This window comes from Molothrus aeneus, chromosome 2 (genome assembly GCF_037042795.1).
Source record: "Molothrus aeneus isolate 106 chromosome 2, BPBGC_Maene_1.0, whole genome shotgun sequence".
Classification (NCBI taxonomy): domain Eukaryota; kingdom Metazoa; phylum Chordata; class Aves; order Passeriformes; family Icteridae; genus Molothrus; species Molothrus aeneus.
This window is the reverse complement of record NC_089647.1, coordinates 77467790-77611968: the sequence shown is the minus strand read 5'-3', so window position 1 is coordinate 77611968 and position 144179 is coordinate 77467790. Positions and strand designations below refer to the sequence as shown.

At 41.1% G+C, this 144179-nt stretch overlaps 4 protein-coding genes across 4 annotated transcripts; 3 read left to right on the top strand and 1 right to left on the bottom strand.

Annotated features, from left to right (window-relative positions):
- Nucleotides 1–30342: 30342 nt before the first annotated feature.
- Nucleotides 30343–31401, top strand: LOC136571209 (G-protein coupled receptor 183-like). The gene has a single exon (XM_066571540.1). It carries the CDS (start codon nucleotides 30343–30345, stop codon nucleotides 31399–31401), a length of 1059 nt encoding a protein of 352 aa, XP_066427637.1.
- An 8304-nt stretch (nucleotides 31402–39705) lies between these two features.
- On the bottom strand, nucleotides 39706–127799 carry UBAC2 (UBA domain containing 2). Its single transcript, XM_066545138.1, has 9 exons — nucleotides 127676–127799; nucleotides 118865–118992; nucleotides 115585–115704; nucleotides 115062–115168; nucleotides 69860–69983; nucleotides 68004–68051; nucleotides 57155–57400; nucleotides 43857–43976; nucleotides 39706–40580 (listed from the first exon to the last, which is right to left on the bottom strand). Exons 1-9 carry the CDS (start codon nucleotides 127704–127706, stop codon nucleotides 40473–40475), a joined length of 1032 nt encoding a protein of 343 aa, XP_066401235.1. The 5' UTR covers nucleotides 127707–127799; the 3' UTR covers nucleotides 39706–40472.
- Nucleotides 77474–88184, top strand: LOC136571208 (G-protein coupled receptor 183-like). Its single transcript, XM_066571539.1, has 2 exons — nucleotides 77474–77552; nucleotides 85295–88184. The coding sequence occupies exons 1-2, from the start codon at nucleotides 77512–77514 to the stop codon at nucleotides 86397–86399; spliced, it is 1146 nt and encodes a 381-aa protein (XP_066427636.1). The 5' UTR covers nucleotides 77474–77511; the 3' UTR covers nucleotides 86400–88184.
- On the top strand, nucleotides 109110–113817 carry GPR18 (G protein-coupled receptor 18). The gene is made up of 3 exons (XM_066571538.1): nucleotides 109110–109149; nucleotides 111407–111527; nucleotides 112436–113817. Exon 3 carries the CDS (start codon nucleotides 112480–112482, stop codon nucleotides 113443–113445), a length of 966 nt encoding a protein of 321 aa, XP_066427635.1. The 5' UTR covers nucleotides 109110–109149; nucleotides 111407–111527; nucleotides 112436–112479; the 3' UTR covers nucleotides 113446–113817.
- Nucleotides 127800–144179: the final 16380 nt, after the last annotated feature.

Here is a 144179-nt window from a genome sequence, read left to right as displayed (position 1 = left end):
CAAGAGGGACGTGGTGACGCCTTGCAGCAAGCACAAGCCAGACTCCCCCGGGAGGGAGAGGGGACACGTGGCACCAGCCAGAGCAGCCTGCACACTCTGGGCCTTGGGAGCAGCCACGTTTATGACTTGTTTCAGCTGTTGCTGTTGGTAAGGTTTCTGTGAGGTCCCTAGTGAGTTTTAAACCGGCACAAAAGGAAGTGTGGGAAGATTGCTGCCTGCCTGGCTCACATCTCCCATGTTTGGAGCAGGTCTGGTTCAGACTGCACCAATTAGTGTGTAAAAATATAATGTTGTTAACATCAGTAAGAATTACAGAGACTGCAAAGAAACAAACCCTTATACCCTTGATATGTTTGTGGATAAAACAAAGGGAAATGCTTTCTTTTTATAGCTCTGTGACCCCCAAATCAGTTGAGCTGGTTACCTGTTCAGCAGTGAGCATGGTCAAGTAATAGTTTTACTGTCAGCTTAAATGTACAGGCTTATTTAAGTTTTCAAGTTTAAATCACTCTTAGTAGTCACTGATTTCTATCAACTGGGAAAAGAAGAATCTGCTGTAGATTTTTTTCCTCCAAGAGACTGCTCAGGATCTTTGACTAGAGTTAAACTAGACCTTTCGGGAAAAAAATTTTAAAAAGTGTTATAATCTGTTTCTAGCTCATAAATGGAAACACACAGAGACCATCTGCTAATTAGCAGTTAACCTGTGGTCACATTTCTGAAGTGTTCTGTCCTTGCTCTGTATCCTCCCATGGAATGGCAATAATCATACTTGTAATCGGCCATTGATAAAGGTTTTTATGAAGGCCAGTTCCTGGTGGTAAATTTTGCACTTCAGATTGTGAGAAGCCTTTTGGAACAGCACAGTAAAGGCTTCAGAGCTGATTTGAGATGCACCTACTGGAAATCTAGACATGAAGGCATTGAGGCAGTTAAATCCTTCTGAGACTCCTATTTTTCCACTAATTTCAATTGAGAATTATGTTCTAAATTAGGAGATGGGTATTCAAGTACATTGAGTTTGCACTGCGCTCCTTAGGTCTTAATTTCAGTCCTCGAATTTTGTAAATGGTATGATGGGTATTTAAAGAAAGAATATTTGTAGCAACGATTTTCCCCCACCAGTGCTGCAGGAATTGCTTTGCCACATGTCTGGCACTGCCTGGTATTCAAGTCTCTAACAAGGACTTTATAGCACTGTTTAGAAAGGGAGTTTCTCAATAATCCCTTCTGTTCCTGGAATTTTATGCCCTGAAGTATGAGAAAGGTGATCTGTTGGAACTTTTAATCTTGTTTTATCCATGTGATCTAAGTAAAATTATGACTGTTCTCCTGAAAGACTTAAGCTTTTTTATATTTCAAAATATTTTGGTCTTGGGTATGAAATAGTGTCATTACCTTGTTAAATACATGATGAATTACATATGAAAAGTTTGCTTCTTTATTTGTTTTTTCCAAATCTGGAGATTCTGAGTTTCATCCCCTACTTCTAGTATTGAAAAAAGGGGTAGATGGCAGAGCCCAGTTTCCCTACTTTGCATCACCACAATTCTCATATGACTACTCCTTACACTAACCTGTCTTGGGAAAAACATCAATCCTGGTATTTGTCAGGTTCTGAGGAACATTCCTACAAAAAAAAAATCCTGAACTGGCTAGAATTGTTCTTTAATACACAAGATTTTCAAATAGTAAAGGAAGCAGGACTTGGGGCAAAGCAATGCTGGAGAGACAGTGAGAGTGAGACCCCCTGGGATCAAACCTGTGTTGAAATGGAAACCAGCAGCTAAAATGATGTATAGATTGTCTTAAATGACATAGGGCATCAGGTTGGTACCCTACAGAGATGTTACAGAAGCATCTATGAGTTGATTTTGTCCTGTCAGGCAGTTGCAGTGGTGACAGCTCTGTGGGACTGTTGCACTGCATGAAGGTGTGGGTGGGACTGCAAACATCCTCCCAAGGATCCTCCTGGTGGGAAGGTGGCCTGAGCAGTCCCGTGCCCGGGCCAGCCTCCAGCCAAGCTTTCCTCATTTGGAGCACTTACCTGGGCTCAGCCCCTGCCTGCAAACACTGGGCTACATGGCTGATTCCTGCCTCTCCCACTGGGGTCAGAGCAAGTGGTGCATGGCAGGAGACAACTGAAAAGGTCAGGAAACAAGCAGCTATTGACTGGTGACTTGTGCTGGGAGGCAGCAGGCGAGTAACCTTGCTCCATTTTATGGTAGTGCTTCACCTGCAAGTGCCCGCTGTGAGTGAAATTGCCTGGGCTGGTGCTGTCCTTTATCAATTTCACTCTCAGCAGGCTCTGCAGGTGAAGCATTTCATTGTAGGAATCAGACTCTGCTTTCTCCTTGACAGCCTGAAATAGAAAGTGGAGAAAGGGAAAAAGTAATAAGTGGAGAAAAGCAAGACAGAACCACAAAAAGCAGGATGTGTGTTAAATGGTAATGGCAATGCAGTGCAACTAGCCCTTTAAATTGGGGAGAATTTGACACTGAAGAGAGTTTTGCTTAGCTCTTGTAAGCTTGGCACTTAGAAGTAAAAGAAGTGAAAGGACATTGCAATTAGAAGTGAAAAATTACCGTGAATAATATCATGTTTAAAATACCACATAAGATGATGTGGGTAGAACTAAAAGATAATTTTCTTGATCATCAGCCCAGCAGAGAATTTTTGTGGCTGTTTCTGGGAGAAATCCAGACAAAAATTCTTTTTTCTTCTTTTTGTGAATTCTGCATTCCAGATTTATATGCCTTTCTTTTTGTGGATTTTGTTGAGGTTTTTTTTGTTGCCCTTTCTTAAGACAATGTGTGTGACTTGCAGCGTTGCTGGTTTCCTGATGCCACTTTCCTTGGCTTCAGAGAAAAATTCAGCATCCAGGATGAGAACTACAAAATTGGTATCTGCATCTGAACATCTGACTGCCTGTTACTGGGGGAAGAAGTGCATTGGTTCAAGGACAAGGATGCCAACACAACTTTGAAGTTCCCAGACTCATCTCTTTCCAGTCAGTTACATCCCAGGGCTTACTGGGAGTGGGGGACAGCACAGAGCCAAAGCATTGGAGCTGGTTCCTGGTTCCTAGTGGAATTGCTTGCATAGAGACAAGGAGTCTGATTGCAGAGCCACGAGCATCCTTCTTTAACTGCAGTGAGCTTATACCTTCAACCAGATCCCTGTGTGCAGCAGGGAACGTGGGAAACGTGATGCCTGTATTTCCTGTAGGAGTTCCACAGCACTGGAAACTTTGTCCTAGATATGTGTTCAGGAGGCAATTACAATGTCTAGCCCATCCCTGAAGTTTTGTGGATAAAGAGCAGCTTTTTGCTGCAGTGACATGAGGCATGTGCAGCTCTACCTGGTGGCTTGTGGTTTGCTGCTGGTTAATGTGGGAAAACTGGATGAGAGGCTGCTGCTGCTGAGGAAGGTGTTCTGAGTGGAAAAGATCACAAATCAGCAGAGGTCTTGAGTTTCAGGAGAGGAGGGAGCAGAAGCAGTGGACTAATGAACTTAAACCAGAAGACTTCAACACACTCAAAGAATTGGTAAATGCAGTCTTGTGGAAAGGAATTTTAATGGGAAAGGGAGCCCTGGAGAACTCTCAGCTCCTAAAAGAGGCACTGAAGATGGGATGAAAAACCACTCTGATGCAGGAGGCTCCCAGCAGGAATGGGGAGAGGCCAGTGTGACCACCTAGGAAGATGGCCTGACAGTCAAAAAGATGCTATAAAAGGTGGCTTGCAGGCAGGTAGTACAAAAAAGGTTTCTGGTGCTGTCCCATAAAACACTCTGGGGTAAACTGGGGGCATGTGGTCTTCATTAAACTGCTGCAGAGTGGGGCAAAAAGGAGGGAAGGGATCAGCCAAGTATGTGGAAGATGGAGGAGGAAGAAAGGTGTGGAGAGAGAAGGTGGCACAAAATGGGGGAACTTTGTTTCCTCTAAGACTAACAAAATAATGTCCAGACTAAAAACTTAGCACAGTTTTGCAGATCTACTGTTGCTGTTTCATGCAAATGCCTTTGCCTTCTTAGCAATGGTGTGTGACTGTAAACAGAACGGGATTTGCTGGATCAGTAAATAGAAACATGCCCTAAGCAGACAAAAATATTAAGATCCTTTGCATGAAGATTTTTGTTTTCCCAAGTGAGGGAGAAAAACAAGCAAACCTACTGCAACTCTTCCCATAATTAATTCCCTTTTATATTTTAGAGGGTGGGGTCTCTAAGCACCCAAATTTGAATTATTAGAAACAACCAAGAGATGCATTTTCCTACTGGGTAGACTGCAAGAGGTGGTTTTGCCAGCTCCCACACACAAACTGGTTTAATAAAGTTATGTGGCCTCATTTGCAAATAAACTTCTTTCTTAGGTGCCCTTATTACCCTTTTCAAAGTGATGTGTTAGGAGTGCTTAGATATTTCAGGGGAAAGAGTGCACCAGGAGAGGTACATCCCCCTATAGATTTTTGTAGAAATTGTCTGCTGAGATAATGTTTAAAGAATCACATGCTTTAATTTTTTTTTTTTTGTAAATACATTCCAGTCAATAACAGGATGGAGGTTAGTGTAAAACTTAATTAAATTAGCAATCAATGGGATTAGGATGACAAAAATTTATGTAAAACACCAGGTAGGGGAATTATTATCTCTGCTATTCTGTATTATTAATTCATTGTAAACCAGAGGAATGCTGGATATTTTGAATTACATGCTGATTTATGTCTTTCATATCTCATAAAAAATAATACGATTATGTAAAATACAGAAAAATGCAAAACTGCCTCTTCGATTTATGATTGGTGGGTAGAACATTGTTCAGATGTGAAAAAATCCATGCATGTTATTTATACAGGAAAGAGATAGAAATGCTTGGGAAGTCCTGGTGAAATGAAGATGGCTCTCTCAGTGGCCTGTTCTCTCTGGAAATTACAGTATGTTCCCTGGGAGGTTTACTTACCATGAGACATATGGGTCACTGTGCAAATAGGCAGGAGCAGGAAACAGAGGCTGTAATGAAAAGAATCACACCTGACATGTGAATTTGCTAAGAAATCAAGTATACCTGTAATGAAAATCATCTCTAAACACTCCTAGTGGTGGATAGGTCTGAAAAGGTTACGTGGCACTGCTCAGAAAGAGGTGCTTGTTTGCCATTCTTGGCTTTGGATGAGCAGGAATACAGAGCAGTGCTGCAGAGAAAATGGAAAGTAACACAACCCAAAATCTGTCAACACCAAGAATTTTGCAAGTCAGCTTTCTTTTTCAGTTTCAATGGTCTCAGCTTTCTTTTTCAGTTTCAATGGTCAAGTCAGCTTTCTTTTTCAGTTTCAATAGCATGACATTGCAATGTGCAGAACAGTTATACTCCTAGATTAAAATAACAGAAAATTTAAGTGGAAAGGGTAATTACTATTGTGACATTACATGGTACTGCAGCTCTGTTCACAGATACTGAAACTGGCTGCACTGGCCAGTATGTTGTACGTTGGATGCTTCACAACACTGTTTCAGCAAGGATCAGCTTCTGTACTGTTCCTCCTTCTTATAAGTGGGTAAGTGCAGAGTGGTAGTCTGGAAGGCTGACATTGCACTTGACACAGCAATCTATGGTTGTAAGACCTCTTGGTCCTGTATTTGTGTCTGAAGCATGTTGAGTGCTTCAGGAGTTTTGCAAGCCAAGGAAAGAAAGAAGGAACAATCTGTGCTGACTTGGCCTGCCAGAAATGGTGAATCTGGAAGCAATTACAGAAAATCAACAGCTGAGTCTGCTAGTGCCTCAACACCTTCGAAGCAGTGGGAAAAGCTTCTTGAAGGACACAACTATATTTATGTGATCTGGCTGAATGGAGAATACATGCAGCTGAATATGCAGCCTGTGCATTCATTGATTCAGGCTGGGTGACATTTTTGGATTGCAGCAAGCTGTCTATGTAGTGTTGCATTGATTGTTTGCAACCTTTCCTAAAATAGCATCTGTGCTAGTGAAGTAGGCAGTACCTACACTGATAACTTTATGCCAAGAAATGAGATCATAGAAATGTTGGTTGGATGAGACCCTGAAGATCATCCCAGTCAAAGCAGGACTACCACCACTGCTAGGTCAGCTGTGCCCTTATCCAGCCAAGCTGTGAAAACTCTCCAAGGCAGGAGCTGCAACCACTTACCTGGAGCATCTGGCAAAGAAACCTTTCCTAATAGCAAGCCTGAGCCTCCCCACCTGCCATGTGTGCCTGTTGCCCCTTGTCACATTCTCTGAAACCACCAAGAATCTGGATCTGTTGTCTTTGTACCTTCTTTTCAGGCAGATATAGGCTGCTGTTCCATCACCATTTGGGCTCCCTTCACTGGGAAAAACAAGCCCAGCTCCCTCCCCCCTCTCATGCTACATCTGTACTCCAGACACTGGGCCATAGTGGCACCCCTTAGCTGGACCTTTCCAGTCCATTTCACATCCCCCTTGAGACAAGAGTCCCAAAACTGGATGTTGCACTCCACCTGCAGACTTACCAGTGCCGTGCACATATCCTGTTCAATCTGCTGGCCATCCTCCTCCGAGCACTCTGGCATGCAATCTGCAGTTAGTTAGCTGCAATAAGATCACATTCTAGTCTCACACTTCTTTTGTCACCCACCATATCCCCCAGGTCCTTTCCAGCTGCTGTTACTTCACAGCTTGAGGTTATTCTGTCCCACACCCAGAACTTTTTAATGTCTCCTTGTTGAATTCCATAGGATTGCTGAGATTGCTGCTGTGGTAGAGGTACATAGCTCTTGCACTTGCTCTTCTATTTTCTCACATTTTTAGAGAATACTGGTGACACAGCAACATAGCTCCAGGCACTACCAACTCTTTCAGTTGCTCAGAGCCCCCAGAAGTCTCTTTGCTCCTATCAGTGAAACAACATATCTTGATCTCACAAGGACACTGAAAATCCCTCTTCTTTACTTTCTTGATTTCCACACCCACCTTTGTTTTTCTTAACTCTCACACATTCATGTTCATTTATTTCTTTTTTATCTAGATGGATTTTTCCTGAATGGTACCCACTTCTGCTGGCAAGCCAGTCCTGGCCCTCTCTCTGTCACTAGCATGGAGTATTAGTGCTGCAAGAGCAGCTCCTGTGGGTGGGGGAGTGTTGAAGTTTTAACCAAAATCCAACAGGGGAGTACCTGTGGGAGGTCATGGCCATGGCCCACTGTCCTCTCTCCTGCTCTTTGCTCCCTCTCTGAGCCAAATGACAAAGCATTTGTTCCTGACAAGCAGATGGGGATGAATTGGCAAGGAGCCCGGATTCCTTATAACTTAATTTCTGTCTACTCAGCTGTAAGTAAAGAGAGTTTTGTCTCAAAAGAACATGATTTCTTTGGCTTTGCCACCAAATATTTGCTCACTGACAGATTTTTATTCTCACACTGTTTTCCTGAGAGGAGACATGGGTAGTTAGATTTCCAGCTACTGTGAAAATTGATCCTTGGGTAAGAGAGGATGGATAAGAGGCCATTCACTAAAAGGCAGGTTACTTCTGATGAGCATGTTGTGCCCATTACAAGTTTTTTTTCTCTATACAAAATGCTATCCTACCTCAAATATTATAACAAAAAGAATTCAAGGCATAGAGAACGTGGTCTTCCATTTACTCCAAGGAAATCATGTTGAGCTAGATGAGTTGAGGAATTCACATAGAATGATTATGAAGTTTCATGGTAGGCTGCTCTGAGGAGTTTTGGAGACTATCTAGAATTTTTACTACATTGTAAAGGCCATTTTGGTAGGAATGGACAAAAAATTAAATTAACATTAAGCTGTCAAGTGACATCATATTTCAACATGCAAGAAATCATAATCATATTCCTTTACCTAGAATATAGCAACAAACCTTTAAACATCCATAACCTCTTTCTTTGTCAGACAAAGTGCAAATGATCATTTAGTTTTTCTCCCTTGACTGTTTTTTTCAATTCTTACAGAACTGGAAGAAGGAATGGATACATGTAACTCCTGCAGAAGCTACAGGTGGAATGTAGCCCAAAATCCACACAGGAACATGAGATGTCTTCCTCTTCCCCAGCTGCCCACTTTTTGAATAAATTGCTGAGTGAAGGGGTAAGCATTGCCTGGCAGTGAGTAATTGGTAGGTGCAGGGATTCTACTACCTGCCATCAAGCCAAGGCTGAAGTCAGGAACCTAATCATACAAATACATCAGATATTCCCAAAATGTCCTGAAAGTTTCACAGCAAAGGCAATAGTTTCCATTTTACCTGCCTGTATAAGATTCAATACTTCCCTGCCAAGAACAGAGAGCTCCCAATAGACCCATCCTAGGTAATGAGTGAGAACAACTGCAAAAGGAGTCAGGCTCTGAACTCATGGGTTTTACCCATGTTGGCTCCACCAGGAGCCTGGTTTCTCCTAGAGAGGAGTGATATTTTTTGCTCAGTTGATTCAGGAATGAAGGGGAGGACAGCACAGGGCTGGCAGGAGCACAGGAGAAGCTGGCTCCATTCCTGGGACTGCATGCTTTTCCTGTGTGCAGCAGGAAACCTGCGGTGTAAATTATCCATGTGTCCCAGGCCTGAGATCAGAGGGCACCAGACAAAGCAAAGATCAGGTGCTGGTGCTGCAGGTAGGCAGACAGCAAAGACCCAACCACAGAGGGCAACCCCCCACCTCTTTCTACTGCTAGTCAGGGCTATATTTAGAAACTTTGGTTAATGAGTAAAAGATATAAGAGGAAAGAGCTGCTCCTGCTGTGCACTGGAACGGTGCTTGGTGGCACTCCTGAGGCCAAGGAGCCGTGCCTGAGGCTATCATGCTCACTGGTGAGTGTGAGCTCCTTGAGCACCGTGCCATGGCTGTCCCCTGCTCCAGCACTGCTCCTGCACAGCCTCAGTAGCCCTAGCAGAAGGAGAAGGCTTCCCCAGCCAGCGAGCCACCACCTGCTTTAACCTCGGCCGTGCCTGCTCAGAGTGGAGCAGCCGTGCGTGTCCGCCCCGTGCTACCAAACAAAAGGCTGCCAACCCACTCTGGGCCTTGGGCTGGCCCCTGAAGTGCCTGCTGAATGCTCCCTCACTGCCAGCTGATCAGCTCTGGGGCTTTGCAATTCCCCTTTCCAATTACTGGCCCTGCTCCCAGCTCTGGCTGGGCCTGGTGTGTGCCAACAGCCAGGCAGCGATGCAGGGACTGTGGGGCTAAGAGTGGGAAGAGATGGGAGAAATGGTGAGCCAGAGCAGGGACTTACATCAGTCACTGGGAGGGCATCTCCTCCCAGCTGCCTTTTCAGGAGCTCCTGGAGGTGCCTGCTCGACTGAGGATGGAGTGATCCGAAGGGGCCATGCAGAAGCAGCCCTGGTAAGTGTGGGGACAGAAACTCGGTGGGTATCCAGGCAAGGGATGTGGTGGCATGGGGATGCTGAGGCCAGGTGACACACAAATATCTTTCTGAAGTGGCTTGGGTATAATTGATCATTTTGGAGCATGGAAACAGAGAGGGTGAGCCCTGCTACCCTTTTTTCTTTACCTGCATTGCCATATTGCTAAAAGAGGCTTGGGAAATTGTCCATATAAATCTAAAGATTCAACAGTTAAATACCAACACTGCTGTTCCAGGTACTGTGGGTCTGATGTTTTCCCCTATCATAGGCACAGTGTAATTTCTATAATATCCTTGTAAAGTGGCCTGAAGCTCCAGAACTGACCTTCTGTGACTCTGAGTCAACGAAAAGTGATCCTGCAGTCATCAGGTATCTGCTGGCTCACTTCACAGAGGCACCAACATGAAGTAGTGTGCCCACTGAGGATGTCTGGTGGAAATTCCAGCTGGCATAAGACTGGAACCCTCCTCTCATCTCCTCCTGAAGCAGGTAGAGTGCTACTGTGTGCCAGACATCCCTAAGGAGTGTTTTGTACCTGAGACTGCTTTGCAAGTAGGACAAACCATGGTGGAGCTTGTGCAGCCAGAATCGCTCACCAGGGATGGATGAGCAAGCTGTGGAATGCAGAGGGCAAAAGTGGGCAGTTTCCCCACTTCCTCAAATTCCCTTTTCCTGGGAGCTGGGCTTCCTCACCCAGGCTGGCACTGAGGTTTTATTGGTGTGAGACTGAAATCCAGCTCAGACTGCCACTGCAGGGACTGCGCTTCACAATTAGCTGAGAAGACAGGTCTCCAGAGGGACAAAGGGCCTCTCACCAGGAGAAAGAGCTCTCAAAGTGTCAGTTCAAAAGCAAATCCTATCTAAGTTGAGAACAAAGAGACTGCTGAGACTGCTGGATGGGTTATGATTTTTAATGCTCCAAAGAGACACCTTTCTGAAAAGACTTTTATTAAAAAAACCCAAAAAACAACCACAAGTGTGAGCAAATCATGAAGATTCAGTCTTGGCCTGAAAAGAAAAGAGGTAGCATGCATGGCCCAGCAACCATCCTAAAACCCCTGTGGCAAGCAATAATCTTGAAAAAGCCAGTGCAAGCCATGTTTTCAATTTATAAATTAAATGTGTTTAAAATTTATGAACTTTGACTGCACGAGTAACTACTTCATTAGACTTTAGGGCTGCATGTTTCCTTGGCTTTTTTCATGGTAAAGTAAAACACATTTCTAATAAACATGGAAAGAGATTCCAAGCTAGAGTCACTACTTTTATGTAAAGGACCCTCCAGACTCATTAAAAAAGTTTACCACCTAAATAAAGCAAGCACATTGTAATTCTTTAACTCATAAAGTTGGTAATATACAAAGAATATTGGCCTACTCTTCCATGTACACCGCTTGGTATAGGTGAATGACATACAGTAAGGGGTTTACTGGAAGGAAATTAGCATATAAAACTATGTTTTGGTAAGTCTTAGACTGAAAGATGAACTTGAGGAACAAGAGGGAGTAAGTTGGGCTCTGCTCTGATTTGCTGAGTAAGCATGGAAAGTTTATACAGATACTGAGCCAAAGCTGTAGCTGTAACCAAAATCACTCTGTTTCTCCTAGTTTATTTCAACTGTTTAGTCCCCTTTGACAGTCAGCAGTGGAAATAGGGATGGAGGTACAGTGGCGTCTGCACCATGCATTGGCCCACAACACAAGGCTGTGGCTCAAGCATCTGGCACCATGCACTTCCTTTTCCCAGCACTGGTGCATCCACAGCTGGAGTTTTGGAACTTCTGCCTCAAGGGGAACATGGAAAAGAACTGGAAAAATCCAACTGAGGGCTGCCACCATGGCCCAGCATCTGGAGTGCAGATGCAGCAAGAGTGAGGTGGAAGGAGCTTGTTTTTCCTAGTGTAGGGAAACCCAAAGCAGATCTCCTTGAAGAGCAGGTACAAAAAGGACAAATCCAAACCCTTCGTGGTCATGTCAGGGGACTTAACAAGGGACAACAGGCACTCATGGCAGATGGAGATGTTCAGCTTGGCCTTTTCCATCAGATGCTCCAGAGAGGTGATGGTGGCTCCTTGCTTGGAGGCTTTTTATGACTTAGCTAGATAAGGCTAATATAATGTATGGTGATTGTGGTAGTCCTGTTCTGACTGAAGATTAGACTAGGTAAGCTCCAGAAGTCTCATGCAACCAACATTCCTGTGATTCTGCAGTTCTTTTTCCCAGAGCTACAGAGAAGCATGTCCCAAAACATCAGCCAGCTCACCTGGCCAGAAGAGAGGGCAGCTCTCCCAGATTCCAGCTCCTGAGGGCTGATCTCAGCCTAGCACTTACAAGTATGCATTAGTCTGTGCTGGGATTCAGAACCAAGATTGCAAACAAACCTGTCAGCCTTAGCTAGCCAGTGTCTTACAGTCATTGATATCTGACTTCCACATGATTGTGCCTTGCAGTAGTCACAGCTCAGTGTATTTGTGCATGTCAAAGCAGCACACTGGCAGATTCTTGGCTCTTCAAAACTCATCTTTCAGCAAGAAGTCACTAAATTTTCAAGTCCAGTGATGAAAAATCCCTCATTGACTCTTACTCTGCTTTAGCAGACACTTTGGCCTTTATGTGAAGCCTTGTATGTGTAATTTGCATTCAGCTCTTCTCCTGCATTGGAATTAGTCAAATGAGAATCACAGGCTTAGCTTTTTCTGGTTAAAACTCTCCTCTGCAGAAACCCTTTCCTGGGTGTCCTTAGGAAGGTGTCCCCAGTCCTTCCATAGTCTCAAAGCTGTCACAGCCAGTTCTCTCCCTACCTCACAGCTTCTTTCCTTTTAGGCTACAGGGGTGCTGAAAATAACACTGGAAATCTCACATCACAGTTTCTTGCATGACAGCAAGCAACAGAAACCACCCAAAAGAGCACCTTTTCCTGAGCCAACTCTCACATGTTTGCAAAAGGGGTGGGGTTGCTGAGCAAACAGACCTGTTCCCTCTCTGATTACTTTGATACTAAGGCCATATGGGCCTCCGAGCTGGTTCCTACTCCCTGGAGATTTTGTCTGTGGATATTGCATGTTCTTTTGCAAAAAAAAAAAAAAAAAGAAAAAACAAAAAAACAACAAACCCAAACCCCAATGATTTTACTAAGTGAAACAGGCAGGTACAGTAGTGCTGCATATGGTGCTAGTAAAATTGTAATAGTGAAAGTTGGCAAGAGTCAAGCAGCCTTTGTATTAATTCTCTGGAGTTTCAGGTAGAGCCTAATGTAATTACTTGCTTTACTTTGTAGCATTTTAAGAGAGAAGTGTGTGTTTTAAAAAGTTATATTTCCAAATAAAGTGGTCAGGTCTGGAGAAGACAAAGTGCCTGATTCTGGTCCCTCTGAATTCAATAGCAAAACTCCCATTGACTTGGAGCAGGATTATGTCCCAAATCTAAGAAATAACAGCAAACAGCCCTGTGCAGTTTTTTAATTCACTGTCCAGGCTACCAGTTTGTAACTTTTTCCTATTTTCTGTCCACTTAAGTTCCAGAAGGTTTGTTTGTCCTCAGCTCCACTCTCTGCATCTGAATATTAGAGCTGATTTTTTTTTCACATGAAGACAGCTACTTTGCAGTATCTCAGTGTAAGTGGGTGAGTCCAGAGATGCCTAATCTCACTCACACAGACACAATAACTTCATTCAAGAAACAATTGTGTCATTTTTTTTCATAGAATAACAGAATATCCTGAGTTGGACAGGACCCACAAGGATCATAGAATCCAACTCCTGGCCCTGCACAGAACAACCCCAAGAATCACACCATGTGTATGCGAGCATTGTCCAAATGTTTCTTGGGCTCTGTCAGGCTGGTGTTGTGACCACTTCCCTAGAGAGCCCATTCTGGTGTTCAACCACTCTCTGGATGAAAAATCTTCCTAAAACCCAACCTAAACCTGCCCTGACACAGCCTTATTCCAATCCCTTGAGTTCTGTCTCTGGTCATCAGTGGGAAGACATCAATGCCTGCCCCTCTGCTTCCCCTTGTAAGGAAGCTGTAAACCACAAAAAAGTCAATTATTTCAAAATTCCCCAGTTTGTCGAAATGCCACAAATTTAATTTTCCTAGGTAGATTCAAAAGCCCGAAAAATTGAAGTCACTGACATTGCTCCAAGAAGAATAAAGTGTTTGAGTGACTGCTGGGAGGAGCTTTTGATTTTTTCTGACTGTTTATTTTTGTGATCGATTGAGGCATTAACTAGGATTAACTTTCTTGTTGATAGCAAGCCTGTGAGCTTTAGGACCTGCCTCTAATTAATTGAAATCTGTCAATCTATGTTGCTTGCAAACTCTCATCAAAAGTTAGGCAAGGCTGGAATAGGTCTTACAGCAGCCTAACCCAAACTGCAGTTGATAATATTAGTAAAGACTGACCACTTGATCACCAAATTAGAAAATAACATGGATCCATTGCTTTTATCTCTCAGGTTTGGTATGTAACATATAAAGACAGCACTGGTGGGAATCCTTTTTAACTTGGATGTCCAAAATCATCTTACTGTACATTTTTTTCTTTAACTAGCTTGTCATTTAAAACTTTTTCCACTGTAACCTGCTTTCTGAGTACATGTATGTCTTCCTAATTTTCACTTAATGCCTGAATAACAAGGCTGAAATGCACCAAGATCCTTGCTCTGCCTAAATGTTGGCTTAAGAATTAGTCCCCAGATCCCCTTCTACAATAAATGGTACATGAAGGAGCCTTCCATGGCCATCTGGTGCCAAACAGAGCCTTCTATCAGCTGCAGTTCACCTTCTCCTATGGTTCCTATGAGGAATGGATTTTCCAGCACCTTGGCTCACCCTCTGTTTTCTATTCAGGTGTTTATGGTCTCTAATCAGCACCTAACTTGCCTGTACTGGAGTTTATCCCAGACCTATAGTGGGGTTTTCCTTAGGGCTTCTCCTGGCCTGCTTTCAATCTCTGGAGTCATGTGCTTCCAGAGCAAGATGGAAAGCACATTTTATTTATTAAATGGACAAAAACCCCAGTAAAGCTGTCCTGGCTTTGGGTAATTTCAGTCCATTGAACCACAGGGCTTATTATTGAAGTTTTCTTATTGATTCTCTACAGCCTCTGTAGGAGATTCCCTTACAAGATGAGGGAAACAGTGTCCTGAGCTTGAGGTGCCACCTGCTCCAGATGAGACTGGTGGGAGCTTCCCCTGTCTTGGCTTTGTGTGCCCTGTCTACGAGACCTCCTCCACACCTTAGGAAATGCATCAGCCTTGACTTGGGATGTGTCGTCTGGGGCTCTCCCACATCACAGGGGCTCTAATGAGAGATGACACCTTTAAAACCCAAATACCCTTAGGTGTCCTCCAGGAGCCAGGGCCTCACTGCTCTGACGCTGTTTTGCTTCTTCCCATTGGTTTCTTCCTCCCTCGTCCTCACAACCAGCCTTGTGTAAGGAGGACTGTCTCTGAAAATAAACTGCAGCACCTACACCAGTGCCCTTATTTTTACTAGGAAACAATGTTCCCTCCCCTGACGTGTGCCGAGGAGCTGCTGGCAAGCTGGAAGGCTGCACAAGTCCTTGGGACTGCCTGTACAAACAAAGGTTGTTATGATGTGCCTGCAAAAACTTGTGAATATGCTTTGGGAACATGGAAATGCCTGCTGGTCCCTGGGGTTCAGAGAAGAAGAACAGAGACATAAGGGTCCAAAAGCACCCTGCACCAGCATCCTCTCAGCCAAGCCTTCCACAGTGCAGGGCCCTGAATCACTTTCTCCCTCTCCTCCTGCAAGCCCAGACAGCTGAGGAAGTGTCCGGTAAGTAGGAGCTTGGTAACCTGTTTACAAGGATATGTAGTGATAGGACAAGGAGCAATGGCTTTAAACTGAGAGTGGGCAGGTTTGGGTTAAATAGGAAGAAATTTTTCACTGTGGGGGTGGTGGGACACTAGAACTGTCCCCAGAGAAGCTGTGATGTCCCATCCCTGGAAGTGTTCAAGGCCAGGCTGGATGGGGCTTTGAGCGACCTGATGTAGCAGAAGGTTTCCCTTCCCATTCAGGGGGGTGGGAATAAGATGACCTTTAAGGTTCTTTTCATCCCAAACCATTGTGGTTCACTCAGAGCTGTTTTACACACTGCAAAGGGAAGGATTTGCCTGTACCTGAGGTGCCCACCAGCATTATGGTATCTGCATACAGTGGCAACATCAAGGCAAAAGGTTTCTGCTAAACCCTTACAGCACAAGGAAAATGCATTTTTCTGTGGAAAATTTCATGGGAAGAGCTCCTGAGGGCATCGCCCTCACAGCCCTGCAGGATGTTTTCTTTCCTGAGGATAGATGTTTTAAAGTGGCTATATATTGACCAGGTTTTGCTTCCTGACGCCGTACACCCATCACCTTCCACTGGCCAAAAATCCCAGTTCTCCTTATTGTGTGGTATTTCCCAGGCTAGTGCAGGGCTGGAGGTCCAAGTCCTCCCCAAAAGCAGTGTCACCAGAGCAGCAGCTTGGCAGGGGGTGCGAGCGCGGAAAGTGAGAGTGAGTTTGCTTCGTGTCACTGGTGATTGCTGCCGGCATTTCCGCCAGCTAAATATGGGGGCAGCCACTAAAAACAAATCCCGAAACCACTGAAATTGAGGGGGTTTTGTCTGGTTTCTGACAGGAGCAATAATTGCCAGCATCAGCTCTGAATAATTTCACGCTAAGTCAAGATGTGCAACAGTCCAAGGTTTGAGAACACAAGAGTTAGCCCAGAACCTTTTCTCAGTTTTGCTTTGAGGTAAGTTGGTGATTCAGAGCGAAACCTGGCTAAAACCATGATGGTTACATTAACGTTTAGTTTTAATCGTTATCCTACCCAGGAATATTTGGGGCTCGTCAGTGAGAGCTCTCTGTGCCCAAAGAGACTGAAGCTCACTTCAGGCAGGAGAGCAAACACCCAAGGAAGGACATGGGGGAAGCTCTGGGGGAATCGTAAGTACTTCCCTCAGGCAAGTTTAACACCTCATTTTCTTAAATGTCTTTAATTCATACACACTAAGAAGCAAAGATTTTAAACAAAGATTTTGGTGCAGCAGCTGGGACCCCATTTCTTGCCCACATCCTCGCTGTTGGGTGGAGGTGAGGAAATGTGAAGAAGATGTGTTTGATGGAGGTGCCAGTGTGGGAGACACTTGGCACTGAAGCTGTTGGAAAAATTCAGCTTCCAAGCGCTGTGCTCGGGAAGGTTTTGCATAGGATGCTGCGTGCTTGAAAAGCCGTCTGGAGTTTCAAAACTCAAACGAACAAACAAACCAAAAAAAAAAAAACTAAAAAAAAAAGAAAGAAAGAAAAAGAAAAAAGGTATTTTCCATCTGATTTCTCCCTCCCTCCTTTACGTTAATCGTGTGTTCTAACTCCGTGCCCTCCCACAGAGCTTTCCCGGGGCGCTGGCAGAGGCACGGCCCAGGCTCTGCCCCGCACATCCCCGCGCTGCGAGGGATGCGCGCCCGCCCCGTCCCGTCCCGCCGGGGCCGCTCCTCCCTCGTTGTGCCGGGGACCTCTAGCGGCACCGGGAGCCGCCTCTGGCCCGGGCCGCTCCTCCTCCGGGCACCTACCCCCGAGCTGCCGCCATTCACCCCTGCAGCCGAGGAAATGAAGGTGGCAGCAGAATGGGCTCTGAGTCTGGACTTTCTGCAGCCAGGTGCGCACACAGCCGCTCCCTGTAATTTGTGCTGGGTGTGTAGTGGGGATGTTTCCCCGGTATTGAGCCTGCTTCCCAGGGCAGTGGGCAGCAGATTTCACCTCCAGGTATCCTAAAATGTAGTATCTGAAGATTAAAATCTATTTTTGCTTTCTCTCCTTTTTTCCTAATTTCTTGTTGTAAATCGACATTTCTTTGGCATTGGTGACTATGGAGAGGATGTGGTTTAGGGCTTAGAAATTCAGTTTCTCTTCATATCCCCTCCCTGCTCCAGATAGGCCCAGAAAGAGAAGAGAGTCCCCTCCTTCTCCTGCACTTCTTCCCACTTCTTTCCAGCACCCTGCTGACACTTTCACACAGGACCAGACCCCTGGACAAAACCAAGCTCCTGGCCAAAATGGGCTGATGAACTCAGCCTCATCTCCTATCTGGGCATCCTGGGGTGAGAAACAAGTCCCATGTGCCCCTGTCCCATCAACATCTTCCACACAGGGCAAGGAGGCTTCCTGCCCCCCAGGCCAGCTGCTGTCACCTCAGCAGCCCCTGGTCCCAGGGCCAATGGCTGCTGCATGGAGGAATGCCTGAGTGGCCTTTGCCACGCTCCATCTGCACCAAGCAAGGCCTGTCTCAAACCCACAGGTGAAGTGGGATGACACATTTTCCCCCCTTACAAAAATCACTTTTCTTCCCTTAAATGTGTTTTTTTTTTTCACCAACTCCTCATCCTGCCTTGCCTGTGCAGGGCAGGCTCTGTCATGAGCCCCATACAAGGCTTCACAACTGGTGTGCAGCAGCAATCATGCAGACATGAGAGCAACCACTTCCTCCCTCCACCAGCTCTGTGAATCCACACCAGGACCTGCAGACAGTTCTGCACACCCTCCTCAGCTCAAGCCTGGAGAAACATCTGCCCTCAGAAATTCAGAAGTCACTCAGCACTTCTTCCCTGCTGCACCATGCACACACAGCAGTGACATTTTTCCCCTGAGGCCTCTGGAGCATCTTATATTGGGAGCAGCAGCATCACTGTGGCTGTGGTAGGCTGGGGTTCCTTCCTGTGCCTCCTGGAAGCCCTGGAGGTGTTAACACATCACCCTGCTCAGGGCTGAGTGCCAAGGCCCTGCACCCTCCCTCAGGGGGCCAGAGAAAGTTCAACACCACCTGAGAAAGGGGAACTTGCCCCTTGGCAAGCTCCCTTCCTCTAGGAGGAAAGGAAGGAAAGGAATCCCAATGTGCCATCCCACTGTGGCATTGCCCCATGCCACCTGGCTCCTCACCAGCAGGCAGGACAGCAATCTCACCCAGCTGCACAGAGGCATTTTAGGGAAGGCTTCCCTGCAGGAAACAATCCTTAAGGAAACATTTAGATGGACCTAAGGACATGGTTTGCCACCTCTTGAGCTGAGTGGCTCAGCAGACATCCATTGAAGCTGCCCTCTGGACCCGGTCTCCAGTGGCCCAGCAGAGAGCATGATCTGTCTGCTCAGGGTTATATCTGTCACAGAAGCCCACACTCCATGCGTGAATTTGCATCTAATTAGCATGTGCTTAGTGGACCTTACTCAAGGGCCTCAATGTGGTACCTTTCTTTTACCTTGGACTGGTTTTTGATGAAAACTGGGTCATCCAAGTGGTAAGCACTGTCAAGTTTAGTACATTTTACAAGACCTTCTCCTTTCACAAGAATTCCATGTGAAGGTACACGATCCCTTGGCCCAGCCAGCCACGGGGAATCTGCCCACAGATATGCTCCACTTCAAAGAACAGGATGAAAACATTCACATCTCAAAAAGAAAACGTGTTTCTGAGCATAAAACCACCTTCTCCCTCATCCTCACTTCAGTCAGCCACTAAAAACATTACAAATATTAATCACATTGTCAATACATATCACACCAGAAAACGTGTTTGTGGTTTTTAAGTAACAATCAACCATACAAATCAAATACTGGGAACAACTTGTCTGCAAAATAAAAAGCATGCAAGCAGTGAAATTGAGAATGATTTGGGTGTTGGGTGATCCAGCAGCATGAAGCCAGTGGGCAATGCCCACCTGTGTTGGTGAGTCTGGCTTCAAACCTGGCAGCGAGGGTTTGGTGGGTCCCTGGTGCGTGCAGAGGCTGGAGTGAGGCACAGCTTTGGCAGTGGTGAGGCAGTGGGAGCTGTGTTGGGAAGCACTGGGAGCCCTGTCTGCCTGTGGGAGGATGGCAGGACCAGCCAGCAGGCCTCCCTCTGGAGCCAGGCTGGCATGGCTGTGACCACACCTTTTGTTCCCTGTTAGGAGAAAGAGCTGAAGGCAGAATCTGCTTTTTCACCTCGAGCCATTCTGTCTGCCAGCCATGGCCAGGCCATTAATTCATGAACCAGTGTGGGAGGGGAGACTGTGCATATCCTTATCTACACCTTCCGAGGAGTAGCAAAGTCAGGCAAGTGAAACTACACTGTCTCCATTTCTAGTAAATAACTAATTATACTCTTCATAGGGACTGGCATTTAAATCAAATTAGAATGATTACTCTATTGTCCCAGACTAATTGAATGCATTAAAAAAACACAATTTAAAAAAACAAAAAAAACCCAAAAACCAAAAAGAAAACCCAACCAAACAGAAAACCCCACAGATAAGACCACTGTAAAGAGGTGCCTTTGCTCTCTTTGTGAATTGTATAATTAATGGTCAAAGCCAGCTGAAATCATCAGATGACTATCACACTGGAGAGATGGGAAATTACTGGTCTCCCTCAAATTTCCCCCAGCTCTTGAAAAAAAAATCCCCTCTCTTTCTTGCCCTTTTAGAAATATTCTTCCTTATTCCAACTTTCTATCAGCCAAGCTTTAACTCATTCTGACACCAACCATTTGCAGCCACAGCAGTCACTTCCCCTCCTGAGCAGGGACATTCACATGGTTACAGGGAGCCAGTGGTTGAAGCCACACTTAGGAGGAGGAGAGCTGAATTCCTGCTCACCTGAGGGTAGCCAGCAGTAGATGATGTGGGACCAGGTGCTCTCCATGTGATGGTAGCACTGCTGTAAGAGCTGGGTAAGGAAGGAGACCTGTTCCTGCACTTGAAAACTATTTCAAAGTAGCAGGATTTTAGACATCTTCTAGATCAGACTTTGATTGTGGGTGTGAAGAACAAAACACTTCTCTCTGACTGCACCTCTCAGGATGACACATTTTAACAGCACCAAAGTTCCTGGGCTGCTGCAGACAATTAATGCTAGTAGAGAACCAAACAACAACAACAAATTAAAAAATAATAATTGTCACTGTCCTAATTTCTGAAAAATCTCTTTGCCCAGGATTTTCTCCTAGGAAGCTGAGAAGCCTCAAAGAAAATTGAAAACAATAATGATCTGATTTGCTTCTCCTGTGTTTTGCTGCTTTAGAATGTAGTTTAGAGATTGTTTATCCAACATGTGAATTGTTTTAACTTAATGACCAATCATGGTCAAACTGTGTCGGGACTCTGGAAGGAGTCACAAGTTTTTCATTATTATCTTTTAGCCTTGTGTCTGCATCCTTTCTCTATTCTTTAGTATAATTTAGTATAGTATTCTTTAATATAATATATTATCATAAAATAATAAATTAGCCTTCTAAAAACATGGAGTCAGATTCATAATTTCCTCCCTTCATCTAGAAACTCCAAAAATACCACAAATAATCAGAAATTTGTTTCCACAACATGCAAACATCACAAGCAAAATACCAGGGGAATAACAAATGAATGATTTTAACAGTCCCTAAATATTTCCAGCATGGCTCACAGGCATGGTCCCTCTTTGGGATTTCTGGCTTCCTGATGCTAAACCCTACAACTGCAGTTTGTAAAGAAACCAATCAATACCACTTAATTCCCTGCCTTGGATCCCTGTCCATGAGATGCAAATCATTCCTCTGTCCCTCATGGCAGAGGTAAAATCTGTGCAAATGCTAGGGCGGTAAGCAGGGGGGATGCTTGGCCCCTGATGGAGAGGAATTATCCCTGCTTCTGCAAGTGACTGCCTTGGAACTGCTGGGGCTTCCCACTTGTGCAAAGCCTTCCCAACAGGAAGGAGCTTAGAGCCATGGGGCCTTAAAAGGCAATTTTTTTCCCTCTGTGCTGAGGTCAGGCAGGGGCCTCTTTTGGCCTGGCTGAGCTATGGCTCATGGCTTTGTGGGGTGGCTGAATGTGATGCTGAGCAGGCTATGCTTTTATGTGTAAAGAAGGGAGTTTGTTGTTTCATGGAAGGGTCTTCCCTTAAGCTAAGATCTGATTCTGTTTTTTCCTAAAAAAAAAAGCTTTCTTTCGAGGCAAATTTTCTATATCTCCCATGTACATAAAAAACTCCCCTGAAAATGAAAAAAACTTGTACCATTTTGTTTCTGGTTTTTATGGAGCGCTTAGAGTCTTTCCACTTGCAATTATGTTGACAGATCAAACCCTTCATGATCACAAGTCATTTAAAGCATGAAGCATCAGATGTAGCTACAGTACAGCTCAGAGACTCAAGAGTTTTCAATAAGCATTAGCAGCTAAAATGCTGCAGTCTTCATGAATACTTTACTAGTAAATGAAACCCCAAGAAGCAAAATTTCCTCTATGAAGAAAGAATTTGGCAAATATATTCCCAGGCATGTAAGGGAGGAGACCAACCTCAGCTTCGACTCAGGAGACAAGACTGGAGAAGCAATGCCATGTAATAAACATATTAAAATAATATTTAGTCAGCAAAACTTGAAAGCTACTGTTTAAGGTGGAAAGGATCTGTCTGGTCTTACAAGTAAGCCCTAAAAGGTAAAATTTGATGGCTGTAAAATAAATTCTTCCCTATAATCCTTTTACAGCATATCCAAAATTCAATCTCATTGAATGCTTGGGTCGATCTGCTTTATGCAGTACATTTTCTTATGGAGACACAAAGAGTTGCAACACAGCAAAGAGAAAAGGAGCAGAAGGTGTGGAGGGTTTGGTGAAGTCCCTTGCCCATGGCAAGTGGAACTCGGGAGATCTGCTAGGGAAGGGAGCTGCAGAGAAATGTAAACCCAGGCCCTACACAGGAGCAAAAACAGCACCCAAGAGTCACATGAGAGACAACTGCTCACTTTGAAAATTTAAAGAGGTTTATTAAACCTTAACAAAAATACAACAAAGGACTGCCTAAGGAAAAAGCTGCAATGCTGGGAACTGCCCCTCGTGCATGCCACATGGCTAGTTCATCTTCAAGATGGATGCTCAGTTTTTTATACCCCTGGGGGTTGCACCAGCCAGCCCTGGCCCCTCCCAAAGTCTGTCAGTCAGCTCTTCTTTGCCATTTTTCAATGGAGACTGCGTTATTGTAACTGGATTGGAGGTGAGATGTTGCCATGCCTCACGCCCTAAGCACCAAGCTTTTCCATTCCCAACTGCCCCATGCAAGGGCCACATGTGCAGCCTTCTTTGTACCTGTCCTAGACAGCCCAGGCTGTCTGATGGTCACAATACAGGGGTGGAAAAGGGAACTATGGGGAGAACAGAGGGCATCTAAACTACAATAACATAACTATCCATCACTAAAGCTTTTCTTAATATTCACACAATGGTTATCCCTTAATTGCGAGAGCCAATCATCTCGTTATCCATCTATAACAGCCATGTAGAAGTTCTGGCCCTATAAATGAAGACCTTCCTGCATGAGGGGTGTCTGTCCCAAGGCAGCCCAGGTCCCGTGCAGGCACACAGCATGTGCAGGGCTGTGTGACAGCTCTGGCTGGGTGGCTGCTGGCTGCTTCCTCTTGGCACTGCGCCCTGCTCGCGCTCGGCGCTGCGTGGGCCACTCTGCGGCTGAATCATTGCTGTGGAGCAAACAGATTTGTCTCTTGGCTCTGCCCTCACCCAATCTATGCTGCAATAGCCACAAAAGCCAGACTTCACTCTGATCACCACCTTTGTTAAGAAAGGTTTTCATTAACCAATGTTTTTATTCCGCAACAAGCTGGTCCCACCCTACCCAAAAGCCACAGGACTCTGCAGGATCAGGGCTCAGGGAGGTGGAAATACACACACAGAGGTGCTGAGTGCTTGGAGCTGGCTCTGCACCTGTTGCAGGCACTCTTTGAGCAAGCAAGAGCAAACTCTGAAAAAAGATGAAGTGCCAAGATCTCCAGCTATTCACTGCTCACGGTAACTTCTCTGAGGTTTCCTTTCCCACAATAAAGCACAGAGCACCCTGCTCTCTCACATGCAAATGCTGGGTAGATAAATCAGCAGACAAAGCTGAGGTATTGGGGTGGGTCGGAGAGTGCACAGGCAGGCCCAGAGGGTGAGGGTGGGCAGGACAGGTTCTAGTTGGAGGCCAGGAACTCCTTGTGTGCCCCAGGGTCAATACTGGCTCCAGTCCTGTTCAATATCCTCATTAATGACATGAACAGAGTGGCAGAGAGCACCCCCGGTACATTTTCTGATGACACCAAGCTGGGCAGAGTGGCTCATATGCCACAGAGTCGTGTTGCCATGCAGAGGGACCCTGACAGGCTGGAGAAGTGGGCTGGCAGGAATTTCATCAAGTTCAGCAAGGAGAATGCAAATCCTGCACCTACAGAAGAACACCCGCAGGCACCAGTACAGACTGGTGGCCAACCTGCTGGAAAGCAGCTCTGCAGAGGAAAGGACCTCAGGGTCCTGGTGGACACCAAGCTGAACACCAGGCATCAATGTGGCCTTGTGGCATAGAAGGGAAATGACATCCTGGGGTCCTTTAGGCAAAGTGTTGCCAGCAGGTTTGGGAGATGATCCTTGCTCTCTGCTCAGCGCTGGTGAGGCCACAGCTGGAATCCTGTTTTGGTTCTGGTCTCTTCTGTACACAGAGACATGGACATACTGGAGAGAGTCCAGCAAAGGGACACAGAGATGATGAAGAGACTGGAGCAAATCTGAGAGGAAAGTTGAGATCTGTGGCTGTTCAGCCTGGAGAAGGCTCAGGAGGATCTCAGTGATGTGTATAAATTCCTGCAGGGAGGGTGCAAGCAGGACAGAGCCAAGCTCTGTGTAGTGGTGTGCAGTGACAGGATCAGAGGCAACAGGCACAACCTGAAACACAGCAGGATCTGTCTGAACATCAAGAAAGACTTTTTCACAGTGAGGGCAATGGAGCACTGGCAAAGGTTGCCCAGACAGGTTGTGTCTTGAAGATATTCACAAGATGTCTCGACACAGTCCTGGGCAATCAGGTCTGGGTGTCTGCTTTAGCAGTGTGGTCAGACCAGCTGCTCCTCAGAGGTGCCATCCAGCCTTCCACTCTGTGATTGCCTGAGGCATTGGTGCATGGAACAGAGCACCCCATGGCAATGCTCATGAAGATGATAATTTTTGCCACAGGATTTCCCTGGTATGTGTTAAAAGACAGCCAAAAATTGGCCATAACATGGCCTAAACATTGACCACAAAGAATAAATGGAAAACACTCACAAGTCACAAAATATGAGGGTGCCCTGCCTAAAAAATTGTTGTATAGGATCATAGAGATCCAGACTGAATGAAGATGTGCATTTTGGCACTTTTTCCATCACAAACACTCATTTCTGTGGTTTGTGATCGTCTTCTACGTCGGTTGTTTTTTGCTCATGTTGTAGCTGTACGTTATGAATTTGTGTGTGCACATATAGCACTTGTGGCCCTGGAAAAAGAAAAAAAAAACAGATAAAAATAGGACTTCAGTTCTCCAAATTTGCCTTATGATTGTGTTTTTTTAATAAGCATTTAAACATTGTTTTTAACCACAGAAATCAGATACCAAGAAAACTTTCATCTTATTCCTGCAAAAGCAAAATGGAGTTTCTAAGTCATAGCACAGCGTGGGAGAAAGTGTGTTTCATGCTCACTGGAGGAAGTTATTTTAGAATGTGAATTTCTCTGGTATTTCTCCTGCTAAGGTGCCCTGACCCTCTTGACTAAGAGCTGCCCCTGTTAGCACAGCTACCCCCTCTCTGCAGCCAAGCTTAACAAAGCCACAGCCACATGGAAATAGTGGTGGTTGCAGGGCCCACCCCCAGGGCTCCATGCAGGCACATTTTGGGACTGGAGTCAAGGGAATGTGGAAGGAAGCAGCTCCCAGAGCTGCTGCCATGTTGTGCTCCACTGCTTGGGATGTTGAAATGAGCTGTGCCACCCCTCTGACTGTCGTGACTTGGTGCTGCCCCATCATTTCCAGAGCTGGTGCTGCCTGTGCAAAACAAAATCAGTCATATCATGCAGAAGCAGATTTCAGCTGCTTTGTAATTCAGTATTTCCCACTTAGATTTAGGGCCAGATTAGGTTTCAAACATATCAAAACTCCAGTAATTGTTTTCTTCAGATTTTTATCACAAATTCATAGGAATCTTCAGATTTTTATTCCTCTACAATTCCCAGCATATCAAGTTAAAGCCTCTAAAACATTGACCTCCCCATGCAGATGCTGTTACTGAATGGATCAATGTCAAAATCAGGGATTCTCCTAATTTCTGCTCTTCTGCCAGATGAATAATGGTGACCTGGGATGCAGGGGCTGAGCTGTGGAAAATCCCTGCCTGTTGCATCAAAACTGAAAGCATCTGGAGATTTTGGTGTCTACACTCAAAGCTTCCTGAAAATGTTTTGCACTAGAAGACAGAAAATGTAACCAAAGCCAATGGGGAAAGCAAGAAGAGAGAGGAGATGATGATACAATGGAAAGAGGAGGCGCAAACTTCCTGCTGTCTCTCTGTGAAGGGGCTCTTACCTCATTTGTTGTGCTGCCTTGCCCTCAGAAAGTCCAGCTCCAAATCATCTCTCAACTCTGGGAAATCCCAGAGGTGTAAACAGCTACCTGAGGGTGCCTTTGCAGATGAAGCAGCAGCCCTGGAGGGAGCACAGTGATGGATCCTCAGCACGTGCCTGCAGGTGCAGCTCCTCCTGAGCTTCCCTCGCCAGCCACAGCCTCCACCAGGGCTGGGCTCAGCTGGTGGCCTCAAGGACCTGGTCCCAGAGGAGCTGCAGCCTGGCTTTTCTGCTGGGCTGGGAAGCAACATCCATGGCAAGGTCTCCAGCAGCAAAAGGAGGCTGCAGGGAGCCTTTGTGGGATGGCAGAGAGTGGTGTGCTCTGAGGATGGTGTGAGAAGAGCCACAGTGACTCTGAGGTGCACATCTGTTCTGAAATACACAACATCTGGTTCTGGAGGTAGCATGTGGAGGCTGCCAGGCAGGGACCTGGCTGGAGACATGCCATGGTCAATGACCATAGGGCACATTTCAGGAGAGAGACCCTCCATGCCAAGTATCTGCACAGGACTCCCCCAGAGGTGTCCCCTGTGTCCTGGCTGGGTCCCTGGCAGCAGGGACACCCCGGGACAGCAAGTCCTGCTCACCCTGGGATGGATACCTGGGCTGTGGGACTCTGCTTGCTCCCTGCCAGGCCCAGGGAAGTGTCTTTATGCTAACATGGACACAAGAAAGCCTAGACCCAGCTTTGAAGTTGAACCTCACTCCTCCAATCCCACTGGGCTCAGTCGAGGGCGAGTCTCCTCAATGAGATGGCTGCAAACTGGGTGGACAGGGCTTCTCTACCCTGTCTGAGGGGAGATCCCATTTTGGCTCATCCAGGGCTGCAGAGGCAGGGAGTAGGTCCCCACAGGTGGGAAGAGGATTCCCCCAGTGCCCTGCCCCATGGAAAGGGCCTTGCCTGCTGTGCAGTGCGGGGAGGTGCAGCCGTGCTGGGCTCGCTGGAGCCGTGCAAACGGGTGGAGCTGGGCTGCACTCCCGTAGCGCAGCACCTGCTGCACACAGGGCAGGAGCGTGTTTTGCACAAAAGAAGAACCCACTTCCTTTGTTCTGCACTGCAAAAAGAAAAATAAAATCAGGTGGAGAGCATTGCTTTCCCTCTGTCTTATTCCCAAGGGCCTGGGCACAGGTGTCACCCTGGACACGGCTGTCACTCAGAACTTTGGGCTCTTCCTGCTGTTTTTGAGGTTGGTGATGCCACTTGGTCATCCTCCTCCTCTGGGGGAGGAGGGGCTGAGACCCCACCGACCCTCCTGTATCCAGACCCCCTTTACACAGGGCCGGCGCTTCCCGCTCCCGTGGGCTCCATGGGAAGCCCCCATGCCCAGGCAGGTGGCAGCTCTGGGCCATCAGCACATGATTCCCCGCCTGGGATCTGCAGCTCTCCTTTTAGAGCCTGGCGAGCCCAGGGGACAGGAGGGGCTGTACAAAGGGCCTGTTTGACTGCTCGGAAAAGTCCCGGGCCTGAATTTGCATCACAAACCTCCCCATCCATCCCTGCCACGCACTGGTGATGCCGGCCGGTCCGAGGCGCTGCGGGCCCCTGGGTGGAAGCCAGCGGCATTTTGCTGAGCTTCATCCAAGTGTATTTCCTCGACGGTGTTAATTTGTGGAGATAAAACTCTCGTGGGGGAGACCGTGATGAGGGTGGGCAGGAGCTTTGCAGCGGCGGTGCCGCAGTGAGCCCCGGATCGATGGGAGCAGTGTTTGTTTGTCTCAGCTGCAGCTGTTTGTCCTGCTTGTCAGGGCTTTTGGGAGGGGAAGGGACGGTCCTGGGTCCACCCGCTGGGGTGGGCTCAGCATTTCTGTCGATGTAACAGCTCTCTAATGTTAAATCCATTGGCTGTTTTCACTGTCACGATGAAACAGCTCAAGAACATTCGAGCCCCACCAAGTCTGATTAGCTTAACTAACTCTTGACAGATGTGCAAGTAGAAAACCCCTGTTTTACTAGGGAATATTTTTAATAATTTACTCAGCAGTTATTCTGTTATTAGCTGACCTTTCCCTCTGTGTAATATAAACCCTCGAGCAACAAAAGAATCTCCATTAGCAGATAAACTTGTTAGCCAATTTTCACTATTACTCTTGCTGGGTACCTTCAATTTCTAGTAAATTCATGACCATAATGTGTAATTTCCATACAAATGACTCACAGTACATGAGTACACAGATTAGTACTGAGTTTAATGTCACTGTTTTAAAACATTAGAAATATTATGCAATTAAATAATTAGTGGAGCTTTACTGACCCAGAGGGAAATATGGAAGTTTAGCTTGACTGTAATCTTAACCTTTGTATTTCTTGGCTTCAGTTTTTCAGTAGCATCCTGAATGCCCCATGATGGGAATTTCCTGGTTTATTAGGAATTTTTTTGAGGGATAAAACCAGACACTAGCAAGATCATCACCACCACCACAAAAAAAACCCAAACTCTAGAACCATTTAAAAAAGCATAAAAATTCCTCTTGGGATTTGAAAACCCTAGTGGTCTCCAGTAAAAAAGCCACCATGGGGAAGGCCATCCTGCTGGCCACAGGGCAGGCTGCACTTCTGCAAACATTTGGGAAGTGCTGGGAAGGAAAGTGCTCTCTCCATGCTGTAAGACACACACATACAGGGCTGAGGCATAAATGACAGCCCTCCACTGCTCAGCACTCTGTGGGGACAGAGCCCGCCATGAGAGTTCCAGCTGGGACAAGGGGCTTTGCCCCACTTTCACAGCACAATGTGTCGTATTAATAACAAAAATATTTTTCCACTAAGGGCAAATCCTTTCATTCAACTCAGTCTCTGCGCTAAGGAGCCGTGCCTGGTGATGTCTATGTGTGTGTGAGAGGCAAATCTGGGTTTCACCATAGCCACAGCATGGCTTGCACTGGCCACAGGCACAATAAGCTCCTTTGAAGATTTGCCACAATTTATTGTAAAAGCTGCCGCGGTCTGATCGTGCTGCTGTGGCCATGTGCATGTGCCCGGGCTGAGCACTCCGGACCGCACGTGAACCAGAGCTGAAGGTGTTTTCGACGTTCAGTTGCATTTTGCATCCTTGTAGAAGTTTTCAGAGTAAAACCCCAAGTCGGCTCAGATGTCGGGAGCGATTGCCGCGCAGGTACAGTCATTTATCTTCTCCAGAACAGCCACTGCTGAGAATATCCCCCGCGGCGACAGCGTGCCTCTCACATACCGAAAGAGAAAAAAAAAAAAAAGCCCCACCCAGAAAGAACACAGTTTTACTAACCCTAAGGAAAAAAAACCCCAACAAAAAACAACAAACAAAAAACCCCAAATCTCACGGTGCTTTTATAATGTGAGCGAATCCCGGGAGACGCTCACACTGCCGGGGAGCCCCAGTGCCGGACGCGGGCAGGAGGCTCCGCGCTCGCTGCCCCCCAAAAGTCGGGCGGGAGGAGGAGCAGGAGGAGGAAGAGAAGAAGGCGGCGGCACCGTGGCACTCAGGTTGGAGCCCCTGACCTCCCTTTCGTGCTTGTGGGTTTGAGCATCCCAGCCCCTCGGGGTCCGCGCCGCCGGGGGAGAGAAGAGGCAGCGCTGCGCCCGTCCCGTCCCATCCCGTCCCGTCCCGTCCCGTCCCGTTCCGTCCCGTCCCATCCCGTCCCATTCCATCCCATCCCGTCCCGTCCCGTCCCGTCCCGTCCCGTCCCGTTCCGTTCCATCCCATCCCGTCCCGTCCCGTCCCGTCCCGTCCCGTCCTGTCCCATCCCGTCCCATTCCATCCCATCCCGTCCCGTCCCGTCCCGGTCCCGGCGGTGCTCGCGGCGGGCGGCAGACGCGTCCCGGGAGCTGCTGCAGCCCCGCAGCCGAGGGGACACCGCTGTCACCAGGCATGAGCCCGGACCCCGTGCCCAAAGCGGGGAGAGCAGCGGGAGGACGTGCGGGGAGCGGGGTTCGGTGCCGGGGTGTCCCCAGCTCCCTGATCGGACGAGCAAGGGTCACGGGATTTTTGGGGAAGGTTGCGGGGTTTTTTGGTGGAAAGCTAGTTTTTTTCCTCTCTTTGAATTTCTTCAGTTTTGTTGCTGCTTTGGTCCTGCCCGAGGGTTGTGAAAGCGATCCTCAGCACTTCTGCCTGTCGGTCCCCCAGCCCTCCCAGTGCCTGGCTCTCCAGTTCGTGGGCATTTTCTCAATGAAGCCCCCCATTCCCCTTGCAGTAACAAGTAAATGATATCATTGCCACCAGATGAGTTTGGGACCTTCCTTGTGCAACAGGCAATTCCCCCTCCCAGCACCTCCAGTCCTTTCTCGTATTGATTGGACTTGTGAAGAAACAAAATTAAGAGTAGCTCGTGATAAGAAAAGAATGACTCACAGCTACTCTTGAGATGCTCTCACCAAAATCACAAGAGAAGCATTTTTCCAAATGACTCGAGCTGTGTGCTGCTGGGAGGGAGGAGGGGACAGGGCTTTTGCTTGGTGATGAGGGCCAGCTCTAAGAGTGCTGCTCCTATTATCAATAAGCTGCAAGTTTCACATCTGTTCTTATTCCAAGGGAGAGAGCAAGAGCTCGTGAGGCACCATGGAAATGGCTCTTGTGGAGGATGTGCTCCTGCCCACCAACCTCACCTCCAGCAACCAGAGCAGCTGCAATGTGCACAACCACCACTTCTCAACCAAAGTCACCTTCTCCCTTTTCTACACCATCCTTCTGGTGTTTGGTGCCTGTGGGAATGTCCTGGCCCTCTATATCACTTTCCAGCGCAGGAAGAAGAAACTCAACTCCACCAACCTCTACCTGGTGAACCTGGCACTCTCCGATGCCCTCTTCACCCTGGCGCTGCCGGGCAGGATCGCCTACTACATCCTGGAGTCTGACTGGCCCTTTGGGGACTGGTTCTGCCGGATCACAGCTTTCCTTTTCTACATGAACACCTACGTGAGCATCTACTTCATGACCTGCGTGAGCGTGGACCGCTACGTGGCCGTGGTGCGCACCCGGCACCCCGGCAGGATTCGCAAGATGAGCCGGGCCAGGGCCATCTGCGTCCTCATCTGGTCCTTGGTGTTCCTGCAGACGGCTCCGCTGCTCCTGCGGCCCATGACGCGCAGGATGGGAGACAAGCTGACCTGCATGGAGTACTTCAACTTTGAGGAGATTCCCAATCTGCCCTACCTGCTCCTGGTGGCCTGCATGCTTGGCTTCTTCCTGCCTGTGGGAATCATCTTGGTGTGCTATGTGAGGATCAACCTTAAGCTCTGCCAGACGGCCAAGGAGAACCCGCTGACAGTGAAGAACGGGCACCACCACCGGGCCTTCACTGTCATCCTGGTGGTTCTGCTGGCTGTCCTGCTCTGCTTCAGCCCCTACCACCTCAACATTGTCCAGTTCATGGTCAGGAAGATCCTCTACCAGCCATCCTGCCATGAGCAGCAAGCCTTCAAGATGTCCCTGCAAATCACGGTGGCGTTCATGAACCTCAACTGCTGCATCGACCCCATCATCTATTTCTTCGCCTTCCGGGGATACAAGAGGAGGCTGCTCCGCATCTTCAGGAACAGCGGCTCCCTGGCCACCTCCTCCACTGCCAAGACCCCCTCGGAAAGCAACAGCAACAGCCAGCAGCCTGGCTCCAGCTCTGTCTAGTAGCACCAGCCCCTCCCTTTGCCCTGGCCTGTGACTTATGGACCATCCCTGATGGCAGGAGGCAGAGTCGAGCTGCAGGACCAGCACCTTCAACAGGGCCCATGGCTCCCCTGCCTGGAGCCAGGGGCTCTCACAAAGCCAAGCTGACAGGGACAAAGCCCTGCCTGGCTCTGCATGCCTGGCTCTGTGTGCCTGGCTCTGTGCTCAGCACTGCTGCACCTGCCAGCCTGGAGCATGGAGAGGCTCCTTTTCATCCCAGCCCCAGAGGGGCAGCTCGTGCAGCTGCCCTGCCTGGCACACCTGGCTGGAGGTGTCCCAGCACTGCACCCCTCTCCCATGCCTGTCTGCACCCCCTGTGGGGCTGGGGTGGGCTGGTAACCACTATGGGTGTCCCTCTGCCCCCTTCCCTGCACTGCCCCTGGAGCACTACAGCAGCATCCCTGCAGGCTTTAGGGCAGGCAGCATGAGGAGATGGACTCAGGGCACTCCAGGGAAAGGCTGGGATGTTATTTGCATGCAGAAGATGGCCTACAGCTCCTTTTCCACACCGACAAACAGCAGCTCTGCTCTCTGCCTGCCCAGCATCCCGCTCCTGCACCAGGGCTCTGCGTGGGGCAAGCAGTAAGTGTGGGGAATGTGGGAGATGCTGGAAAAGCTCTCTCCTGAGCAAGAGGTGTGAGGATGTGAATTGTAGAGCTCCTGGATGTGCTGCTGCCTACATTCACCATTGGGGTGGCTGCTTCTTCCCCAGGGTGCCCTTCCTCGCACCTGACCGCACTGCAGTCACCCTGGGACCCACTGCCAGGAAGGGGATCGTGGGGATGGCCTGGATCCCAGCCCAGCTCTAAGGCTGCAAACCTGCCCTGGATGTGCTCATGGGGCAAACCTTCCCACTAGTCCTTAGCAGAGAAATGGGAACAAGAACTGAGAGTGGCCTTTTGTGACCTTGACCGGCCTAGAAGCTCGTGCCCTGAGGAGTCTGACAGCCCTTCTATGGGAGTTTACTTTTGACTATTCCCAGAGCAAGAGAAGGAACCCTGGGACATCAGGTTCCTGTGCCTCTCAGACGAGGAGAAAGTTGGCAGCAGCCTCCTCAGCTCTTTGCTGAAATCACTAGACTATGATAAAAAACCCACACATAGGATTTCACAGTTCCTGGCATGTCTAGTCTTTTCTTTGAAGTTGGAAGGGACAGACACACACACACAGACATGAAAAGGAAAAAAAAAAGCTACTTGTTTTACTGAAAAGTATACCTGAAAATGTTTCATGAAGAGACACTTGATTAATACAAATCATTCTTTAAGGTAATAACCTTTTTTATGCCTAGAAGGTTAATAATAGTCACATGCAGCCCTTCATTGTTTTAAATGCACATGAACGAGCTTTTGGACAGCAATGGTTTTACTTATGGTATGGGTCTGAAGGCTGAAGGCATGCTGAAGGCTGACTAAGAGGGCTGCCTAAAACAACTCAGGTAGGAAACAGACTCCAGTAGGTCCTTTCTGGAGGCTGAGCCCTCCTCAAAGCAGGTTTAACCTCAGTGCTGACCTGCAGAGGGCCTTTGTCCTGAAAAGCACATTACAATGGACAAGAAAGAGCTGGGATGCAATAATATCAGGGTGTCAGTGGTCTGAACACCCTTGAAGGAGTTTGGCTAGGTTGGTAGTTGCTGTACAGTTACATTGCCCTATTAATATGTCTGGGAAGTGATGGCTGGACAGGAATCTCTGCATCACCTCATCCAGCAGCCCACCCAAAGCAGGACTGTGGCTGGCACAATGTCAGGCTGGACATGGCTTCATGCAGACAAGGCTTGGAAACTCCAAGCAAGGAGGGTCCCCTCGCCCTGAGGCGACAGTTCCCACTCTGCATTGCTCTCTGGATAAAACCATTTTTCCCACTGTCGTGTCTGAACTTCCCCATCCACATGTGGTGGCTGTTGCCCCTAACATCACCTACTCATGCTATGAAGAGCTTGGCTTTGCCATCTTTGTAACACAAATTCCACAGGACTGTGTTGGGGGCTGCCAGTGGTTCGTAGTTGTTGGTTTCCATGTGAGCACCAGAGCACTGGCCAACCCTCCTACTTGAGGTCAAGACATTGAGATGTTTTGCCAAGCTGCAGCCCACAGCTGAGAAGAAGCCAATCTATGACCAAGCCTTCTCAGGAGAAGGTGGAGTATAAACATAGCCTCGTTTGCTCCTTATTGGACTCTGCTTTTCTCAGAAGTACTTTATTAAGAAAGGCACCTCCACCTCTTGCCACCAAGGAGGAGCCTTTGGAGTAGGAAACAGCTGAAGAGTTGGGTGTAGTGATGCACAATACAGGAGGGATCCGGCCTTCCTCCTCTGGATGGACACCAGCCTCGGCTACTTTGCTTTTGAAAGTACCAATCTGGGGACAGCAGGCAACTAGCTGGAGCTGAGGGAACATCCATGAGATGGAGAAGGAAAGGACTTGGGCAGAGTGGGTCAAGAGGAATCGGGGCATAGAAGGACTCTAAAGAACCCTCTATTGCCCAGACTAGCTACCCACCTATGGGTGCTCCCTGTCTGCTTGCAAAAGGAGCATTTCTCTAAAACTGAAGAGAAACCATACATATTTTGTCCATAGCATTTTGTCTAGAGGCACAGTAACATTTTCCTACCCTTTGCTGTTCACCTGTTCAGTCCAAGCTCCTTGCATGGTTCTTGCTGTACGCTGCTAGCCCAGTGCTGCCACACTCAGACCCACCAGCGATGCCTTGGAATCACAAAAACGCATTAGCACAGAATCTCATTTAGGTTGGAAAAGACCTCTGAGATCATTGGGACCAGCCATTAACCCAGCACTGCCAAGGCCACCGCTAAACCATGTCCACAAGTGCAGCACCTGCCTGTCTTTTAAAACAACCCTCCACGGGCTCCGCCCGGCCGCTGCTCCTGCCGTGCCCCGGCTCCCCCGGCTGGGGGTACCCGTGGCGGAGGAAGCCCCGACCGTGCCTCCGGGCTAGAGCAGCAGCGCCTGTTCCCTCCAAAAGAGGGAGTCAGTCGGAACCTTTGCTCGGTGTTAGAAATACGCCCACGGGTTTAAGCAGACGGTGACAGACGGGGCTGTGCTTCCCCCACGCGTCTGGGCCGCGCAGGGATGCGGCGCCGTTCGTGAGCCGGGCGCTGGTGGCGGCTGCGGGAGGCACCCGGCAGCACACGGGGATCGAAGGCGTTCCGTGCAGAGGTGTACCTGCACAGTACACAGGTAATTCCTGCTTTTCTGCAGCCCATTGGTGCTGTACTGTCTTCTAAGAGAAGACTGCACTTTTATCTGAGGGCAGAGAGTACCCTTTGTGGACACACACACAACAATAGATAATACACACACAGATATAGGATATAGAATATGCTGTCTGCATTAGAAGAATATCCTGGGCTGCATCAAAAGCAGCATGACCAGCAGGTCAAATTAGATGATTTTGTCCCTATATTTAACTTAGGTGCAATCCCACCTGGAATACTGCATCTGGGGTCCCCAGAACAGGAACAACATGGACCTGTTGGAGTCCAGAAGAGGGCCACCAAGATAATCCAGGTTGTGGAGCACCTCTCCTTTGATGACAGGATGAGAGCCTTGGGATTGTTCAGCCTGGAGAAGGATTCAGGGATACCTTAGAGCACTGAAAATCTAAGTAGCTAAAGCTTCCAAGGCAGCTGGAGAGGGACTTTTGACAAGGGCCTGTTTTGACAAGAGCCTCTAATGACAGGACAAGGGGGAATGTCTTCAAAAAGAGGGCAGGTTCAGATGAGATATTAAGACAAAGTTCTTTACATGGGGGTGGTGAGACACTGGAACAGGTTGCCAAGAGAAGCTGTGGATAACCCATGCCTGAAGTGTTCAAGGGCTGGGTTTGATGGAGCTTTGAGCAACCTGGTCTAGTGAAAGGTGTCTCTGCCCTTGGCAGGGGCGCTGGAGAGAGCTCAAACAGAACAGCTTTTTTCCCTTAGCCGTGGTTCCCAATTTACACACCTCTTCAGTCTGTGCTTTAAGTTGTCCTGAACTGAAACTATTGCATGTTATACATAATATCTACAAGCCATCTTTGTAAGCCAGTAAAATATTGTGATGTAATTACGCACAAATCTACTAAAAATAAAAGCTTCTCATGGCCAAGTAACAAGCCCTAGTGTGATTGATCAGGCCAGGAGATGTGGGCAACTGTTTTCTCCTAGAGGTGCACCTGTGCCTCTGCCCTGCCCCCAGGCAAATGCCCAGAAGCAGTGAGGGGCAAGCACTAGCTCTCAATCCACTTCCCTTACACAGATGCTGTGCCCTCGTGGGACAGGGAATTATAAATCACCTTCCATGGGAAAAGCTGCAGGACCTGCGAGGAGCTGTGTCCTTTTTGGAGGAGGTCTCTCCACAGCTGGGATGGAGAGGTGCCAGGAGAAGTCAGGTTGGCAGGACTACCTGCTTTGGAAGCCAGAACCATCTGCATTCTCACATACGACTGGCTCCAGGGTTTGCTGCACTGCCCAGCTGCTGGGATTACACTGCTTTCTCACTTGCCACATGTACCACCTCCTGCAAAACTGACCAAATAAAATGTGAGGATTCTTCTATCAGACACCCCTAAAAAAAAAAAAAGAGTGGGTTTTCAGTACGAGATTAGCCACAAAACTTGCATATTTTTATTTTCCACATGACATCCTGGTAATTCTTTTAAAACTGAACTAAGTGCAATGCAACACTCTGTCCCTTTTCTCTCAGCAGAGAAAAGGGACAGTGTTCTCTCTTCACTCTGTCCTCAGTTCTCCATTGCTCCTCTTTCCTAAACTCTCTCTCTTTGCTCAGTTCTCACCTGCCTCATCTCTCTCCTTTCCTTTACTAATCTTACATGACACTTATGGTCCCTACCTATGCTCAGTCAAAAGGTTGGATCCTGCAATTTTTCACTCATTTTTGATCTATATTTCTGCTTTCTCCATTGCATCCATTCAGGTGTAGAAACAGCCTCCTACAAACAGGTATGAGTCAAACTAAATTCTCCTTCCTCTTAAAACTCTCCTTTGGAAAACAAAGATGACAGCTGAACTCCCAATGTGTTGAGATTCTCAACAGTCACACCCGTTTGTCCAGCTCCAACATTCCTCTGCTCCCACCGCTGGTGTCTCACCTCATATTTGCACCAAACACTGTTGGAAGCACACACCCTCTTTGAGCTTGAGAGTCCACTTTCTGTGGTGAAAGAATCCCTTTACATATGGAAACAAGAGGAATGTAATCCTACTAAAAATTAAACTAGTATTTTTTAAGTAAATGCATACACATTATATATATATATATATAAATAAACACATACAGTGTTTGTGTGTTCATGTGACTCTCCTAGTAAAGCAGTTCATTTGCTCATTTATATAAAATACTGATTACTGTGGCCACACAGTTAAAGAAAGATGATCTCACGCAGGTTTTTCTTGTGTAAGAACACACAAGAATTTCATTGCAATTTTCTATCAAACCCTCCTATCAGTTCAAATGAATGCTGTGCATTTATTTATCCTCAAACAGATGCAGTTCCCCTCCTTGCATGGGAGTTGTAGTTGGAGGTGTTTCCAAAGCTTGGTGCCTTTGCAACTGCACAGATGCGCCAAATACACACGTTTGAGAGAGGGGGGTCTTTGAATACAGACTTTTAATTTTCTTTTAACAAACTCTTAGCTCCACTTAAATTAATTTAACCAATACATAAATATTCTGACCCACTCCCTGTATATATACACATGCATACACACATATATGCATATATATAATCATAGATATGCATATACATACAAACAGGAGAGCCAGAAATGTTGCCCTTTGCCCAGTGCCTTGCAGTAAGTTTTTCTGGCTTGTTCTTCTGTTCCAGACAAAAATAACAAGATCTTTTCTCCACCACATATTCCAAAAGGCACTGGCAAGTGCTAGACAGCACAGGCTGGTGTGTGAACCAGCTGCAACAGTCCCTGTGCTCTCTCAGTAACAGGCAGCCTTTAATGCTTGTTTTGAGGGAGAAAAATGGTTTTGGTAGGTCTTGAGACAAATCAATCTCCATCTTGGCAAAAAGTTAAGGCTTGAGAACCTGAGCCTGGTGGCTTATCAGGTAGATTTACACAGGTATCAACCTCACTGTGGGTGTGTTTCAAAGTGTTATGTAACCATTTAGGAAAGTCCCCCAGTAAATTACTCCAGTGCTGTCTCACAAGATGATATTCCCTGTCTACTAGGGAAATTTTAACAGCAGCAACTACTTTTATTTCAAAATATCAAATCTTGGCTTTACTAGAACTAGAATGAATTTTCTAGAGACTTGAAATCCAATACGTAGAAAAGTATTCTGCCTTTTTCATGGTGCCAAAAAATATGACTTGTGTCACACAGAGATTAGAAACTGTGTGATGAGACATTCAAAACTGTATCAGACAAACCCAGCGTAGGCTGTGAAGAACACGCTCCCCACATTCCCAGAAACGGTTCATGAAAATTTCACCATCAAATGGAAACTGAGTTGTTTTCCAGCTCTAATGTGTGAATCTTTCTTCTATGGTTCTTGCATGAAACAGGAACTGTTTTCAACAGCGTCTCAGACCCTTCTTTTACCACTTCTTTTTTTTTTTTAATTGGAAATCACAACCCTGGAAGCATTTTGAACACAAACTTTTCTCACAATCAACTGGAGTATTCAACTGACATCACCAAGACCTGCATTTTACCCCTTAGGTTTAACCATGTTTTGCAGAAGGCCCAGCAAAATGGAATTTTCCAAGCAACCATGGCATTTGAATACCCCTGTACAGGCAACAGTGAGAAAGGATTTAGACTTGGAGAATATCCACTTACATACCCCATATGCCACTCAACATGTTTTAAAATTCCAAGGAATACTCTTTTTGCTTGTCCCTACAGCAGGGCAATGTCTGAAAAGGACATGTTTATTTACTCTGGGATAGGTATTTCATTTCCTACAGACAAAATCTGACTTATGAATTAATTTACCAGTCTTTATTGCTATTTTTGGATAAAATATTTGTGAAGGAAGAATCAGTATGGTTCAAAATAAAAACCTGTACTTGTTTCAAAACATTTAAGTAGTCTGCATATACAGATTATGGTAGGACTTCTTTTTCTTACATGTATGCTTTGCTTTCCAAGACAGCAGGTTTCCAGAGTTCCCTGGCCAAAGAAGTGTCTGTGGTCTACACACACAGAGCTTCAGCTTCACACAAACAAAACCTTTCAACCTTTTTTAAAAAGCAGGCCCTCCCTAAATAATATGATCACAGAAACAAGCTAAACCCTGAAGGAGATTGATCAAAGCCCAAGAAAAAACACTGTCATTCCAAACCCCCCTTACTTAACCCACTGCGAAATACCAAAGAAATACATACAGAACACTGACTTAATTAAAAATTATATCATGTACTGAAAGCTGCACAAATTTGATGCAATTTCTAGATAACGACTTGTATGCCCAAAGGACTTTATTCAGTTTTATCACTCAAGTAAAAAAGGAAAGAGAAGTATCTCTCTCTCCCCCTAAATCTTGTCCTGCAATTTCCTGATATGTTTTCCAAGTGAGGCCAAGTGAGACTGCAAAGATCTGTGCTGTGGTATGCAGTGTTCATGTGGATTTCCAAAACATCCCCTATGCACCTGTTATTGCCTCTGTTACACTTCTTATGCCCTATGCCTTATTCTAAATGTATACATGCCTGTGTGTATATAAGCAGACACATATGCACATGCTGCACACACACACACAAGTATGGACAGAAACATACATGAAATGTTTAAGATACACGTGTAGATTGGTTCATGGAGTTGCACTCTGGAATCCTGCATTCCTTCAGATTGCTTTTATAGAGATGTTCCCCTCTCTGCACCCCACCTCCTGCAACTCCTAAGGTGCTAATACTGAGCACTTCTGAGAGTCAAGCCCAGCAAGCTGATTCAGGAATCAATCTAAGCTTCAAACCCAGCATGGCACAAACTTGGCACTTCTGTCCTGTTGCCTCCTGTGCCAGCCTGGATCACTCCTAATGTTAATGCTCCAGTGGTCAACACAAAGTTGACCAGACAGTGAGGATTCAGCAAATGCAGGGCCATCCTCATCTCTGACACTAGAAAACTAGATTTTTATGTAGAAAAGTTAGCTCTTTTGTAATTTCCTTTTAAGACAGTATATAGCCAGCTGCAAAAATTGAAAGCAGCACATAGGACACTGTATCCATCCACTGTTCCAGAAGTCATCTCTGAGTTAGCCATGGAAGTCATTCACATCATTCCAGTTCTGATCTTATTGCATCATTCAATTCACCTTTATTGCTTCCAGTGAGTGTCTTCATGACCCGTATTTGAACAGCAATTCACTCTGTTTGTAAAAATTCAAATTTACAGTGGTCACTTGCCATAGCTCACCATACACACATGAATATTCTCTCACCCTATCTGTCTATGATGTGCTGAATGACAACTTTTATTCAAAAAGAAATTTGAGAAATAAAATATTACAGGCATTAACAAAACTTTGCAAAGAATGACATAATAGTCCCATAACCCTTTATTGAGTTGAAAATTAAGTGATCTTCAAACCTCTTATTACTGTAATAAAAAATCAAGTTCTGTAAAATAGCATTTAAGCTAGAGAAATTAGACTTGTAAATGAAGAAAATATGATTTTCTTGACAGGTAAATCTAGTTGTTGTAGTTGTTGGAGCTTTTTTTTCCTAGTCATTAAGTCTGATAACATCTAACAAAGATTTACAAGAAAAAACCCAACTATTTTATTTAAAAATAAATTTAGGTTATATCCAGTAACAAGTAGAAACTAAAGTTAATTTGAAAAGGATAACCAGACTAGAAACCACCAAGTGATCCAAAGGCTTGGGAACAGTTCACATCATTTCTTAACATGGCTCTGAGTCACCTGTCACGTGGAGCTGTGTCTCTCTTGCTCTTGCAGGCTGACCTTGGTGAGTCTGCCCAGCAGGTGGCTTTGATCCTCTCCCAGGCAGGAAGAAACCCATCGGTTGAAGCTCCTTCACACACAAAACCATCAGTGCTGCAGTAGAAAATTAGTGGCTACATTTAAGTCATTATTTGAAGCCCTCAGAGCTTCTAGAGCATCTCCTCTGGAAAACCCCATTTCCATAAGTCGTGCGACCTGGAAAAGAAATGAAGTAACACCACTTTAAAACCAGAGTTTTGTTCACACTGTGTGCACATTAGTCAATAATGTCAGAAATTACTTTTCCACTGATCAAATATCTATCAGGGACAGCGTGCTTCAAAACCTTGCCAGAGATGACTGCTTTCTACCATTTAATTCAAAGCTGATTGCAGAAAATGCCACACCTGCATTTTCCTGGCTGGTCCAGTTTTGAAAGAAGAGTAAAATCCAAACCCTGGTACCACATATGATAATTACAGTCTGACCTGGGGGCTTGCTGCTCTCAACAAGAACAGGATCTCAAGAAACCAACACTGACCAAAACACAAAATTATAGAGCAGATGAGAAAACCTATCCAGAATAAATCTTCAGCTCTCTTCCTTGAAAAGATCTACTTCTCCAGAGAGCATAAAAAAACCCCTCAAAACTATTCATTTCAGGTGTTGGATTTTTTTTAATAAACCTTAAAGTTTATTAAAAAAAAGTAGAGGAAGAATACTTAGATTGGGTTTAGGAAAATTCTCGGAGGGCTTCTACATATACTGAAAAAAGCAATTTTTTTGCCAAAAACTTCTGCAAAGCAAAAATCAGTAACATCTGACAGAAGAAAAACATGGAAAAAGGCACATTAAGATAGTGATTTTGTTAAATCAATAACCACTTGACCAGCCCTCTTTATAATATCACATACTTGACACCTAACCTTTGTGCTCTGTGTTAACAGATATTTAAAGCACCACATGTAAAAAGACAATCCAAATTTAATATATGGTTAAATACTAATTTAAATTACATTTAAAATCTAAAAGTCTCACTTTGGTATGACTTAAAGTCACAATATAACTCATTCACTTTTTAATTAATCTTCCAGAAGTGGAAAAAAGGTGTGGGAGGGCAGGGAATGGCATGTAAAAGTAACTGTGGCTGCTGGCAGCATAAAGCATTCCTATTCCTGCTTCAAAGGGTCTTATGACCAGACACCACAACTCTGAACCTGGAAGTCCTGGGCTACAGAAGCTGTCAGAGAGCTACTGCTACTCCTCCTCTTCTGCCTGCAGCAAGCCTGCAGCAGCAGAGTGAAGCAGGAACGCAGAGGAGGCTGTACACATCTCAAGAGGAATTTTCCCAGGGTGCAAGACCAATGTGCAGCACTAGCACTGAAAGTATTTTTAAAAGAAAGTTGCCACCAAAAAAGCAGCTTTTCTTTCCTCTAGGACACCTCCAGAACTTTCAGTATTTTTAGTCATCTCTGCTTTGGTGACTTCCTGAGAAATATACAAGTGCCAAGTTTGCCCAGAGGCGCAGGTCCTCCTTTTCTTAATATAAATACACCCCCACAACACATTTGAGAACAGCTACCTTGGATGTCAGAACATCAACCTTACAATCCACCACCACGTTTTTTCAACTTCTCATAGAGAGAGAAATGAATTGTTACTTTCAACAATTCTGCAGCAACAATTTAAGTCCAAACTCAATTTTGTAACCTGTAACTCTTATTTTTCATCTAAGGTCGTGGTTTTTTTTATGAGAAAAAGGGCAGGCAGAGGAATAAAAGCTAACCACAGAAACACACTTCAGAAAGTAAAGCTTTAATTGCAGTTGCCATGAATTCTAACTTTAAGAAATGATGGATGGAATTTGCAACGTTCCTATTTGCAGAAATATTCATCAAATACCACAGGGAATAAAAAAATCCTCCTTTCATCTGAGCACATTTTAACCACAGGAAAGGAATCTAGGTCCAGGAAACAGTGTATAACTGGCAACAGTAACTAAAGGTGCTGAAACTCCACAAGAAATGCAGAGATTTTTGCACCACAAGAATTGCAAATGCTCACAAACTTTAATGTGATGAGCAGATGAAACCCTTGCATTTCTGCCATTTTAAGACAACTTGTGTCATTATTAGTACAGTCTTGAAAAACCAAAGGTGCTTTAATGACTTCTTCTTTGCAGGGTAACCAGAGAGCCTTGCAAATGACAGCAATCAAGTGAGCACTACATCCTCAATGCATCAGAAAATATAAGTGCATATTGCTTTCATAAATCTGGGCCTTGGGTAAGAATCCAGACTGGCAACTATTTAATTAATTTTGGCCCAAAAATAGAAGTCCCCATAAGCGGAATTTGCCAGTAATTAAAGGAGCAAGCCAACCCAGCAGGGAAATCTTTTGGTCCATCCCATACTGGCACTGAGTAGACCTTCAGGACAGCCAAAACGAAGTTTCTGGGCTTTGTCTCAGAACGTGCTTTTTCGTGTGGGTTTTTATTATTATTTTCTTTGTTGTTGTCGTTGTTAGTTGGGGTTTTGTTGGTTTTTTGGGAGTTTTTGTTGCTGTTGTTGGTTTTTTTCCCCTTTCTAGGTTTGCAGTCAAAAGTGCAGTAAAAACTTTTGAACATTTTGAACACAATCTAACATCCAAAGATAGAAATCAGATCATAGAAAAGACTTCTGTTTGGGAGAAGCTCAGATTAAACTAAAAATGACATTGCTGCTACCAAGTGTTGACTTATCTCCTTATGAAAAAGGAAAAGAAACGTAATCTTGTTCAAGGGCAGCAGAGACCTTAAACTATAAAATAAACTATAAAAAACTGCAGCTAACTGCAGATAGGCTACAACCTGGAGAACTTACTGCATGCAATAAATTCTGAATGCAGGAATAACACTAATCTTAAATTCTTAAATTTCTGAGTAAATAATCATCTCTTTTGAGAAAAAAATGATCAGAAAAAAGTCTAGAAGTGTAAATCTATACTTAATAGAAAGGACACAGTCTTGTATGTGGCATCAGTATAAGGAATGAGTCGACCACATTATTGAGGGAAACATCCAAGTTTTAGCCCAAGTGTGTTTTGCATAACATTTTTATTTAAAAAAACCTCAAAATTACTGAATTGGAAACTTAAGCTGGGGACTTCAGCAAAGATGATTTCTACATGACAAATAATGAAATTTATTTTTCATTCTTCTTTGAAACATTTATTTTATCAGATTTGAATAGTTTCCACTACTGAAACCATCAACATCTTTAAATACAAAATACAAGCAGTAACACATAAAACTAGAAACTCCCAAGTAGCTCTGTAACTCTGGTTTGGATAGTAATGATGATATGCTGTCTCTGTATTGCAACCATTACCTTATATGCTCATTTTTGCTGCTATAGAAACCATTAGAGAAACTGTGTAAACAGATGATAGAAAATTAGTAGAGATTAATTCCTAACCATTTAAAATGCCATTTTTAAAATAGAAAGTGTTTACCTGCTCTTCAGAAACCTCAGTAGGTGGAGGCATGCCTTGTTCAGATGGGTGATCTTGATAATTTGCATTATGTCTATGACGTAGAGGAGGAAACAGTCTATTCCAGTTAATCATCCCACCCTGAAAGCAGACACTACTGTCAGTCTTTGCAAAAAGAACTACAAATGTTTTAAACAAAAAGATCATCTGTACCACATTATATCAAAGCAGATGTTTAAATAAAGTACTTTATTTTAAAGAACAAGAACTGCTGTAGTCTCCTGTGAAGCAAAAACTGGACTGGTTACTTCTTTACTTGTTAATTGAAGTAATCACTGCAAACTAAGGAAAAGAAGGAGGAAGGGATGTTTCAGATCCATTGGGATAGATCTGGTTTAGTACAGTGCTAGGTTTCTGAGGCTGAAAGACAGCTGTCTTTACTAACAGGGGTTGTCCTGGCAAGAGGGGCAACAGCAGGTCCTGCAAGTACTTTACAAAATTGCTGCTGAAGTTAATGAGGGAAAAAGAGTACAAGAAATAAGTAAGGGAAAAAAGCAAAAGGGGCTTCTCAGTGCATCAGTAAAATTACATCAGGAAACAATAAACCCAACCTTCAGGACACCTGGGACTTCCATGCAAGTGACTACTCCTGTGACACTGGTGTGACTTGCAGTGACCACATTTACCTAACTTCTGTGTATGAAATATTGTTGCAAAACCTGGCCATGTACCAGTGCCAAAACATCTTGTAACTACATAGTAATAACGCAAATACACAACAGTAACATAGGTATGGTGCAAATCACAGAACTGAAACTTCCTCTTAACAACCAAACTTCAACTCTTGAAATAGCAAGATATTTGGAACATAAAGAAGAAATACTAAAATACAAGCTTTATAATTGTCCAGAAATAATTAATCTTCATTTCTTTAGCTTAAACAGACATTTTTGAAGGGATTTCAAAGCCCATAGATCCCATAAGCAGGTAACAGCAAACCCCAATCTCTCTTTTCTATAGTTGAAACATCTTTTGCAGTCTGTCAGTCTGTGTTGTCCTTTCCCTCCTCCCCTGCTCTCCCTGTTACTATGGAGAAGATCCCCCTCCCTTTCTGTATATATAGGACACGGCCTTCCTTCCTCCAGTTGCTCTATTTTAGTTCTATAACGTTGTTTCTCAGAAGGCCTTCCTCTTACAAGAGCTTTTTCTTTTCTTCTCTCAGAGAGCTCTTCCTGCCTTTATGTATCCTTAGAGCATTAAATACCCTCTGCTCAATCAGATCAACAACAGCTAAATGTGCTCACAAAAAAATATTTAGCATTCCTGCCCTTTCCTTTGTTTCCTTCCGTTCTGTCCAGAGGAGACCCAACCAGCCCAGACACCACAGGGGGCAGTACAATGGCACACTTAAAAAAAGCATTTGAAGAGTCATGAGACTTGAAACATCAGCTTGAGAAATATTCTAGTCCCTTCTATACCAGAGTACATTTTTCCCTGTGAAGATGTGAAATAGCCAGAAGCCATCACCCATTTTCAAGACATAGATCCCACTCTTAGTGAATTTGAATTTTAAAAGTATGTGTCTACATTTCCCCTACTGTATAAAATATTTGCTTAACATTCATGAGGTTTTGATCAAAGGATTCTGTGGAAGTCTCATGTTAGTCAAACAGCACAGTGTAGTAAAAAGGAGAACTGTTTTGGAGCATAAGCCTAAGGAGAAAGAGGGATCAGATCTTCGACTGACACTACTGCACTACCTCATGGTCTTGGGGAATCGCCTCCTGTACTTCCCCGCATATAATTTCCCATAACGAAGAATTACGTTGAGTTTGAACTTTGAACTTTGAATTTCTCAGAGTCTACTAAGCTCTACAGTTCAGTGAGAGCACTGCACTAATGCTGCTTTACCTGTTTTTACTATTTAGAGATGACTTGAGGAGAAAGCAATGCTACCACAAGTCATTCACACTGAATTGGTAAAAATACTAACAAGGACTATGACACATCCCTTTGAGGCACCATAAGTCATACACAATAATGTATATCAAATACAAAATCTACAATATACAATAATTTACCTTTATCTCAGTGTATCTGAAGACCAAAATAAATATACCTTTCCAGCAGTGCTCTGAGCTGCCTCTTCCAGTTTGGTTTTGCATCCTCTCTGTCCTGTGCTCTCTCACCTAACACTACAGACTCGTCTACTTCCTTACCTTAAGCTTACAATATAGTTTGCATTAACATACACAGTATTCATTCTTTTCAGTAAGAACTGCCATTTCCTTACAAATATAACTATTTAGTTTTGAAGGTTTACAGCAGATACCTTAATAAATTACAGATGTTGACTGAAGCATTCAAAAGAGTTTCACGTGAAGACCCCTTCCCAGAGAAAACAGACTAGACCAATTAGATCAAAATTGAGTATTTCAATTACCTTTGAAAACTGTGGTAAACATAATGTATCAGCTCTTAACTATATTAACGAGAGGAAAATAGCCAACATTTAATGGTATGTGAACACTGATGGTTAGGATTAACCCCGACAGTGGTGCACGACTAATCTGTGTACTCTTTTAAACTTCACCAAAACCGGGTGCATTAGGATCATTTATCTTAACTAAAAGAAAATTGTTTCCCTTCACAGTCTTGCTTCTAATTAGATGACACACATCCACAAGGTCAGGCTCAAAAGAGCAGGGATTCAAGGAACTGCAGCAGGAACTATGGGACTGGTAATGTGGTCAGTCTCATAAAAGTAAGGGAAAACTGGGAAGTGCAGCAAATGTCTTAAATCCACAGAAGACAGAGATCAAGGCTATGTATTTACAGTATGGATGGTGACTGCAAAGACCTTCAGACAACCTTAACTATCACAGCAGAAACATGAAGATCTGTTTTAAATTGAGCCATACCAAGCACCCAATATCACAAATTCCAGTTTAAAAAACGCACAGAAGGAGATTTTCAAACCAGTATTCATTCTTGCCTTACAGAAATTATTTTGCAGACCTCCCCTTCATAATTTCATGATCATTTCTGTAGCACAGTGGTTTTACACTATGCCACCAGACTTACTTATGAGAAGTCAAGAAGATTTCACATGAAGATATCCAGTCTGATTAATCTATGTAAATGATGCTTCTAAAACATCTGAGATTTCCTCCCGGGAAATCAGCAAACCGTATTTAAGCATTTCACACCATACTTCACCCTCAGCACAGAGGAGCTCACACCAATCTTCCCACTCTCCACAGAAGCCTTGTCTCAGATAACAGAGGTCTCTGGAGTGCTCCAAAACACTAAGTAGTGGGGATGCTCCAGGGTCGACTATGGGAGCTCCTTTCCTGAGCAGCACTTTCAGTGATAACACTTTCAGTGTGCCAGTCTAATCCATTTAGTGAAATCCAGGCAGTTCTTATGTGATTCCAGTTGGCAGTTTGTTATAAAAAGAATTAAGTTCAACTCTACATGGTTTGGGGGCTGAGACCTAACATGACCCAGGACCAGGTAAAGAGGATGCCTTAAGCCTCTTACATTCAGAGCTAGATTCCACAACTGATACACTTGGTAGATCTTGCACTGAGATTATCTCAGGCAATATTTTTCTTGGTCCTGATCTTTGGTGTCAGGGAGGAGCCAGTACAGGTGTTCTGCTAGAGAATGTGGAGCACTGAAAAATTCTAGACCATGATTCATAAAAATGCTGTGCACAATTTGGTGCCTGGGCCCTTATCTCTGTTCCCAGCTTAGTCTTTGACATGTCATCAGGAAAAAGATTTGACAGAAGTACTGCTTCATTAATTATTTGATGAGAAGGGTGACAAGACAAACCTAAGAAAGGCCTGTAAGACTTTCTCCCCCCTTTAATTCTATGCTGTAATTTTTTAGAAAAAGTCAGAAGTTTCCTTTTGTTTAGCAGCACAGACTGGGTGAATCAGTTGATTTTAAGTTCTTTGTTACTGCCTGATAGGAGACAAACATACCAAGGAAGTAATTTTACTGATCTCTAATAAATCACTATTGGAAATGGATTAGGAGAACACTGATGATGTTGGAACTTCTGTTACAGGAAGACAACAAACTCATCGTAAGTTTAGATGACCAAAGAATGAGATTTACAAATGGAGTGAACTAAAGAAATGGGGAAAATAGCAGCTCTTCATTACAGAGAAGGTTTTAAGGAAATGCCATATTGATGATTTACTCCTGGATAGCTGCCAAGGCTTTACGTACAGAAGCTGAGCCTTCTGAAGTCACATCCTTGATTTTGTTTTTCTTTTTTAAAATTTGGGTTGTTGTTTCTTTCTTTTAATGGTGCCTGGGACAATTCTGTTTACAGGAAAGACGTATCCTCCTTTCCTGCAGAATAAGGAAGAAATATCTAGAACTAGCAAATGTCTCTGACTGTACAGCCTGCTAAAACCTAGCTATGCCACTTCTTTTCAGATAATCTCCTTCTTCTCTGTTTTGAAAAACAGCTCAACCTGTTTCCCATATACACACCTGCCATGGCATATTTTGTAAAAGCACTTCTTATCCAAAGCTTCACAAATGACAGTGTTGAATTATGGACAATTGACAAATATCTAGTTATGTAGCCTTCAGATATGCACATATTTTACTTACATTAATTTCAAAAGAAATTAAAGGCTTTTTAAAAATCCTCTTGAAAGTGATGCACGTGGTTAAGATATTTTGATAATGTTATCTCCTGTACATGGTTAATGCCAACTTGCCATCTACTTGCACAAACAGGAAGTACCTCCTAATATGTCCTGTTCTTAACATAATAACTACAGTAAGAAAAAAGAAAAAGGAAATTGCTTTGCATTTCACCTTTTAAAGTTACATTTGTAAAATATTCCACTCTGTATAGAAACCTTTACTTGATAAAGACATAAATACTGTCTTATTTTTTTCTCATATAAAGCTTCGTAACAAAATTTACTGAAAACAAGAAACACTGACTTGCTTTTCTGGCATAAATTTTTCAACCATGTATTGACTCCAAAGTCCATATACTGATGATATAAATAAACAAACAAAAAAAAGCATAGCCTTGGATGACATGATGTCTGCTGCCCTAAACATTGCATAAGAGAGAAAAATGGTGAAATTTACAGTACACTTACTCAAGGTCTGGCCTGTCTCTTTTTGTGATGATAAAACTCTTCTGTTTTTTGGTTGTTTGGGGAGACTTTTTTTGGTGTTTTTTTTCCTCTTACTTTAATAACTTCCCTCTTTTAAAAGGGGGTAGAGACATAACAGTATTAATGTTGTAAGCATTGTTCTTAACGACAGAAAGAATTTTTCACGAAGTAAAGCACTCCAGCAATTTCTAATGATATTCTAATTTCCTGGAAATTTATCCAACAGACAAGTCTATTCAGCCAAAAGGCTCTGTTTCCAGTTCTTAGTTTCTGCATCCTGAACTTTGATGCCTGCATTGTCCCTGAGGAGCTCATATGTCACACAAGTTCAGAAATCCACATGTGGTCTTTTCTGAAGCCTGATCAGCTATTTCCTTTGAAATCTAGAAGGAACACCTTAATCTGGCTTCTGAAGCTGCCTGAGAGACAATGGAAGGGATTTCATGCACTGGGAGGTTCCAGTATTCCAGCTGCTGAAGGCAGGTCCACCAGCATGAGCACAGAGTCTGTACTTGGGGAAATAACTTTAGCTCTGTATTAGATATTTTGCATAAAACAGTCAGTTTTAATCCTTACCCCATGGCTCTTTGGATCTGGACTTGTGACACTGAACTGGTATTGAAGCATAATGATTAGATAGATAATTCTTCACTCACCTTCTATGCAAAAAACTTTTCAAAGAGTAATAAGGAATAAGAAGAGACTGGAACCAAAGTGAGAAATCAGAGTTCTAAAATTGTTTTGATTTGACAAGCTGAGATAACAAACTCTTGGCACAAAGGAAACTCAAACCTAAATCTTTCAAAATACTACAGAAGCACATCCCTTAGTATATAAAAGACTAGTCTGTGATGACATAGGGAAAAGAACAGATCAGCATCCCATTCTGGGATGTGAAGGTTCAAGTTCTGTCTTAGGCTGCAAATAGGATTAGCTTCCATTTATTAATATCTCAAAGTCAATATTCAAGGTGTCAACACTTGACTTGCACCTGTAGCACCTCTTAAGGTATCTGTCCTGATTTCAGCTGGGATAGAGTTCATTTCTTCTCAGCAGCTGGTAGTGCTGTGTTTTGGATTCAGTATAATGTTGGTACTACACTGATATAAGGGGGTTTGCTAAGCTGTATTTATCTTAAGTAAAGGACTATTTTTTGTGTGTCTCATGCTCTGCCAGTGAGGAGGTACTCAAAAAAAGGCTGGAAGGTTGCATAGCTGGGACAGGTGAACTGAACTGGACAAAAGGACATTTCACACCACAGAATACCATGCCCAGGATATACAACTGTGTGAGTTAACCAAAAGGAGGGCTGATCCAGTTTAGGGAATGGAGTTTGGCCTCTGTCAGCCAGTGGTGAGCAATTGTATTGTGCATCACATATTTGTGGGTTTTAAAAATTTTATTATTTTTATTATTATTACTACTACTATATTTTACTTTTTTTCAATTATTACACTGTTCTTATCTCACCCTAGTTTTGATTCACTCCACCAGGGTGGCAGAGGGAGGTGAGAGTGGCTGTGTGGTGCTTGCTTGCTGGCTGGGCTTAAGCCACCACAGCAGCACATTAAGGAACAAGGGTGGAACCAGCTCACAGCTGTCATGTGTAAGTATCAGAGTTCAAATCACAAATCCTATATATTAAGGAGGACCATGTACTATCTGAACCACAGGCTTCTTTTTTACTACATACTATGGAAAATGGCACTCTGGAAGAAGAAATTGGCCATCAAGACTCTCTAAGTGCAGATTGGAAGGACAATAGAAGCAGACCTGGAATCCAATAACCAACTGCCCCCAAAACAGATGCCTTATTTGCACCATGTTCATTAGAAATGAAGGGACAGGTACACCTAAAAAACCCCTGCCTTCTGTAAACAGAACTTGATTCAACAGCAGTGAATTAAATACTCTGGAAATGTCTGGAGCAATTTGTTATTTCATAAGCACTTTATAAGAAATTGCCTCTAGTTAAATTGCCAGAGGAAAGGAATATAGACCAATCACATAGGAGAATAAAAATATTCTATTTCCCAAACAATTTCTTTGTTTTGAAATAAAACAGTGTTTTGCTTTATGAAGTTGTCCAATCACTGCTTCTCTAGGAAAGCTGATTACAAATATTAAACCAAATTCAAAGGCTATAGCTCAAAAGCTGAGTCAAAAGGAAAGAGAATTTCATCATTCCAGTCCAAAAGAAAAAAGGATTGTTCAATATATGAGCAGAGTGCTACCAATGAGTAGGAGATAGAGAAACTCAGTCTTGTGATTGTGACAGCTGGCTGTTAATGAGACACACTCAGCTTATTCTAGTTGTACTAGTGTCTGCTGGCTCTAGTTCTGTCAGCTTGTGGAATTGCCAACTTCCATAAAAAAGACAGAAATCTGAAGTTTCTGTGGTAGTCTGTCGAGGAAATAGTCATGAATTGTTCATTACCTGAAAATTCAACAGGAAATTCAACATTTTTAATTTCACACCTAGAATCCATGAAAGAAGTCATACAGCAAAATAATCCAGAATGTCTAGATAGCAGTGGGTTATCAGTTGCTGCAAATACATTACTGAAATGAAACTATTAAAAACCAGAGTTCAGGCATGCCAACATCAGCAGCATATGCAGTTTTTACACCCCATACACTCTTGATATAAATACAAGTTTATTTTCAACACAAAGAAAATAGTTTTAAACAACTACAGAGAATAACCAAGGCTTGAAAAATGCCAGAAGAGCACAAAAAAAGCAAAGGATGAATTTAAGACACACAGGTCTGAAGGAAAAGATATTGTTCTCCCTACAAAACTGGAAGCTGTCTGTTATTTCAAAGTGTGTCCACATGTGTACATTGGCATGCAGAGGAAGGGAAGAGTGATGGAATACTGAGTCTAAATTTAGCCACAGTGATTACTGTTGCAGCATACAAGCATCATTCATGGGCTGAAATGAATCTGTAAATCACTCACTGGTTAACAGAATTCTTAAAAAATATGACGTCAAATCCTGTGCACACATTTCCCTGGAGTCTAGGCATAAAAGCTTTTTTATCCTATTGGTACCCTACATATCACTGTCTTTGGAGTTTATGCAAGTGTTGCTAAAGGCAGTTTCTATTCAAATATGTCACAAAATCCCAAAGAAGCCTTAGTAACACAGACTGATTGGAATGGAAACTAAATTAGAGAAAAGACTTGGTGTGACACTTGGCTGAAAGTCTCACCCATTTATTCAGGGTGAAGCATTTATTCAGCTTAAAGCAGTCTGGTAGTTTTCTTCCTGACAATGATACATACATACATTTGTGGAACAAAATGGAAAAGCTGCTTCCATCTGAAGTCCTGGCTGTGACAACAAGGGGTTTTGTTGACTTGGCAATGTATAAAGGTTGTAGAAGGTCTTCATGGTTCAAAATATCTGTTGGAAGGGCTTCTTGCTGGTACTCAAACTTGTGAAGTGATTCAAGAAAACTTCATTGAAGTGCCACCTCAGTACCAATAGAAGAGCTAAAAAATAAGCTTGGGTCTAGCTCTTCACTTTGAAAAAGCAGAATTGGACTGTCTACGAGTATATTCACTGGGGGATTTCTTTTCTACCCTCCTGAATGAGTATAACATTCCTGAGGAAGAACTCTTGAGCCAGGAAAACCTTTGCTCCATTAATCTATTTTTTTCCAAGGTTGGGAGTTTATTGCTTAGATATAACCAGAAGGTAAATTACCAATCTAGACACACAGTCCTTAGTTGACAAAATCTAAAACTTGCAAATTGTTCAGGATATGAGGCTCCCCATAATAATAAAGATACTCAGTGTGCCTACCCACAGAACATCTCTTCTGTGTCCTAGGAGAAAGACATCTAATGAACAAACAATAAGAGGAAGTCCCTTTGTTATAGAAGTCTGGTCTTTGCAAGCAGCAGAATCTCATATATGATGAAGATGAGATATACATATGAGATACCATGTGGTATCAATCTTAAGAGATTCTGGCCTCAGTGAAAATTAATGGCAGCTGGAAGAGAAGAACAAGAATACAGGAGGGAAAAGACAGTGTAAGCTTGAAGTGGCCAACAGGGTGGATAGAGAGGTAATGAAATGAAGATTTTCATATATATATATGGCTGCAGGCTTGTTACAGTCAGGAGCAACCTGGAGAAGCTTTTAAGTGATACAAGACACTTAAGAGAATCCACAAAGAAGGTAATATGATGTCCTTAACATGTTCAGCTAAAATGCTCAGATACATGTTCAGCAGATACAAAACCCATTCTTCAAAGATGAAGGGACTGAGGCTGATATGCTGCCCATCTCAAATGGGCACAGCAAGGAGTGCTCCAAGGAGTTACACTTAATGCCAACACAAGGTGCTCCCCACCTTTTTGCAACCTTCCACCACTTCCACATCACAGTCTGTAGTGACATCAGAGTAGCCAATACCACCTAGGCATGGAATCTTCCCTATCTATGCACAATTTGGTTCTCTGCCAGCCTCCCTCCACGTTCTCAATGGGAAGTGAAAGTCAAGTTGACGCCTTGATACTCACACTGGTGCACAGATGCTGCAGTTGCTTCCCTTTTCCCACTGGGGTTTTATTTGGGTTACAAAAAAGATAAACTTTTTAGAAAAATACTAAGAAATAAAAGAGATCTAGAAATAGAAACATCAGGAGAGGAAGACCAACTTTTATCAATATTACAGTAGCAAAAGGATAAAATAGCAAATGATTACTGGTGGTAATCATTTCTGATTACAGACATGACAGGAGAGAACTTCCCCCAAGGTGAAGAAGCATTTTATATAGGAGTAAATACAAAGTATGGGAAACAAGAGAGATGAAGGTGAAGAGGTGACAAAAATGTAGGAGGAAAATGGCACAGTGGGGAATGAAAATGTGACAGTGACATGAAGGGGAACAGAAAATCAGAAATGGGAAAAAAAGAAAAACACGACAAACTATTTGCAAAATAGGATAGACAAAAGAGTGTGAAAGACAATAACTACGAAAGCAAAGTTTAAAAAGCAGCAGCAACAAAATGGCAAGCTGGTATTTTCAGGGAATGAATACATATAGCACACATTTTATTCTACTGCTTTTAAAGGTGAATGCAGATGATGCTATGTAATTCATTTGGGACAAGATTGTAATTTCTCAGCAATATCCACAGGAGCAAATAAAGAACACAAGATCTAAAAAGATCTAGAAAGTTTTCTAAATGAACACTACCATGTGTTTAAGGGCTGTATCCACAGCAACTAGAAACCAACACAAAACCAGTCACCATTTAACCACACTCCCCTGAGAAACTATCAACATAACAGCTTCTAGCAACAAATTCAGACACAGTGCCCTCAGAATATTTAAGAGCTAAAATAAGGTACATCAAGTAATGAACTTGGTGGGTTTATTTTCAAATTCTACCACACACTCAATCCACTCATTGAATTCAAGGGTGTTTGACAGCCCAGCACTCACACACACAGTTCCATGCTTCCTGGTTCCTCCAGACCAGGAGACTTCAGCTAGAAAAAGACTGGAAAAGGAAAAGGTAAAGCTCAAAGAATTGCAAGCAAATAAATTCTGGGGTGATTGTTCCTTGCTTTTTCTTTTTTGTAGAAAGCATCCAAAGTGAATTCTGCTTTGGATAAAAGGGTTTAGTGAACAATGGGGAAAAAAAAAAGATAAAATTATTTACATCTCAGTATCATAGAGGTATACTACAAACAACTTTTGAGAAAGGCTTTCCCCCGAGTTTCTTCCCTCCCCCTGCCCCCCCCCTTTTTTTTATTTAAACTTTTTAATGTTTGTTTACATAACCTGTCAGGCTCATGTTCTTCAGAATTTCTTGTAAGGACTCTAAGAATAAACTTACTACAAAAAGCATCTATTTAAGAGAAGGGCCTCCCTTATGAGAGTCTGCCAACGTTGCCCAGACAATGGAGCCCCATTAGAAGCACTGATCTTCTCCTTCCATAATGCTACCAACATCCTGGGAAACTGCATTGTCTCATTTCTCAAACAGACGAACTGAAGAGTAAAGGAGCGGGAAGAATGAGCAGAGCACCTTCTCAAGGGGCAGCTGAACAAAATTCTTGCACTATGGCATAGAGAAGAAAGTTAAAAGTTCACTTCCCTCACCAAGCAAAGCAGAAAGTGTGAGAGAAAATGTTAATTTATCTCACCTATGGCACACTACCTACAGACAGCATATTGAGACTTCAGAAATCCACACAACATTTACCAGAATATAATTCAAAGTCTGTTTTGATGACTGACATGTACTTCACAGCTTTCATTATTTTCAATTTCACAAAAAAACTATCTAAGAAACTGAGCTGCATTCTTTATAGCTTCACTCCCACAGGTAAAATTATCATCTAAATTCTTTTCATCTCTAGCATGATCTCTTCCACTCCATTGTCTTCAAATTACACCTTGCCAAATTTCTAAAGGTAAAAGAATTGCCCAAGTACACCAATCCAGAAAATGGTTTTCAACTTTTCAAATATTATTTTGAGATTGAAAATAGTCTGTTTTTCATTATTCCACTGCACAGCAACATTTGTGAGTGATGCTTTTTCCGATTTAGCTGATGACCAGTAAATTCTGTGAATGAGTCATTAAAAAACACCAGGTGGGTCAAAAGCTTTCATGACACACCTTTTCTGCAGAGCCTCTATGGAACATTCATACATTGATCCTATGGCCTTCTGATCACGGGTTTCACAGATTAGCACCAGTTAAATAAATGCTGTGCTCAAGTTAAAGGCTAAACATGAAGGTAACTTGAAAGTGTTTCAGCAACTTGTAAAGGGAAGCATCTTACTGATGTTCAAACAGTGTTCCTGCATTTTAGTCAAACCCCTCCACCTTTTTAAAGAATTCTATTTGAAGTCAAACATGAAAAGACAATTTTCACTTTCATTGTTCATAGCCTAGGGAAAGGACAAGATGAGAAGAAAACGTTATCAACAGTTCTTTTATCATTTACCATTCTGAACTTATTTACCACTTTTTGTAATTAAAGAGATATTAGAAAGACTGTCCTTCATAACTGGAAGTGTATTCTTTCTCACATCTGAAGAAACCCGGCTGCAATCCTCACAGCTGTTTGTAGTCCAACATACAGTTTCAATTCATTTTCTATTACAATGGCAACATTCAAGAATTGAGTAATTTCTAGTTCAGTTCTTATGTTAAAACTGATCAGTGTTCTAATAGGAATGGAGAAAAATAGATTAGAAGTTTCTGCTTGAGAAATAATTTCATCATATTGAAATGTTAAGGAAATAAGAAAAACCGAAAAATGTTATCAGGGACTGGAAACAAAGATTCATACTCCAGCTGCAGGCCAAAGCTTTATGCCATTACACCTCTAATTCTGGGAATGCATTAAGGGTAACACAGCTATATCTGTTTGCACTGCACTACTCCCAACACAAAAAGCACTTGTGTATCAGTACAGAGCTGTGTTTCAGGCAAAGAAAACTCAGTGAAGACAGTGAACATATCTAAGATACAGGAATTGAGACACCACCTGCCTTGTTTTGCTGCCCTACAACACAAAGACTGAGAATATCTGGATTTGTTAGTTTGTATAAAACAGAGAAAATAAAAAGAATCTGCTATTCTCTTCAATAGGGACAGAGGATTAAACCAAGAGGATTAAACATGGCAAACAGAGAGTCACTGGTGGTTTACCTCTGTAAGTTAGAGATTTTAATTTCTGCCCTTAAGAAACAACCTATATACCTACAAAAAAAGGAATTTCATAGAAAATTTTCAGCCTTTCTGAAAAGGCTGCTGACCAGACAGATACTCAAAAGAGTAAGGAGCATTTTGACTTTCTAACTTTACACAATGGCTTTCACTAAAGACCACCAAGAAGCAATCACTTTACCTTTCAGCCTCACTTTTTGTGACAGAATGCCAGGAGTACTGATATCCCCACAAGATTGTCTGACATCCTGCTCCCATCTTGTGAAGCAGTTTTAACATACAAAGCTATACAAACCACTTAAATGGCTATCAGCAGTACAACAGTGTATGAAAGACTGATGGAAAAAAATTAAAAAATAATTTTAGGAAACAGGAAGAATGCAAAATCTATGAACCAAAAAAATGTATTTCTTCTAACAATACAATCCTTAAAGAATGTATAGCAATACCTGCTGTTGTCTCTGCCGCCTCATTTGGGCAACCTGAGACATCATGATTTGACGATCCAGTAACTCCATTCTCTGCTGCCTCTGGATGTCAACTGTGGCTCCCATTCCCACTCGAACTTCATTCGTTGGCTCCGCAGATGAGAAGACTGGTTCAAGAGTCCATGAAAATATCTTTGCTACCCATCTGGGTACACAAAGAATTCGATGAACTTTTAACATACTGCTATTGTAGCAAATCCCAGAAATCTAAAATAAAAACAAAATGTTAAAAAAACCCTGAAAACCAAAAAACTGAAGTACACCACATTTACTTTGAATTTGGCTGCAGGTAACAGTTGGGTCTTTCTGGTTTTTTAAGTGCTTTTACTGTATTTACTCACAGTTCCCAGTCAAGAATCAGAGAACAAACAGGGGATTTCTTTACTTCCCTACAACTACAAATTGCTTTTTAAAATCTGTGTGGTGCATTGCCTGTGACTCATAAAGTTGCAAGGGGCTTTTTGTTTGTTTTGGAATTTCAGCCCAAGCCAAATGACCCTTTCTAAAACTGGTCAAAATTAAAATAAAAGTTTAATTTCTAGTAAAAGACCTGGTCAGGGAATGCTGCACGCTGACATGAGAAGATTAAGACAGCTCTTGAGGATGCTGAAGCACTCTACACACCCCTTCAAAAAAAACAAAAAAAACCCAAACCCTCTTAAGGCTTCTGTCCCCACCACCTGAATCTCTCCTTGTAGTAAAAACAAAAGCAAACCAGTGGAAATGAAGTTAAATACCAGCAGAAATGTAGTTAAATCTAAGACTATGCACACACTCATTCCAAAAGAAGCCCACCTGCCTTACAGGAGGGAAAAAAAAACATTTGAAAACCAATTCATTAAAAACTGTGATACTGAAAAAGCCAGTTTTTGCGAGGCCCTTTTCCTACCCATGAGAAAAAACCACATTCCCTGTGTTCATGCTTGCCTTGGGGCTTGGTTTCATTTCAGATTCTGCAGGAGAAAGAGAAATCATGAGCCCCATAAATGGAATTACAGTCATCCCTCAGCCATTATTTTGAATGCCATTGTGAAGCCACAGCACTTGAGCCCAAAGCGGTCCCATCTGCATTCTGCTTTATGCCACATTTCAGCATTTGTGACTCTTTGTTGTCTGTTATACCACAAGAATTATGCTGTCACAGCACATGAACAGGAAGAGATCTGAACCTCAACAAATCTGTAAACATACCCCAGAAATGAAATTATGCGAAAAGCAATGTAGAAAATCTGAATCTGATTTATTTATTTATTTATTTATTTGGAGCTATTTGTTGTATCTCACTGACATTTTTATAAAGATACTAAATGCATTGCTGATTATACAAAGGGAGACAGTATAGGAAAAAACAACGTTCTTTAGGAGGGGGGATATTTTTCAGATTATTAACAAGGTTATTGTTAAATATCCAGTGAGGTAGTGAGACTTCTAGCAAAAACACATTCTGCTTTTGGAAACAATGATTTATGTTTTATATTACTTTCATTTTATGACTCACAGTTGGATGTACAGCCCAAGCTGCTGGTTGCCTGACAGCACAAACACAGGCTGTCATTCTAAAATGAGAAAGAACTGTTTTAAACTACTCTTAACCTCTTCAGTCTTTCAGTCATGCTAAAAGAAAGGAGGTAAATGCTATAAAGGCCATAATCACATCAGAGTGAAGGCTGCCTTTAATTAAAATTTTCTGTATTCAAAAGAAGGTCCTAACTGGACAGGACACTGTAACAGAAGCTTTTTCATGACCTCAAAGATTCTTTTCTCAGCTCTAGTGAAACTGTTCCAGATGACTGTAAACTCATGACTAAAACAGTGCACATCAATTGGAAATTAAGATATAGCTATAATCACCAAAAAACAAGAAGAAGAAAATTCGTATCACTTCTGCAATTCACCCGTTTTTGGTATGTACTGCTTGAGGTGTCTGCCTGGCAAGAAGGTCCCCCAGAAGCAAAACCCCTGATCCTGAGGGAGGTAGGTAGATAGGCCCCTCACCCAAGAAAACCTAGATTGCACAGTAACTGAAAAAGCAGTTTTGGGGGAGTGAGAATTACTAAACCAGATTGCAAATATTGCATACACATTTAATCTGATGTTTTCTTCAATGCAAAATGCACAAGCAGCACCAGAACATACAAATTATCTCCCTTCCTCCCACCTTGTTAGGTGTAGGTACAGGTAGCATCATTAGGCTATGGAGCCAGGACCCCTTTTCATTCCAGGGATTCTGCACCTGATTGTACAGGTGTTAACTAGGCAGGGAAAGAAGTCCCACTCAAAATACTTTGTCCAACATCACACCAACATTCCTTCACTTCTTTCAAATGTCACTCCTTGATATTGATCTCTGCTCTCTCTTACCACCTTTGAAAAGGTCTAATGTTTTCAAAAATCTTGAGCGGGTTCAAAAAGTCACAAGAGCAAAACAAAGCAAGTGGTGATAGGAAAAACTACATCTCCCTGAATATATGACAAATCCAGACACGTGTCTGAACATACTAACCACAAAGATAATCACTATTTATCAAGTCAAGACAGAACATAGAGCAATGAGAAAACAGCAGCCTGTCTTTGGTGTCAATGCTTTGGTACTTGTTTGTCTCAGTAGGGAAGGCATACTGCAAGCCTCAATTAACAGCTGGATCAGTAAAAGCATTCTTGTATTTTTCTTAGTGGAGATGGTTGGGCATGGAATCATTTAGGTTGGAAAAGACCTTTAAGATCATCAAGTCCAATTGTTAACCCAGTACTGCCAAGTCTACCATGTCCTTAAGTGCCACATCTACATGTCTTTTAAACACCAACAGAGATTGTGACTCAACCTCTCTCTGCCCTGGGCAGCCTGTTCCAGTGCTTAATGAACCTTTTGGTGAGTAATTTTTCCTAATACTCAATCTAAACCATCCCTGGCACAACTTAAAGGACATTTCCACTTATCTTACTTGGAAAAAGAGATTGACCCTCACCTCATCACAATTTCCTTTTAGGTAGTTGTAGAGAGCAAGTCATTCCAGAGTACTTAATCAGGAGAAAAGGCTTTATAAGCCTAAAAGTTTATGGACATGCTAAAATGAAGAGCTATTACATGGAAGTATAAGAAACTTTAAAATGCTGTGGTCAGTTATAACAAATTTTCAATAAGTTTCAATTAGTGAGGACAAGATAGCTATTTCCATATTTCCAATAAGCCCAGAATGCACACATTTGTAGTTAAAAAAGGCCTTGTGATTCAGTCTGGCTCAGTGTCATACTTTCATCTTAATGTCAAGTATTTCCAAATAACTTCCTCTATAGCTGATTCATATGCAGAATTTGATAGATATCATTTTATAAATCATAAGCTTTGACAAAGTAAAAAGCAACTTTTTACACTGTTTTTGTTACTGACATTGAGTGAATTTCTAGTGTTTAAGAACATAATGCAACATTGTTTATTCAATGAAGATAAAATAACCTCATTATCTTCCAACTTCAGCACCATACATCAGATTAAAGGGCTACTTCCCCCAATAGAGGAGCTTCCACTGTATTTTAGCTGCCAAAAGTCACCACAAAAAAACGTTGTGGTTATGTTCACACCGTTAAAATGGAGAATTTGTGGCTAGCAACATAAGGTGCATCTCAATTTCTGTTAGTCACAACATCTTCCACCATATTGTATGTGGTACAGTGCTAAGAAGAGGAAATGGAGGATGCTGGAAATTCTCTGGCACACTGCAGAGAATCTAAGTGTGCTTAGATATTTTCAGTTTCTTAATGCCATGACTTACTACTGATTCTTCACATGAAGTTTCCTAAACCTCGTTCTGCTCCCATATAAAGCCTGCCTTCCCCTCCCCTTCCCTTAAGTCCTTCCAAAGTTGTACATTTTTGAGAAAAAGGAAGTAGCTGTAGTTTCTCTGCAATTAGGTAAATCAAACATAGAAGCTCTCCAGTATTTTACATTGCAAAGATACATATGCTCCACAAATTTTTTGGTGTTAATCAAGTACAGTGAATTTCAATATTTAAATTTTAAATTTAAATATTGAAATTCACTGTACTTGATTAACACCAAAAAAGGAAATCAAACAGAAAAAAAGAAGACAGACTGGTGTAGAGAATTATGTTGAAAATTATTTTAACTAACAAAACTTGACATCAAATACTTGATTATTTTGTTCTGAAAAATGTAAATACATTCATCATACATACTCAAGACTTGGCTATTTTCAGATACCAACAAATGAAAAGCAAATAGTTTTCTTAAGGTGAAGTGACATTTTTATATCTATTTTATCTGCTTAATCCTTAGTATGTTCTGAATTCTAAAAATTAGAATCAAAACATGGGTTGAAATTTGTGTCAGGATTCTGTATTTGTCTTCATTAGCAAAAGCATTTATCATACCAAGAGGGTTGTGTGAAAACCACCCAAGAAACAAAACTACGCAACAAATAAATGCCACTACACACATATTTTCAACTTCCGTGACAATTCTAACAGATTATTTTGTTTGGGTTTCCTTTTTGGAAATTGTTGCAAATACTATAAACAGCCTTTTGTAAAAGTTACCTTGAGAGAAAAATAAGATTATAGAGATACTAAAATATTTTTCTTCAATTTTGTTTCCCGTTGATTTGGCTCATAAATTTTCCAGATACCTTGAAACTTTTTTTCCAGAGTTTATCAGTGCTTCATTGGTCAGATGGAATCATTATCAGCTAAAAAACATTGTGTATGTGCAAGCATGACTGTACTGCCATTTCAGCACAGTACAGCTACTTTTAACTTGTACTGGTGTCCTAAGCATAGGTTCCCTTGGTCTCTGCCAGCATTCTGTAGGTGATGATTAACACATTGTTAACCAATGTGTTAATCATCACCAATGTCAACCAATGTGTTAATCTTTAATTAAAAGATCGGGATTTCATTAATCTGACCCAACATAGATATCTGTAATTTAAAAGAGTACTTAATAAGCTGCTTATTTAAAGTTAGTGTCATAGTCATAGAGAGAAATGGGCACTCTTGGGATGTAACTCATCCTTTGGCAGATGTCTCCAAAGAACACACACAGCTGAATTACTCTCATGGATTCCTTCTCTGAAAAAGGGCAACACTGCTGCCAAAAAAAGCAAACACTGATAGAATAATCTAATTCCTAATGAACCAGTTGGTATAGTTGATCAAACAGACCATAATTTGGACACAGAGACTCTTCCTCAGATCTAAGAGAAATTTAGAAGTGAAACACAAACTGAAAACCAATATCCATTTTTCTACAGAAGCCACAGATATTACAGAAAGTGCCTTACAACATGTTATTACCTTTTCCTGTCCTTTCTCACTACTTTCTCCTTCTTCCAGAGCTGGAAGTATCTGCATTTCCCTCCTCCCCAGACAGTTACAACCTCACTTCCAAACCAACATCCCCTGTATTCCAGATGAACCAACTTTTTTTTCTCAGATGCATTAACTGATGCAGGAGTAAGTGCTGGTAGCTTAGTCAGCTGTCATGTGTTCACATCTTGACGTGGGCAGGGTGTCACAGCTCCCACCACAGGGAGCATTGTGTCAATAAAGTCACCAGAATGTAGTGACACTCAGATCAAGTCACTTACAGTCACCCCTAAACACTGAGCACTGTCCACACACAAATACTGCACATTAGTTTTGGGCAGGATTCAGCACATGTGTTAACGTACATGGACTTGCTGGAGCAAGTCCAGTGCAGGGCCACAGGGATGATCAAAGGACTGGGAGCATTTTTCCCATGAGGAAAGGCTGAGAGAAGTGGGGCTGTTTGGCCTGGAGAAGAGAAGGCCCAGGGGATTTTACCAAAGTAAAGAAATGCCTGAAGGGAAATGAAGAGGACGAAACCAGGCTTTTCTCAGTGGTGCCCAGCAAAAGGAAAAGGGGAAATGGGCACAAACTGAAATATGGGAGGCTCCCTCTGAGGATCACGAGACATTTTTCACTGTGAGGTTGATTGAACACTAGCACAGGTTGCCTAGGGAGAGGGAGGTGGTAGAGTCTGCATCCTTGGAGATACTCAAAAGCCATCAGAACATGGTCCTGGGGCAAGCTGCTCTGGGTGGCCCTGCCTGAGCAGGGAGGCTGGATCAGGTGCTACCATCAAGTGATTCTGTGAACTGAGTACATGCTGTTTGGGAGGTAGTTCTATCAGGAAAGGGGAATCACATCTGTTATGCACAAAACACATGGTTTTACTTAGGTAAGTACTTAAGCATGGGCAGAATTTTTAGTATGTGAGTAGTCTCACTGATATTAGCAACACTACTGATATTTATACTGTAATACCAACGTTAGATATTCAGAAATTAACTAGATCCAACATTTAGCAAACATTTACCTGAATCCACTTACAAGCACAGTTACAAAGTGTTCAAAAATCATACTTTGACTAAAGTCCTACATGAGACTGAATGTGGATGACTGAAGGATATCCAGACTAACTGGAGAATGAAGGACAATGAACAGCAGGACACAAATGTGGAGGTAACTGCATACATTAACACACTCTGACCAAAGATTCTCTTTGAGAAAGCACATATTTAATATGAATTTTAAGTATCTAGAAGGGATGATATTTTAAACATGAACACTATACTGTGAGGTAATACAAATGCAAATACAAAATGTTTTAAAACAACAAAGAATTCAGCATGCATTCTTCAAAATCACTTAAGAAAGGTGTGAGAGAGGAAGAAAAACAATAAGAAAATCAATGATTCCTGATCAGTTGATCAGATCTGATCTGATCAGATATTAGCTACATAGTTCTATTTTTACAACAGGAACTAAAACAATTAAAGTCTGGTTTAATTATTTTGCTCCCCTAGCTGAATCACTTTTTATCCTATATATGCCAATTCTAAAGGACATGAATTCACTATACAAAAACACCTCAGCTGGATGAACAACTAACAGACATGATGCATAAAGTTCATAACAAACAGAACTCAAAAGTACAATCCAAGTACACTTGGGAGCATTTAACCGCATCTATAGTCTATGTAAAACTAAGTTAGCCACTTCAAAATTATGAATAATAACTAATGTACTCAAAAAAACAGATCTGAAATTAAAATCATGCACTCAACACTCTCTGAACTTTCTATCTTAACCTTAAGCCATTAAAGTACAAGCTCTAAATTACAGATTCTCTACATTTTCCAATATCTAAATATAAAAAGCACAACTTTTCATACATTCTGAGAAAAATAAATTCCAGCACAGCACAGTAACAATGCAGAAAACTGTTGCATTCTGTTTAGTGAAATCTCCAAGTCAGGCAGGGTTTTAGAAACTTCTCAATTTCAGTTTCCTAAGGTTTGAACTGAACTCTACATAAATTCAAGGCAGCTCACAGGAGACGTGGTGGATTCCAAATTTTGAACTTTATGCAGTGCAGGTCATCTTGCAAACAAATAAAAAACTAACACGAGGTAAGAAGAAAGGCTAGAACACTAAAATCACAGAAAGGGCCTGAAAGGCCCTTCCCCTTATCAAATATAGCCCTAAGCTACTCAGAAAAACCCATGGCCTGTGATCTGTCTGATGACACTATCCTAGAAAGTGGAGGGAACTGCATGTCTTCATGGGACATGTCTTCTGCTGGTCACCAACCTGAGCTGATTTCTTTAAGCAGATGAGCTCAAGCTATGACTGAGCCTTGACACACCTCTCAAATTTCAATCCTACAAAAGTATGGCAAGGAAAAATGTAAAGTGGGAATCCAAAAGATCTTAAAGGGGTGGGAAAAAAGGGAGAGAAGATGTCTACATCCAATGACTATTTTAAAGAAAAAAAAAATAGTGAAGAAACTGTTTCAAGCCTTCACTAAACTGAGTGATATGCACTACATGGAGGCACTTCCGTAAACAACTACTGAAAAGAATTTTGGGCATCTCTAGTATGTTTCCTAATTTTATGGCACAAACCCCAAAAAACTCTTATCACATGAAACAAATTTGGTCTGTATGCACCAGGCATCATATATTCCTGGCAAAATAAATCACAAGAAACTAAATTAGTCCTATCAATCATAAGATGATTACAGATTACTGATGACATCAGATTTGTGAATTTCTTTACAGTCTACTTCATAAATTCCATTTTCCTTATACATAAGCATCATGTATTTAAACAGCATGTTTTATACAACATACCAGCAACTGACATACCAAAAACACAATAATTGATTATCCAGTTTCATGTGGACAGTAAAGAAACTGCCTTTAAGACCACAATCCTGTGCTGGTTTAAAATTAGATCCAGCAAGATATACCTTTTCACAAAGACAGACACAGCAGACCTTCTGTATTCCAATAACAAAACATGAGCTGTAATTTCTGCACCTGAGAAAAATTCACCATCAAAACTACAAATTGTGAAAAATTCCCTATCACCAGGCACATTACATCAATGCCCACCCTCCCACATAGACTCGCACATGCATATCTGTAATGATGGCATCACTCAAAACTACTGAAAACAAGAACTCAAGGCAGTACAGTTCCCAGTACCTCTATACCCTGCCTAGAATTCACAAGAAGGTCTCATGACACTTGCAAGGATGTAACTAGAAAGTCAGATCCCATTTCGTCATGTTCAAATATAGACTGTGAGAATTTAAATAAATCTAAACCAGGAACACCCTGAACACAAAGTGGAAACTGATAACAACTCAGATATTGTGCTGGCACCACCCATTTTAATATTCCACATAAGCAAAAGTGTAACAAAAGCTAAATTACAGAACAGCATCATAATGCACTCAATATGACTGCCTAAGTGATCTTCAGTGCTTAAAATACAGTGACGTGTCTACCAGGCAATGAACTAGTGACTAAATATTACATCTGACTTGGTGCTCATCCTTTCTGTACAAATACCTGAAAATTTGAGTCCACAAAGACTAAGGCAGTAAGCTAGAAAAATGTTAAGACTAATAAGAATTACATAACATAGGTTGTCAGAATGACTTAACATTAATTTGACAATCTGTTTCTGTACATATTGTACATATACATATGTTATCAACCAACTACACTTGTAGTGCTAAACGGCACCTTTATAGTGCTGCATATCCTTCCTCAGATTATCTAATATACTGTGAAACTTTATTGCTTTATCAAGTTTTTGCAAAAGACACCAAATTATAATTTCTAACAGAGGAGAAAAAGAGACTTCTTAATCACAGAATGTGGCAGATATGCTATGCAAAAGAAATGGCAGAAAATCCTAATATAAATTTCTTTTCAAACTGCAGCACTTCTTACAAAGTCATGGAGTGCAGCTCTCTGCTTGCTGCAGAAAAAAACTGAGACTGAAAACACGTCATAATTGATGATGACTTAATTAATGCTGACTGAAGCAATATGAAAACTTGAAATGATTTTTTAGCCATCCTGTGACACAGACGTAACTCAATTTAATCCTATGGATTTACACCCAAGTAAAACATACTGTCAATCTTAAATTTTAAAAAAAGATAATTTATAAAAAAGATTACTACAGAAGTTCAGCAAGTTTCATTATACAGAAGAATAAAACTTTACATTAAGAAGGAATTAAAATAAGAACTGTATAATGTATTATGAAAAAAAAATGAGCTACTCTTTATATGTCTGTATAATCAAGTATACACAGAGCTTCTGTCATCAGGAAAGAGGGAGTAAAAATGCCTTTCCATTTCTTTCCTTTCCTTCCCTCTCTAATGAACACCTGTTGGAAAGGAAGGGCTATTAAAAGAGCCAGCAGAGTAACAGGAAGGGTAGTGTATTTGGAGGAAGTCACAGATCCTTCAGTGGGCACAGAGGCTTGGGCTGATTTCCAGGGGAGATAGATTCTGATTTGTTAGTTGCACTGCTTTCATCGATATTTATAGCAAGATCAGATCATGAACAGACATCACAGTTTGCTGCTCTGACACTCCTGTTATTAGTTATCCTAGAAACTCACAGTCAATGCAAATGGTAAGAGATCAAATCACTAAGTTGTAGCAGCATTTCCTTCTGAGCTCAACCCAAATTCAAATTAGTAGGTTCTATACAGCAAGGGCATAATTTGAGTTCTCCATCAACTTAATAATGAGTTCCCTTGGAAGTGGCGGCACTCCCACTGTTGAAAAAGGTTACAGTCTTTTGGGCCAAGAAATCAGCCTAAGCACCTAATTTCTAAGTCTGTAAAATTTTAAAAGAAGCTTATCAGTATCTAACAATCTGAAAGATTTAGTACAGTTTGTTCCAGCACTAAGCACTTTACCAACAACAGAGTCAGAAAGGAAAAAGATCACAGCTCCTTTATCTGACTGATGTGGAACATGATTTTGTGCCCTTACTGCCATTGTCATTGTGAGAAACAGCTATATTATAGATCTCCTTGGAGAACAGCAAAGCATGAAAAACCTTCACAGCAAAGTTATTAAAACCTGAGTTTTGGAATCAAAGCTTGAGGCTCGCTGAAAATGGAAAAAACAAACCTCAACCTGGGGTACACATTTCTACCATTTCCTCAATAATCTCATTTATAGTTGTGGGTGTACAGCTATATCCACGGCAACAAAATTAATTTTATGCAGGGACCAGCACCCTGAAAACATCAACCACCAATTTTGTCACCTATCAGTTTATCACCAGCTAGTCAGTGCTTCACATATTTAGAAGTTGAAGAGGAAAATTTTCTAGTTAGCAACATAAAATGTTACTTAACTTCTGCTCTTTTTGAGTCCAAATATACTGTGCTGCTCATATACATAACAGAGTGTTTTAAGGAACATATGATTTTTATAACAGTAACTTACCAATCCACTTAAGGCTAAAATCCAGATGTAGGAACCAGAGGTTAAGAGCTAGAAGACAAGAGCAGGGATTTAAATTTTTATTTTACAAAGTTCCGCTATATGGACCACTAAGTTGCAATATGATATAGGCTATGCACTCATCATGACAATGGGAGATGTCAGACTTTTACCTTTGTTAAAATTCAGTTTACCATTAAAAAAAAAAGTATTCCAGAAGGAGCAAGTGGAAAAAACACAGGGATCCAACAACTGTTCTCCTTCTAGAGAACAATACATTTTATTTTCATATAGCTTACTAAGTATAACAGGATGTCAGTTATAGGGTGCACAGAAAAACAGGTCTGAAAGATAGACTGAAGCAAAGGAAATGACTCAGCAGCAACAGGAGAGTTCCAAGCAGGCAGGCACTCCAAGTGAAGCTCTCACACATGCAGCCACAGACAGACTAAGCACCAGCATCAAAATTAAGGAAACAAAGTTCTTACCCAGTGACATATTTGCTGACATGAAATCACAGAAATAAGTTGGAGCAATTTTTTTTTTTATCCTGATAAGTCAACATGGCAGCCCATTGTTTCTAGCAAAGTATGTGATTAATCACCTGGAAAAGGTTATTACCAACTGGAAAAAATGGACTGAAAATGGTGACTAAAATGTTTCTGCGTGATGCTGACTGAATCATGAGAACACCTTCCCTCTTAGAGTTCAGACTACAGAAACAGCAACTTGAGATAAGGGCAGAGTTTCCAAATGAGAAGAAGGCAAATGAGTCTCCCCTCGGGCTCTGGGTGATGGCAGCAAGCGTTCAGTGCTCAGCAGGGAGAGATCCCGCAGATACAGGGCTCAGTGACAGCACTGATCCGGGCTGGACGTGCTGTGTGCACGACAGCAAAAGGCAAAAGACCCAATGGAAAACAGCCCACACATTAGCATGGCTTTCCCAAAGACTGCAATAATAGTGCAAGTGATGGGCTCAGAAGAGAGGAAACAAGATTTCTGAGAGATCCAGAAAATAAGGTGCTGGAGCAGAAACTGAAGGAAACCAAAGGCTGAACAGGAAAGAGGATGAATGAAATGTTCATGGGGAGCACAAGTCAATATTCTGAAACTGACTTCTTATTCTAAAATACTCTCTTCCATATTTCACATAGCTATGGTGTATTCCCCGTTGCACACGCCAGAGCTACTTTTGAATCCCTAGAAAATATAGAAGTGAGCCTAATTTCTCATAAATTTGCACATCTCATCATTCAGGTTGTGACACAAATGTTCCATTCATTTCTAGGCTGTTGGGTCTTGGGGTTTTTTAATTGTTTTTTGAATAATTACTGGCTTTCTATACCAAGTAGCTATATTTTTCCAGTCATATTTCACAGAATACTATATGATGTTGCTGTGCCCTATGTTACAATATTCTAAATTACCTGTCACATGGCAATGCATGATATACAAGTAAAATTAATTTATATAAAAGTGAAATTCAGACAAAACCTTGATTATTTACTAACAGTCTTACCACAAACTAGAAAGGTAAAAGATAAAAAATGCTTTAGGATCAGGTTCCATTTTAATCTCTTTTTGTCTAATTCATTTTACTGACAAAAAAAAAACCCCAAACCTGTGGAATTGTCTATTGTATTTTCCCATGTAAGACAAGGTAAGAACAGATCACTTGCTCACCACTTCAGCATACTAGAAATACGATTCTCTATGTTTTAGCTGATGGGATAGTTACTACCTAAATGTATGCTGAATCATGCATGTGGAAGTATTAAAATTCATAGACAAACAGAAATACTAACTACTAACAACATTATTAGTTTATTAAAAGATGAACAAGCAAGTACATACCATACCTGTAAACCCAGTATGTAGACCAGAGACTTGTTTGTGATAGAAAAGTAGCCCAACACTTGTGTCACCTGCACTCTTGGAATGGAGGAATAAAATGGAACAAACAGTGCGAACACAGGACCCAAGCTGCAAAAAGAAAGGTACAGATGGTTATAAGAATGATACCAGCAACAGTAGTGTCAAACAATCAAAAGGATTTAATTTTAAGTACATAAAAATCAAAATGTTATACCACCTTGCAAACAAAGGTATTCCTTGGGAACCAACGCTAGGTGACTTCTGGCATTCAAGGTAATAGATTCATTAGCAAATAAGAACAAGTGACAAAAAGTATTTTATTTCCCAATGTTTAGGACTTGAGGCAGAAGAGAAGGCAACATATTTCATCTAATAGCAGATTCTTTCCATAAAGTGCAGCACACAACAAGAACAGCAGCAATCTCCTACATCAGAATAAAATACTATTTGAATGGACAAATGGTAAGGATTTTACTTTTCTCAAAAGGTTAAGGAAACCACTTCACTTATGAAGCTAAGCTACTGGTATTTACCCAGACTTAATGTGTTAGAGGATTGCCAATAGAGTACAGCATCTAAGATGGGAATACTGACAGTTTGATTTAACTTCCTTTTGCCAGTGACTTTCATGGCCTACAAATAAGCCTTCCTTTAGGGTCCTCATCCTACTCACAACACAAGATGGTTTTTAAGTTTTCAAACCATCACTGGACAGAGGTTCATAGAATCTAAGACTTCAAGCACTTTTTACAATGACTAGATGCCTAGACTGATCTTGTGAACATGACCTAGTGTATTTCATTCAGACACTCAATTTTGCATATAATCCTTTTTACACAAACAAAATACACCTGTATAAACAGACACAACACATTCTTGAAATAAACTGAAATTACTGAAGCTCTAAGAGTCAAAATGCTATAAGAAAGCAACATACAAAAATTATCCTTCATCTGAAGTTATTCCTCTGTAGACAATATTCACTGAATAAATCAGGTTTTACAAGTGAAGATAGAAGAAAAACAAAGAAAAAATATATTTTCTAAGAAAAGTAATTTTAAATTATTTCTCCCTACTCTGACCAAATTAAGAGAATACCACAACTGTGGCATGCTTTTCAGGTTTTATTGATCCTGTGATAAACAGTGACTCAGAGACAGAGATTTCACATGCAAGAGTGCACTCAATCATAAGATGGGAAAGTACAAAAAGGCATTTCCCAAAACTGCAAGTGCATTTTACAAAGAGATTAGAGAATGCTAAAGGTTCCCTAAATGTTAGTACTCACCAATTATGTCAACAGAGACCACAGAAAGCACCACCCCAGTCCAGAGTAGCTATCAGCTAAATTCAAAGTCCAGTGTCTGACACTGCTCAGTACTCAACAACCTAGAGGAGCTGGAGGAAACTGAGTGATGGGCCTTTTCTGCTATAACAGTACGTTCATGGGAACTACAGAAGTATGCTCCTAAAGGAATCAGTGTTTGTTTTTTAGACAGAGCTCACATCTAATATAAATAGGTATCACCCAAATATCCATTCAGGTATCTTTTTTTAAAATGTGAAAACTGATGCCCTTCAAAATGCTGTGTGAAACTCATTTGTACAGGCAATTCCACTATGTGAAAATTCATTCCAGTTAATTTTAAACTTTCACCCTCAACTTTCTTTATATGATTTTGTACTTTGAAAATTTCCGTTTATTTTCTGTTGTCTTTCAATAGTTTACTAATGCCTTTTTTTAGAATATCTATATGGGGACACTGCTCTGTCAGCAGCTCTGTCAGACAAGTCATCCACAGAATAATACTAGAATGTGGCTGACACAGTAAAGTACAACAAAAGGATGGTCAAGGAAAATGTGGACCCAATGGTGAAAAAAGTGACAAAGGACAAGAAAAAAGCCAGGACATTCAATGTCTTTTTGGGTCAGTTTTCAATGGTTAGTTTTGCCCTCAGGCCTTGCAGGTCCCTGAGTCTCCTGTGGGACTGGAGCAAGACCTGCTGTGAAGGAAGACATTTTGGAGGCTCTTGAGCCCAGCTGATCATACAGGAGGCAAAAGGACCAGATAGGCTGCACCCCAGGGCTCTCAGGGAGGTGGCCAATGCTACCTCACTGGAATATCATGGTGATTAGGACAGGTTCCTGACTGGATAATTACAAGTGTCCCAACCATCTTCAAGGAGAGCAAGAAGAGGATCCTGATGGCTTTCTATCCCTGGGAAAGTTACAGAGCAAAGCTCCTAGGAGCCATTGCCAGCTACACAATGGACAAGGCAGCTGCTAATATCCCATCTGGATTTACCAAGAGTGACTCCGGTGCTGTGGATAAGGAAGGGGAAGATGGCAAATGTTGTACACTCTGACTTTAGGATGGCCTTTGACTTGGTTTCTTCTTCAGCCCTTAAAGAAAAACAGGGAAGATATGCACTGCATATGGAGATTAGAGGGAATCTGGCTGCACTGCAGGACTCAATTCTGATCAGCAGCGCCAACTTTAGGGGTAACCACTTACTAGCAGCTTCCCTCAGGGATCCATACTGGGATAAACACTATTTATTGTCTTTATTAAACAACCTGGATGATGGGACAGAGTGCACTCCCAACAAGCTGCTGAGTGAAATCAAACTGGAGGGAGCAGTCAATACTTTGGAGAGCAGGACCACATTCAGCTATTCCGTGATGAAAATGGGCTGACATTAGGAATGTTAGGGAGTTCAACAGAAGTAACTGTGGAGTCTCCATATGGGTTAGAACAACCTTGTGCAGCGGCACAGACTGGTTAGAAAACAGATTTGCAGATAAGGAGCTGGAGAATCCTTTGAGTGTTAGTCAGTCTTTGAGTATCATTTTATCCTTGCAGGAAAGGTCAATCACATACAGGGCAGCATTATCAATGTGTTGTCATCAGGCCAAGAGAAGTAATTGCTCAGCACTTCTGAGCTCAAACCTAAATCACTGTGTCCACTTTTGGGCTTCATGCATCAAGAAAGGTATTCATATACTGGAGCAACTCCAGACAGGATAATGATGGTCCAGTATTTTACCAGGCTGGCCAGAGCTACAGTCTCCATTCTCAGAGATACAGCCTGGACACACAGCCCAAAATAACCCATTCTTGTTGGACATGTTTTGAACCTAGGGTTGAAGTAGACAACTGCCACAGATCCTGTGAAACCTAAGCTACCCTATTGCTCGGTGAAAAATCAAAGCCTCAATCCTGAAGCTCAAGATCACTGGAGGAATTTCTGTTCCTGTATTTCACTGGACAGGTACAAACACCCATCCACATACTGTAAATAAAAGGGCTGGCTCTTAACTCTTTCAGTTATGTTAATTAGCTGTTTGGTACCATATATCAGATTCAACATCTTCAAGTGGAAAACATATTCTTATTGAAAGACTACTTCAGCGTTTTCTTTCCCTTCACTTCTTTCTTATCCTCTTGTATTTGCTTTTCCTCTCATCTCTTTTAGTCTCCTTTTCTGTGCTTTCTTTTTGCAGAGACCTTCACCTCAGCCCTTTGTTCATTATACTATAAGAATATCACAAATGTCCTTTCACATGCCATGATTTACTTCTACTAGAAATCTGTGATGTCTGTGTGCAAAGAAGGGCTATAGACACAAGCATATTCTGACTCTGAACTGAGTTTTTGCCCACTTCATATTTAGGAAGTTAATTTTAGTCACATGGCGTGATGGTGTTCACAGGGGTTTTCAGATGAGGGAAGAGACGAGGATTTGACTCCATGTTTCAGAAGACTTGATTCATTATTTTATTATATATATTACATTAAAATTATACTAAAAGAATATAATAAAAGGTTTCATCTCAGAAGGCTAGCTAAGCTAAGAATAGAAAAGAATGAATAACAAAGGTTTGTATATTGGACAGAGAGCCGAGCTAGCTGGGCTGTGATTGGCCATTAATTATAAACATCTAAGATGGGCCAATCAAAAATCCACCTGATGCCTTCCACAGCAGCAGATAATCATTGTTTACATTTTGTCCCTGAGGCCTCTCAGCTTCTTGGGAGGAAAAAATCCTAGCAAAAGGATTTTCATAAAAAGATGTCTGCGACAACATGGGTTAGAAAATGAAATTTTCAAACAACCCAGAAAACTCTAAAACCTGAAAACTGAATTCTAGAGTTTGAACATTCTACATGTCCATCCCAAAGATGTACTGCAATAGCTGTCTCTATAATAATTACATCCCCATTTTGAAGAGCACGCTAAATTTCAACATTTGAAGTGAAACAGAAACACAGTGACAAGATAGGAACATTCTACATCATATGAATCTATGAGATTGGTTTTGTACAAAGAAATAAAAAAATACATATACAAACAGTATCCTTGAAAAAAATAAGTCAGAGATGTAAAAATTGTCCGAGAAGGAAAAATCAGGGGCAGATACATATTACAAGAGAAATATACTATTTAAAGTCTAAAAGAGGGACTATTAAATGCAGATTAAAATAAACGATTAGCACTAGCAAATATATGCAAAATACAGAGGAAAATATATACAAAACAGAGGAAAAATGGTTCTAAAATGCACGAACAAAGGGTTAGAAAGCTAAATAAGTGTAGCTTCTGCAAAAATGCTTGCTACTGTCAATAGAAGTTCTGTGGCATTAAGTTTGCAGAAATAACCTATTTTATTCAGAATGACTCACTACACTTACTAACTGCTGTGCTGTGTTTTTCTTCATTCAAGTTCTCCAAAACACCATTAAACTGACAAATTCACAACCACATATTTTTGGGGGCACTAAAAATATCACCTATAAAAACAACTGCAGATAATACAGGCATGCAAGCAGGGCACCTGCAATTCAAGTTACTAAGTAATTTCAGTGACCTGCATTCCTACAGTCAGTCCAAACACTGTCATATTACACTTAAGGTTCCAGCCTTTATTCCAAAGATGCTAAGTATTCACAATAACATTCCTTAAAATTAATGAACTCTGTGGAATGTGACTACCCTTGATGTGAGTATCCCTCTTCCTGCTGGAGCCCTGGACTCAAAGGACTCAATTCTACTGCACTCAATTCTTTCACTGCACAAGAGCAGGACAGCTCACTGCCTGAGGTGTCTCAATAGCAGCAAAAGCAGTAGGCTTTGTTACCCAGTACTCACTAGCTAAAGCCAACATTTCACAGGAAAGCAGCAAGAATGCAGAGAAAAATTTAAAAATGCATCTGGAGGTGAAAAGAAAGGTTCCTCCTGTCCATGGATATCCCCACAGAATCTGTGCAACTTGCAGTTCATGAAAATTTGAGACTAACCATCTAACCAACAGTTTACAATCCCCTCATGAAGGCACAAGTCAGACACCTATCCTAAAGTAAGCTTTAGTTTTTAATGCCAAGACTATCCAACAATATATTTTGTAACCTGGGTTCCATGTTCCTCACCTTGCCTGCCAAAATCTGAACAGTGTTTGCACATATATGGAAAACACAAATGTATGTCTGCACATATATGGTAAACAGAAACACCTTCTGAAACACGGCAATTTCTTAATTTACATGTTCAAATCCAGGAGCAGTCACAGATATTGGACCAACAGCAGCTGTATCAGAACAGAAAACAAACAGCTAGAAGGATAAACAGTTAGTGAAAGAATGCGACCTGCACCATTTAATTTATCATCATGCTAGCCTGGATTGGTAGCTAATATGCCAGTTTGACTCAAAGGGTACCATCTAGTACTGTATCTTAATCAAAAGAAGGCAATATTTTATCAGATCAAAGCAGGAAACACATACTGCCGTTGTTTTATAATGATAAAACAATTCTGAAGCAAACATTTCCTTTAATAAGAAGCTGGGGTACTAATGTCAGTCATGACATGACTGCATATCTCAAAATTTCCCATTTCTATAGCAGACCTTAGGTGCTGGACACGGAACCACACTGTGGTATTACTTTGCGTACATATGAAGCAAGTTCCCTGTGCAATTTCCCTTTAAGCAGTCCTGAATTCTCATGACTTCATTTAAAGCAATTTGACTCTCTGATGAAGCTGAATAATTAAAAAATTATTCAAAAACAAGTAAGGAAAAAAAAATCCAGAATAAGACTGGTAAGTTTTCCCAAAGATTTTCTGAATGTGATGTTAGAGGATGAATGCTCCATTAAGACTGAGGAGCTGAAAGCCCTAGATAGAGCCTTTCTCTAGGCAGCTCTTTGGCATCCAAGGGGAATCAAGTCATGTGTACAGTGGGAGTTCAATACCAGAAAAATCAGTGTACAGTCTCAACCAAGTAAGTACAAAAGTAGCTTACAAGGCTCTATGTTCTGCTATAGCAAAAACATTTCCTATAAAACAAAGTACCTTTGCCATTAGACCTGTGTTTACTTGAGATTTTCTGATGAGATGGATGTGTTAGCAGAGATCCTATCTCTCTACACACCTTCACCACTACAATGCCATCCAACACCTGTGCTGTGAACACAGCCCTAACATTTCCAAATGTTAGGCATCCTGCTCTCTGTGTGGGTTGGACCTGCCAAAAATAGCCTTATCATGCCTTGTTGGTTGTTTAAAATTAGGTCACCAAATGAGGTCATGAAGCAGTCCTTTGCAGTCATGAATGATCAGTATCAGTTTTTGGGGAAAAGCCCAGGTAGCTCTCAACCACAGCCTCTAACAGCAAACGAAAGGATTTTCCATCTGCCTCTGAACTCCAAAACCCTCTTAACAAACACAAAATTTACCTCTTACATTAAAAGTTCTTCACCCAGAAACAAGGTTATTTCAGGTACAAATAGGTTAACTCACAATTTGACATCCCATTCCTTTCCTACTCCTTAGCCACTCATTCTTGTCGATATTTTAGGGGAATCAGATTTGTGTTTTAGAAGCCTTTTATCTTTCATGTATTTACCTTACATTTTTCATTATTATTATTATTATTATTATTATTATTATTATTATCATCATCATCATCATCATCACTGCTTAAAATGAAATAAACAGCTTACAAAGGCAGACATTCTTACTAATCTCTCAAAGTCACAAAGTTCTTTAACTCCCTCATACATTTTTGAAAGGCATTTCTGTAAATCCTCATCATTATGATACTAAAACCGTGCTGGGAATGTCCACGGGCATTTGAGACGTCTGCTTTAACACCACATCACGGTATGTCTCAGTTTTGAGGCTTCCTCATGCTACATCAGATCTCCTTGGTAAGAAGAAGTTCTAAGTATGTACTGATTACACAGCTCTTTGCTGTAAATTAAGGTATTTTTAAATGCAGATGGCATATAAACAAAGTTTTTCTCATATGAGAGAGATTTTAGTCGGGCAACAATTAGTCAAGTAAACCTCTGGGTAAAGTCCCTTCTGTGAAAGTCAGTAGTGCGTAACTTCAGGGGGGAGGTGGAAGTGTTGTTTCTAATTACTCTCTTTGAGCAGACTAATTGCAAAAGGATCTAAAATAGATGCTTTCACATCCCATAAAACAGCAGGCAGCAAATCAAGACCGGCATTCAAACAGGGCTGGGTTTTTGTTAAGCACTTGAAAAAACCCTACCCCTCCCACAAAAGACTCACGTAATCACTCTTGAGAACAATGTGCAAGGGTAAACCTTCTCAGTAAGGCCATCCTTGTTAATGCCCTTAACTGCTCAGAGGATCCAAGAAGCTACAGAGATGTAAGTACAGAAAAGAACTAACTTTTAACTTTTTTCCTTTGCCACTGAGCAACAGCAAACAATTCCAGAAATATTTCCTTTTTTGCATTATACTGGATATTTTCATGTGGTAGTAAGGATAAATGAGCTTTGTATGGGAAAGGCCCATGGAAGAAATTCTCTGATATTTTATATTCCCATATTAATATGCTGCTAGTCACTTACAGGATCTGTTGATCTACAGCATCAACAAGCTATTCCAACTCATTTCTCATAGTACAGCCTTCTGACAATCACAGGGAAACATTTCATATTGCCTTAACTTAGACAAATTTTTAGCAATGCTGATTTAAATTATACTAGTGCAGAAGTAACTACTGCAGAAGTAGGAAGAGAAGCACTGAAGCTCTAAAGTCAGTGAACCTCACAGAATAATAGTAAGAGAGAGATTTGTTATAAGTCTCTCATATTGTGTTTGTGAATGCATAGCTTGCTTTTATCACATGCATTTCTTGTCTATGAAAACAGCCTTTATTATCAGCTCAAAAACTTCTCACTCTTCTCACGTCTGAACATTGCAACAGAGCATTTTAAGAGGTCAAAGCTTTATGAGCTAATTCCTCTTTTAACTTCTAGTGCACATTTCTTTCAAGGTTTTTAGAAAGCATTCTTCTTCTGAATTGCAATGACCAAATATCCTTCTCCTTATTACTGATCTTTAGATATATTACAAGTGGTATGATTTTTGTACACCTTCCCAATTTAAAAGGATACTTTTTTCCTATTATACTGGCAAAACAAGACAGACTGTGCAACAGACAGTAACTAAACTATCTTTTATCTTAAAAAGTAAGCGAGAGTACATGCCTTTGAGCATAAAATACAAGAGATCTGTCTAACATTTTCATGGCTGCTCCTGAAGAGACAAAGCAATTGAAAATTTACCTGGCAATTAGTTTTTAAGAGCTCAAATATCTTTTTTTTTTCTGGTCAAAAGACTCAGGAGCATGTACAGATAATAATAAACTTAATACAGAAGCTATAATCTGAAGCTGTAAACCTTAAAATTAAATATTATACCTGTATGGGTTTCATGTAACTCAGAAAAAAACCCCAAACTCAAATAGGTGTGCATGTTTTCTGTTACTAAAATACAAATCCTCATTTGAATACTTTTTTCCTCTGCTAGAAAGATTGTAATTTTCAGTGGCTCACACTTTTATTCTGCTTATTTGCTCTAGTTTTAGGCTCTCTCCTTTTTACATTTGGTATACCTAACAAGTGTAAACTGGAGGGAAGTTAATCATCTCAGCATCAGTACAGATCTTCACATCAGTATATATTTTAGGCAGAGATGATTTATGTTAGATAGGTCTCACACTTTTTGTAGAACACATCATCCTTGTAAAGAGATCCAACAGATAAGACCCTTCAAATGAATTCCACTTTTTCTTTAATTAGTTATGCACTTCAACTCAACTCCTTTTATTTCCATCTCACTTACTGTAGTTTATATTATTTTTTAGCACCAAATATAACTGTCATACAACTGTCATGCAAAATCTATAGTAATAGACTATAGACTATATAAAGATCCCACAGTGTTGTGCACTTGCATATTCTGTTAAGCAGCTAAAGAATATTCTCATTCTTTATAACCACTGTTAAGACAATTAATGACACTGTTAAGACAATATTTGGGATTCTCTGATGTGTGTATTACAAATTTGGTTTTACTATGCCAAAAAATTTGGATCTATATCAAAGAGGGATAAAAGCACTAGCCTGCAGACTCTGTCATCAAAATTAGTTGTGGGTTGTGACCTGAGGACTCAATCTTCAGGTTATTAGGCTGACTCACCGGCCTTTAGAACACAAAACTCAACAGCTTTTGAAAAGAAATTAACGAACAGCACTAGAAGCATATGAGTGTTAAAGTGTTAGAAAGAAGGAGGAAGCTTTAGGACATGTCTGTCTCTCACCTCAGCTTTTATTAAACTACATGCAGTCTCCAGTTGCCAGTACACTCATACCATATTATGTGCCTTAGGTATATGTTCCTTCTATTTTAACAAGGTGTTCTGCTATGCAGTGTAGCACACACACTTTTTAATACACATAACTTAGCTTTTCTAAGGCTTAGAATCAAGCCTTTTTCTCAAACAGAGAGCACTCTACAACAGAGATCACCTGTACGGTAAAACAGAAATACAAACAGTAAACATGACTGGTCAATGGAAAAAAAATAGTTTTGAGATTAAGGAAAAAATTAAACCTACAAAAACACAGCACTGCATATTTCCCATCTTCTACTGTTTTAAAACAATGTAAAACCTACACAGATTATATCTATAGAGGATCAGAGAATCAGATCAGAGAATCTTGCACAGAAGAGAAGTCTCTTTCCTGACCATTCCTTTAAAATATTTTATACTCTTTATGCAGAGAAAAACAACATTAACTCTCAATATGATTTGTTAAGGAAATATTGTCCATCTCATAGTGATTAAACCATACTATGTATCGAGAGCCAGTAGAGATCTTTCTAATGAACTGCTGTGCCTTTCCAAGAATATAATTAGTATCCTTAAATTAGCAACTGGACCAGGGACAAATGGACCAGGGATTCATCTTCAAAGAATGAAAATTATGAAGAGACACAGAGAAATCACACATTAGATTACAATAGAGTAAAAGCCTTCTACATGTCCCCTGTTCTGCCGAAAAGACAGATGGTGCTCCTCAGCAGAAGCAGGAGATGAGAACAAGAATAAATTTCATTTAGCAAACAGAGAGAGCTTTGTACCACTGCTTGCACACAGTCCCAACCCATGTAATCTAAGGTGCAACCCTGCAACTGCTGGCTCACAGCTTAAATCTATTCTTCTTAACAGTTAAATGTATGAAATATTATGATACTACATACAAAGCTCATCACACAAAACATGTCTGTGAAGCAGAGGTTTGGATTACACAGTACTTTCAGACTGGGGTCACCATCCTGTTCATCAAACACCTTTTGCTATGGGGAATAAACACAAAACAAATGTATAAACATAAAACAAACTACTGATGCTAGTCAAATGTTTTCACACAACATGAATCTCCCACACAAGCTATTTTTCCTTCTTTGATGAGATTACAATATCAGTTTACAAAGACACCTGCACAGATTTCAGACATGCTAGATTTTGTAAGCAGCTTGCTATTGTGCTGTGAATTTTTTCCCCAGATGGATACTATGGCTGTGAAACATCAAGAACCACAGAGAACAGACTAGCAGCTGCCTATCTAACAAACCTCATAAGTAACTGACTAAAGAAATTCGCTGGTCAAAAATGCAAACATAGTCCTAAGACTTGAAAATGGCAAGGGAAAGAACATGATAGAACAACCTGCACTGGTTGCAAGCCTGGGCATAGTATTTAACAGTAAAATTAATTTTAAACTCTCCCAGACATAAGGTCCCTCCAGGTCAAAGCAGAGAGCAATGGCCATGCCCTTACACCAGAGATATCCTATGACAGAGTGAATCAGAAATACTCCTGGAGCACAGTGACCTAACTCCACAAACTCCCAGTGCAATGCTACACAACTCTATGTTGCATACATAATGCACTGGGCAGAAAAGGCAGGGATGGAATGGTGAGTTTGCCTCCAGGCACAGTAATACCAAGAGGCATCTGGAACCCCAAGTCCTGTGTGGGACACAGCTGCAGTTAGAACAGACATCACAGGATCATTCCACCTTGTAGTGAAATATTTGAGAAACTTACCTTGAATTGCCTAAACCATGAGATTGTGTAAAGAAACTCAATGAAAACAGCAATTCCAAATTAATTTTAGAGACATATAAGACAGAGACACACATTTTTTTAACAGAGAGGTACTGACCAAAGACTAGAGTACAAATGGGTAATTTGCTTTCTCTTCAGTTCTCCAAGACAAACAGCATCATAGAAAGTATACTTAAAAGAAAAGTTACCAGAATCCATACACAATAACTAAAATAATATAATCTAAACTACACAGAAGATTACATTAACTGAGTAAGTGGTCTGTGTCACTGAGTGTTTATAGACTCAGAAAATGTGAACACCTAAACAGCCTTCTTTACAATACAGATATACAGACAGGAATTCTCAATACTTTATACCTTAACATTTTGGCATGTAACTCTAAGCCAAAACCCAAACTGGTAAGGGATATTAATATTATCTTTCTTTCAAGTATATACTTCAAAGTAGTATAATTAATAAACCTAGAAAGCCACTGGAAGGGTCTTTAATCCAACAGTCTAGAAGAGCAAAAGTTTCAGTAGTGATTTAGAGTTTTAGAATGATTCTAAGTTAATTGGTGCATCTGGATTTGGGACAGTAAATGGCCATGTTTGCATGAGTTATTCAGGCACACAGCTCATTAAAACAGAGTCATGTCCAGCTAACCTGAGGTTTGCAGCAGTAAGGATGTAACGTTCTCCATTTATTCTCCAATAATACAAAACTAACAAACAGTATTCAAAATGTTCTTTTTTTAGATACATTCTGTAGAGGATGTCATATGATGTATGTGTAAGTGGATCACTCAGGATTGCTGCCAAGAAATAAACAGCAACCTAACACAAGGAATAGGTTTTTTAAAAAAAGATCTTATCTTACTTAATAGTCCAGACACCTTTCAGAAAGAAAATGTTATTTTTAATGAAGCCCTCTCCAAGATTGCCAAGAAAATGTGAAATACCTGCTGAGATGAATGGAGTTCATCCAACAACAATTAGAGTTCAGAAGTACAAAGAAGTTATCACAGCTTGGGTGATACACATTATGATGGATGGTATCAACTTTATCATCTGTTTGGGCCACAAAACAGATAAAATCTCTCCTTTTTTTTTTTTTTTTTAAATGAATATATTCAGGTACTGTAGCACCTAAACACCTTGGTGGCTCTCAAAAATGCCCATACATACCTACAGGTAGACAAAACACTAATAGTAGTCTACAGCATTGTAAAATGTGTTCCCTACATTAACAGTCAAAATATTTTGGGGTTAACAGAGGATGAAAAAGAATACTTTTTGCACCCAGGGCTGACTCCCACAGCAGGCAGAACAGCCTGCCAAGGAGCACAGCTTGGCTGACTGCACACTGCCCTGGAAGATCCATGAGATGTGCTTCTCCAGCTTTCTCCTCATCCATTTGTGGCCAGTTTGTCCTGCCATGGAACTGCTCCCAACATATATCCATGCTAGCACCATGGATAGACACAAACACTTGTCTCAGCTGGGACTCCTTCTCAAAACAGCCACACCAATATGTGAGGATGAACAGCCTATTTTGAACAACAAGTTCTGGATTAATTTATTACATTAAAGATCCAACTTCATAGCACAAAATTAGGTAACATGCAATTTATGAAATTCTACTCTTGATGTAAAAAATTACACATTTTACTGAATATACAGGTTTCTTCCTAAACTATGGTTCAATATATTTGTATAATAGATATTCTACATTTTACTAATGTTTCTAGAAAGACATATGAATGGATGGGACAATTATGTGCACTATTTTTGAACCTAAACTATTACAACTTTAAAGCAAAAAAAACCCCCATGCACTTAATATGCTGTAGCTAGTTACTGCAATTGAACTGTTTATCACAAATCTTAGATTATCCTTTCCTAAATATGTTGACAAAATTATTTTAACTAAACTTCAAGAAAGAGATTAATAGAAGATAGACGTGATGCTGGGAATGTGAACAAGAATTAGAAGCATTTAAATATAAGAAACAAAACAAAATACCTCACTGACTCATATACAGGTACCTACACAAACCCACACCATTTTATGCAAAGCCTGTTACACTTAGGTAAAACAAAATCCATCCTAAACACTTCTACAAGGGAAAAATCATGGGAGAGGAGGAAATCATACCAGAACTATCCTCAGGGTAATAAACACTGCATTAATCAATCATTAAACACACTAACACCAAGACAGCATGAACAATGCAGAATTAACTAATATAAAATTACTGACATTCTTTAACCTGCACTACAGCTGGAGCTGTTAATTACCAGATTGGTTCCTTTATTCAAGGCACAGAATTCCCAATTCAGATTTGACATACAACCCGGAATAGAGTATCCCCCCATGTCTTGAAGGACAGCACTTACTTTACAAATACCTAAGAATCAGAACATTGTACATCTGTCAGTCAGAAATTACTCACCTGTCTTCCCTCTTGCCTATGGAATGCAGCAAACACAGGCTTAATGTACCACCTGGAAGTCAAATCTCTTCCTTAAACATGTAATGTAACTAATTTACGTATTTTAATACACATCATCCACTATCTGCAGGTTTATTGTTTACAGAGAACCATTAATTGTGAACATCCTGAAATAAGCAGGACAATCTCCTCAAATCCTGAAAGAAAATACTAACCTTTAAATGCTTTTACAAGTTAATACAAGGATAATGAATGCTTCCTAAAATGTGTGATTTAAATCCCTTAAAATTGAGAGATATTTTCTATTCCCAGAAAGACTTTTTGCAAGTGCAACAGGCTACAGTTGCTTGTAAATATTGTGTGTTGAATGACAGATCCTCAGAAATAACATAGATATGTTTATTAAAGGTACAAGACAGACTCAAAATTCTAATTACAACAGCTTTTATCTTCAGGTAGTATTCTTTGTTAAAACAGAAGCAATCTTGTTTTGATTGCTGTTTAAATTCATAAATGGTGCCTCTAAGAGGCACCCTTTTGTAGAACAGCTGCCCGAGGAATAGCATGAGATGCCCCATCCTTTCTGAGCTTCATGTTTACACCACACAACTGTCAGGTAACAGCAGACCTAGGAAATGTTTGCACCTTGAGCAGTATCAACAGAATGGGGTTCTTCCCATTTCTGAAATTCTGCTGGATCATTTTAAAATATTTTTCAGCCCCCCAAATCACTGCCACTTTGCAACTCTTCTATGCTACTTGTTACTGTACAGATGGAACAATTTCTAAAATATACCAAATTGATAAAGTGTAAAATAGTTCACCTGCACTACCTCTCTTTAGCAAGGTCACTAAAGAGTGATTAAAGTAGTAGTCGTAAGAATTTATGTATGCAACAATATTTGAATTAGATTCCAAAAGCCAATTCTTAAAACTAGAATTAAACAAGTTGTTGTGGTTGGAGTCTATGATCTTAAAGGTCTTTTCCAACCTAAATTAATCTGTGATTCTATTATAATATGGTAAGAGTGCTGAGAAAAAAAAATGTTTCTCTAAACAAGTTAAAGCATCACAGTGTGAATTGTTAGGAACAAAAATTCCCATAAAATTAAGTAAAACACATTTAAAACATTTTGTCTGCTTGTCTGATCCTTTGGGACTTCATTTGATGCTTTATCACATAGTTTCTTCAGACTCTTTTTTCCCCTCAAGGTGCTTTAAACAGTCTCCCAAATCTTGAGCATCTATAGGATTTACTTCCAAATATATTACATCCCACTTTTATTACACTGTCCCCTGTCTGATTTTCTTTATTAGAGAGGCAGTTGGGAACAAGACAGAAAAGCCAAAAGGAGGTCTCTGTTTGTTTGTTTTCAGATAGAGTCTTGAAAAGTATTTCACAGCAATGAAGTTTCATTTCATTTTTTTAGTCTTATTTTGCAACAGAGGCTGTCCATTGTTACGTAGAAGCAGTTTCTCTACATTTCTTAGAAAATGTTCCCTTTTGTTGTTTTTTTTTCTCACGTTAGGTCTACTGAGCTTCCTGCAACAACATTGGTGGCAGAAATGGACCTTTTCACAGCCTCTGAGACCAACATTTCCACCTGTGACTTATATGAGCACAAAGACACAGCACGGATATTATTGTCTGTCTTCTACGGCTCCATCTTGATCCTTGGGGTGCTTGGAAACACCATTGCCCTCACCGTCATTTTTAAAAACAGAAAGAAGATCAACTCCACTACCCTGTATTCAACAAACCTCGTCTTCTCTGACCTGCTGTTCTGCATTGCCTTGCCAACCAGGATCGCCTACTACGGCCTGGGCTTCCACTGGCCTTTTGGAGAGGCGCTGTGCCGAATCACCGCGCTCCTGTTCTACATCAACACCTACGCAGGCGTCAACTTCATGACGTGCCTGAGCATCGACAGGTTCTTCGCTGTCGTCCACCCCTTCCGATACAAGATCAGAAGGATTAAATATGCCAAGGGCATCTGTGTCTTTGTCTGGTTTCTTGTATTCAGTCAAACTTTCCCATTACTTATTCAATCCATGTCACAGGAAGAAAATGAAAGGACTACATGTATGGAATATCCAAACTTTGAGAAAATAGAACATCTACCATTTATACTTCTTGCTGCCTGTTTAATAGGGTATCTTATTCCCCTGGGGATTATTCTATTTTGTTACTCTCAAATCAGCTGCAAACTTTTTCAAACAGCCAAGGAAAATCCACTGACGGAAAAATCAGGGATAAACAAAAAAGCCATCAATACAATCATATTTGTAATTATAGTGTTTATAATCTGCTTTACTCCTTATCATGTTGCAATCATACAACACATGATTAAGAAACTTCAGCGAGAACCCTTATGCAGTGAAAGGAAAATTTTCCAGAAGTCACTCCACTATACTGTATTTCTGATGAATTTTAACTGCTGCCTAGATCCTTTCATCTATTTCTTTGCATGCAAAGGTTACAAGAGAACTGTACTGAAAATACTGCGACGACAAGTGAGTGTATCAATTTCAAGTGCTGCCAGGTCACATCATGAAGAAAGCTCCCGGGACGCAGGAGAAACGCAAATGACGGTACTTGCTAAATCTTCCAATGGAAAGCTACCTGAAAAATAAACTCTGTAGTACACCACAGTGAACCAAGACTAAAAATCCAGGGCCCATAGCAAAAACTCTTAGTGGTCTCCTACAGCAGCTTAAGTAAAATTCTGTTTCTCAGGATGTCAGAGAATCAAGGAGTGATGGACTGAAAAATATTTGTCATGGGACAGCAGGAAAACTCAGCATTATAATCTTCCTGCTGTATCTTTTTGACTGATCTCTTATTTTTTCCAGGAAATATGCACCATTGAGGATGTTCAGATTCCATGCTGCACATACATATGCCTGGATGTTACTAACTCAAGCAGAGCCAAATCACAGTTAGGATTGAGCACAAATATAGCTTACAATTCAACCAACTACAACCAGAACATCTGAAAATTTTAAGACCTCTAGCTGAGCTCCAATTAGAGCAATGGTTTTGTTGGCCCAGTCACACAGACAGAGGAAATAAAATTTTGAGATAAAATGGACAACTTTGTTCATTCGACTAAGACAACTACTTATAGCTCTTTGGAGGTGAAACTACATTTTACAATATTGGGAGCAAAAATGCCTTATTGGACAATTCACATAGAAAACATTGTCAAATATAACACATGAAAAGCTAGTGAACTGTTTGGTTCTCCCCAACACTGAACATCTCCTGTATGTAAAATCACTCATCTTCACAAGGTGTATTATCTCTTTACTCCTTTTCCTAAAGGAAAACTTTCCTTTTTAGTGTGTATTGTAAAAAGTCTGTCTCTACTCCTGTTGTATATAGATTATTTATAAACACAAATTGAAGCAAGATACTGTAATATGAAAACTGCACCATTTCAGTTAAAAGAATATGATACAGTGTTCTTCAGAACTTCTGCTGAAGTCAGACATGGACATAAGACAAATGCTTTAGAAACCTGAATAAATGTTCATAGTTGAGACCATTCAAAAAGTAAATTAATGGATTAATTCTGATGGTGTGAGATGGCTACCTCTCTTTAAGCACTGTTTACCTGAAAGATCAATAAATGAGAACAGCAGAATTGGCTTGGAAAGAACAAGTTTTCCCATCATGCCTTCATACAGCATATCTGAGACTCCTTTAGGCATGCTGAAATTGGCTCAGGAAATACACCAAATGACTTAAACACATCCTGCTGGAATCAGCTCAGAATCCAGGATGAGAATCCAGGATGCAAGCCCTGGGTTCCTGCTGATGTGCCCTTCCGTCACGTTTCAGCTTCCTTCCCTACCTTATTCCTGGCCCCTCTATCTTTTCTTTAGTGTTCTATCATTAGTATGCCTTCACTGGCCAACACAACTTGGTAACTCAGCCAGGAGGTTATGATGGAAAATTAAAGAGTGCCTGATAATCATCAGTAAAGGCTATGCCACATGTTAGAACAAATTTTATTTATTTCAGCTGTATCTTCTGACATTGAGGTTGTATTGGAAGTCAAACAAACATATTACATTTGTCATCTTTGCAATTCCTTCCTTTCTCACATGCTGACCTCTGCCTACCTGCAAACACGGAAAGGATCATACCTAATGAGCAGTACAGAAACATTAACAATTAATTTTTTATGGCAAAGAAACCACAAACCCCCCTATATTTCATACCAGTTAGACTGCCAAAATTGAGTTTCTAATTCTAAAATACTAATTCTCTATTTTCTAATTATAAAAGACACTATGAAGCTTCAGAAAAGCAGTGTAAGAAGAATAACTTTTATCAGAAGTTCTACTTAATTCTGTATGTTCTAGAGGTTCTGTTCTTGTCAGCTTTTTTTAATAAACTATTTTAAAACATTATTTAAGAATGTGTTCCTATTGAATTAAGCAAATGGTAACCAGATAAAATCATAGACCACTCATGAACACGTAGAATTGGTAGAAATAAAATATATGTATTGTTAACATTTCACTAAGTACAGCTTATTTTATCCTACTAATGTCTAGGCTTTTTTGAGTTTTTAGCATGCATTTCATCTAACTGTGATTATAAAATCTTAACGACAAGAAGCCTTTTTTATATTTGTCTGTAAAATGTAACTTAAGTATGTATTAAAACACCACATACAGCAGGTAACTACACTTTTCTAGGTGAAGATTTCTACTGAACATCTTTCTCTATCCCATTTTCTCACATTAGCAATTCTGTTATTTTCAATGTTGGATTTTGTTTCTAAATCACACCAGCATTCCCAAACAGCTAACTTTACCTCAAAATACTGCTCTACCCTGAGTCCAGTTAGATATAGGTTTGAGAAAAGCTACTTTTTTCTCTATTTAAGTGTTTCTCAAACGAAGAAGAAATCAATAAAATAGAAACTTTGAAAAGCTAAGATAAACTCAGTTTCCTGACAAAAGTCCTGCAAGCACTGACATACAGATGGACAATGCCAATTCCTATCTGTGGCTGCTGATGCCACTGCTCCTCCTCACTCCTTGTAAGGATGCACTCACAGCTCAAGCACACTTGTGTCAATGAGGAGACTCTTTTCTGTCATCTGCCAAAAGCAGCAGTGAGGGATTCACTTGGCTTGGGACACTGCACTGAGGCAAAACATTTAGAGAGCACCTGTCCTGCTCCTTGTACCAGCTGTGGCATGGGGCTGGCAGCCATCGCCAGAGAGATGGTAACAATCTGCTGCATGGGATCAAAGGAGAACAGTGAGAGTAAAAAGTTACAGCTGTTCTCAACTGGTTTCTTCCATGATACCCTTATCTAACTTGTGGCTTGAAGTAGTGTGAGCTTTGCAAGAAAAAATAAGCTTTTTCTTTAGGGGAAGCTTTTCATACATTCTAAGCATTGTTCCTTTCTGTGTGAAAGGCTGGTAAATGGTCACATAGACCTGGGACTCCATCATGCTTTTCACATACAAATAAAGTAACTGACAAGTTGCAATAGGTTCAAATGGCATGCTCATTGTGAGGATCTGACTGGAGCATTTCAGAAAAACTGGGTCTCTATTTGGAGGGTGAAGTCTAGTCAGGATCTTGAAACACATGCTCTTGAAAAAACAACAGAATCTCTTTTATCTCTAAACTTTGGAGTGTCAGGCCAGGCGGTTGCTAACTCCAACTATGTGGAGTCCCAGTTTTAATACTAATACTGCATGTCCACTGCTGACATCTCTCTCAAAACCTACCAGGTAGGGAATGTGACAGAGCATATAGGGAGCAAAAATTATGATGGTGGCCAATTGGTACATTTTGGCTGTCTCTGTCCAAGTACAGAAAAGAAAGCTGGATAGATATCTACTGTTAAACATATGATAAAGCAAAGGTGCACCATGTGAAAAATCCCAAAACATGCACACTTCCAGCAGAAGAGCATCTAGTACCTTCATCTTTTCTTTCACTGAGAACACAAAACTAAACAGTAATAGTGCAAGTACCCTCAGCTTCCTTGGACTCTAAGTTATTGAAGACTAACTGAAACTGTGGAGATAAAGAAGGCAGACTTCTGTGGCTTACAGTCCCAGCAGAAGAGGACAGGTGTTTCCCGGGGGATTGCTGTCTGACTGTGTGGCCTGTGGCTCTCAAAGTGATACGGACAAGGAAACTGTAAGCAGCATGGTCATCTAGCAAAAGACAGTGACAGCAACTGTCTGAAGTTGTAAACATGCTACCACAAATAACACAGTTCTTGAAAGTGGTTAGTGACTCCTCTTAAATCTGCAAACTCATTAGTGTAAAAAAAAAAGGAAGGTTTTGAGCTTTTTTTAAATAGAATTCCATTTAAGGAAATTTTGTTCTGAAATTTAAAAGCTTTTACATAAGTAAGGAAAGAAAAGACTCCAGTAAACCAATGAGAGAGTCTGCAACATAGGAAAAATAAATAGCATGCAGCTGAAGAGAAAGAGAAGGAAAGCTCTGCCTTATATGACCACTTCTGGAGGAACTGAAAAGCAGTGACATACTCTGTTCTCTTCTATCACCACATCTGTGGTACAGAGCAGGGGAACAACTGGAGATAAAATAAGGTTTGTATTCAGCAGTCTCCCACTGTGTTGGCTCAATAGAGAGCCAGTGTGTCAACAGACACACGAATTACTTAAAAAACAACAAATTCATCTGAGTGCAATATTTCCTAATACAGTCTTGGCTAATCTGCAGCCTGCAGACTAAGACTGTGGTACAAAATAAATACAAAAACTCTGCCAAGCTGCAACCCTTCTCTGAAGAAAAATGGGCATTACTGTTTGTGTAGTAAATGCTAAGATATATTTCCTCAATTTTTTTTCCCCTCAGAATACTCCTTTGGCTTCCTGCAATGTCTAAATTTGGACTTCCTGAGGCAGATGTCTCATCTTTGCACATGACAGCCCTCAATCAATGTTTTCTTCCATCAGCCTGTCTGGTCCCTTTTTGAACTCAAATAAAATATCTGCAACTGCAGCATTTTGCAGCAAGAAGCTGCACAGAATAACTACCCATGGTGTCTGGAGCCATTTTCGTTCACTTGTGACACCTGTTAGTTTCATCTGAAGTGCCTTGCTTCTTGTACCAGAAACGAATGAACACAGTAACTCCCTATTTACCCTGTCCACAGTACTTCGGATTTTACAGACCTGCACCAAATCCCCTTCCCTCATGTTATCTTGTCTCTTCACCCTGAACAGTCAGATAAAAGCTGTTCACCACTTCTTTCAAACTCTAAAAGAAGGAAAGAAGGCAAGTATAAATAAAGAATGGGAATCTAGCTGTGTTTGGGCTGTGTGGCAGAAGAGAACAGGGTATCTCTATACACACGAGATCAATGGCATACTGATCTACTTTTCCTACCATATTAGCATAAAGATTCTCTAAACTAGGATCTTGCCATATGACTGACAAATTTGGATAACCTTGCTGCAGGGCACTAAATAAGGAAGAACTGGACCTCAGTGGATTGGAAAAATGGACTCACATGAGCCTCATGAAGTTCAGCCAGCCAAATGCAGAACCAAGCTAGAATAACCCCACACAGCAGTGGAGGCTGGGCATGACCTCGTTAGAAAGCAGACTGGCAAAAAAATCTGGGCTCCTGGTAGACAGGTTAAAGAGGAGCTAATAGTGACCTCACACCCAAACATGTATGGGACTGTGTTTAAAAAGAACTCTTTCCCCTCCATTTGATACTTGTGAGATCATGCCTGGAATTCTGTACTAAGTTTTGGGTTTCCCAGTAGAAGAAAGATATTTGGCATACTGGAACAATTCCAGCAGACTGCCACCCAAAATGTGGAAGGAGCTTGCAGCACATGTTACTGGAGGAGAGGCAGAGGGAACTGAGATGGTTCACACTGAGAGATGTTACTGCTATCTGCAACTGCCTAATGGGGAGGGATACAGAAAAGATGGCAACACCCACTCACAGGCAAAACTTGCATCAAGGACAATTAAACATTAAGAAGCATTTTTTCATCATGAGGTTAGCCAGACATTAGGAAAGGTTCCACAGAAAGCCTTTGAAATATCTGTCCTTAGAGATACTCCAAATCTGATTTCACACAGCCATGCTGAAATTGGTACTTCCAGGGCTGGGCAACATAATCCCCAGTGGTTCCTTCCAACTTGCCTCTTTTATGACCAGCAAATTAGTCCAAGTTAGACAGGAAAGCAACATGAACCTCAATGGTCTTGCATTAAAACTAGCAAATTACATAACTTTAAATCTTCTGGTCTTGTCCTCCACTCATGCCCTTATCAAAATGCTGTCATTAGCACCCTCCTAAAATAAAAGGTCAAGACATTGCACAGATTTCTTTTAACAAAACTGCATTCATTTTTCCTCAGTGCAAAAGTATGAATTTCTCTTCTTCCTCTTTTGTTTTCCTCAGTTGTGACAGATGTTGTGCAAAGGGCTAAACTAAAAAAAGAAAGTTTTGCACCTGTTGTGGTTATCCTATCCCCTCCAGAAAAGTATGCATTGTCTTATACCATGCAAAAGGAGAGCTGTGTTCCTCCCTCTAATCAGCTAAGCTTAGCAGTTTCACCCTTCCTGTATCATGTAACTTTCAAGGGAAGTTGTGGTTAGTTTAACTCCAAGGCAGCCTACTTTAAATATAGAGATGCTGAAGACTGATTATTCTCAACTCACCAGCCAGGAGTAGCCAGATAGTGTTTTATTGGCAGCTACTGATACCAAGGGACTAGTATCAGTACTAGTACCAAGATATCTTAGTATCACAACTCTGAAGTATGCACAGTTACAGCAACTCTGTCTAGAAGTAACAATGACAGAACATTGTCCCCAGTGGGACAGGGAGAGATGAACCTCCCCAGCCAGCTGCATGTGTGAGGCATTTTTGACAAACAGGGACAACTGAAGATTCCTCACAAGTTATCAGACTATAAAGACAATTCTGGGCCAATTCTTTGGTTTTGTCTTTCAAATAATATCAATGCAGTGTATTCTCAATGCCAGCTATTCAAATCAACCTGAATACCTACCAGAGCCTTACTTACTTCATTCACTCAGATGGGGGTAACCCAACTATTTTAAATATGCAAGGAGCAGCTACCAGGATAATCAAGTCATCTGAAACTACTGACATAATAGATTACATTGTATTAATATCATTAAGCAAAGGTGTTTTAGACTTTAACTCCTTTTAAGCCAAAAGCTAGAACAGAAGCTCTACAACTAACATAGATGCCAGCACCAAAACTAATGACCACGAACACCAGGGGTGACTGCAAGACAACAGCTCACAACTCCAGGTACAGCCAGGGCACCTCTGCCCCTCCTTGCTGCTCTCCTGCACCATTCCAGCTGTTCAGCCAGCACCCACATCCCAGGCCCCTGGCATCCCCATACCTATGAGCACAGGGAGAGCTGCCCACAGCTGGCAAACCCAGAGGCCAAGCTCATGGCTGAGAGCAACCAGCTGAGGGCCACTGCAGGTGGAGAGCCCAGGGTCAGGGAAATGCCTCCTAATGTCTGAATTGGTTTTACTGCTTCCACAAAAGGTCTCTCTACATTTCCTCCACTGCTTGAGGAAGCTGAACTTGGAAAAATTAATTCCTCTGGCTACAGCCCTGCCTTCCTAATAGTGTGGCTGCTGGTGGTGTGGGACCACTTAACTGTGCAGCTCAGCATCTCTATTCAAGCAGTCAAGCACAACTGCCATCACAATTCCCTTGCAGCACTTCTTGTGCTGCAGCTTGCAAATTCCTGATGAAATTAAGTGATTACTGATCAGATTTGTAATTTTTAAATACCCACAAAAATAATTTTTGGAACAGACACCAATAAAGAGTTAGTACCATAATGTATTTTAACTACAGATGAAGTCTCGTTTTCATATGGTCCAGATAAGGTCTTCACAACATGAAAAAAAAAAGGAAAAAAAAATTCTCAGAAATCTGATTCTAATGCTCTTTCAAGAAGTGCTACTTTCTAGCCCCAAACAAAAACAGGAAACAAGTGTGCCTCACTGGCCACAGACCCACAGGTAGAAAAAGGTTTTGCTACTCTCTTTTGACAGGGTTACTCAACTTTGTGAACATGTCAAAAAAAGGTCTAAGCAACTAAGAACCATGACTTATACTCCATTTCATCTGATGATACTACACAATCACTCACAGCAGGATTCCTCCATGCACAGGATGCTGACAGCACTGGCCTGGGAAGAATGTCAGGGTGTACCGGCAAGACACACCAACAACTGCAGAGCACCTCAGAATTATAAAGAAATGTTATTTTAGTTAAGTGACCTTAACTTAGAACAGCAATACTTCTTCAATTGATAAGAAAACATAAAATCAGCTGTGTTTTGAACCAAAATGTTGGCAGTTGCAGAAATAACCTTATAAATAATGATTTACCTACTGTAGCAGACAGCAGTAGACAGCTATTTTGTGAAGAGGCAGTGACCCACATAACTACTAGTTGAGGTGCAGGCCTCTGTATCACACATACTACATGATCACTACTTAATCAAGACACACCTAATCAATAGTATAATTAATCACTATATGCACAATCAATACATAATTACCCAGTGTGTAGTCAATGCACATTTAAGTATATGTGTATAATGTAATGTCTCGTTCATATGAATAATTATCTGCAACAGTTTTGTGACTGCAGCTTTATTAATTATATAAGAGTGTATATTGCTCCAGGGGGTCTTGAAAGCCATGTCCTTACTCCCTGCTGGGTTCTGCCAGTGACTGATCAATCTGTATGTGAGAAGACCCTGAAGGAATACAAGTGATGTCAGAGCTGGTGAACCTCACCACAGATGGGATCTGCACCGTGTGCTGCCCCTGACCTGAGTTCCAGCCAGTGCTGTTAACATCTCATTGCTCCCAGCATTGGAAAAGATAAAGGATTTCATAACTTGCTATTGGCTTTTCTGGGCTATTAATGAACTGCCTTGCAAGTGTTTGTGCCTTTCTTACAGGGATCCAGTCCTCTCCTTGGTGCAAAAGACCTCCTTGGTCTTTTATTTATCACCTTTCCAACTGCAAATACCAGGAGGATAAGAAATGAGATGTAATTACTTTTCTCCAAGAAGTATTCTATCAAATCAAAAACACCAAAGCCACTGAGTTAAAAAAATTTAATAAGTTAATTTTTGTTATGAGGAAAAATGAAAAAACAAACTAATGATAAGGCTTTGTGGGAATAAAAAAGGAACAAAAACATAAGCAAATTACTAGTCATGGAAAACCAAACAGTGAGTGATCTTAAAATCTGTGAGAGACTCAAGCAGTGCTTTCTCTGAGAAAAACTGTAATCAAGCAGTGGTTGTAAGAAAACAGGAATTATAATATGAATTTGAAAAAATTCCCACCTTTTATGGTCTAGGGATGGTAAAAACACACAAAAATGAAACCACCAATTAAGCCTACATGAACCTGGGGAAAATGGCCAAAATTTTTAGTGATTCCTGTGCTTACTATGTAAGAGCTTAAATATGGGTGTAAAAAAATTCACAAACACATCAGAAGTTAAATAAACTTGTGTTTTATTTTTTTCAAAACAAACTAATGCAACAAAAAGCTCCTTAAAGACAAAAATCTAGATTTTACTATTTAAGAACTCTTATCTGTGGTTCCCAAAAAACCCCACTTGCTGGTCTTTGGTAACAACACAGGCAAACGAAATACTGTGGGCAACACCACAATTTGCTCTCCCCACTTGGTTTCAGTTTTAAGCTTTTAATGCTTTTCAATAAGCAAAGATTGCCAGCAGAGTGGTTAAAATTCTCTTCAAATTAATGTTTTCCACTCTTAATATCTACCTCCCTCTTACAAAAACTGTTTGTGTGGAGAAACAATTTCTGACTAAAATGTCAGGTTTTTCGTTTAAGTATATTATTACAGAAAAAAAAATCTGCTGTCATTTTTTTCAAGTTTTGTTGAAATACAAAAGATAGCAATTTATCTTTTCCCTTCTTTTAATTTTTTTTAGTAAGTTCACAATGTTGGGACATTGTGCAACTCTCAGGGGCAGCGTTCCCCCCCCTCCAGCCAACTCAACCCAAACTTCCTTACCATTTCTGTTTGTTCACACATAACAAGAAAAAATTGAAACTGCCTCACCAAAGCACATTTCTTTCTAATGTGCCACCCTGATTTTAACAGACAAATACTAAATCACTCAGAGACATGCAATATCTCATCATAATACGCCTACTGTGGAGTTTCTTCATAACAACTACTGCTTCTAATAGCTCTTGTTTAAAATTATCCAGTGCAGAAATCCAATTACAGCTCATTTATCTTCAAAAAGAGTTTAGACAGCTGGCATTATTTAGCCAGGTTGGCTGAGACACATGTAATGTTTACCTCCATAAGCTGCTTACAGAGTACTGACCACAGAGATTAATCCTGCTGGAGGGCAGACCAGTTTCCAACTGGAATAAGTAGTTCTCAGTTCTCTAACCATGCTTGGTACTTTCCATCTAACAAAAGCAACTAAACAGTAAGTTTGAAAGTGATGAGTGCCTGCAATTACAAATGCCACTCAATACTCTGATTTTTAAAAGCACAGCTCATTTCAGGGAAGCCTTTCAAAGATGTTTCATCTTGTTTCCAGACATATTCAATCATTGGTAATTTTTTTTTTTACTTTTTGCCAAATTACCTCCCACTGCTTTCATCCTCCAAATACTGCTACTGAACATGAGTGTGCCTATCTGAGAGGTGCAATATCAGATTGACTTCCTGTCCCAACTGCAAGGCAGAGGTAAGTATCCTAATTAATGTGAAAATGGAGCATTGCCACATTCAAGATCATCCTCAAAATCCGCAGCAAACCTTGACACCACTTAAAAAACACCTGATTATGCACTTGTTATTACATGTGATATCTTGAATGGAACAACTTTGTATAGGGCAGAGCTTTTGGATGATAATGACTCCTCTTACAATTACTAAAATCAGGGCTTGCGATACACCGCAGAGAACCCCAGATCAGAGGTTATGCCCTTCTGCCTCATCTACCCTTGTCCTCTGTCAGGGGTTATCAACTCTGCAGCAATGCGTGCCTTAACATCAGGCACCTGAGGCTGGGCTGATGTAATCAACTGTGAATCTTGTGTCTACAGAGCAATGGAAAGAGAAAGCCCTGCTCTACCTTCCAGCTACATGTTTCCATCACTTTCTTGCTCTGGTGTTTGTATGCATCCACCCCAGAAGTGAGCAGGTTTAAAAAATTTAAGCTGGTGGGAAATGATCCTAAATGACAAAACATAAGGGTATATATGTTTTATTTTCAAACATTATCTCCTGATAACCACTGCCTGTAAGAAGTCAGATGACTTGTGCTGCAAGTGGTAGATAGGAAAGCACAGGTGAGAGCCAGCTGGTTGCTCTGTAAGCAGCAGCCCACAATTCAACCAGCTCAGCCCTGCTACAAAACTGCACGCACCTTCAGCAGGTGAAACCAAGCCACATGTGCTCGTTCTTGCTGCCTCCTGTGCAAGGCACTGGCAGAGGAGTGGAGAACATGGCTGGGAACCATGGTTATGGTTTGAACAAGTTCCACTCTTTCGATCAGTTGAATGCAAATCAGAGCCCTCAGTCCAGGTGCCTCAGACTCCCTTACACTGACCAAGTGTCACTTTGCATTCAATATAGGTATTTTTTTGTCTACCATTGCTGTCTCTTCTGCCCCATATGTTAATATCTTCCTATTTCCCTCAAGAGTCTGTTTGCTCTCATTTTCTGATCCTGCCCCCTTACTTTTTCAGCTCTTTTCACAATCAGCCCTATATTAAACAGGAATTACTTTAAATAAGTCCCTGCTATACATATTTGGTGCAAGATTTTTTTTTATGGGATTAATCAGTGACAATCTAGAAGTGCATTACTTAAGCAGTTAAGGACAAAGACATTTCAGCTTAATGCCAGAAAGGTGGACTCCTGACTGTCTACTCCCCTTGTTGGTTAAACATACTGTGAAAGGAGTGAAACACACCCTAACATTTCCATTTGCTTACCTCAAACTTCTGACACACAGAAGGATTTCAGAAGTAGATCTGAAGATAGAGATATGCAGACAAATAGTACATCCCCGTCTCCAGTTATAAGCAAGAAGTCCTTTTTTGCCTTTGAATGAATATTTGCAGGAACATTCACTGGAATTATTGCAAACACTCACTTGTTTTACCCACAGCCCAAAAAAAAGTTACTTGAAGAAGGAACGTAGTGATCCCACTGTGCAGCCCCAGCCTTATGTTTGCCCCGAGCTCCCCTGCCACCTCACAGGCTGCTGTTTACTGTGACAGTCTGTCCAAAGACAGTTATTGCACTGAAGAAGCAAGAAAAACTCCTGAACAAACTTTAGAAATATAAAAAGAATAAAGTACTTGATGTCCAGGAGGTAAAGAAGTGCTCCAGTTCTAAAAAAAAGCGGCATTTAAATGAAACACCAGCAGGTTGATTTTCTGACAAGTGATACAGGAATGTGGGATGAATTCTGAGGAAATCTTAAAAAAGAAAAGAGGAAAAGCAGAGGATGTTCTACAGTTTCAGCTACACAGGCTTCAATCTTCTTTCAAACTTGTGGCAGAGCACACAACGACCAAAACACTATCAAAATGTGAAAAAAGCTGGTGATCACAGGCTGAAAGGGCTGTGATGTGAGGAAAGACTGCACCAAACAAACATCTCATCAAGAAAAAGGATCATTAAGTGAAGGCAAAACAAACAAAACCACCTCTCATCGAGCCCTTGCTAAAACCCCTGGTGACAAGAAATAGAAAAGCTCTCCACAGAAAAGCACAGAGATTAATGCTGAGTATCCCTTTAGGGAACTGATTTTATTAAGTGTACAAGACGCAGAAATAAAAAGGAAAAAAACTGAACAAAAGTTTTAAAATTGAGAAACGTATTTTGTCTCATACCAATGGGAAATCAGCTCATTTACGAACTGCAAAGGAGGAAGTGCTTCTTCTTGACTGTTTCTCACTTAAGGATTTAGTGGACATGCTTTACGAAGCCCAAAAGCCATCTGCAGGCCAGAAAAAATTTACAAAAAGCAAAGAAGTAGATGCGGTGTGACTGCATTGCTGGCTGAGATAGTCCTGAACAAAAGCTCCCTCTCAGATGGAATGCTAACTAACTCATCACAGCTAACTCATCTACATCCTGACCAATCTCTCTGTATCGTCAGAAAACTGGAAAAGGGGTCTGTAAGAATTCATGCCTGGCGGGCTGTTTGGGTCCAATCCAGCTAGCTGTGGACCCCAGCCCACACAATCTTACGCAGGACAAAAGGCAAAAGATGAGAAGCGCTCTTCTCCATGTGGGGACAAAGTCCTAATTCTATTTCCTTGATAGGAGACACCAGATCATCCAAGTGACCCCCCCCAGGTGAAGAAAAGAGAGAGATGCCTCATGGCGGGAGACTTTTAAACCCGGGGAATGGGGGTGGAGGAAGAGGACCACAGCCAATGGGATACAAGTGAGGAGGAGGTGAGGGGAGGAGTAAACCTGGGACAAACCATCACCACCAGGGTTTCTGGGGGAGGGAAAGACCATGTGATATAAAAGGGGAATCCCATGAGGATACAAATATACTATTCTGTGCAATAATACAGAACCCAGTGCAAACCAACTAAATAACTATTTAGTGCAATACAACAGGTGTCCACATATCTGACTTGTGCCAGAACAGAGGAAAACATTTTTAAAACAGCTCTGAGAAACCCTCTCAGATTTCCTGCTCAGGAAGCACCCAACTGAAGCACTCAAAGTCCCTCTCAATAATTTGTCAATACATAAAGTCAGTTCCACCAAATGATCAGTATCCCTAACCAAAGCAGGAGTGTGATGTGTCACCCTTCATGCACGATGGCACTGTCAGCTTTAAGCTGTACCTGGATGGATGAAGGGACCACCCAGCCTGAACCTGCTGCCTAGCTGATATACAGATAGGCAAATTAAAGACACAAGGTCTCTGTTCCTCAAAAGATGTCCCAGCAGGTTCCTGATTTAGGCCACAGAAATCTGTGACTGCACACCTGGTAACAATGACAATAGGCTATAATCCCATGGGCACTGGCTTTACCAGCACTGCAAACTCTCTCTCAAACTGTGCCCATGTGCAAGACAAGCAAGGAGCAAAGCATCACCTATGGACACAGTGCCAAGGGGCTCACGAAGGCACTCACATACAGAAGGATGTGAGGCTGTACACCCCAGCCTGAGTGAAGTGCCTGCCCTCCAGACCTGGACAGGGATAGCCTGGAAGCAAACTCATGCTTCTGTGTGGGACAGCCAAGCCTTTTATAATGTTTCTGAATCTAAAGAGAGCTATCTAGCAGATCTTAATGATCTTGACACTTATTCTGATAAACTGCCACTTGTGAGGCACTCTGCTGAATCAAGAAGAGGGGGCAACCTCATTTAAGAGAAGCACCTACTTCAAGAGGCCCTTCAGACACATATAACTTCAAAAGTAGAACCTTATACTGGGAATGATCCAACTGGTAATGGAGACAGTTTTTAACTCTAATACATATACTTTTATTCTGCAAACTTCTTGCCTTAGAGAAAAACATATTTGATAAGTAGTGATCCAAGACCCTGGCATGTTACACACCTGAATTTCAAGGGTTATAATTTCATTGACTTGCTTTTCAACATTATTAGATTCACAGCTGTTCTTACTTCACCTGAGAAATATTTTCAAAACATGCAGATGCTACCTGAACTTACAGCTCCCATAGCTTCACCTAGTTAATATTTCCTGGAATAAAGGAAGTGCAGAGAACCACCTGGAGCATCAGTCTCCCAGAATTCTTTGAATGGACAAGTTTGGCTACATGATAACTGCCTGTGCTAGGGAGGGAGAGGTGAGCACCACACATGAGTGAGAGCTGTAGCCTTTCCTACCATCTCCTGATATCTGATCCTTCACTGCACTATGAGCTCCAACATTTCAGCATAGAAACCCTGCTTCTCTCTACCCTACGGATCCCACAAATGGCTCAGATCACCCAGGCCCCACCTGAGTATGTGATGGGATGAAGAGGGTCTTCACTCCCAGCTCCCATCTGATACAAGCATTAAATGATCTTATCAGGATCTGTATTTAGCATAATGCTTGGGCAGAGTGGAGCCGAAGTGGAGCAATTAATGTTGACCTATGTGGCAAAGCACATAAGCTATTTTTGCCTCATTTACTATGACCTATTTTCATGGTAGAGACAATAAGTTGAAGCTAAATACAGAATGTGACTCATATATTCCCTGTTCAATATTTTAAGAATAATTCTGTAGAACAATTAAGTTAATGGCTACTCCTCAGTCCTCTTCTACAGTAAATATTATTGGTAAGTGTTGTGCTGTTTTTTAGCTGACCCATTTTTTTAACTACTTTTGTACTCTTGGTAAAAAAATCAAATTTCTTCTAACCATTCATTATGATGAGGATATTGTAACAGACATCATAAGACATCATCAAAGGCTGAAGACTAGTAAAGGGAGGCTTTAATGTTTATCTTATTCACACAGTTTGGCTTACTTCACAATACTTGAACATTAAAATGCTTCCCACCATTTTAGGGCTTTTTAGTCAAGAGACCATTCACACAATCATGGCTGTAGTTCGACTTTTCCAATGAGTAAGTACTGTAAGGCACAAGCTGCTGGCAGGAAACTCTTCAGCTTGTTCATGATAAAACAGAAACAAAATAGAAAAGCTGTAGCAGAGAAGTGATTTCTTTGCAAAACAAACTTCCCCATTAAGACCACTATATAACCCTTTTTCTCAACTACAGACCAAGGTATTTGGAGCAAAGTGATGACTAAACAAAAGGAGAGTATTCAGTAAGCATAAAATAAAGCAAAGAGGAAATTTTAAAAGATCTTGTTACTTATACCAAAAGTCTTCAAGGTCATTTAACTCTGAAAAAGAGACATTTTTTATTTCTAAATTCTTTAGAGAAACAACTGCAATACTTTTTTTACTAACTGTACACAATATCTTCTGTTTCATGCGCATTTGTTTTTTAAAGTCTCAGTCATACAACTGTACCTTCTTAGATACCACTGAACTTACTGAATCAATTTCTGTTCATTACTTTGGTAAATCAAGAGGTGTTTCTTTAAAGCATTAGTCACTGCAAGACCTCCTTTGTGAAGTTACTTCATTACCCTCCTCACCTGTCCTAGGAGAGCAATCCTAGCACCACACTCCATTTTGCAAAAGGCTACAACAGGCAGAGTATCTCCTCACACTAAGGATGTCTTCAACTGCTTAGAAGAATTAGTCATTCTAATTCTCACACTAAGGATGTCTTCAACTGCTCAGAAGAATTAGTCATTCATTTTTCTTCATTCTTCCTCCACTGCAATCAAATAATTAACTGCCCTACAAATACAGGGAGAGGGAAGAGATTCAAAGAACATCACTGGAATGGAAGCAGTTCATTCTGTGATGGAGGACAATATCAGTTACATGAAAGGATATCAGATCCTTAAAACAAAATGTAGCCAAGTATGCTCGTAGCAGAACTAGACAGGAGACAACTGATGTTTCTAGGATGCAATGACTCCTTTATGCTTGTTTCCCTTCAGATCAAATGACAGAGGGCACTGCAGTGAGCCAATTTGCAAACAATAGCTGAAATGGTAACTTGTACAGAATTGTTTGGCACAGACATCTACAATTAGTTGCAGGATTTCCTTTTAAATTCCAAAGGGACTTCCACATCCCTGTCTTTCTTTACTACGGCTGAACATGACGAACAAACAAGGTGTTCCTAACTCCGGAAAGAGGAAGAGAAGAGAGGGGAAAAAACCCCCAGGCTGCCAGTAAAGTCAGAAAGAAAGCTTGATCATGCCCACGTGGACTGAAAATAACCTTCAAGGGTCAACTGCTGGGCTAAAAAGGAGGCCCCTATTCCCACATAGGAAAGAAGGCATTGTTTATTCTCATGAAATAATTTAATCATAAAACTTTCAGAACACTCTTTCTGAAAAATGGAATGCTGTGCAAAGAAAGTTGTTGCTATTGTGTCTTATTTTAATAAAGACATATCAAACAAATACAACGACAAAATCAGAAAGAGGGTAGCTTTAAAACACAGAGTTGCTTAATTTCTCTTATTAGTTTATATCCTTGTGCTATATAACAAAGCCAAAGAAGCATGATAAATGTTTCCAGTCTTTCTTCTCTTCCTCCACTAGGTGTCTTCTTATTCTTCACTTTTTCAGGGTAAACTCAGACTATGCACAGTAAGAAAGTCTTTGTTTACAATTCATTCTCAGAATTGTATCTTAATGTGCAGAATTAATTAAACAGAAATGCAAAGGGGAGACTTGTATGAAATATAACTATTTGAGCAATAACAGAATTTGAAGTTCCACAACTATGGGAATAATCACAGCTTCCATGTCACATGGTATGTCCCTTTCATAGCAGAGACAAAGTGGCTTTCATTCTTTATAATCAGTTTTCCTGAAAAACTGGCTAAGTAGTGCAGGTGTATAAAGGAATTAATCCATCAGCCATTTCTGCTGTTCCAAAGATGAGTTGCTATGCTTGCTAAAGATCTGCAGATGGCAGCATTGATGCAGTAATTAGTCCTCACCACAGCAGAGGTCAAATCAAAACCATTTCACCCAACTGTTTCGTATCTGAGGCTAAACCCCATTTTCCAGAGTGAGAAATCCTAGCACCAGGCAGAACAAGCACTGGGCCAGGAACTGTCAGGCAGTGAAAGAGAAGCCAGATCCAGGATCACTACTACAAGACACTGTGTCAATCACTCAGTCAGTAACTGTGACAGGTTAGGCCCCATTACCTTGGAAATAAACTACATCATCTAGACAGTAATGAATGCTGTGAACCATGGGCTGCTGGTTCAGAGCCAGCCAGAACTGCTGTACAAAGTTCTTATGGTTACCTCCATATGCTGCCAAATTTGAAAGAAGAAGGAATACAGAGATGTCCAACATCCTGCCACCTTTACTGCCCTTTCTTCTCTCACTGTTCCTTGTTCAAACAAGCTTTGCACTCCCTCTCATTTCTGCTATTTGTAAGTGATATGAATCTGGTGGCCTCAATCATCAGACAGCACATGGCTCAGTTACAAGCAAATAAAGGCAATGTCTCAGATGTTCTAAGACTAAGATAAAAAGGCTTTGACAGGCAGTATGATTTGGAGGCAAAGGATGAAAGTGGCAGAGAATACGGAACACACAAATCCCAGTTCAGTTTCACTGCTCCATCCTATCTTAAAACCACTTTTACCAACACAAACTCTACATAAGGAAAACAGCTGCTTAAATTATTGAACTTCAGATTTATGCCCTGAATTACTCTCCTGGGCCTCTTGTCATGATAAAGCTCAGGATTTTCAGCCCCTTCCCTTTAATATGTGTGTGTGTTCTGACTGGACCTAGCTCTGAAAAGACAGTGACTGAAATGACCTGCTTGCAGTCAGCTCTGCTGTCCACCATAGCCAGCTCAGAGCACAAGCTGCCCTTGTCCTGGTGCTCTGGTGCACTGAGCACACTCACAATCAGCAGCTCTTTCATTTCCCTCCAAGGACAATGCTGAGCCTACACAACAAGCAAACCTGCCCAGCAGAGCCCCTAACCAACCAGATTCACCTCTGTGCAGCAGGCTGCTTTGTCCCAGCCTGGATTATGCCAGCCCCTTTATCATCCTGATGCTCCTCTTGTGTCACCTCAACACCACCACAGCACCCCAGGCTTCACAACCCCAACACACTGCTGCTGGTTCATCTGTGCCAGGGACAGGTGGTGCAGGCAGCACAGCATTAGGAGACTGTCACTTCTGCAAAGCAAGCTACCTGCCAGGGCTGGGCAACACACTGTAAGGCACCCTTGAATTTGAAGTGCTTATTCTAATTCACACAGCCCACTCTCACTTCAGGTACTTTTGATTAAACTCTTCACTGCTCTGCTAAAGCCTATGTAGCAATTTTTAATTGTTTAATTTCTGATAACATATACTTGGGCTAGATACTGACAGAGCTTGTCCAAACTCCAGAACTCTGGAGGAGTCAGAACAACTCTCCCTACTCCTGCACTTGACTTCATCAAAGGAATCTGAGTACATGCAGCTCCAAATAAGATATTTCTTTTGAAACACTAACTCTATTCCTGGGAGGCATATCAAGTTTCAGAACAATACTTCTTGTGCACCTGAGACCTTTAAGAGCAGTTTAATAGTAAAAACATCACATACGATATACTTAGTAAGGAAAGAGTATTGGAAAAAAAACCTCTCCTAGACACTTCCAAACTGGAACTAACTAACTCCTGACAATGCAGGTTTAAAAACAGAAAATAAAAAAGGTGAGCATTCATGCCAGTTTTAAAAAACTATGAAGTATCTGTCATGAGAACTGTGCACTTTTTGAATTAGGAAAGCTGCTTCCCAAAAAACAGAACACAGGAATTTGTCAAAGGCAATGTGGGGTCATCAGCAAGCATGGAGTTGTGTTGGTATTTGCCATGAGCTAATATTAGACCATGGACACTCTAAGGTTGCTGGTGTGTAAAAGACCACTGTCTCCAGCCCACTACCTCCTGTCACAGACATCTCAGAGATACAACTTTCACTTTAATTAATTTGTAAAGTATTGTTTCTTTCAAAGGCTGACTGACAGTGATAAACAGATGAACTACAAGCCAGATGCACTGTATATTTTTAGGCTATTTAGTGACACAGGGTGTGTCCTTGCTGTACAAGACGTGGTGCAGGGGGGTGAAGGGAAAGGAGGAGGGGTAGGAAAAAACTGAAATGAACCCAGGAGAAACATGGAATGTTGATTTTTATTTTTCTTTTTAAGGGAAAAAACAAGATCTCCTTCCTCAAACCATACCATGTACTAGCAAAAGAGGGAAGAGAAAGCAAGCTATGACAGTAAATAAGACATGTCAGGTACAGCTAAGTAGGCTGCAGTTCTCTTAAGATGCTCCCTTTTCCATTCCTTCAGCTCTGCTGCAGACTGCATTTATGCCCCCTCATAGATGAGTGGGAGAGGAGGCACAGCTATGCCATGATGCAGCCTCTGAGTAACACACACAGCAAAACTGGAAACAACTGCAATAACTTTATGCATTCAGTGCCAACTTTTAACCAGTAGTTTATTCTTCAGTATTCACTATGGTGAACACAGTATGGGAATAAAAAATGAGGCCAGTTTTCATCAAGGTTGAGAACAGTAACCCAGAAGTGCACGTGAACTCACCCACACCAGCAAGTCAGTAAGTTAACAAAGTGACATGGGAGAGTTGCTTTCTGCACCACTGGTGCAGTGAGCCATGCAAGAAGCTTCAGCTCTTTCTTTTCAATAGATCCCAACGGTGGAAAGTTTGAAAGGAGAAGAAGAACATGAGCTCAAGCCAGCTCCCTACCAAAGTGAGGCACAGGGTAATCCTTCTGTCCCACTGTGTGCAGAACTTCACTGTATCAGCTGGACAAAGCTTACATTACACAGTAAGTGAACAGGAAAAGCAGACTTTTCTGTACCATGACTAAACCACTGAAAGAACCAGCAGTACATTAATTCTGCAAAAGCAACAGCATGAAGGCAATCTCTTCAGTGCTGCACTTCGAGATTGTTGCAAGTGATCAAACTCATTTCTTCTGAGGCTTACTACCAGTTAGAGAAGGCACCATAACAGACCACATGCACTCTGCCCTATCCTCAGACAGGAAGCACATTGGCTTAGCTTTTAACTACTTAAAACTAGCTTTAGCACAACATAATGCAACTAAAATTACCTTGTCTACTGCTCAAAGTTCAGAATAGCAAAAGAAGACCCCAGATGGAACTGAGCATTTAATTTAGTAGAAGCTGGAGCAGAGGAAGTACTCACCCATCTGTGGGAAAACAATGCAAGGCACTCATTTCTAGCTGATAAAACAGCAAAGGAAATAAAAATAGAGCCAGGTGCTTCCTACAGCAGAAACCAAAGTAACAGGGGAATGTGGCACTGCAGAGCAGCCCACTGCCTCTCGCAAACCACAGGCAGTGCAACTTTTGACTTGGGTGTTCACCTCCAAATGCTTATCACCCTGCAGCTGCAGCCAGCTGAGCACCTAGACAAGGAGTATGCAACTGCAAACACCTCTTTTCAGCCTCCTGCTGCCAAACAGAGCTACCTCTCCATGCCTGGGGGAAGGCCTGCCAGCCTACAAGCAGCAGAGAGGTTTGGCTGCCTCTTCTCTACCAGGAAGGCTGTGAAAAGCCTGAGTGAAAGCAGAACACACACTGACATGCTGCAGCAAACCTGATGGATGGCTAACCTGCCAGCAAACTCAACTGGGCTGCTGCTAGCCACCTGTGCAAACTGTGGGATTTGATTCCAGCTGCCCTCACAAGGCATGACCTCCCTTGCAGGGTCAGAACATCAGCCACCCTCCAGACAAAATGACACAACTACAAGAGGTCACACTTTCCACTCTCCCCCAAGCAGACAACAAGCCTAGAGACAACTCACAGCATATAGGTTCTCTGATCCCAAATTCAACATCTGCCTGCTTCCCATTAAACCCAGAATCACTTTTGTACTTTCTCTTTTGCTAAGGGAGGCACTGGCTGTCCACTTGCCTGTTTTGGCATAAACATAAATGCATAAACTGCATTCACAGAGCAGTTCAGCTTAGAAGGTGCCTCCACACTTCTGTATTTTTTCCCAAAATAAAGTATTCTTGCCCAGGAGAGTGCAAAAGTCCAGTTCTTCTCTTCCACAAGATATACATATGGCACTGAATTTCAATGAACAGTTGAAAACAGTGCTTTGTTCTGCTGAAGCATGCTCTGGAGTTGCTTTAATAACGATAAAGCCACTGAAGAGTTTTCAGCACTGGTTAGCCCTTTTAAGATACTCCTTAGTCCTAAAATATTAAGGGCTTTTAAATAAATTTATATTTCCCTAGGGTGATCTGGGCAGGATTTGCAGCTCACTGCATTTAAAAGGCCTTTGGAATGATCATAAAAAAACAAGTTTCATATTAGCTCACCTGAACAGAAAAAAACCCTAAATATTTAAAGGTAGTCTACACACCAAAAATCATGCCCAGGTCCCTCCCTATAATTACTTTAACAATCACACTGACCCATGCAGACACCTACATGGTAACACAAACCCATTCAGCTGATATAAATTACATGACTACAGTAGAGAGGGGTTTCTTTTTCCAGAAGTTAGCTTGAGCACTAAGTGAGAATCACCCACCCACATTAGTTTTACAGTCAGTGAAGAAAGATGTTCCCACAAACAAACCTGATTCTGGCAATTTCTGAACTGCAGGACTTTGTAGCTTCTGGCACTAAGTGAACATCCTGGCAAATTCCTGATGACAGGTCAGGTGGAGACCAAAACATTATTGGTTTGGTCAACACAGAGCTCTCCGCTAACACCTCCCAAAGACTGCCAGCCAGAGACCTGAAGCAACAAGCACTCTACAGAAAATATGGAATGATCTCCTTCTCCAAGTTGCTTTTCTAAAGGGTGGATCTTTTCTCAAGCTGACAAAGAGGAAACACGGGAAGTTAGTCTTCACCTACAAACCTTTGTGACTACTCCCATCCCATCTAAGATGTCTGTTGCAGTGACACAGCTGAGAAATTTTACTCCGTTTTAACACAGGCTAAAACCTCTTTTCATACAGCGTTTTTCAGCAAAGCTCTCAAATAAGCATGTTATTAATTTAGACAGCAAATAAAAAATAGAAATATTGCTGCTGTGTAAATAAAATGTTGTAATTACAGGCATAAACAAAGTTGTGTATTCAAGTGAATCAAACTTCTCATTTCAAATGCAGTGACTTTCTGTCACTTTCAGACTGACTACTATCCAAGGCAATATAAATAAAATGGGGATTTCCACAAAAAATCCACCAGACTATGCTCTACTGAAAATACATTTACATTATGCTTATTAGAAACTTATGCATAACCAAGATGTGTATTCTTGCAGATACCTTTTTATGGAAACTTTAACATAAAATATGCTTTCATTATACCACAAACATTTAAAAGCTGAAAATATATGTAGTACAACAGCCTAGTCTGACCACACTGGAAATATTACAAATGTTTGACTGCTGAAAGGTAATAGAAATACCAGTCCACACACACCCCTTCTATGTGAAATAGTAACTTTTAAGTATAACCAATAAAAGAGCTCAGCACTAGTGAGATTACGTCATTGTTTCCTGCCTGAGAAGAGGAGCTATTTTAGTTAAGCAAAGCTGAGCAAAGAAGAGGAAGTCTAAACCTTCTACAGATTTGGGGCCATGAAAGAAGCATCTCTGAAGAAATTTTGTAGAGCGCAAAAGGTGAGTAATGATCCCTTATGCTGTGCTAACAAAGTAACTTGGATTTCATACATGTTGCTAAGAGACTTTGTTCAGAAGCAGAACATGGGCATTAATTCTAGAACTAATGAAAAGATATTGGATTTTCAATGCACTTTCAAAATATCAGCAGCATTCTATAAATAACATTTAAAGAAAAATGATTGCATTTGTAAAAGCATAGTACCATAAATACTGTTTAGGATTTTAACAAAAATTTTAAGAGTATGCAATAAATGAAAACATTGGTAAGTACATTTATCGCTAAAAGAAAAATGTCTGTTTCATGTTACTTGGTGTCTCTGTGCTTCACTGAAAGCCATGTTATCCTTGGGGAAATGCAACCAGATATAAGGGATAAAGTAAAAAGGGAGATTGGGAAGAGAGATACACACATGACCCTTTAAATGGAACCACTGTTACCTAACTCACATTAAGAATCTGGAGGAAGAGATTTAATGGTGATTTTGCTGTCAACATCTTGTTCTTGTACAACGCACCTAGCTGGCCTTCACAATTCACATTAGACATTCAGAATGTCAGTTATCATTAAAAAATTAAAAGATTGATAAAATATACAGACAAACAACAGAGGAATCATTCAGAATTAACACAGACAAGTCTTCCCAAACCAGTGACTCCAAGGGGCTCTTCAGCAAGTGCTCTAATCAATACCAGTAAGTAAATATTCCCATTATAAAAAATGGCAACTAGGGCAAAACCATCCACCCAGAGGCACCCAAAGATATGCTTGGGCTGACTGGGAGATATCAACCTGAACTCCATGCAGACAAGTACCAACGAAAAAGCAAAATATCTCCAATTGTGTATTAATGCAAATAGGTAACATACACTTTTCAAAAATCTCAATATTTCTTACCTACATAAATGCTACATTTTAGGTTCTTAAAAATTAACAGGCATGCATTTAAACTCACAAAGTTGGGAAACAGTCTCCAAAAACCAAGGAAAAAAACCCCAAAACCCAACAAACCCTTTCTGTTACAGCAGGTCAGTTCTTTGATATATCTCAAAACTGTCACGAACTTGAAATAACCAGCAAACAAGGCATAAAAAGTAGATCACACCAGACTGAGCTTCCTATCTTCCCATCAAAATCAGGCTACTGGTTATTTTGAAAACATGACCTGACCAGAAATAATTATAGTTACTGCAAGACCAAAGGAGACAAGAGCAAAACGAAAACTAAAATCCATGACGTTTCTTAATATTCAAGTGAATGATTCTACCTGTCAATTCACCTGCCAAATCACTCAGGATATTGAATTTGGTAGTTCTGCACTGTCAAACACAATGACTAGCAAGAGAGAAAAAATAACAGAACAAAAGAGGAAAAAAAACCCACTTACAATGTGCAAGGGCAAGGGGGAGGTGTATATTAAGCAACATTTGGACAATTTTGTGCAACAGTAGTGAAAGTGGAACAGTGTACCAGATAATATTTTAACTATGCCGCTAGCACATGCACAACATTTTTTAGTATATGCCATCTAACCTTCAATAAGGTTTGCTAGCATTATTTAATTATTTTATTTTTCTTATTTTTAGAGTTCTTCATGCAATGAGGAATTTGAGAGGCATTTATACAGATGCACCCCAAACTTCTTTTTTGTATTACATACATGGCTTTTCCCAAACAAAACATAAATTCTGTTGCATGTTCTAATGTCCTCATCTGAGCACAAAACATACCTTTTTTGTTTTGTACAGCTGAAAAAAAGACCTTGGAGTTAAGGGTTAAATATTTCTATGCATAACTTTAATATGTCTGTAAACTGGAGAACTGTAAGAAAATTAGAAGCCCAAACTATATTTCAAGGCAGAAACGAACCTATATAAAGATTTAACAGGTCATATTTAAGTTAGTTACTCCATGGTACCCTTCTCAGATGCAGCTGGTATTTGCCACTGTCAAACCAGGATGCCAGATTAATAAACACTGGTTCAATCCCCTATGCATTCCTGTAGCACTGAGAAAGTATTTGGTAACATTACAGAGAAAGCATTGACCAGATGGGCAGTAACAATAAACCTGGGTTTCAATGCATTCATCACTTCTGGAGATAAAACACACAGGAACTAGGCACCCTTCTGCTCTGGAGAACAGTTCTGGTGCCTAACAGAAACTGTGGAACTTCCTTGGCCGTTTGTCACAAGTGGGAAGATCAGACAAACAACTAACTTGTTCCTCCTCCTCCTCTTCACAATACTGCCACAGGGCTGGGTAAAAGGCCAGACAAGAGGAACCCTCCCACACAAAGTCATGAAACTGTGACCACACCAAGAGCCAGGAAAGTGCTGGGGGTGAAGGTTAAACAAAGCACTCATGCAAGCACCAGGTAAGGTCTGCCATCCTCATGGGCTCCAGAGAAAACCAAGGATCTTCTCCTCCAGCTCTCATCACCTCAGCTTGCAAAGGGACATTTCAGATGTCCAGCTCCTATGATCAAGAAGCTGGATGAAGGAACATAACTGTGCTCTGGGGTAGCTGGATACAAGACAGCAACTTTTCCCCCAGACAAATACTGTTCCCATATGGCCCGGCTGGGGACTTTGGTGCTTTCCTCCTTTTTAGTTTTTTAAACAGGAAGTCTATTAATCTATTACTTTTATTTGTATGTTGGGTGGGTGGTTCTGATGTCCTGGGATTAAACACTAATTAAACATTAGAAGATACGCACATACTCAAAGAGTTTTTTTAAGTGTCTTTAATAAGCAAGCACCTGCTCTTTTGGGAGTTAAGTAGGTCCTACACAGATAAAAGGCAAAGTCAATACTCTTTGCATATCCAAATGTCACTAAATGCCATGCTGACTTGTTTCTATTCATAATTAGTTTCAGTCAAGAATTTTTTTAACAGAGACAGCTTGAAGAAATATTTTCTTTAGAAAGTAGCTGTCATAGCTCAAATACAACTATTCAACTATTTCAATCTACTTATCAGCTACTGATGCACACCTGGAATGCCAATCTTGACTTTTTGATTCCTTCTATTAAAAGGCCCTGTAAGTAGCAAAAATATTTTATTCAAACACGCTTATAAATACTATTTTCACAAGTCTGACAATACGTTTCCCTCAAAGGATGATAATGTATTTGCAGTCAGAAAAAGCAACAAAACTAGCACATTTCAGAGCTAAACAATAGTTTCATCACTAAACACCATCCTAAAACAATCTTCCTGTTTGTTTTTAAAGACAGATTTTATTTGACTGAGAATAACTTCCCATATTTTATCTAATTTTAGGGGATTTATGGAGCGCAACAACTATTCCTAAGTTCAATTAAACTATGATGCCAGAAAATTCCCACCCAGAAGAATACAGGATTGCATCACTGGTCTTCTACAGCTTTGTGTTCACAGTGGGATTGCTGGTGAATGCCACTGCACTATGGGTGTTCAGCTGCACTACCAAGAAGAGAACAACTATAACTGTATATATGATGAACGTTGCATTACTTGACCTGTTTTTTATCTTTTCCCTGCCTTTCCGGATAATCTACCACGGGACAGAAGCGTGGCCTTTTGGAGATACGTTCTGCCGGATCCTCGGGGCTTTCACTGTCTTTTACCCAGCCATTGCTCTGTGGCTGCTCGCTTTTATCAGTGTAGACAGATTTATGGCTATTGTCCAACCCAAACATGTCAAAGAACTAAAAAATACAAAAAAAGCTGTGCTGGCTTGCACTGGAATCTGGATAATGACCCTCTCAACAACATCCCCGTTGGTGTTTTTACGATCTGATCCAGACCAAGCCTCAAATTTCACCACCTGCCTGAAAATGCTTGATATCATCCATTTAAAGGAAGTAAATACACTGAATTTTTGTCGCTTGATTTTTTTCTTTTTGATCCCCTTGTTTATCATGATGGGGTGTTACCTTGTCATTATTTATAATTTTATTCATGGCAAGACTTCCAAATTGAAGCCTAAGGCCAAGGAGAGATCCATAAGAATTATAGTTACTCTGATTGCTCAGGTACTCATCTGCTTTGTACCCTTCCACATTTGCTTTGCCTTCCTGATGCTGCAAGATGAAAATACAAGTTACAATCCCTGGGCAGCCTTTACCACCTTCCTCATGAATCTCAGTACATGCTTAGATGTTATACTGTACTACATTGTTTCCAAACAATTCCAGGCAAGAGTCATCAGCGTAATCCTTTATCGCAATTACCTTCGAAGCGTGCGCAGGAAAAGTTTTCGAACTGGAAGTGTAAGATCACTCAATAATATGAACAGTGAAATGATATAAAAAGAGAAAAAATGTCAGGGGACTTTTACAATGCAAACAAGGGATTCTTTTTCCAAATTCTAGCACTTGGCTACACAGAAGGATGTTCTATAACCAAAGGTAACAGATATATTTGTTGCATTGTAAATATGACAGAAGCAGAATAATAATTGGACCTCTTTTTATCTGCTCAACATCTTTTGTTGTTTCACCTGAAATGAACTAAAACCTAGCATCAGTGTTAAACTCTCCAATGCTTTTATCATCTCAAGCAACTATGAATATTGACAGATGTGAACGTGACTATTAATATAATAAAGCAGACAACACTGAAGAATTATGATGAATTGCATATATGAATTTTTTATATTTGCATAATCAAATGCTCCTGAAACTACCGTATATCCCACATTTCTAAAATTAATTTCATTCTCTCAATATCAAATTCATTATGACTTAATGAGAAGGCATATGTAGGTAAAATTTATATTTTACTTAATTAAAAACTCTTTGATGCAGATTTCTTTGTAACTGACTATATTCTGCAGTCATAAAAATATCATCAAAGGGTAAAATGGTCAGACTGTTCATTCCCTACCTGTGGATATGATGTGCACATTTATGACACCTTACTTTTGCACAAAGTATCTTTTTACATATAGGAAAATATTAATTTCTCCAGACACATTAGCAGCCTATGTCCTAGCAACAAACTCTAGGTAACAAACACAAGTAACTGCAGTAGCTACTCAAGCTTTCAACTTCTTTTAAATACTCAGACACTACAAAAAATATATTTTTATAATATCAAGCATATGCTTTTTGTCCCTTATATATCAGTCTTTAGATACTTTCAACAGATGCTCTGGAAAAGCAGAAATAAAAAAGAAAAGGTCTGATATGGTGTTTAATACTAAAAATCTTACTCCAAGAGCTTTTATATTACCTCAGAGTGTGCAACATATGGAAACTCAAGTCTGTGTAATCTCACCTGCCAGAAGTTTAACCACAAAGGGTTGCAAGCTCTGTGGTCCTACTGTAATATGCATATCTTTTACTAAGTGCAGAAATCTCAAACATAGGCTATGCAAAACTGAACCACTGAACACCTTAAATCTGTAAGAACTTCAGCTGCAAGCACGAAATGGAGTAACAACCTCTGGCACTCCATTTTTCAAAAACATACAAAATACCAATACAAAATGCATATGCATTTAAAAGTGAACATAAAGCACATGACTTACAGCTCTGTTGCCTTTCTGATTTAAGACAGAAATCAGCACAACCTGATTCCAGTTTTTACAAACTGAATGGAGCCAAACAATTTAGACTGAACAAATACAACAATAATTTGTGTCCTGCAAGCCATGTTGCAATCATGTTAACAGAGGAAATGAGACTAACGGATTGGAAACTAATCATTGTACGGATAAATTATAAATTAAACACAAATCATAGCTAAGAAATAAATGCTTGAAATTACAGTAGTTGTGCCAAGAACCTTTACACTTCAGTTCAAAAGAGGATTAAATTAATTTGAAGTGATACATGAAGAAAGTTTTTTTAAAATGAAATCTTCAGAAAACAATCCCCTTGAAACTATATCTAAAATAACCAATTCATTAGAAGCTACTTACAAACCAGAAGGCAAGCTGTTGATGGTGATGCCAAATATATACTGAGTGATTTCTACAAGCAGAAGGTCAAACAAAGCTGAGAGCATCCAAGCGCCCAGTAAAAAAGACTGGAAAGAAAAAGGTTAATTTAAATCAATTCAACAGTTTGAAAATAAGGTTTTAATATACCTCTAAATATAAGAAAAATTAAGAAAACCTCTATAGTAGTTCAATAAAGACAAATTCAATCTTTAACACAACATAATTCCAGGTCTACTTGTCTAGATCCTGAAGAATCAAGAGTAAGATTGTTTCCAAAAGATATCTTACAAGTGATACAACTGCAAATAGAAATTAGAATAATCCACTGACTACAAGGTCTTATCAATATAAATTTAAATTTATTAAAACCAAATTATCTTTACAACCCTTTAACACATTTCTATACAACACACTAGTAATAAAACTTCAGTATTCATCCAGGAGTACAAAACTAAACTGTATAGAAAAGTTTCTATTAAAAAACTCTCAAAACTGAACTTACTGAAAATTTTCTGCTGCCATATCTTCTTTCAAATATTCGGAAGTTGTAAATGAGCAGAGTGCTGCAGAATGTGTCTTTCAAATCAAGACATATTGTTCTTCCACATACAAGTCTCCAAATCTGGAAGGTTAATATCATCATGTTAAGCCACTCCTCCTTCAAGGAAATTCTTTAGAGAATTTGTGCTCAGAGAGAATGCAATATTGGAGGTATTGCAGGTAAGAGAAATGCAGCACAGTTAAGGAGGGAAATATAGAGAGTAGCATGTTATGGAGTCTCTTTAAAATATTTTCAAAGCAGATGTCTAACTGTTAAAATAAATAAACAATTGAAATTAACTCAAAACACACTTTTGAGGTTCCTAGTTTACACTTAGAAATAAAAATGTAAATCACAACCCTAGTGAATTTAGAATTATAAAAAAAAATTTTTGAAGCAACCTCAAGATACAAACTAATACAGTGTAACTGTTCTAAGAAGGTCTAACCAGATCAGCTTGCTCAGGGCCATGTTCAAGTTGAGTCTTGAACATCTTTAAGGATGGAAACTGTTCCTCTGTTCCATCAGTCTTACAGTAAAAACCTTTCCCTTTAAATGGGATTTCTTGTATTTCAATTCTTGCCCATTACCTCTTGTCCTTTCACTGGGCCTGGCCCCACCTTTTTTGCTCCCTCACATTAGGTATTTACAAGCACTGGTAAGATCTACCCTAAACCTTCTCTTTCCCAGGTTAAACAATCCCAACTCTCTCAGGCTCTCCTCATACAGCAAATCCTCCAGCCCCTGACCAGCCTGGTGGTCCTCTACTGGAACTCTCTGCAACATGGCAAGGTCAATTTTGTACTCAGGAGCCCAGCACAAGGGACAGCACTTCAGACTGCCCTCACTGAGAGTAGAGATCATCACCCTCCAGGCCTCCTTGTGAGGCTCTTCCTACCTAATGCAGCCCAGGATACTGTTGGGCTTTTTAGCCACAATGCTGCATTGCTGTTTCATGTTCAATTTAAGCCTCCACCAGGACCCTCAGGGCTCTTCCTGTAAAGTGATTTCCAGCTGCTCAGCCCACAGCCTGTACTGGTGCATGGTGTTACTCTTCTCTGATGCAGGAGTTTGCCTTTGTCCTTGCTGTACTTATGTTCCTATTGACCCTTTTCTTCCTTTTAACTGGCTGCAGAACTAGCAGGTGTAACAACTCCAAATCCAAGTTTTACATCACCCACAGGCTGGCTGAGAGAACGCTATGTCCTACTGTCCAAGTTATGAATGAAGACACTAAACAGTACTGGCCCCAATCCACTTCACTCACCATTCCCACTATCCCATGTCAACATGCCCAGTTTTAAATGCTAGCCTGAGTATGATCCCTCCTGAAGTCAAGACTGGCAGGGCCATGACCTTGCAGCTGAATATTTCAAGCACTAACTGAGCAGCTCTCACACAGACTATGAAAGGCTTCCAGCTTTACTGCTCTTTGCTTTAGCCAGCTTAAAAAAACACATAGATATGATGTAATGAAGATCTTTCACACAGCATTTTCACTGCTCTTGAGGACCGTCTGTATGGAGACAATGACCTTTTAGTTTTGGACAGCACATATTTTGCCTTCCAAATCGAATGTACTCTTCTTCAACTGTTCACTTTAATTTGTGTGTTTTCCACCAGATTTAAGAAGTGTTACAATCCAACATCCAAAATGTTTGTTCATTCATTGAAAAAATACCTTTCCATTAAACACATCCTTGCAGGTGAATTTATTCTAAACAAAATTTCTTTTAAGAGTTCTCATTTGAATAATAGCACCAGACAGGAGTTAAAAAATCTGTTCTCTCTGATCTCAGAGGTACCCAGTGATATAGTACATAGCTTGCTCCAAGGGCTGTGGCAATAAGTGAAACAATCTCATTAAATAAAAAATCCAAACTCACAAATTCCCCCAAAGCACCACAATAAAAGTGTCATAGCTTGTACAGATACTTGCAAGTGTTTATGGTTAAGACACAGTAGAGATGTTTTCTTAGAATAAAATGCAGCTACTACTGTTTTTCAGCAGATCAAACATATGGAAAGACAGGTTTCCTCTGAAGACAGATCTCAAAACAAACAAATAAACAAATCCCAAATCCACACAATTTCCATTTAAAACTTGAATAGTTTCTCAGACTTTTTCATTCCCCTCCCCAAACACTTGGTAGTAACATTTTTTAAAGGCAGACATCATTTATGTATTTTCACTGCACTGCATCAGCAAGATACTTGGTAAATATGAGCAGTGCTCTTGCAGAGTTGTAATTTATTATTACAATAAAGCTCTTGTTTTTGACAAGAAAGATTGCAGAGACCACAATAGCACAGAGCATCACTAGCTAGGTCTAATAATCTTTTAATGCTTACAGGCTACAGCTGGCATCCTCAAAGACATTAATTTGACTACATACCTTTTGTTTGATGCAATTGTAATATCTGTGGGGTAAGATAAACACAGAGGCATTTGCTAACCTTTCTCTATTGAGCGTAGTTTGCCACTTCCAAAAATTAAAAACATCCCAAAACAAATACCCACAGAACTTATCTAATCACTTTTAAGTGTATTATTTCAACATTTAGAGCCGATACTATAGGATCCTTAATTAAATTTAAAATAAAACATTACAAGATACAATATCTAAAAGATAGAGTATCTTAGTTTGAAACAGGAATGAGTATGAAATTAACCAATTCAGCCAATTACTGAAGAGCATGACAAACTCCCCCATCATCTGGAATTTTCAATTTAGAAGCAGCAGTTCTATTCAACAAGCAAAGTTTAGTTTTCCACAACTAACTACAACAGTTAGTTAGAGAATGAAAACTACAGCCTCTGCTGTTAAAATAAGTAATTTATAATCAGCATGCCTAATCAAAGTAGCCCTCTTCAGCCTCAAAAATTAGGCACACTAAGATACTGACATTCATATCAAAATATTTGTATTAATAAATGGGTTATGCCACACTTCATTCACAGCAAGTTTACAAATGCCAGTGCCTGAAAGGAAAAACAACACAAACCAAGTAATTTCCCAGACAAGAAAAAGAAATGAAAAGCCATATTGATGGTTTCAGATCACTTTTCTCATGTTTTCCAAAAAGTAGCATACTGGGGTTACATAAAAAAAGGTAAGAACAAGCTGGTCTACAGCAGTGAACAAAGGGAAAGAACCAGAGGACAAACAGACTGTGGGGAAAATTGCATAGAAAACCACAGTTTGCAGTCTCTTTTCACAGAAAGTGAACAGACTCTTACCTGAAAATCCTCTTTTACAGCTTGTAGGTTATATGCAAAGAACTTCTGATAATGTTGGAAGAGCAGAGTCAATAGAATCGAGATGGCACTTGGGACTAGTAACAAACTCTTTGACAAAGGCGCTTTATCTTAAAGACAAAACAAATAAACAATCAAACCATTTTAGAGATAAGTCTTTCACATTCAAAAAGTGACATATTTAAACAGGTGACTGCAAGACACAATAGCAGTGATACCACCTTGACTTTTTAGCTCAACAACTTCCTAAGTTCTCAAAAACTTGCAAATAGATAGGAAGAACACACTAATCAAAGGAAATGTTTAGAAATATTAATGACAGTTAAATATTAACCAGACATTTTGTTTCCAACATTGTCTCATGAAATTGGCTACAGCTAAACCTAAGTTCTTTGCATCTACTGAGGTCATGTCCTCCTATACTGCCCTCCCAAGGCTCCATTGCATTTCAGGAAATAAAATAATCACTCTTTTTTCTAGCAAAATATACAAGCACATCTAGTTAAATATTCCTGTTTCCTTGGCCTTAGGGATTAAGATCAGCTTTCTCTTAGGGGCTATGAAGTAGGAACCACCGGAATAAATGGACTTTCTCACCACTGCACTTAGATCCACCATTCAAGGAATCATATCCAAGTCAATTTACGGGACACTCATCTTCCTTCCATTCAATCATTACAATTATTCATGAATAAATTACTAGATTCAGAATGTTTGTGAAATCTTCCTTCCCTCTAGGGGCATGACGTTCGGAAAGGACATTCACAAGAAAGCAGGCAAAGAACAGCAAAATCTGCAATACACATTTCTCATTTACTAAAATCTGCCAAGTAGGATGTCCAGCAGGAGTATAGCCAGCAATTCACCCTAACCTGCTGGTGCAGTTGATGCAATAAAACAAACTCTTGCCCAAAAACTCAAGCCAACACAGAGAATCTGAAATATTATTTTTTCTATGACTTTTCTCCTTTTCACAGATGTAACCTGAATTACATTTACTTCCTTTCCAAACACATCAGCTATGGCACAGAATCCATTCATTTTCAGACAACTGTTTTTGCATGGTACTACAAAAATCCATAGTTCTGTTGTCATTCTTCTTAATATAATAAAAGGAGCAATGAGATTACATTAAAAGAACTAATGGGGAGTAAAAAGCAGGAACACAGCAGGAACAAAACTGCATGAAACAGTATAATACAATAAACATTTACTACCTGTCCAGATTAAAGTGAGTATCATGAATGATTTTTTCAACATCTGCTGTGCACTAGAATAGTGAACTGCTAGAAAAAGCAGATGGCAATAGGCACCAAAGAGAAGATTTTAATTATGGCACAATCCCACTGCCATCGAAAATATGGCTCTTGCTACATAGTTTAAGCATGATCCTCATCCAAGTATTAACTGATGACATCAAGAATTACTTGGATGGGCACAGTTAGCTGTTCACCACCTTGAAGTCTGCAGTCTTCTGATGTTCACCATGGGAAGAAAACCTCTCTTGTACTTAAAACTATTAATTCAGTCCACACCCATACCTTTTGAGTTCATTATTTAAACATGCAGCTTCCATTTAAGCAAGTATGGCCTTGAAGAACCATCCTTTTATAGAAATTAGGCAGTGACTTGGATCACAGATTGATGTTACTATGCTAAATATAAGCTCTACTTTTATGATTGCATCAGACACCAGTCTGGCTGATTCTTTTTTTTTTTAATGCAAGAAAACTGTCCACATTTCAATCTACTATCTTTCCTTGGGTTTGTTTTTTGTTTTTTTTCCTCCAAAAATAAAGTCTATATTCTTTACACATACATTTTTTTTAATTATTCATTCCTCTAATTCAATAGGACTTTTCAAAACCATCTGAAGCCATCAGAGAACTGTACAGCACTGGGGAGAAAAAAAAGAAGCTGGAGCTTCCTGAAAGCTACTACACAGACAATGCACACAGATATTAATTTGAAACCTCAAGCAATACTCCCTGAGTTAACTTAGCTAAATTAACATTTCTTAATGTGAAAAGGTCAATTTTATAATCAGGATACAGATTTTTGATACTTGGAAGTACAGCCTAATTCAGAAGAATTGTAATAGTCACAACAGTACACATTTCTGAACCAAAGTTTGATAAAAATTGTTACTTTACTTTAAAATTGTATTTTAAATTTAAATTTTACTTTAAATTTACTTTAAATTGTTATTTTACTATATTTTACTAAATGCATTTACATTATTTCATTAATTTTAAGAAATTAATTAGTTCACAAGAACTAATTAATCCTATAAAACTTTTTACATAAGGATCACATTACCACAGACACACATGAGAACAAAGTCTCTAGCTATCCCACCATGACTATATTTTTCTATACAGGTTTCATATGTAGATTTTACTGCAATTTTTTTATTAGAACATTTTTACATTACAGGTAATATACACTGAAATACTTCATCCTATCAAGTTAATTCCTAATTTGAATGCTTTCAAAAACATGCAACCAACAGAACCTTATCTGTTTTCTCCAAAAGTGTGAGCACACATTTTTATTAAGAGCCTCCTTTTAGCTTTCAGCTTAGACACTTTAAATCCTGATACTGGGAAAAATACTTTTTATAAGACACGTCATCAAGTGAAAAACCACAGAAGCACCTAACCCATGAATCTGATTGTCACCCACAGGAAACATCACATGAGTGATGGAAATTTCTACTCTCCAGCTTCTCATAATGCCATCACGGTTGAGAAGTTTATTCTTGTCTGGTGAACTTGAAAAATATAATAACGCATCCTCTGAAATTCTTTTCCAAGTGTTTCACTGCACAGTGTAGCAGCTGCTTTATCCCTTTTATAAGAGCATACAGATCCTTCTTGAGGACTGCTGTGAGGTCGTGGGGAAGGAACAACCTTCTTACTACTGTGGAATGCCTCGAGCATGTCAGACCAAAAATGACAACAATGCCAGATTTTGCACAATTGGGCATTCTGATATCCAAGTCAAATTCCTGACTTACAATGCAAAGGTAAAATTTAGAAAGCAGAATTCTAATCCAATGAATGTGCAAGCATGGATGAGATGGAAATAGTTACCACGAACAGACCACGGCACCAGTCTGCTGGCAGCACCGATGCGAATGTTCACCAGAAGGAGAAAACACGGTGTCTTTATACCACATAGAGAAAGAAGAATGAAAGGATAAACACTCATTTTGACCTTAAAAGTTAAAATATATCAAATACTGTCTTCAAAGATCTTGGAATAAATTTGCAATCCCACAGTGCTCCTTAGGTGGCATTTCTTCCAAACAATAGGCACTGGTGCTGCAACACATCTACTGAGCATCCACCTAAGTACCCAGAGAAGTGTTGGTAATAACCAGCAGAATACTCTTTCAGTATGATGAAGAGCAAGGAATTAGCTTCCACTACAGATCTTTGCTTCTTCCTGGTGCAATAGAGAAGTTCTCCCCCAAAACTGCCCTAATAATCTCATAGGCAAGTGTCCCAACCTTCATGCTACCAACTGTGCAATGCGAAGCTGATCCCAGAATGTGACATAAGTGAGAAAACCACTTCTAAGCCTCCACATTCCACCCCTGCACTTACTACAAAGCCCACAGATCCTCTTCTTCCAGAACCTACTACTCTGCTGGTTGCCAGTGCCTCTTTTACAGCGCAGAGAGTGAAGGACACAAGTGTCCATCTGTCACAAACAGAGGGGGAGGTTTATGGCACAACTGCCTGAGTTGCAGCTTCAGAAATCAGCACTGCACTAATGGCAAGAATGAGAAGATACAGCAACAGCTACAGTTTTTGAAATTATTTCCTGTCCCTGCCTGTTCACTACTCACAGATGAAGAGACAGCAGATGGGCATAGCAAAACAGGCAGCCAGACCAAGCTACTGTGGCAGAAGAGCTCTTGCAGAAACAGCTTCACCCCCTGGACTGCTACTCCAGGCTCAGGACTCAAGTGTTGACTTGGTAGAGGACCTCATTGCTGGTTGATGTGAAGAGATGAGCCGGCTGACGAGCAGCGGCTGCAGAAGTTCAAATCAGCTCAGGGCAATTTCTGTGGGGATCCCTGCTGAGCTCACACCACAGCTGCAGAAAACATGCTGTGTAACAATTCTTTTTTTCCACTATCACCTGCAAATTTCTCAAACCCAGCTGCTATAAGGCAGGCATGTCACTTTCAAACAGACAATTAACTGCTGGGGGCTAATATAGAGGCACAAAACAGTTTTGAAATGCTTATACACAAGATCTGTGAAGTAAGCCATAACTGATACACAACTGAATCCACAGTACTTCCCAAATGCACTTAGGGAATCTGCATTTTGAGTGGTTGGTTTTCATGTATTAAACCATCATGCAGATATCAATCAATTGTATTCCAAGACCTGTCCAAGAACCTGCAGCGGGCTCACCAACCAGCAGTGATGTTCATTTGCAAGTGAAAACAGTAAGAGTATCACTGCAGGAACAGTTCTTCACCAAATGCTTCTAAATTCAATCCAGAAGCTGAGAGGTGAATAATATTAGTATTAAGAAAGTTAATAGAGAAACCTGTGATCATGCTTTAAATCTATTTTTTAAAGGTACAGGCAAAACTGTAATCAAACTACTTGCCTATACATTTACTGTTTAGAAAACTGCTAGGTGTAGCCTAGGTCACAAACTATTAAAAAAAAAGGAGATACAAAAAGAAAAAAAAAAAAGAAAACCTTTGTTTCTAAAAGCAGTACTTGAAATAGAAACTGAATCAGGTTGAAATATCAAAAGTATTCACCCCATTCAGTAAACTTTTCTTCCTTCCAACCAGACAGAGCTGCTACCATACTACTTTTAGTATACGCTGACAGAAATATCTGATATGGCTACACCACAAGACCATGTGGAGATCCCCACACGAGCCTGAAACAAAATGAGCTAGCTCTGCAGAAGCAGAATAGCCACAGTTTTGTGGCCTTCAATGCTGTGCTGCTTCCAGGGCTCAGGCTAACCAGGCTGCACAGTGGCATGCTGTTGTACAAGCTAATTTGCTTTCCCATATAGTACTGTAGTGCATAACGCTGTTATGCACAACTCTTATGTATTCAGGACATGCTTCATTTTTCCTTCAGTCATACCACAAAGCATTAATTTACATCGTTTTATTATTTTTCCAACGCCTCTGCACAACAGAGTTCAGTCCTGCCAGTTATGCAAGCAGAGGAGCACAGAGATCCCTTCTTGCCTTGGGGATTTTTAACAAATTGCTAGCTCTGCACTACAAGGTTCACAGAGGTAGAAGCCTAAGTTGCACTAGCGAGTTCAAAGGGTTCTCCTCACTCCTACTACAAGAAATAGCTTGTGTGCAGTAGTCAAAGTAGTCAAATATTTTTCAGATATAATGAGTGTATATGCTTTAAAAGATGTACTCAAATTTTACATTAATAATGACCAACTCTTTAAAGACTTTCCTACCAGACTCCTGTGCAGTACATAAACAGCATGAAGAATATTGGGAGGGGAGAGTACAATGTCTGCAGAAAGGTTTCTGTTGGTCTAACTGGTTTAAACTGCCTTTGTAGTAAGGCCTTTGTGTCCTATAAGGAAAAGCCTTCCTGTGTACCATACTTTGCTCCTGAGATGCAGCCTCACGGCAAACTAAGCAGCACTACAGTAAAGCAAACAGCCAGGCCATTCACACACTCATGTAGCCTTTGCAGAACTGCTCAAGTGTTTCAGCAGCATTGTAGACAGGACAGAAGCTGCCAGCAGATTGCAACACAAGCAACCAGCCTGGGTCTGGTACCACAGCCCAGCTGTCAAGCACACCTAAAGCCAGGTGCTGCCAGGACGCCTCCTGAGCACGCTGCAATGCCCTTTGACAAGTCAGCTCAGCTGGGTTAGTGCTCTGATAAGCCATCTGCATATATCTGCACTGTCTCTTACTAGTACCCAGAACCACTGGCACTTTTCTCCAGAGCATACCAGCTCCTCCATTATTCCAGATAACAGAAACAGTTTCCACAGCAGAGGCAAACTATCATTGTCCTTTTAGAAGGTGGTGCCCTGTGTTTCCTGGCTTCCCTATCTCACAGTCGTACCATGTACCAGGTATGTTTATTTTTACATTTACATCTCCCTGTCCCAACATTATAGATGTTAATTAGTCTGTCAGAGGTGGCACAGCAGGCTGCAGGAGCCTTCAGTGCAACCTGCCATGATCATTGTTATTGCTGCTGAAACAGGTGTCCACTTATTTTATTCAGGGTCGCTGACACAGGTCCCATAGCCCACCAACACTGCCTTCTACCAGAGGTTCCCAAGCCCCAGGGGCAGAACACACACACACACAGTTCCCTGATACAACACCAGGCGCCAACTCATTAACTACCTGAACCATCAGATTCTGTGCATCACTGACAGAATCCCACACTCCTGCTGCTACTACAGCAACTTCTGCTACACACACAGAAACAACTCTGAGGGCACAGGGACATCTGAGACTGCCACAGTTGTGCCCTAGGTGAGCATATGTCACTGCACCTAAATCCATGCCTCTACGGGAGTTTGTCAGTGCACCCGTACCAGCCAAGTCTTACTGCAAAAACCCACTTTAGGTCAACAGTAAGGTCAGTAAGAACATTTGCGTATTTATTTTTGAGAAGGAAAAAAAAGTACAACACTGAGTATGGAGCTGTATCAGGGAAGGTTTAGGTTAGAAAGGTTCTTTACCTAGAGAGTGACCAGGCACTGGAACAGGCTCCCTAGGGCAGTGATCACAGCACCAGCCTGACAGAGTTCAAGAAGCATTCAGACAATGCTCTCAGGCACATGGTGTGATTCTTGAACTGTCCTGTGCAGGCCTAGAAGCTGGACTTGATAATCCTTGTGGGTCTTTTCCAGATCAGGATAGTCTGTGATTTTCTTTCTGCAGAATGACATATTATCTAGGTTTTTTTCCTTACCATATATCTGTTTCTTATGACAACCATTTCCCACTCATCCTTCTGATGGATCAAACCTGGAAAAACTTGTAAATACTGACCATGACTTTCCATCCATTCAGTCTAACAAAGATACTCTTCCTCCTCCATTCTTTCTCATAGAATTATACAAAGACACATGCCATTAAAAAGTCCCTCTACAGTATCTGTTGGGGGGCACAGGGAAAGATGAAAAATCAGGAGCTGCAAATCAAGGTACGGTATTATCAGATCCATCTGAAAAAGACTCTTCCCTTCTTTGGATTCCTCATACAAAATACAGCTGCAACTGACATCCCTTTTTAAATGCTAGAATTATTCCCGCCTAGTCAGAGGGTGCTTTCACACTCAAATTGATTTCATAGAATCAATTATGTTAGAAAAGACCTCTGAGATCATCAAGTCCAACCTCTGACCAAACACTATCTTGTTGACAAGACCATGGAACTGAGTGCCACATTCCAGTCTTTTCTTAAACACTTCCAGGGATGGCAAATCCACCACCTCCTTGGGCAGCCCATTCCAGTATCTAATTGTCCTTTCTGTGAAGAAATTCCTCCCAATGTCCAACCTGAACCTCCCCTGGTACAGCTTGAGGCTAAGTTCTGGTGTTGTCCTGTCGCTGGTTACCTGCAAGAGGGCAACCCTCACTTTGCTTCCTTCCAAGTACTTGTAATGAGTGATAAGATCACCCCTGAACCTCCTTTTCTCCAGGCAAAACAACCCCAGCTCCCTCACCCACTCCTCATAGGACATGCATTCCAGATGCTTCATCAGCTCCACTGCCCTTCTCTGGACATGCTGCAGCACCCCAATGTCCTTCCTAAATTGAGGGGCACAGGACTGGAGACAGTACCTGAGGTGCAGCCTCACCAGTGCTGGGTACAGGGGGACAATCACAGCCCTGCTCCTACTGGCCACACTATTGCTGATACAGGCCAGGATGCCATTGGCCTTCTTGGCCACCTGGGCACACTGACTCATGCTCAGCTGGCTGTCAACCAGCACCAGATCGTTTTCCTCCGGGCAGTTTTCCAGCCCCTCTTTTCCAGACCTGTAGTGCTGCCTGGGGTGGTTGAGACCCAAGTGCAGGAGCCGGCACCTGACCTTTTTGACCCTCCTACTGCTGGGTCTCGGCCCATTGATCCAGCCCGTTCAGAGAGCTCTGCAGAGCCCTCCTGCCCTTCAGCAGACGGACAGATGGACACTCCCTCCCGTTTTGTAAGGAGCACGCAATTAGTCAGCAAAGCTTTGACTTAGCATTTGTCCTCGCCTGCTCTTAGGACTGTGGTGCCCAAGTCCACACCGCAGCCAGGTCAGCTCCTCGCTGCTGCTTCCAGACGCTGCAGAGTCTGTGTCCTGTAAAACAAGCTCAGAGCCAGCCCCAGATACCTGCCAAGTCAGTTCAGGTAGCACCGGGACACGAAATTATTTACATGTGCCGTGCAGAGCTAGGGGCACGTTACATTTGCCTTATCAATAAACTGGATTTAAAAAATAAGTTAAATGTCACATTTAGAAAAGAGGGGTTGCTTGCGTTTTCTGATACGTATCTTGGCACGGAGGTCTACATCGATGCATGCAAATACATGTAAACACACAGAGAGACACGGACAGGCAGACACATACACAGGCAGACACACAGACACATACACAGACACACCCGCGGCTCCTCCCGCCGTCACGCAGTTTAAAAGTCCAGCCAAGAGAGGACCGAAGCCAGCGGCTCCCCCGGGGCCGACGGCGGCAGCGCCGCCCGCACTCGCACCCCTGGCCGCCGCCCTCCCCGGACCGCGGCGGGACCGGTACTCACAGAACCCGTTGGAGCCGGTGCTGGTGAACATGGCAGCGGCCCGGCCCGGCCCGGCCGGCGGGCGCGGCTGGCGGAGCCCCCGAGGTCGGGCAGCCCCTGAGGAGCCGCGGCGGGCCGGGGCCGGGGCCGGGGCCGGGGCTGGGGAGGGCTAAGGCGGCCGCGATGGGCCAAACGACGCCGCCAGGCGACCGGGCGGCGCCCCCTGCCGGGCCCGCCGGGCGAGCGGGGCCGCGGGCGGCGCTTCGGCGTGCGTGTGTTATCTGTAATTACTCCTGTCTTCAGAAATGGGGAGAAGTTCTCTCCACTGAGGGCGGCAGAGCACTGGGACAGGCTGCCCAGGGAGGGCATGGTGTCTCCTTCTCTGGACACATTCAAAACCCACGTGAGCACTTTCCCGTGTCACCCGCTCCCGGTGACCTTGCCTTGGCTGGGGCGTTGGACTAAACGATCTCCAGAAGCCACTTCCAGCCCTAACTACTCTGTGATTTCGTGGTTCAACACGATTTGAATTTTAAATTTGTAGGTGCCTTGAGGAAGCCTGACTCCTTACCCTTGGGAAAACTCTGGCCCTCGAGGCTCACCCTGATCTGGGGAGTCCAGCAGGTAAATGTCTCATTAGGAGCTGTGGGTGAGCTGTCATTGCAGCTAATGGAGACACAGCCAACACAGACAGCAGAGTTTGGAGAGCTTTTCAGGTGGCCCAATGAAGGTGTCTGCTTTAGGATCAAATAAATTCCTCCCCAGGCTCCACCAAGGGACCACATTGAAGAGATCACCACGAGCTCTAATGGCACATCAGACTTCAGCTCTCTAACAGGAAGGTAGGCACCCAAAATGAGGTGAGCCAAATTCCCAATTTCATAGGAGATATGGTATCATAAGAATATGAAACTATTAGGGCACTGAATTTCACTGACATGTTCATGAAAATGTAGAACTCAGACTTTACTGAAATAAATCATGCTGGGTATTTAAAAGGGTGACAATGCTTTGCAGCACAAGGTGCGTGTGCTTTGTGTTTGTGTGGTGATGGAACTGTGGGTCTCAAAGTCACATTTACCTTACTGCAGTACAAGAGTGAAAACAAATGCCACTCTGGAACTGCAAAATGTGACTTGTCAGCTAAGTAACAATTTTTAAGTAGGCAACCAATAGTAAGAAATTTTAGGTAAGTAATATATGTCTTATATTCCATACATTTTGTTATATACCATAAAAATGGATTTTAATATTTGCATTCAAATGCAATTATTAGCCAGCATTCAGAAATGCTGAGTTCCCAAATCTTTATAAACATAATCTCTTAAACACTGCCAAGGGGACATAAAAAGACCTTTTGCTTTGGCTCACAAAGGCTTCAGCTAAGATCAGCATATCAGCATGTATTTTTCAAATGGCCAATTTCCAGCAGTAACTTCAGATTTGTGTTGCTCACTTGTCCTCTCTATACAAGGCCTGCATCAGGCAGGTGGGATTGGGAGTCACAATCCGCTCACAGAGCAGGAGGTATGTCTAAACCAGCCAGGAGGAAGAGACAAAGAGATGGCACATTGGAAATCCCGACTTATCCCAAGCTGAGGTTCTTTCCTCTGAAAAGAATCTAAATTGGATTCACAGCATGAAACCCATCCATACTTTGTGTCTTTGGCTAGAGACAACCAGCTTACTCTCTGCTGTTAAAGCGCAGCTGGAAGAAATGATTTGCTACAGAAATTTTCCTTCTTTCTTTCAAATGCAAATGACTCTGGCTGCTGTATGCTACATATGCAAACTCTGTCTTGCCAGTGCACTGCTGAATGCCTGTAACCACACAAAAGCGACAGGCAACCCTCATTTCTAAGGAATGGAAGGTAAATAAGGAGGTGCAAAGCTTGTAATAGCTCCAGCGTGAAACCTCTTTGGGAATAGCTTGGGTGTCTCCTGAAGCTTTAGGGCTCTAATGAGGTACTCATGGGTTAATTAATTACCATTTTGAACTTTTTTGACTAACCGCCACTTGAAGTAATTAAGCCTTTTTGTGGATCTGGCTTTACTATAGGTGAGGATAAAACCTGAAAACTTTTCCAGTATTGCCTGTGTAATAGGTTTAGAAATGTTGTTTCAGTGCTGAAGACAAAACTTGCCTTTTTTTCTTTTCTTTCAGTCTCACAGAATCAAGTGACAGAGCAATCATTATTTAAAAGTTTACAGTCCTAAGAGCCAAGGCCTAGTATTTTTTGTTTTATAGGCTCTGTTTTGAAGGTTTCCCTAGATTGATGTCCTGCAAGGTAATCACATTAGAGGGATTCTTCTCTGCCACGTCAGGTGCTAGAATTGGATTCAAGTCATAATCACTGAACGTACTAGAGACTTAGGCATGTATTCCACTCAATAAGGATGCATTTGGGAAATGTTTAAGGGCCTTTTTGAAAGCTGCTCTGTGGACTTGTTATCACTGACAGATACAGTGAAGCTGGATGAGTAGCAATAGCTGGAAAGCTTCTACCAACAGCAAACCAAAACCCTAGCAGATTTGTCAATACTGCTGGAATACAGGCAGCTGGCTCTCAATCTATTTGCTGCTATCTTATATATGTCTACAAATACATTACAGAGTCTGTGAAACCCCTGATGTTTTTATCCCTTTTTTTTTAATTATTATGTCAATATTGCTGAGATTACAGCAGATGAGATCCACTATGTATTTTTGAGAAAACTGCACACCCCTTGCTAATAATTATAGTTTCACATACTGATTGAATAGTAGAGGAAATGTAGTTTTTGCCCTCAGATAGAGTGCCAAGCAGAGAGGTATTTTTATCACAACACCATCGCTGTCAACTGGTAGTGTGTCATAAGAATTAAGCAAATTATTTGCATTGTTGAACCATACAGTGTTGACTACTTTGGAGTTAAATGAAATCATCAGTCCTCATGCTTGCCTTGGAACATATCCCAGAATAGGAAGGCTAGCACTTATCTACTAATCTACTCAGAACAAGCTTAGAAGGCTTTGACACTGCTCAAATGTCAGCTTGAATATCTCTCATTTGTTTATTACATCTAGTTAGTGGGGTCAATGTGGTATGGTCAAAAGAAAGTTATTTAAATTTCCTGCTCAAAAGAAAATCCCAGGAGACTGGAATTTAGATTTCTAACTATTTTCTAATATGATTAGGTTGCTTTCTTCTCTGAACTTGCGATGTTTCTGAAGCAATTCTTAATTACTAATTAATCTCCAACAGTCAGATTCTCCTCTGGCATATAGAATGAAGGATAGCAGCAGAGTAAAACAGGATGGAAATGTAACACCTTGCTTAGGAATATTCTGACTAAATTCAATGCAGGTTAATGATTCTGCAGGTTAATTACAAATGTTCTCTGTCTCTTTGACATCTAGGGTTTCCATGGCATTCATGGTTAGCTCTTGCAGTTATTAAAATTACCTGGAATATTAACAGATACATAGAGAAGTTAATGCTAAATTTAATTATTTCAGTAAATTCTCCCTACAGTTTCTAATCTTTGTATTCAGTTACAGAAGATGTTAAGGAAAACAGCTGTGCAACACACATGCCCTGCAGAGGAAAATTCAGCAGCAGTGCAGCTTGCTGATAGCAACTTGCATAGGAACAGGAGGAAGGACAGAAGGCAGAGACTCACTCTGTTGAAATCAGACTGATTTAACCTGTACCTTTCCAAAATTAGTGAATTTCTCTCACTCCTTCAGAAGTGAACAAGACTTTATACTGCAGCAGACCTCCTGTCCTTTTAAAGTCTAGTGTGATCATTTTATTACATAGTTTTGGGGGTTTTTACTGGAGCTAGAAGATGCAGAATGTTTTCTAGCTCAGTTCTTTCCATGTAGAGCTAGTAGGCATATAGTTAATAAGGGGCAATGGAGTGGCTGAAGGAACATTGGGCTTTGTTTATTATTTTTGCAATTGATTTTGCATCACACTATAATAAAAAGTTTAGAATGCTCAAATATGTTCCATTAGTTAAGGTGCTAAACTTAAAATGCCATGTTAAACCTGAATGCCACGTCAGTGTCTGGTAACATGAATGTGGGCAACTATTGCTTCAGTAACTCAAACACATCACTGTCTTGTTTTTCAGCTGGACCTCCTGAATGGAAGGCAATGACAGTGCAGTAACAGTTTAAGGTACTGGCTTATCTGGAGCTGAGCCACATGCACTTTTACACTGCAGGTCTTAACCATCACTTCCCTTTCAACCATCAGTCATGTGATCCCAAGCACTGGCACCAAATGCACCCAGATTTTGGCATCTCTGTGTTCAAGGTGCAGCACCGAGCACTTGATCAGCAGCTTGGTCTCTAAGAACTCATAAAACACTGCCTAAAGGTACTTAAATTCCGCGTCACATTTATTTTCAATAAATTTATTTCAATAAAGGTTGAGATCCTGTGAAAAACAAGAACATATGGCAGACATCACCAGGAACCAGATCCTAATACAAACATATTGGGAAAGCAATGTTAAGATAGAATATTAAAAACTCAGATTAAAATCAACAATTAAGAAGCATCAGAATCAATCTGCCTATGCTCATGTTTTATTTCACTTAGATGAGACTTCTTGTGAGAATTAAAAATGCACTGGTCTGGCTGCCCTTGTTTAAGCAGCTGTCGCTGCATTTTAGATCACTCATTTGAAGGCCATTAATTTACTGCAAAGTAAATTGTGAAAAATAGTAAGCATTAGCAAAATTATAATGTTTAAGCATAGTGCTCAGAAGACCCAATTAAGGAATCCATTAGGAGGGCAAATAATTATGTATAGCATTGCATAACACGATGTACTTTGCATATCTGTGTTCTCTGATGCATACAAGAGATCAAGTACTAGTCATCTATTTCAGACTGAATTTATGTCAAAGAGTACCTTTGAGATCTGGAGCATATGCTAAATTACCCAAGATAACTATCAGTGATAGCAAAAACACTAGAGCCTTTAAGATGCAGAAAATTATTTGCATAGTTCCGCACAGGTACGACTGTGCTGAAATTGCCTATTCTGAAAATCAGATGTTAGAAGATATTTATAAAGTTTTTAAAGGCCTTCCTTATCTCTGATAGCTACCCATATTTCTCAGATATCCTCATCCTCTTGCTTCACATCCATATTGTAATGCTATCTGTGTATCTCCACACAGTGCAAAGATTATTAATCACCTGTGTTTACACTTGGAGGCAAATCTGTGTTTAAGGGACTACCTGATGAGCCACATCATGATTTTATCAGGCTGTAGCATAATACTGCTAAGAGATTAAAAGAACCAATAAAGCTTTAAGCAGTTCTCATTATCTCATTTGTATTGGAGTTAAATTTGAACGAACGTGAAGGAATAGTCTTGTCTTTTTTTCACCTAATTACTGAAATCAGAAGAAGTTTGTGTTCATATAATTTTATTGAAATACAATGATCTCTCAGAAGACCTTGCAAAAGAGTAAAGGATGTTAATCCCAGCAATATACTTGCACAGTATTTGCAATAGAAATATGTACACCTACAGGAAATAAGCATTCCTAGGTTTTCTTTTCTCCTCCATAAATGTTGGTAATGGCAAAGTTAGGTGTCAAAAAGCTTTAGCATACAAAAGTGTGAAGTTTTGCCCGACTGTGTCCTTTAAATTGCCACCAGAAAACAAAACTGCTTTTCATTATCAGAAAGAGGAACTACTGCAAAAACAATCAGTGTATTCATAAATAATGTTTAGGTATAGTACAGCTATTAAAATCACAGAAAATGTGGCTTATTACAATTATTCTTGATTCTTTGCTATACTCTTTCCAGTATGGATCATTATCTGTTTGCTGCTACAGTCATTGTAATGCTAGGTAGATTTCTAAGACTGAAGATTGGATCTAGTCAGAGACTGAAATATAAAACTCATTAAATGCAAAAATTGGCATTCTCACTGCATAATTGCCTTCTCTGCACATAGGAAGCATTTCTTGCTTTACTTGCTGAACACAATTTAATATACTTAATACATTTTTAAAATATCTAGCGTGCTTTATAATTTGGGGTACTATAAAAATCTGTGGTTGTGGGGCTAGTTGTAGTAGAAATCACCAACAGTGGCAAAGAAGACTTTCCTGGCATGATGACTCACTCAGCTGCCATTCTGGGCTCTTCCTCACCTCACCCAGGAGGTGGGACAGTGTCACTCTCCGGTCAGCTGGCACCACAGTGAGAGCAGTTTGCCACTGAGCTCCCAGGACAGAGTTGACTGGGGTGTTAAACCAGAGAAACAATTCATGTCACCACAATTTTCAAAGTAAACCCCAAAATGCCTGGGTGATGAAGCTTCCAGGGGATCTTCCCACATGGCCTTCAGGCTGGACAGACCAGCCTGGGCTGCAAGCCTCACGGCTCCAGGGTGGCTCCTCTAAGCAATTGCAGCTGCACTGAGGAAAAATGAAACAGCAATTGGGAATTCATTGCAAGAGGAGGAACTGGAAGGCCCTATTTGAAGAGTATTTTCCTTTAGTATTTTAATATTTTCTATTTTACGTGTGCTGGAGCTCTTGCCACAGACTCCTCTGAGAACATAGGCAGTGTTGGGTAGCTGGGTAGCTGGAGCCCAGACCTGTCCTCCTGGCTTATATATTGATCTGGCAGTTGTGCTAAAGGTTGAGGCCATTTTTGGCCCTTAAGAAATAGTAATGAAATACTAAATCTTCTCATACTAAAGCTCAAGTTTATTGCTTTGTTCCTACTGTAAAATAAGCTAGCAAACTTCTCAAGTGGGAGAAAAATAAAACAGCAAAGTCAATACACTTCTTTATACGTACCAGACATGCATTCATTGCAGCATTTTTTCCTTAGGTATGTATTTGCTCTGAGTATTTATACTAGTAACTGTATATTTTCCACATAAGCTATGTTACACGGGTGACAAGAAAGGGTTAGTACACGTATTTCATGAGTATTGGATGGGACACTGCTGTTGATTAATTTTTTATTGTAATTTGGTATGCTGTTGTATCATTTTGTATGTGAATGTAAATTGTAAAGAAAGTTTTCTCAGCCATTCTCCTACAGTTAAATTCCAAATTTCGTGGTAGTTAGTCCTTCCACAACAGCATGGGTGAGGTCTCAATGAAAAATGATTTGAACTTATTGTGCAGTCAATATGAGTAAGAGCTGATATGTTTGTGTATACAGGAGAAGCAGCTTTTCAACTGAATTCAGCATCAATGATTTTGCTGGTGACATCTACATTTGGGGGCACAAATTAACCATTTGTATCCTAGGCTGCCTCACACAAATCCCAGAAATTTTGCTTGCTTGTAAGTTAATTGCTTTCTTCTGAAGGTCGTTGTGTAGATAGACACCATGCCCAGGAAAAGCACCAGTTTGGGCCTTAAGTATCTGCATTTGATGCAACACTTGAGATGCGTCAGTACATTTTGCTGTAAAACAGGAAAGAAAAAAAAAAGCAACAAAAAAAGAGCATGTCAGCCCCAGGTGATTTATGGCCTGATTCACAGTGCCCTGAATTCATCAGCCAGAAGCCTGCTATGTTTTCAGCAGACGTTGGCTCGGATGGGTGCACTTTAAACTTCCAAACCGCAGACAGTGCAGCAGCAAGCTGGGGCAGATGGAAAGCGGCCGTCACCGGCGGGATGATTCCGGGAGCAGATGGGCTCTGCCGTGCTCCGCCTTTCTGCTGAGAGGGGAGCGGCAGGACGCGGAGCTGACATCCACTGGGAGGCCGCCTTTGCTCCACATGGATGGCCATGGCATGAATGGAGATACCGAGGCCAGAGCAAAAAGAGAGAGGAAGGGAGCGGTCCGGGAGGAAGGCTGGGTGGAATGTGCGGAATTAGCACAGGGTGGAGCAAGAGACAGGAGAAAAAAACAGAGGCACGCTTGGGGTTATGCAATTTGGCAGGTCTTAACCCCTGACACAGGCGGAGGAGGAATCCATAAAAAGCTCTGAGGAGGAGAAGTGGTAGGGGGGATTGACAGGAAAGGTAACACCAATAGCATGGAGCCCATGGTCTGTGCAGGGTGGCATGATGACTAAAAAGAAAGAGAAAGAAAGGATGAAAAAGAAAAGGAGATGAAGGAAAAGCAGCATTACTGAATTATGTTGAAGAACTCTGGTGGCTTTGTATGTGGTATCCACTGTGTCTCCTTCTTTTCTGTGAGTTCATAGAAGAAAAGGTTTTTCTGAGCTGTACTAACTAGGGTGTTCTGCATTCTGAGTTGCTTCATATTCCACACAAGGCGTAAAGAGGTGCAAAAAGTGTCTTTCCTGTGTAAAATGCAAGTATTACGGGACCTTGTGAGTGTGGGTGTAGGCAACACACAGCAAAACCCTCCAAATAATGTGCAGGTAAGTAACTCTTCTTGGAGAGTACTTGCCAATAAATGTTTAGTGTACATGCACACAGAACTACAGTACACACAATCCATAATCTGTGAGCTAAACTCAGGAGGTGCTGGGAGGCTGCTAAAGAGATCAGGGTACTTCTCCAGCAAAAAACCCTACAGTTTAAAAAGTATTTTTGTCTACTGTTGGTACTTCTGTCATAGAAAACACTTAATGAAAACCTGGGCTGATCAGTGACTATGTCATAGTAATGGCACATGCTAAAAAGCCCTATCAGCAGCTTCAGCCTATGAGAATGAACCCTTGCCTGATACGAGCAGAAAAGAGACAAGATCTCATTGTGGTATGTTAGAAAAAAATCCTAATATAATTTAAAACTTGATTTTATAGACTTTGAACTGAAATTTGATGACTCACTGGTGTTTGATTACTACTAGCGCTCTTAAGGAAGTTTAAACGTTCTTTGCAAGTAAGAGGCGAATACTTTCTAAATCCAGGGAGCATGAAACTTGGCTTCTCCCTTCTCTGAAAGAAGCACAAGGAAGAAAATCAGTAAGTGGATCACTTAATTCAAGTGACATTGTGCAACCAGCTATGGTAAGAATGTGGGGTGGGGCCTGAGAAACACTATTGACGTGGAAAATTGGAAAAGGTGTGTGTGTCTTTCATCACATATTAGATTTCTTCATTTTGTCTTGCTGATTTAGTACCAACAAAGATGATCTTCTCAGACATAGCCATAATTAAAAAGACATTGGCCTGGATTCAAGATAAGAATGCTTCAGACTTTGAGAACAGAACTGAGATCCAAAGGGGTAGTAGATTAATCACTGCAGAATTAAGAACTTCAGGGATTTAATTAGAGTGTGGAGAAAAAAATCATACAGACTTTCACAGTGGGTAGAGGTAAAGGTGGAGTATTTTCTCTTTCCTGGGTTGTCACATTGAAGAGGTAAGCTGAATTCATGAAAAAAAACCAGACATCTGGTTGCCAAAATCCAGGTGCTAATATTGTCTTGGCTAAACCACAGCAATTGTGGTCCCTCTGTCCGCACCCCACCTGGCTTTCCCACAGATCCGAGGAATGAAAGAGAATTGAATAGATTTACAAATAATAATTTAACCAAGAAAAAAAAAGTAAGTATGTTTAAAAGGAACTCTAGATTTTGGCCTATTTGAGAAGATGATTAAACAACAGATGTTCCTGTCTCCTACAAAGCTTTACTGACCAATAACCCTGCCCCCTTAAATCACAGTGTACAAATGAGTGTCTTGGTTTTTATTCACAGGATGATAACAAAATGGGGTAGCCTGACTGATAAATCACTTCTAGGCGTAGGAATCTTTGCCAACAGCTTTCATAATCAAACTGTCTTCAGACCCAAAAGGGATTATTTAATCTCTTTCCTGCTGTGACAGTTCTCATAATTTGACTAATTGGTTCTGCATATTCCCACTGCCCAAACATGAGGGAGCAGGCTGCTGATATGGCTCTGTCACAGTTTCTTTGCACAGGTATCTGGTCTTTCAATCAGCCATGCTGCTCTATGGGAACAGGGAACCCTCATTAAACTGTGTGGGCTTGAAAGAATGAAAATGGAGGTGTGACCTCAGATGCTTATACCACTTTAGACACACATAAATGTATGGGGCCGGATGGGATCCACCCAAGGGCACCAAGGGATTTGGTGGAACTTGGCACCAAGCCATTTTCCACCATTTACCAGCAGCCCTGGCTCACTGGAGAGGTCCTGGTTAACTGGAAGTCAGCAAATGGGATGCTCTAATTACTAAATGTAACACCCATTGGCAAGAAGGGCTGGAAGCAGGATCTGGGGAGCTACAGGCCTGACCTCAGTGCTGGGGAAGGTCATGGAACAGTTCATCCTGAGTGCCGTCATGGGCTATTACATAATTAATGTTACTGTTCTCCCTTGCAACCCTGCAGCAGGTTGTTACAGTCTCTCTGGTAATGGCTGCCAGCACCACAGCACAGCTGGTAGAAGAAACATGCAGGTTGGCTATTAGGAAAATTTTCTCCGCAGAAAGAGTTGTCAAGCATTGGAACAGGCTACCCAGGGAAGTGGTTGAGTCAACATCCCTGGAGGTATTTAAAAGACAGGTCGACGTGGCACAAAAAGATGTGGTTTAGAGGTGGACTTGGCAGTCCTGGGTTAATGATTGGACTGAAGGATCTTAGAGCTTTTCTTCAACCTGAACCATTCTATGATTCTGTGATTCCATGATTCTATGCTCTATGACTTAAGTGCCAAGGGCCAAATGCCTCATCCACTCTCCTCCCATGTCAAGTGACTTTTCTTCAAGACTTCCTGTGTGGAAACTCTTGTGCAATAGCTATGAGACATAATTAGAGTTTAATTACTATTTAATATCTGCCCTCTGCATAGACTTTCCTATTTTACAAGAAAAGCTGTCTTGAGGTTTAGCATAATCTAACACAGAATAGCCTTTGCACACAAAACACCAGCAAGAGACTCAGTACTATCACTTGATGCACAGAATCTAGCACTTGTTGTTTCAGGCTTTTCCTTCATGTAAACACATTTAAAGAATTTTTGGTAACTTGTGCTCACCAACCAAGAAGATGCTGGGAACAAGGCAGTGGTGGTAAAGAGGCTGCTCTCCAGCCCAAGTTTACAAGTGGAAATCTAATGTGGGGCTAAAGTGCTCACTCACCCAGTCCACCATGACCTTCATCAATACCACCTCCAAGAGAAGCATCACCCTGCACAGGAGTCAAACACTGTGGTGCTGTCCTGCTCAGCTATTTCATGTCTTACACCACATGATCCATGAATATAGAACTCAGATGGGATTATTTCTGCATCCTGGGTCAACATCTTGGATGATTATATGAGAATTTCTCCTTGTCTGCTAGTCCCATGACTAGGTTATGTGCTGATTATAGTCCCTTCCTTTTCAGTTTTGGCTGTCCCTTGTGTAGACAAGTACTCAAAAATTATGCAAAGGTAAAGGTTTGATTCTCCTGTCATGTTAATGTGATTTTAGATTTTGTTTTGATACGGGTGTGCATGTATACATATATATATATATATATATATATATATATATATATATATATATATATATATACGCATATGCATATATTTTGCTCATCACAGCTTACAGCCCTGAAGCATAGAAATATTTGCTGGTAGGACATGTACAAACAAGCTGGTAGCAGAATGTGTTTCAGTACTGCCTTTGCCATTCTGCCTCAGCTCTGCAGGCACTGCAAAATGGAAAAGCAGCCCAGATGCATTACAGCATCCCTTTATTATGAGATTTAGTACCTTCTGTGATCTTTTATGTGAAGTCCAGATATTTTCAGAGAATTCTTGCTTTTATGTTTCTAAAAGAAAGGCTTTTGAGGCCTTGGCATTGCAAAGAAAGATTTGAAAAATGTGATTCAAGTTTGGCCCTGAGATTCAGAAAGAAAACACCAAAGCTAATAAAAGGCACTTTATTATCTCTGGAGGCTTACTCATGTGTTTTGGAAAATGCAATTAGCAGTATTTTGTAGGGTCACCTCTACCCTACTTCACCTATGCAAACAATTGTATCAAAAATAATAATTATACAGCATTACTACTCTTATTTTGGCAAAGTAGCAATGCTCTCTCACTCAGACCAGCTATGAAAGGATAAAGCAATGATTCTGTTTTGTTCTCTTGAAATTCTTGGGCAAACTGATAGTGATGTTAAAACACAGCAAGCTGACACAGCTCTTCTTTGGGGAGATCAGAAGGAGTCAGAAGCAGCAGACCAGAAAATTATTAATTATAAGAAATTAATTGTGGCTGTGTACATTAAAAATAGCCTGTGTATGCAGAAACCCTGTGCTCAGACTTTATGTTCACTTCTCTAGGTATTTGGGGCAATATCATCTTGCCATTGTCTTGGTGTGCACAGCTGACATCCTGCTTTCTGTGTGCCCCTTCTTAAATGGAGACAGAGAGGCAAGAACTCTTAGAAACAATGAAGGTGCCCATAGGGGCTGTGCACTCGAGAGTTGAACTCAAGGATCCTTCTGGATCCTTTCCAACTCAGAATATTCTGTAATTCTTCATGATCCTGTGAAGCAATTCAGTTAGGATAAAATGTCAGAAGGATGAGATACTTTTAAAACAAACCCACCAGCCTCACAGGATAAAATACTTCATGGCTGGAACAGAGGGCAGAATTGTTCAGTGACATGGAAAATGAAACAAAACAACAAATCTGATGAAATTGGCCAACAGTTTCTTTAATATGTAGGCAAGATTTCTTTCAAAGCAGCCATTCTCTCCCCACCTGTCAAAATGAATTTCAGAGTTGAAAGTGTCATATATTTGATGTAGATCATTAGATGGATTAAAAAATCTAGCTCCATCCATTCATTGCCTTAAACCAAAATCACTTTATTGCAGTTGAGGATTTGCCCTCTCCCTCCTCCAAAACTGAGAAAAGATATAGCTTCCTCTTATCACTTTATACAAAAACCATCTCACTTACAAAATGTGTGAGTTTTTTTAACTGTGTTAAAGTTCATTTTGTTTAGGCATGCAAATCTCTTTCCTGAACACAAACAATATGTGCAGCTATAATTTTTCCTTGCAACTAATTCACCCTCAGAGTTGTGGGTGATTAAGTGTCTTTACCACTTTTGATTGGCAGAGAAATAAGCACTTTCAGATATATTGTAATTGGGCTTTGGGTTTTTTGTGTTGGTTTTTTTTTTGTCTAGCCTTGTTAAAAGCTTAGTTACTTCTCTTGGAACTGACTTCATGAACACATTAACTAAATACTTCTCCAAGTCGTTTTGTGAAGCACAGCTAATTAATGCAGTGAAGTACAATTGAGTTAAGTAGGAGAATCACAGCTCATAAATAAAGATAGGAAAATTATAAGAGGTATGACTGATATGCATGTAATTACCTGCTTGGGAGGCAGCCTGATCTGGAAGAACCTGAAGAGATTTGGGAGGCAGGAAATCCTGTCTCATCATCCTCATTCCACCCATGACTTGTGCTGCCACAGGCAAGTTGCTCTGCCTCTCCTTCCCTCCACCACATGTTTGTCACTCAGTGACAGTCATGTAAGGGTTTATTAATGAAGTAGAAAAAGCAGCTGAAACCCTCAAAGTGTGATTTTGGTATTTGTGATTATTAGAATCATAGAATAGTTTGGGTTGGAAGTGACCTTAAAGATCATTGAGTTCCAATCCTCTGACAAGAGCAGGGATACATTTTGCTAGACCAGGTTGCTCAGAGTCCCGTCCAGTCTGACCCTGAATACTCCCAGGAACAAGGTATCCACAATATCTCTGGGCAACCTGTTCAAGTGCCTTACCAGCCTCAGAAAGAAGAATGTCATTCTCAAATCTAATCTAAATCTACTCTCCTCCTCCAGTTTAAAGCCATTCACCTTTGCCCTATAACTACAGGCCCTTGTAAGAAGTCCCTCTCCAGCTCTCTTGTACCCCTTTTAGGTACTGGAATGCCACTAGATGGTCTCTCCAGAGCCTTTTGTCCTCCAGGCTGAGCAGCCCCAACTCTCTCACCATGTCTTCATAGAAGAGATCTTCCAGCCATTTGATCACATTTGTAGTACTCCTCTGTCCTTGCTCAAACACCCTTCTTACCTTGGGGACCCAGAGCTGGATGCAGCATTCCAGCTGGGATCTGACCAGAGCAGAGCAGAGGGGCAGCATCACCATCCCTCCTGCTGGCCATGCTGCTTTTGATGCAGCCCAGGATATGGTTGGTCCTCTGGGCTACAAGCAAAAATTGCCCATGTGGAGATTCTCATTCATCAGCACCCCCAAGTCCTTCTTCTCCAGGCTGCTCCATATTAAAGGAGCTGCTCCAAATTTTCTTTCACCATTCTCCATATCTCTCGAAAGGAGGAAACAGAAACTCATAACTTCTCCAGTGGTTGCTCCTTGAATGTCAAACAATTCTGACTTCTGTTATTCTAATGAATCATGACACAGGTTGCAAAAAAGGGATATTGATGGTAAGGTGCATGATCCTGAAGAGAGTGCTGCCAAAGAGCTGTCAATAGCACAGAATCAAGATCTTATATGACTTTCAACCATGAACAAGAAATCAGTGTCAATCCTCAAAAAAAAAAAAGGTTCATGTCTCAGTTATTGTCAACTAATAACCAATAAAACTGATTTTAATAATTTTATAATCATTTTATAATGCTATTTTAATCCATAATTTTACTCAAAAGCAATGTTTGTTTTTATATCTCAATGCCTGTTTTGTAACATTTCACTCCTACAATAGACAGAGGAAACAAAATCTGAAGATGGGGAAATCCGAGAGGAAGTAAACTGGAGGTTGAGTCAACACTGTAACCTTGCAGTCAAAGGGAAGGTGTAAAATCCTGAAATGCACACATCTGCTTCAATGAGCTCTGCTGATCCCAATCCACGTGCATTTTGACAGATGAGGGAGATTCCAGTCATTTCTGCAGCACTCCTCACTATTCAGGCCTTGCTGTGTGTGAGGTGTTTTAAAAACACAGCTGGAACCTCTGTGTTTTCCCATGTTACAAAGTAACTACCAAGTTGTAATACTGTTAATATTGTCTAGTTTAGTAACACTTAAAGTCTGAAAACATCACCTTTCTAATCTATTGGGGTTTAGAATGGACCTGGTGAGAAGATTCCTGTGTGAGCTCCTTCCAGGAGACAGTGCATAGGTTTTAGGGCACAGGAAGAGGAGAAAAACCTTTTTGGGTTCTTCACAGCACAGTCTGTAAATTATTTATCTTTTCAGTGTATTTAATTCAGGGAAGATTTTTACTTCCACTCAATTAATCTAATTTATTTAGCTTATGCAAGTCACCCTGCATGTGTGCCAGGCTATGGCACAGTGGCTTCTCTTGCCCCTCTAACTCTGTAACATCCATTCACGAAGGCTTGAATTTCCTGTTGGGGTGGATAACTGCACCTTTAGGAGGCTGGGAAACAAATAGGTTTACCTCTTTCATAGTTTTCTGTTCTGAGTCATCACTGAGCAAACAAACACTGTAGTGAAGAGAAGAAACCAAGAAAATGTCTGAGCAGGACAGAGAAGCTGCATATTGGTCCCTGAATGCTGAAAATACCAGGAAATGTAGAGGATAAGCAGGGACATTTTTGACCTTCATCTGAAAGTAGAAATCAGAGAGGTATTTGTAAAAAATGCTAATGAGAGGTATTTTACCTTTCTTTTTACAAAATTTATCTCATCCAGGTACTTGAAAGATAATGACTGTAACAATATTACAGCTGCAGCAAAATGGAAACCAGCCAGATCCTGGCTTTGTTTCTGGCAAGAGCTGAAGCACTTTGTACCTTTGATACTGTTCCACGAAACCAGGGGGATGAATCATGAAAGGCAATTACAGAATGTAAAAATGCAGGAGTTCAGCATTTTAAAAACTCTCTTTTCATCAGGAGGTAAGTAAAGAGGGTAAAAGACAGGAGAAGGTTGACTGATCTCAGTTGAACAGTTGACTCAAACAAAACAAGGCTATTTGGATGAGGAACATAAGACTGGAAAGCTGGAAGACTTGGGTTAAATGCTAACAAAACAACTAGAATTTGTGAAACAGAGGAAATTACCTATCCCAGCTGGAGCATACAAGAGGAAGGACAAGAGCCTTCCACAGGTGCCAGACACAGAGATTTCAGAGCTCTCCAACAGAAAAACCAGGAACCAGAAAGACAAACATGGATCAAATTTCAAATCCTTTGAGGAAAAAAAAATTAAGGAGCCATACACATTGTAACAAACAACAGGAGCCAACACAATATCTGGCATCAGGATGGTGGCGTAAGATCTGCCCAGGATTACATCACTCAGCAAGAGCTTGCCAGCAGTAGCAGGTTGCTCTCAGCAAGCTCTGAGGGATGACAGCAGCCCTGCTGGCTCACAGGAATGCTTTGTGCTGTACAGCATGCCAGGGGAATGAATGAGTGAACAGAGCAAGGGAGCAAAGAAGGAAGCTTTGTTCGGAGAACAAACGGGATATTTGCACTCAGGTGTGTGAGCCAATGTGATACCAAAGGCCACTGCTACTCGGGAACATCTCCAGCAGTAAAAGGGGAAAAAATCTGCTCACACCCTAGCTGGTCATCAATAGGAGGGATGCACTA

Coding starts and splice junctions, on each gene's coding strand:
- LOC136571209 (XM_066571540.1), top strand. CDS start 30,343: ATGGCTCTTGTGGAGGATGTGCTCCTGCCCACCAACCTCACCTCCAGC.
- LOC136571208 (XM_066571539.1), top strand. CDS start 77,512: ATGCCCTTAACTGCTCAGAGGATCCAAGAAGCTACAGAGAT. Junction 77,553..85,294: donor ATCCAAGAAGCTACAGAGAT/GTAAGTACAGAA, acceptor TTCTCACGTTAG/GTCTACTGAGCTTCCTGCAA.
- GPR18 (XM_066571538.1), top strand. CDS start 112,480: ATGATGCCAGAAAATTCCCACCCAGAAGAATACAGGATTGCATCACTG.
- UBAC2 (XM_066545138.1), bottom strand. CDS start 127,706: ATGTTCACCAGCACCGGCTCCAACGGGTTCT. Junction 115,705..118,864: donor CTGTAAAAGAGGATTTTCAG/GTAAGAGTCTGT, acceptor TTAACCTTCCAG/ATTTGGAGACTTGTATGTGG. Junction 115,169..115,584: donor ATGGCAGCAGAAAATTTTCA/GTAAGTTCAGTT, acceptor TTTTCTTTCCAG/TCTTTTTTACTGGGCGCTTG.